This window comes from Apodemus sylvaticus, chromosome 5 (genome assembly GCF_947179515.1).
Source record: "Apodemus sylvaticus chromosome 5, mApoSyl1.1, whole genome shotgun sequence".
NCBI lineage: Eukaryota > Metazoa > Chordata > Mammalia > Rodentia > Muridae > Apodemus > Apodemus sylvaticus.
In genome coordinates this window covers 144,269,488-144,410,045 of record NC_067476.1, presented here as the reverse complement: position 1 = coordinate 144,410,045, position 140,558 = coordinate 144,269,488, and the positions used below count along the sequence as shown (strand labels likewise).

Here is a 140,558-nt window from a genome sequence, read left to right as displayed (position 1 = left end):
CCTCCTAGCTGGCTTTGGATCAAGATGTAGAACTCTCAGCTCCTTCTCCAGCATGTCTGCCTGCATGCTGCCATGCTTCCTGCCATATGATAATGGGAAAATCTCTGAAACTGTAAGCCAGCCCCAATTAAAAGTTTTCCTTTGTAAGAATTGCCTTGGTCATAGTCTCTCCTCACAGCAACAAAACCCTATACAAACCGCTTCATCCCAAAGTTGCTTTTTGGTCAATGTTTTATTGCAGCAACAGAAATCAAACTATAATGAGTACATAAACTATATCAACATACACACAGCTATACTGGGTACACACCCCATCCTTGTCTATGTATCACACTGGAGCTATAAGAACACTGAGAAATGCCTTGCATTCTCTGACCACCAAAGGGGACCATCTTCTATCACCTATTCACCTTGAGATGCTCTCTGGTTTTAGTTTTCAGACATTGCCATCTGGGATACTGCTATCCCAGAATATCATTATCATCATTAGAATTCTTGGTGTTTTTATAAACTTATAAATTCATGGAAGGTACTCTTTAAAGAGGAGAAAATGTCAACATGCATTTCAAGCTCCTGACCAGGAGTTTCTCCAGCAGGTCAAGGTAACTCAAGAAGCCATTTTGGCCAAAGACCTCTTGTGCTCCATGTGGCAAAAAATCATGAAACACCTTACCTGCTTCACAACCAAAGCAGCTGAGGGATGGGGTCTCCAGGATTATTTGGGGGATTCAAGCCATTTATTAGTCACAGTTCCTACACTGCCTGTTGGATAATCCCCCATTCCCAAACAAAAACAACAACAAAAAAGGCTTTTTCAGGAACTCAAGAAAGGATCTTAGCCAAGAGTGCTAAGGAAACACTACTTCTTCTGGGTCCTGTGCCTTAAGAAATTATCTAAATGATGGTGAGAAAAAGGATAATGCAAGATTAAGCTTATTGTGGTGGTTTGATAAGAATGACTCCTATAGGTTCATGTTCAAATGCTTGATTCCCCAGTTAGTGGAACTGTTTGGGAAGGATTAGGGGGTGTGGCCCCGTTGGAGGAAATATGCCACTGGGTGTGAGTTTTGATGTTTCAAAGTCCATGTCAGACCCAGACCCAGTCTCCCTCTCCCTCTCCCTCTCCCTCTCCCTCTCCCTCTCCCTCTCCCTCTCCCTCTCCCTCTCCCTCTCCCTCTCCCTCTCCCTCTCCCTCTCCCTCTCCCTCTCCCTCTCCCTCTCCCTCTCCCTCTCCCTCTCCCTCTCCCTCTCCCTCTCCCTCTCCCTCTCCCTCTCCCTCTCCCTCTCCCTCTCCCTCTCCCTCTCCCTCTCCCTCTCCTGAAAGTTGCCTTCAGATCAGGATGTAAAACTCTCAGCTACTTCTTCTGTACCATGACTGCCTGCCTCCACATTCCCCATTATAATAATGTATTGACCTTCAAAACTGTAAGCCACTCCCTATTAAACACTTCCTCTTATAAGAGCTGCCTTGCTCATGGTGACTATTCACAGCAACAGGACAATAACTTAGACACTGATATTATGATCCCCATTTAAAATGCCTCTCTCCAACTGTTTGGGACAACTATGGAACCTTTGAGCCCATGCCCTAGCTGGCAGAGGTGGGTCACTGAGAGCAAGCCTTGAAGGTTATAACTATCCTACTTCCAGTTATGGTCTGAGCACTCTACTTTCTAGTCAGCTGTCATGAGAACAAGTTACAAACTTCTTCCACCACAGGCCAAAATACAATGCCTGCCATGATATATTCACAAAAGTCATAGTCCAAACAGAATCCTTCCTCTTTTAAGTTACTTCTGTTGTTGTTCTGAGTGATGACACCAATTGTTGATGTTTCCTGTGTCACTCCGTCCCATTCCAGCTGGCCACTCAAAGGGCTATCTGTCCATATGCACTTTCTGAGGACATCCAACAGTCAACACAGTCTCTTTCCTCTCCTTACACATGATGAACTCACAGTCCTTCCTCTACAGCCCCAGGGACACATCCGAGCCCCATCAATCTGTTCATACTGAGGCTCCTCAAAACCCCCTGTATTCATCAGTCCAGCATCCCAGCAGACCACAGTGTCTCTGAGACCAAACATCACACAGTCCCTGTTTGTCAGCCCAGAACCCTGAACACACCTGGAATTTACAACCTAAGAATTCTGTTTTTCAGTTAAAAGAAACTTTAATTTTTTTGTCCTTCCCAGACCCCATACAATCTTGCTCAACTCCTCCAAGAAACACTGCTTGGAGTTCCTCTCTCTGCATAAATGTAAAGATACACACTCCAGCCCCCACCTCGAACCCTGCATCTTCAAGAGGCTGAGTGCACAGCAGGAAGCAGGTGTGCTTCTCTTTAGGAGACTCATCCATCCCCATGGAACCAACCCCTTCTGCTCCAGACTGAACATCCTGCTCCATCACTGAACTACCTTGCTACAGGAGGCTCCCTCATCTATCCAGAATAATGAAGTGAGACTTTGGGGCAGGGTTCAGCCCCTCACTGACAGCACCCTCTCCCCAGAGATCAGCCTGTCTCCACTCTCCCCCAAAAGGCTCCACATTCTCCCCCGTTTTGATAAGATCTTCCAGAGGCCTAATGCTGTTGATACATGACTCACATACAGTTGCACAATGGCCAGGACACACACAACACGTACACCTGTATAACCACCAAGGCTCCAGGCACAGGCAAAAAGCTTGCCACAAATGTAAACACTTTATCCATTTGTCCTCATCTAATCATGACTGTGGTCCTCCCACATAACCCACCTGCACACAGAAAGAAAGGCAAAATGTACATGTAGAAACTCACCCACTCATATGCGCAGGGCTGCACACACATTCATACAATCCATACCTACAAGCCCATGGACACACAGTACAAATCCGGGGACACAGAATGCTCTAAAGATCCACATGGAGAGGGAATTCTGCTCCATGCCGGCTGGGCTATGAATGTTCCAGTAGAGAGGCAGCATAATTAGTACTTTAATTAAAGTCCTCTTTCTGCTCACTGGCCACAGGACCTGCATGCCAACACTTGGCTTGGATCCTGAGCCTCTCAGAAGCTGCAGATGGGCTGGGCCAGAACTGCCCAGGGGCTTGGTCCGGGCAGTAATTAGGGATAGAGGCTCAGCTGAAGAAGTATAGCCAACCTGCTACTTTCCTGTCTCTTCCAAGGGAATAGGTCTTGCTGGCTCCCAGACTCTGCTGCTTCATAGCCTCATTACACATACATACATACACACACACACACACACACACACACACACACACACACACACATACTCCATGAAAGGATGGAGGTGAGGGCCCCAGGCCAAGAAAGCATTGGTTGGCAGTTGCTGCCATAGCCTTGCTAGAAGGGTAAGGGGAATGATAATTAGCATATGGGCTTTAGTCCAACCCTCCCCTCCCCTAGGCCCAGCCCAGGCCCCCTTAGTCCACTACCTACCAAATGCAATACCTGCACAACTTCCTCCACAGCCCCAAAAATAAGCTCATTGTCTCCACCTGTATGGATTGCCCTAATGCTGGCAGATAATATGTCTCGAATAATAGAAACTCACCTCCCTCCATCCCAGTTCTGCAAGAGTAGTTTCTGTCTTAGAGTTTCTATTGCTGTGATGAAACACATGACTAGAAACCAAGTTGGGGAGGTAAGGGTTTAGTTTGCTTATCCTTCCACATCTTGGGTAATCACTGAAGAAAGTCAGGACAGAAACTCAAGCAGAGAAGGAACCTGGAGGCAGGAGCTGATGCAGAAGCTACGGAGGAGTTCTGCTTACTGGCTTACTGCTCATGGCTTGCACACTCTGCTCTCTGATAGATCACAGAACCATCCTAGGGATAGCACCATCTACAATGAGCTGGGCCCTTCTTCATCAATCACTAATTAAGAAAATAGCTTATAGCTGGGTCTTATGAAAGCATTTTCTCAACTGAGGCTCCCTCCTTTCCAGTGACTTTGACTTGTGTCAAGTTGACATAAAAATAGTCATTACAATGGACTCCCTGTCAGCTTGACACACAAACAAATCACTATTAAGACATAGTATTTCCTTTCTTATTCATCCCCCAAGATCTCACATGTTAAAATATTCCAAATATTGAAAGTTCTATAGACTAAAATCTCAGCCCCTTTAAAATCCAAAGTCTCTCAACTGTGGAATCCTATAAAAATCAAAAATAAATTAAATACATTTTTTACTTAAAGAGGGAAGAACCAGTGCACAATCTGATCAAATCAAAACCTAAATTCCAAAACTATAAATAACTCAGTGTCCAATTATCTGGGATTCACTCACAATCTTCTGGGCTCTCCTCCAAAGCCATGGGTCACTTCTCTGGCTCCACACACAGAGATTGTCTCCTAGGCTCAGTCTGGCTCCACTTTATACCTGATGCCATCCTTGGTGTTTGTCTCCTGATACTGTCATCTCCAAATGCTGAGTCTTCTGCTGCAGATGGACTGCACTTTCACCAATAGCCTCTCCTAACCTCTCTTCAGGGACTCAAGCCCTGCCACACAGTGCAAAGCCTCAGCTGCTCTCCAATGGCCCCTTCATACCTTTAAAACCAGTACCACCAGGATGATTCCTTCCAAGTTTGACTGCCAATAGGAGGTACAACCTTGGAACACAGCTTCTTTGTGTTGACCCTGAGAAAACATTTCCCAGAAAACTTCAATCTCTTCTAAATCTCAGCCCATTCCTCAGCCTTAGCTGACCCAAGCTACAGATTCTTCACACTAGAGGCCTGGTAGAGTCTTTGCTTCCCTCTGAAACATCACAAGCCAGGCCTCTGTCGACTGTACTCCTCTCAACATTCTTATCTTCCAAACTCCTGCAGAGCCGCCCACTAAGTTTGTAGCACTCAATGGCTTTTCTAGCCAAAGTTCTAAAATCCTTCCACAGTTCTCTGTCATAGCAATACCCCACTCCTGGTACCAACTTGTCTTAGTTAAGGGTCCTATTTCTATGATAAATTGCTATGACCAAAAAAGTAAGTTGAGAAGAAGAGGGATTAGCTGGCTTATAGTGCCACATTTTATATCGTCAGGACAAGAACCCAAACATGGCAGGAATCTGGAGGTAGGAGTTGAAGTCATTGAAGAGTGCTGCTTACTGATTTTCTCCTCCTGATTCTTTCAACCTGCCTTCTTATAGATCCCAGGGCCCAGTGATGACACAATGGGCTGGGCCCTCCCCTACCAATCGCTAAGAAAATGGCTTGCAGCTGTATCTTATGGAGGCATTTTGTCAATTGAGGCTCCTTCCTGTCCAGTGACTCTAGCTTGTGTCAAGTTGACATAAAACTAGCCAGCATCATTTCTTCTAAGGATGGTAGGAAGCATGGATCCCCAAGCATCAGTGTTTCCAGAAATGGGTGACATGCTTTGTCATAAAGACATCACCCCAATCTCTACCCTAATCGTTTCATGGTATTCTTGTATTCTGTGGGGGTAAGGGAGAGAGAGAATGCATTTGAAAATATGTACATGGGATTAAATTTAACATTTTCTATGAGAACACAAGCCATCTGGATTAGTACCCACCCTAAAGGCCCCCTTCCAACTCACAAAGACTCTGTCTCCAAAAATAAGATTACCATTAGAACCCCTAAGGTGAGAACATCAACAAGGAATTTGTGAAAGAAAGACAATTCGTCCCATGATACTGTCAAGTTTACAAGATACTTATAAATTTACAATTCACAAGAACTAAGCTGCTAGCAAGGGCTAATGCATTGCTCACCAAGACATTACAGGGCATCATTCACCGTGTTCCACTCCTTCACTTGGTGGCTCACTGAGCATGCTTTTACTAAGCACCTTCTAGGCGGCAGACTCCTCCAGGGTAGTCAAGTAAACACAGCAGTAATCAGGTGACTACATCATGAGAACAGTCCCAGGGTGGGTTCAGCGCTACTAAGGACCTGGTGTGGAAGATAGACCATGGTCACATGAGCAGGGGCATGTGATAGGATGAGGTCACACTCCACTTTTCCTAGGGGACATTCTAAGTGAAATCGTCCATGGATTCGTGAGTTTAAATGAAGACCTCCCAAAACCTGTCACTTTGAAGGTGACTTCTTGGCTTTAAGTTCAAAGTTTCATGACCCTAAGACTTGGGCTCAGAGGCATTGCCAAGGACCTCCCCAACCAACTGGGCATGACAGAAATCTCCCAGTATCTTCCACCTCATCTTTAATGCATCAGACAGGCCCTCTCTCTGTGTCTCTCTGCTTCTTAAAAAACATCAGTCTGTTCCCCACCTTGGTACCTCTGCACCTGTGACTCCTGAAGTCAGAAACTCTCTTCTGGCTGAGTGGATCCTCATACCTCAGGCTTTCACTCTTGCCTTCCCCACCTAAAGGTGGCCCCTTTGATGCTCTCCCCTGCTTGCAGGCTACAAGCATTCATCATCATTATCTCACTGTTTAGGCCTATGCTGCCCGAGATTCTACTACTCAATATGAATTCCTTGAGGGCTAGCCATATATCTATCTTGTTTAGGAGGAAGGAAGAGAAGGAGAAGGGGAGGGAGGGGAGAGGAGGAGAAATGAAAGGATGACAGAGATGCATGCAGTCTAGGATAGGGTTCCCCAGTCTCAGCAAGAATGACATGATGGACCACATCTTCATAGGGACTGCCCAGGTCAGGCTAAGGAGCTGAGCAGAGTCCCTACATGTCATCACCCTCCCCTCCGGTTATGACAACCAAAACAATGTCTCCAAAGCCCCTTCTCTGGAATCATAATTGCCTCTGATGGAAAGGCACCACTCTGGACGGATTTTTCACCTCTACTTGAAATCCCCCACCTTAGAGGGTTTTTTCAATCTCTTTGCAGCGATGACATCTTTATCCCCACCATTCCATGCAGTCGCCTCTGTGTATGAAACCCACAGTAGTGGAGCTGCCCCAGCTCTGTCTGTCATCGATGCCACATGGATACAGCATGGCACACCTACCGTTGCTTGAAAACTCCTGATCACCAGCCCTGGGCCTCTTGCTCCTGGTCTGCAGGTGGACCAGGCTCAGCTCAGTGAGGCCAGGCTGCAGAGGAGTGGGATGGGGGGCTCTGCTTCAAACTGGAAGGTTGATGAATATGATTTAGCCATTAGTTAGGTTCAAGTCTGCTCCATGCCTACTCATTGAGGTCCCTGTGAACCAGCTCTGCCTGAAAGTGAGTCGCCAGTGAGCATGAAGGGACGTGTGAGGTAGATCACACAGGCGCTTTACAGCTGCTTCTCAGTGGACGTTGGCTAATGTCCATCATCCAGGGAGAGTCATGGGAAGAAGCCGAAAATCAAGAGGTTGGAAAAATACCTCTCCCTGCCAAAGGGATATGTATGTGTGCATGCTGCTACTAAACAATAATATATCCAGGCTGACCCTAAGAGCACACTGATTCAGATAGCTGGGAGAAAGTGAGCTTTGAGTCTGCATGAGCATCTCTTCATGTTTGAGTCTACTTCCCGTTGCTATAACAGAATACCTGAAACTGGCTTATCTTATAAAGAGGTTTGGTTTTGAAAGACACCAGCATCTGCTCAGCTTCTGGTGAGGGTCTTACTAAGTTTCTATTCAGAGAAGTGGAAAGGTGATAACAGGCAAGTCTAGAAGCATCTAAACCAGGAAGACATAGGGACGGTACACACTGTCTTTATAACAACTCCTCTGTGTGTGTTTTGTGTGTGTTCATACAGAATGTAGATGCATGTGAGCATGTGCACACATGTGTGCAAAGACCAGAGTTTCATGTTGGATTAACTTTTTGTTTTTCAGTATTTTTATTTTTGTGTGCCTATGCATGAGTGTGTGTGTGTGTCTTTGTGTTTGTGCCTGTGCGTATGTGTGTGCCTATGTGTGAGTATGTGTGTGTGTGTGCCTGTGCATGTGCATGCATATGTATATGTGTATGTGCACCTGTGTGTTTGTGCCTGTGCTTGTGTGTACTCATATGAGTGTACTCATGCCAGGGCATGTGTGCAGAGGTCAAAGGTCAAGCTCAGCTGTCTGTCTTTGCCTTCTACTTCATTTGAGGCAGTCCCTTGTTCCCAGTTGTGGATGCCATGCTAGATGGGCATGAGTATCCATGCATTCTCCTGTCTCTGCTTCTCCTCTTGTCAGCAACTGGCTGGCCAGTAATCTCCAACGAGCCTGTCTTACCCCCAAAGCACCATAGATATAGATATGTGCAACCATGCCCAGCTTTAATGTGGAAGCTTGGGATTGAAACTCAAGTCTTCACGCTTGCATAACAGGCACCTTATCAAGTGAGCCACCCCCAGCTCTCAGCACCCACCGATTTAGTAACTAACGCATTTCCTAGAGAAGTAAGCCAGTCTCTCAAGGAAGGCATTAATCACTCCTAAAGGCCCTGCCTTATGAATTATTAGCTGGGCCCATGAGCCAGTACCCACCCTGCATGCTCAGCCATACTTATTTTCAAGGGTTTCTTGAGCACATGGAAGGGTGGCTTCATTCAGACAATATTTTTCCACTGCCTGAGATGTGAAGGACGCTGTCTGGGATGATGGGGATCTCATGGCAAACATTGAGCACATGGCCAACTGGGAGAGATGTTTCTACCTTCCTAGGGATGTGCCCTTACAGAAGAGCCACTGATACCTTTGTCTATGGACACCCTGGCATCATTTCTCTAGAACGTGTGGGGATCTCAGAAGGACCCTCCTGTCATAGCCCCTAGCTCTCAAACAGAAACCTCTTTGATGTGGGGACTCATCTCATCAAGACATCAGCATGTCTAAATCAAGGCTGTGTCAGCAGCCCCATGAAAATGAATAATGGCCACAATTATGACCCATATAACAGCCCAATAAAACCTAATTAAAATGATCCACATCCCATCTGCCAAGTGTAGGGCAAAACAGCCAGAGAAAGTTAGAGGCCCAGGCAGTTCAAGGAGAGCAAGTAATGTGAAAAATCCTAGCAATACTTATATTATTATAAGTATGTTTACATAATATTAGCATATGATAATGTGTTGTAACCAAGACTGCCGTGTGTTACTGTCACCATCATCATCATCATCATCATCATCACCACCATCACTATCGTAGCTATTGCTTGCTACATGCTTTCCGTGTTCCACCCTCTGGTCATAGGAGGAGTCCCTGACATACTGGACACGTACCATCACATTTAGTCGTCATTAACTTTCCATAAAGTCAGTGTTTCCATTATGCCCACTTAACAAATGAAAAGCCCAGAGCCATGGAGTTAGCTTGTCCAAAGTGACAGTGCTAACAAGTGCCAGGCTCCATTGGTACCTGGATAGAACAGACACTCAGTACTTAATAATTCAACATTAGGTAACGTAGTACCACGCACAACCAACACTCACTCCATTGTTGCCGACAGTGAGCTAGGTAGTATGTTAAAAAGGAGATAGCAAGGACAATAAGCCCGCATTGATGAGGGTCAGCAAGATGGTCTGTCTGGTGGGGAGAGGGGCTTCTGTGTGAGTCTGATGGTCTGAGTTTAATCCCTGGACCCCACAAAATAGCAGGAGAGAACCAACTCCTGAGAGTTGTCCTCTGGCACATGCACACCTGATACAAATAAATAAATTTCAATCTTAATCTTTTAAATCCGCAAGTGCAATGGAATTGGGCATCAATTTGGACATGCAATGTCCAGTTCGTACAAAGGCACATTCATGTATTGAAGGCTTGGGCCCTCACTGGTGATGCTACTGGGAGATAATAGACTCATCAGGTAATAACTCCATCAATGCACTAATGAACTCATAGCTTAATCAGCTATTAGGAGACCGGGCCTAGCTAGAGGAAGTCAAGACACTTTGAAGGGTCTTGTCCCTGGTCCCTTCCGGTCTCTCACTCTCTGCTTCCTGGCCTCCATAAGTGAGCAGCCTTGATGTACTTAGTGCTCCCTGTTATAACACTTGACCCCTGCTCAAACCTAGAGCCACGGGCCAAGCAATTGTGAACCAAACCATGAACTAAAATCTACCTTTCCTCCTTCTGACATGTTTCTCTCTGTTGCTTTATTACAGTATCATGGAATACTAACACACGCTGGCATAAATCTGCCTGGGGAAATCAAAGAAGAGCTTAAAGGGCACAGAGAAGCTGACCCATTGAAAGACAAACAGACCGGGGTCTGTGCCAGAAACAAGTAGAAGGCCTGCATGCAGAGGGCATGGCATGTGCAAAGTCAGAAATTTCCTAGCATTCTCTGGGACTTACAAAATTACTCCTCCAAAGTCTGAGTAGACCCACAGGAGTGCAGTCAGGGGTATCTGATGGGGAAGCGGGAAAGGTCAGTAAGTCAGGATCCTCATGTGCCTTCCAGGTCAGGATTGGAAATGTAAATTCTACCAGTACGCCGTGGGGAGCCAAGGAGGATTTTTAAGCAGCAAAGTGATGTGGTCAGAGGCCTCACTAGAAAGGTCCCCCGGGTAACTGGGCAAGAAATGTCTTGGGAAAGAAAATGCATGCACCCTACAAGGGGTCAGGGGTTGTCAATCCTTAGAAGTGGTCAAAGAAGCCAGGCAGTGGTGGCGCATGCCTTTAATCCCAGCACTTGGGAGGCAGAGGCAGGCGGATTTCTGAGTTCGAGGCCATCTTGGTCTACAGAGTGAGTTCCAGAATAGCCAGGGATACCCAGAGAAATGCTGTCTTGAGAAAAAAAGAAAAAGAAAGAAAGAAGTGGTCAAAAAAAGCTTACCCAGCTCGGCCAGAATTGGACCACTGCCTGTGCTCTTTGCCTACATAAGAAGTGAGGTGCCTGGTCTATCAGGAAAGAGTTTTCCATGAGTCTCCAACTCCCATCCCAAGGAAGATGAGCTTTATAACCTGGGCGTTGTCACAGGTCTCTCCTTGCAGACAGAGTGGCAGGAGCTGGCCCACACTGCTTTGCACCTAAGGGCCTGAAGTTCAGGAAGGAGCAGGCTCCTCCAAATAGATGGGTCTTTAAAACCCAGAGAATGCCAGAGACATGAGACAGATAAGCTTAAAAAAAAAAAAAAAAAGCTCCATGGTTGCCTTTGTCATTTCAAATGATGTTGCCCTTTGACCCGGGAAGGAGTTCCAAATGCATAAATAGAGCAATAATCTCCAGCATCAATGTTTTGATAAAATGAAAGAGGAGGAAATACATAATATCAACACCACCTCCGGGAAGCACAGTCAGAAAAAGTTATCAAGCATGCTGTCAGAGCGTGGCAGGCCTCACTGTCACCCACCTGACTCTGGGTGCCTAATAAAGGCCGCATCCAGGAATTTGTCGCTCTCGAATGCATAATTCACTAGTCAAAAAGGCAGCGGTAATACATTGCATTTTCATAAGGGGCTCTGAAGCTGTCTAATTTCCCTGAGCCTCAGGATGGCAGGAGACTGTGGCCACTCGCGGAGGTCCCTTTATGCATTATGGATAGAGGCTTTGCAATGCAAAGTGACAGCTCAGATCCCCACTCCCTATCACCCAACCACCCACCCACCTGCCCCCAAAACCCCAGTTCCTGCATAAAGGCCAAGATCTAAGGGGTTGATCTGACCCCAAAGCCTACATATATTTGGTACCTAGAAATGAGTATTAGTGTGTAGGTGTGAGGGTGTGTGTGTGTGTGTGTGTGTGTGTGTGTGTGTGTGTGTGTGCATATCTGTTAAGGTAGAGAATGAAGCTTTCATGTTCCAGTCCCGGTCACCACTGAGGGAGGCTGGGGCAGGAACTCTAGCAGGTGGGTCTTAACAGACACAATCAGCTTGCCTGTCACTTGGTGACATATTTTTAAGATGAAAAAAAGAAAAGAACAAGTGAATCTATAGAACCATTCCACCTCTGCCCATGTCTACATTGGTGTCCCCCGCAGGCCCCAAAATTAGACCTCCACTACTTCCCTGCCACACAGAAAACAAATATGTCTTCTCCCAGCCCCTCACAGAGGAAAGAGAAGGAGAGAAAGTTGTTAAAGCAAATAGCTAAGTACAGCATACACGGAATCCTGGCACTCAGGAGGTGGACGCAGGATCAGGAGTTCGAGGTCAGCCTCAGGTACCTGATGAGGGCAAGGCAGGCAGCTTGGGATACATGAAGTGTAGTCTTTAAAAGTAATGAGGGAGGACCTCTTTGTGATGGGGAAATTTTAGGTAAGAAAACAGACAGTCTCCCTCTAACCTCACCTGAGGCAACGCCCTCAACCTTCCTCTGATCTGGCCAGATATCAAGTGATATCTGTATGGTATGCTGGAAAGACCACAGGAGTGGAAAGAGCTGGCCTCAAGGTCTGTCCCTGCCTCTGTTGCAATGACACCTAGAATACACAGGCTTTGACACGCTCACACAGCAATGGTCAGCGTGGCGCACCATCCTTCTCTCAGGTACCCGGGGCCAGCCACTGCGCTGTGCCTTACTGTAACTTTTATAAAACATAGGGTGCCAGCATTTACATTCCTCTGCCTTGAGATCATTACACTTCAGTATCTCCATCTCCAAAACAGAGATGCTGGAGAGGAAGATTAAAAGTGTGACACTGGGGGAAAGTCACATGTGACAAGCAGAAGGGATGTGCTGGTTGGTTTTCATCAACTTGACACAAAACCATACATATCTGAGAAGAGAGGATTTCAATTGCGAATGGTCTCCATCAGACTGGCCCATGAGATGCTATCCTGATTGATGGTTGATGTGGGAGAGCCCAGCCTGCTGTGGGCCTTACCACTCCTGAGTGGGTGAGCTTTGGGTGTGTCTAAGAAAAGGAGTGGAGCAAGCCAGGGAGAAAGCAAGCCACAAAGCAGTGATCCTCCCTCTGCTCCTGTCTGAGTTCCTGCCTGGGCTTCCCTCGGTGGTGTCTGTGATTGGAACGTGAAAGCTGTAGGTGTAAGGTTTTTAATAACTCTATTAGTTCTCAAAACGACCTGGCCAATCCCCAGTAATCAAGACAGAAGCCTATCTGTTTGTTTAATCAGTTTTAGCACAATTACTAGGTTAAAATTACCCCCTGAAAACTATTTTCTACACTATACTAACTGTTTCCCGACTACACTCCCCAAGTTCCTAGCTGTTTGAGCCTGGCCCAGGTCACTTTGGTTCTTCATTCTGTCCTGGGGTGGGGGTGGGGCACTTCTCTCTACCGCATGCTCCTGGTCCACCCCACCTAATGACACCCTCAGCTTCTTTCTCCTTCCCATTCTCTCTCTCCTTGTGGTCCCTGCCTGTGCTCCCAGCCCTGTAATGGAAGCTCTGCCTACTTCTATTCTCCCCAGTGATTGGTTGTCAGCCACTTTTATGTAACCAGTCAGAGAAGATTATTGAGCAAAGTTTACACAACATCATTTAGTGTAGGTGGGAATATGCTCCTCAAAGGAAGTGCAACCAAATTAGGGGAACCTATGTTTAGCATTTGAATACATAGCAGCACCAGACCAAACCCCCTCCCCCAACAGTCCTTCATGTAAACCCTTTCCTCCCCAAGTTGCTTTGGGTCAGTATTTTATAGCAGCAGCAGACTCAAACTAGGTCAGAAGGTGAGAAAATGAGCTCCCACGCATTATGGAATAGTAGTTGCTAGGTGGGCTTCACCTGGCAAGACATCCCCACCCCAGTGTTACAGCGAGCCATGAGCATCTTTCTACTCCCAAACACCCTTTCCTCTCAGCTTTCTTTTTTTTTTTAAATAATTTATTTACATTTCAAATGATTTCCCCTTTTCTAGCCCCCCCCCCGAAAGTCCCGTAAGCCCCCTTCTCTTCCCCTGTCCTCCCTCCCACCCCTTCCCAGTTCCCCGTTCTGGTTTTGCCAAATACTGTTTCACTGAGACTTTCCAGAACCAGGGACCACTCCTGCTTTCTTCTTGTATCTCATTTGATGTGTGGATTATGTTTTGGGTATTCCAGTTTTCTAGGTTAATAACCACTTATTAGTGAGTGCATACCATGATTCACCTTTTGAGTCTGGGTTACCTCACTTAGTATGATGTTCTCTAGCTCCATCCATTTGCCTAAGAATTTCATGAATTCATTGTTTCTAATGGCTGAATAGTACTCCATTGTGTAGATATACCACATTTTTTGTATCCACTCTTCTGTTGAGGGATACCTGGGTTCTTTCCAGCATCTGGCAATTATAAATAGGGCTGCTATGAACATAGTAGAGCATGTATCCTTATTACATGGTGGGGAATCCTCTGGGTATATGCCCAGGAGTGGTATAGCAGGATCTTCTGGAAGTGAGGTGCCCAGTTTTCGGAGGAACCGCCAGACTGCTTTCCAGATGGCCACTTGATCCTCGACAAAGAGGCTGAAAACATCCAATGGAAAAAAGATAGCCTTTTCAACAAATGGTGCTGGTTCAACTGGAGGTCAGCATGCAGAAGAATGCGAATTGATCCATCCTTGTCTCCTTGTACTAAGCTCAAATCCAAATGGATCAAGGACCTCCACATAAAGCCAGACACTCTGAAGCTAATAGAAAAGAAACTGGGGAAGACCCTTGAGGACATCGGTACAGGGAGAAAGTTTCTGAACAGAACACCAATAGCGTATGCTCTAAGAGCAAAAATTGACAAATGGGACCTCATAAGGTTACAGAGTTTCTGTAAGGCAAAGGACACCATCAAGAGGACAGATCGGCAACCAACAAATTGGGAAAAGATCTTCACCAATCCTACATCAGATAGAGGGCTAATATCCAATATATATAAAGAACTCAAGAAGTTAGACTCCAGAAAACCGAACAACCCTATTAAAAAATGGGGTACAGAGTTAAACAAAGAATTCTCACCTGAAGAACTTCGGATGGCGGAGAAGCATCTTAAAAAATGCTCAACTTCATTAGTCATTAGGGAAATGCAAATCAAAACAACCCTAAGATTTCATCTTACACCAGTCAGAATGGCTAAGATTAAAAATTCAGGAGACAGCAGGTGTTGGAGAGGGTGTGGAGAAAGAGGAACACTCCTCCACTGCTGGTGGGGTTGCAAATTGGTCCTCTCAGCTTTCTGATCTCCCTCCTTGATAGCCAGTTTTCAATCAGCTGGGGCTCCACAGTGGTAAGAGTGAGCGACTGGTCAACATGGAGAAAAGGGAGAAGGTGTGAGTGGCATGTATAAGAAGTCGGGGGCTTGCCTCATAGCTGTCTCCGCAACATAGAAGGGGAGTCGTTCCATCCATCCTGCCCTCTAGTGATTTCTAGGGCCTTGCCGGTGATAGACAAGAATCCAGGAGTGACAGGGGGGCAGATGCCGGCAACTGTCTGGGTAGAAATGCCACCATAAGCCACACGATCAGAAAGGAGAAAGCACAGGAATGCTCTGTATATGACCGGAAGACAGTCCTTAGTGCTGAGAGGAAAGAGGGGAGAGGGGAAGGAGGGACACTGAGGAAAGAGAAAGCTGGAGAGAAATGGAAGAGAAAGCTACCAATCAAGGAATAAGCCCTGAGGGTAGAAGGACTCGCGCAGCAACTGAAGAAGATATTTCCCTGATCCTTTCTTGAATCCTGCTACTTTCAACATATTTACACATTACGGGAAGAACAGTTGATCGGGCGGCTTAGAGAAGTGGCTGAGTTTTCTGTTGGTCTCCAAGAGTTCATCAGACACTGAAGTGTTTACAGCCAAGCAGATGTGTCCCTTAACCTATATGCCCTAAAGGGAGAGGACAGAAAGCTTGGGAGGGTTAGGACAAACTTTAGATATAAAGCAGAAATTCTAAGTAAATCTTCTCCAGAAGCCAAAGGACAGATGCCAATAAATGTATGGGGTCTATAGATAATGCATACTTTGCAGAGTTCTCTATCCTGTGGTAGACAGAAGGTTCAATGGGAGACACAGGGAAAAGCCAGCAACTATGTCCATGGGCCTCCACAGATGGTTGAAATTTTGTATGTACCTGAATCTGCTTGTTCCAAGCAAAGGAAATGGCACCTCACAAAGTCACCGGCAGACATACTGGAGAAAGTCGGCTGATGCTGAGCTCAGGATCGAAAAGACTGGGGAACATGTAGGCAGGTAGGAAGTTGTGTGGAACAGCAGAGCAGGAAGGGAAGGTCAGGGTAGAACAACCTACTGCTTACTGAGGAGTGACAGCTCTGAGAGAGCTCTTACAGGCTTGCTTAGTGGTCTGGCTTGGGCGAATCTGTAATATACATAGTCTAGAAAGAGGGGGCTGGAGAGACGGCTTGGCACTTTAAGGGCTTTTTCTGCTCTTACAGACGACCTGAATTTGGCTCCCAACGCTCACCCATCAGGCAGCTCATGGAACTGTTTATAACTCCAGCTCCAGGTGATCTTATATCCTCTCAGTGTACTCGTCTGCACACACACACACACACATATGCGTGCGCACGCACACACACACGCACATGCACACACAGAAACAGACACACATGTAAATAAACATGTAAAGAAAAATAAATAAAATATAAAAGCTCTGGAGAGGGCAATGGTAGGACACGGGTGCTATGGTGGGGGAGGGGTAGAAAAATGAAGGGGAAGGGCTTACGCTGAGGAAAGGGAGGGAGGGCAATACAGAGGGAAGAGGAATAAGTAATACTAAGGATGTCTGTGAAAGACATAAGGAATTATACTAGCTTATATTTATTTAAAATAATACATAACCATATGTATACAGGTGTGTGTGTGTGTGTGTGTGTGTGTGTGTTTTAAATAAAGTTGTACCACTTGGGATAATAATGCTCCCCTCAAGAGACATAGACTCTCTAATAAAAGTCTAAGTGCATGCAAAGAAAAACCCAGACATGCAAAACCTCCCTTCAAGTTGTCGGTCAGAGGAATCCAAGAAACTCCCCAAAACAATATAGACAAGCACTTGCAGTAGGATGCCCAGCCCCAGTTGATTCAGCTACAATGCAGCCTCTATATTTAAAGCTCATGGAACATCACAGAAGAGGGAGTAGGGAGATTCTAACAGCCAGAGAACCAGGACATTGATGCAGGATTATGTCTTCTACATATGACAAGGAGGCTGTACCTGTGACATGTCCACAATATGGCTGCCCAAACAAGACCTGCACAGTGACAACACCAGTTGGCACATCATTGTGGATAGGGGAAATCTCACAAGGCCCCACCCCTAGATGAAAAGCTGCAGGCGATTAATGGGTGCCTCGAGAGGAAGGATCAGTCTGCCCCAGGAAGGAGTCCCCTAATTGGTTATCCAGTCCCAGCCTTGCACACATACACATAGGAGCAAGACCAAATAGACTCCACGGGTTGTATGTCTATATTTGTATATATGTATCTGCATTAAGGGGCCACGGTACTCACTGGCTCAGGGGAAGGTCTGGTCGCTGACACAACACACTATATCCACAGCTCCACATATGTGACTAGAGCACATACCTGAAGAATAGTGATATGATGAAGATAGTTGGTACTGGATGGCTTTCTCACGCTGGGGCTCCCAGAAGCAAGCCCTGAGAGAAGAATTAGAAGCCATGTAGTTAACTTAGGAGAGGATCCCAGGAATCAGTGGTTAGAGTGCAAAAGTTAAGCCAGAATGGGGAGATGCTGTGTGCGGAATGGGCTGCTAAGGAGTTTGCTGCTATAGACAAATGACATGACAGCCCTTTAAAAGATCATGCAGGAGAGCTGTGATGCTCCTTGGGGTTTGGCATGGCCTTCACCACCTTGAAATAGAATAGTGTTAATGGCCTACATGAGACTCTCTGAGAGCTTACTAACATTTTCTCCTTAGAGGATGGAGGCTCAAAGGGTTCACAAGCCTCTCCTCCACAGGTTATATAAAAAAGGGAAACAATTAGCAGAGGTGGGATTCAGGGGTGCAGCTGCCTTCAAGTCACCTGTGATAGTGCAAATAACCATGATAAACCCTTGGTTCACGAAGCTGGACAGAGTAATAGAATCCTTCCCTTGGGGTGCGGGCACCCTCTCTATCTGGAGTAATATCTCCCCAGAAAAACATCACACAGCAGGCATGAGCATTAACTTTTTAACCCTCTGGGTCAGGGAGACTGGGAGTGTTTCTTCTCCAGCCAACCTTTGGATTGTCCTCTGGTTACTTTTATACTGGGCTGTACAAAGCTTTCCTCCAGAAAAGGACACCAGAGCCTCATCCTCTATGAAAAGACACTGAAACTATGATCAAATAAAGGATTTTTCTACATGGGGATCATCCTGAGTTATCCAAATAGACTCTAAAATTCTCTCTCACCAGTATCTTTGTGAGAAGAAATAGTGATACAAATAGAAGGAAGACAGTATTATGGTTATGAATGCAGGGATCAAGAGATGCAGCTTCAAGCCAAATAATACAGGAGGCTATAGGGGACTGACAAAAAGGCAGCCAAGCCACAGACTGCCCCATCGGGTCTCTGGATGGAGCCCCAGGGATATTGACTTTGGACTTCAATCCTCCAGAACTGTCTTAAGATACCTCTTATCTGTGGCCTTTTGTTACAGCAGCTACCAGATCCTGATATATCCATCAAGCACTGCAAAGGGCCCCTCCCTGAGGTATAAATCATGTGTCCTCCTGCCTTCCCAGAAGGAGCAACAGAAATTCTCTCTGACAGTGTCTCACGTGCTTGCAGCGGGATGCCTGCTATCTCCTTGCAGAGTGATGAATGTCTATGGGTCATGGCAGCCTTGCAGAGCATGGTCTGAGCTGGGCTCCACCACTGTACCAACCCCAAGAGCTGTACAAAGCAAGGGCCTCTGGGTGCTTCTCTGGGTGGCTCGAAGGTCAAAGCCTTGCTTTTCTTTACAAAGGTCAATGTAAGGTGCAGAAACAGTAGATGCTAAAGCCCCAGGGAGCCCAGTGTTGGAACAGCCAGGAGGTGCCAAAGGATGGCGATACCTGTACCCAGGAAACAGCCTCCCTAGCTTGCCAGGCACGTACCCAGGTACAAGCCCAGAATTCAGGCTTTGGAGCAAACTCTTAGCTACTTTCATCCAGATACCCCAGTTGTTAATAAATACTATGCCAAAATATGCCCTGCTCAAATAAATTTGAGGAGAAAAGCTAATTTAAACTGATTTATTCCTTAGGAAAAATAACATTATACAATTTCCTCGACTCTTTCATTGTAGCCACTTTTTAATCTCTTGGGATTTGTTTCTCAAAAGTCAAATGATGATATGAAACATAGCAGCCCCCCCCCCCAAGGAGACGCTACTCAAAGGCACCCACAGGCCAGGGTGTGGGCTGTTAATGATGGCGGTGAGCCTGGCCTGGGGGCCATCATGCCTCACTCCATAAAGGAGGTGTTGTGGTTAGTCCCTGTTTTATAGGTGAGTAACCAGAGGCTCTGGCAAGTGAGTGGGGCCTAGAGAATAGGTCACTGGGGAGCATTTGAGGATGACCCCAGGAATAAGGTGAGCTGTACCCAATCAGGCAGCTTGGCTCTGGGTTTTCAAAGGCTGACTTACACCTAGGAAGCAAATATAAGAATGAGTCTGCCATCTTGCCTAGGTGATGAGAAAAGGGCGGACAGCCTGGGCTCGGGCCTCTGATGTACCTGCTCCTTTACCACCAAATGGCCAAGTTCAAGTCTGCCCACCTGAACGTTGCTGCTTGGCTTCCGTGGGCCAAACCTGCCTGAGCCAGAGGGTCCACCGTTACAGGGAGATGTCCAGCCCCAGGGAACTCCCTGTCCTGGTTTCTGCCGGGCTGGTCTCACCTCCGTTGCCTTGTCAATGAGGAAAGGGTAAACTGAGCTGAGTACCAGAGAAAAAAAGGCTCAGATTGACAAGTGGTATTTATGTCTTCCGGCCTTCGAGTCCTGGATCTACAGAGATGCACAAGTCATGGGGTGCCTCCAGAAGGTGCGTCCTTGAATCCCAGACTTTGGCAGCCTACCTTGGGCCTGAAGACACTTGGCTGACGCTGAATGTGCTGTTCCTTTACCAGGCCATGCCACTAAAGCATCTTCCCGTCCAAAAAGTGGACTTGGTTAAAGATGAGGTAAGTAGGTGAAAGGTGACCTCTAAAAGCATTCGGTATACGCAGACTCTCCAAGCCTGGTCTGGAAAGCATGCTCATGTTATGTTAGGCTGAGGGACCCGGGATAAGCAGATCCGTATCATGTCATCGGCTGGAGCAGGAAGGGTGCTTCACACAAGCACCCCAGAGGGGGGCTTGGAACTGAAGCTACCTACAGCGGCTGCTCCAGCTCCCAGTTCTAAGCATGGACACTGAACCACTCACTTTACCTGGGAACTTTTCACCACTGATGAACGCAGCCCCAACCGGAACCTGCTGACCCGAGTCAGATCACCTGTTCATCAGCGCATGCGCTCAAGTTTAAGATGCTCAAGTCTGAGGTTCTCTTACACAGGAGCTGGAGACAAGAAGGACTACAGGAAGCAATTAGCTCCCTCTGCTCATAGCTATAGCTGCAGACCTTTAAAACCGGCAGATGATCAGCGACCCTTGCAACCAAGAAAGACCGCTCCGACCGCAGAGGTGTCCCTTTCACCGGCAAACTGCACGAGACAGTGTGGGTGAGAAATTTGCTCACTTACGACCAGCCCAGCTCTGTACCAGTCCCTGTCAGGCCCTGTCAGAGCCCCCTGCCTCTGTCTGGCACAAGCATGGGGGTAATCCCTCCACCCCAAACTTTTGTGTCTTTGTAAAATGTTTAGTGAAAAACTGCCGACTATGTAAATCAGAGATCATTAGAGGTTGGGTTTTTCCTCAAAGAATGGATTCAGCAAAACGCTGTTTTCTCCCCTGCTCTGGGTCTCTATTTAGGGGATTGGAGCTCTGTTTGTTTATTTATTTATTTATTCATTAGCTGGGCCCACAGTCAAGGAGAAGGGAGCAGGGCCATTAATCTTTCCTGTCATCCGTTCACAGATGTGGAGTTCACACTGCAGCAAATGTGAAGTCAGCAGTACACAGCCACAAGGTGGAAATTTCAAGAGAAATAAGCTTAGAGGAATGAAAAAAAAATAAAATAAAATAAAATAAAAGGGAGTGGGGGTGGGGCAAGGAAGAAAGAGACACAGGGACAGGGACAGGGCACTGTTAAGATACAGTCTGTCCCTCCCTGGGTGCCTGTGTGTGCTCAGGGCAATCTTGTTCTCAGCATGGAGGAGCCATTGATATGTTAATAATAATTTTCTTCTCTCTTCATCCTAAAGAAATAAGTTTGCAAACTGATTCCAATGAAGCAGTTTTATGTGTGTGCTGTTCAGAGTGGTGGCTGCAAAGTATGCTTTCTCTCTCTCTCTCTCTCTCTCTCTCTCTCTCTCTCTCTCTCTCTGGCATCTATTTAGTAAGTTCTAGAAATCTCCATGGAAGAAGGGCAAGCTCTCTGAGGCATGAGGTATCCCTTTTGGGAACAGTGTGTGACTGCCAGCCCTTGCAGAGGGGCAGCTCTGTGGCTGGGCTGCAGGACTAGACACTTTTCCAAGAGAACAAACCTATCATTCTAAGTGACTCTCGTGCCTAGTCCTGACCAGTTAGGTTGAGATAAATCAGAAAACTCAGCCATGGGGCTAGAGTAGTAGCTGGGTGGTTAAGAGAACTGTCTGCACTTCCAAGGGTCTTCAGTTCAATTTCCAGCAACCACATGGTAGCCCACAACCTCCTATTCTGGGATCTGATGCCCTCTTCTGGCGTACAGGTATACATATGGATAGAGCACTCATATACATAAAATAAATAAATCTTAGAAAGGAAGGAAGGAAGGAAGGAAGGAAGGAAGGAAGGAAGGAAGGAAGGAAGGAAGGAAGGAAGGAAGGAAAGAAAGAAAGAAAGAAAGAAAGAAAGAAAGAAAGAAAGAAAGAAAGAAAGAAAGAAAGAAAGAAAGAAAGAAAGAAGGAAAGAAGGAAAGAAGGAAACTACTAAGCTACAAGTTTCCTACAGTGGAGTCTTTTCAAAACCTGGTGAATCCCAGAAGTCCCAATATATCCATACCATCTTGCCAGAGTCAGGAACTCCTGCCTCAGTTTCCCTCATCTGTTCTTGCTTTGAGAACTGAGGTTCTGAGAGTTTAATTCTTTGCCAGACAACTTATTTTCTCAACTGTGCCTAGAGGCCATGGGTGGCCAGAGTCCCAGAAAGCACTACCCTACTAGAACATTTCAAAGACCTAACATTGTGCCCATTTCTCAAACCAGGTTCTCTGATCTCAGCTTGACAAAAACCTGAGTTCATTTCTTGCCTCAAGCTGTAGCCATTCCACTAGTCTGAGATGCTAAGGTCTTACCTACATAGCCACACCCAGGTATGGCCTCATCTCAGGTAGGAAAGGCTTAGTCCAGCCCACCCTGAGTCTGCCCACTCATCCCTGAGCAGTGGTGGAGCTGCACTGCCTATCCAGGGGATGCTGAAGTCAGTAATTTCGCTCATCACCATGTGAGCTCCTCAGGGCACCCAGACTGTGGGTTCATCCTGTACTTTGAAACTCTGTGCATTCTCAATGAACATTTGTTGAATTTCCTTGAATCCCAGGTCAAAGGCAGAGCTGGGAAAACACCAGCTGACAGAAGACTGTGGTTAGGTTTGTGTGGAACGTTGTGGACAGGCTGAACCTTCGTCCCTGGATGAAAGAAAAGAAAGGCGATGCCTGAGCTTGTGTTGAGAAGGATTCCGAGGCTGTGTCTGGACCTGGTGATCCCTTAGAGAGTCTGCCATGTACTAAAAGGATAAATGATGCTCTTGCCTCACGATAAACATGCATCTCTGCTGTGTGTTGTGGAGATTTTTAAAAGTTGCTTTTCAGAGTACAGTGGAGACAGACAAGCAGCGAGAGGCAGAACCTGGAGCTGTCAGAGCAGGTGACAACTGAGTGTGGCCACAGGACCATCTGGGGCTGAGACACGTCTGAAACACATACCATAGGGAACATGAAGCTAATCCGGGCACACTCCAGGGTTCTCACCAGCATCCACTCCCAGCACCCACCGTGGGTAGCAGACATACTTGAATCTCCTAGAACATCTCCACCTCTGTTTGTGCCATTTCCTTGTGGCTGTGTGCAGCTTCAGCCTGTAAAATGTAAATACAGGGCCTGAGAGGAATTGAGAAGGAAATGCTTGCGTGCCCTTAGCAGCCGGCATAGCACATGGCACTGCTATAAATATCAGCTTCCTGAGAGGCAGCAACCCCAGCATGCAGTCAGCACCGTCCCACAGCCTCTTCCCTTAGCTTCCACCTCACCCGAGGTTCCAAGCAGACCAAGCCAGAAGCCCCGTGCCATCTCTGTTCACGTTTTTCTGTCAGTCATCTCTCCCCTTGCCTCTGCCTCACTCCTTGGGCTCATCCTTTAGATCTGGGACTGCCTCCTCCACCACACCCCAAAAGCATGCTTGGGAAACCTGGGTCCTCTTACCTTTCTCTTAATTCTGCCCTAAAATCATGATACACAACACACCAGAACCTTATTTCAGTGAACAGTCATGGGTAAATAGTTCAGGCATCGCAGGCTTTGTGGAAGCAGAGCTGGGATGTTCTAGTTTTCTTTGTTCCTATGATAATAAATAAATAAATAAATAAATAAATAAATAAATAAATAAATAAAAAGAAACACTGAGCCCAAAAGCAGCATAGGAGAGGGAAAAGTTTATTTCAGTTCACAGGTCACAGTTCATCATTAAGGCCAAGCCAGGAATTCAAGCAGGACCTTGAAGCAGAAACTGTGGAGGAATTCTGCTTTCTGGTTCACTCTCTGACTCATGCTCAGCTAGTTTTCCTATGCAGGTCACTTGCCTAGGGATGGTAACGCCCAAAGTGGACAGGGCCCTCTGACATCAGTTAACAATCAAGACAACACCCTACAGATATGTTCACAGTCCAGTCTGATCCGGGCAAAGCCTCAACTGAGACACTCCCCTCCTCAGGTGACTCTAAGTTGGGTCAAGTTGGCAGTTAAAGCTGACTAAAGCATAAACGTAGTCCATTTTTCTGGAATCACACAATGGTCCAACCAAGCCCTAGACACAGAGAGAAAGAAACACAACATTTCTAGCCACCGACCACAGCTTCGATGTGCTCTGTTAATGCAGTATTATTTTAACTAGAATCAAAATAATAAAGTCGTAAACTTTCTCCAAGCTGGGCCACCGGAGCTGACTTACCACCTCAGGAGCCTGCTTGCACACCTATCCCCGTGCTCTTCTGACAGCAGCTCTGTCTGTTTAGATCTAAACGATCTCTGTATCTATCCAGATAGAAAAGCGCTAAGCTGTGGAAGCCTTTAGTCCCAATTGGCTTTTGCTTTCTGAGTGGTTGAACAGACTATGGAGCCCTGTGGGAGGCTCTTTAGCCACTGTGGCTTTGGGGGAAAGTCAGGAATGGCCTTTTTTTAAGTGACAGATAACCAAATGCATGATGGCTTCTGACAACAGGCTAGGACTCCATGAACAGAGCTAGCCTTGAGTCCGCTGTGTGTGACACATGAATGGGGATTTAAAAGCCTGAACCTCTATGGTTCACTCGTGAAAGAATCACTTCTTTGGAAATATTCATGAATTTCAGGGGATGGGGGGAGTTTCGATGTGAAGTCATGCTAATGGCCTGGATTCTACAGTTCTCAGAATAGTCTCATTTTGCAGGTGTGAACCGCCACCTCTGAGACTCACAAATGGGAGGAGTCCATCAGACAGAGCAAACGGCAGATGAAATTCTTAAGGCTGTCTTCTTTGAAAACTTGATGAAACATTATTCTAGATAGTTTGCAAAATAATCATAATAAGTTGTAGTTGCTGCTGCTGCTGTTGTTGTTGTTGTTGCTGTTGTTGTTGTTGCTAATGACTATCCCACACTCACAATCCTGTGGGGACCTGCCTAGGACATGGTGAGATTTCCCTCACTTTCTCTGAGTCTGGACTGTCCTCCTGGTACACTTTGACAAACAAAATCTAGGGGAAGTCATGGTGTTCTGTCCCTGAGCAAGCTTCAGCTCATCCTTGTGGAGCTCTGCCCAGCATTCCTGGGATGAGAGATGGGGGACAGAAAATACCAATAAACCATCCAGTCTGGAGGAATCCCAGATAAGCCAGCCCACAGGCAGCCTTAGACACCCAGAGCCTGGCCAAGGCTAAAAGAACCACCCAGCTGAGCTCAGCCCTCATTGCCAACCCAGAGAATTGGTAAGCTAAGCAGATGGTAATTGGTTTGACCCAGAGTTTTTGGAATAGTTTTTATGCAAAAAAAAAAACTGATAATGTCTTTATTTAAAATGTATCAACATCACCTCACATTCATGGGTACTATCAACAACTAAATAAGTATTGGCAAGGACGTTGGTGTAGCCCTGTGGAAAACAAGTTACCTCGAAACATTAAAAATAGAATCATCATATGATCCAGCAGTCCTTTATCTAGGCGTGCACTCAAAAGGATGGAGAGCAGGATCTCAGAGTCACACACATTCACTACATCACCATTCCCTATAGCCAAAATCCAGAAGCAAGCTAGATGCCCATTAACAAACAAATGAACAGGCAAACCATGAAATACACATGTGTGTTCCAGTGAACATGACACAGCCTGTAAAGGAAACTCTGCCACATCCTACAACATGGGCAAGCCTTTAGAACATTGTGCTGAGACACTGCAGTACAAACACCATGTGAGTCCACTCACAGGAGATGCTGAGAGTGGTCAAGTTCACAGGGAGAGGAAGAAGAATGATGGTTGTAGAAGATGAACGGTTCTGGAGATGTGTGGTGTGAATGCAGAACAGTGTGGATGGGCATCACTGAGTCCCTTTAAATGATGCACTCATGGCCAGTGGTTACTGCTGAAGGTAGGTCAGGGGGAGGCCAGTGAGAGCGCACAAAGCATCCTTCATCTCACACAGGTACTGGACCAGTTCTGAGAGCAAGCTGATAGCATCTCACTAAGAAACATCCACACAGACTCATGCGTTGAACACTTGGTCCCCAGATGATAGAGCTGTTCTGGTCTCTCAGGACATAAGACCTAATTGATAGAAGAAAGTGGCTAGTGGTTTGGCCATTTTCTTCTTTTCTCTCTCTGTTTTAAGTCCATTGTGAGGTAAGCAGCCTTTCCGCTAGCACATCCCTGCCGCCATGATGTTCTGCCTAAGAACATAGATTCAAGCGGCCATAGATGGACCCTTCTGAAACCATGAGCCAAGAAAACTCACCCCTCCTTTAACTTCTTTGTCTGGGACACTGTACCCCAGCAACACCAACATAACCAGTCCAGAGTGCTTCCTTAGCTGTCAGTCCCTGCCTGGGCTTCTCAGCAGCCTAACCTAATCCTTGCTTGCCCGTGTCACAGAATTACATAGGGGTCTTATCTAAAATGCATTCTTGGGTGAAATTCAGACTTGTAGAGCCTGAATACCCACTGGCAAGCCTGAGATTTTTGAGACAGTCCTATTGCCAGTGTCTACTCTGGCCAGCTGGGGACTGGGTTTTTTGAGGGTAGGGTTGGTCGGTTATGAGTGTGTACACAAAGCAAGATGATTCCTGCAGTGGCAACTCCAGACAGATGGGCAAGGGACAAGCATGGTGTCTTTGCCACCAAATACTTCAACTTTTGTCCACATTGGATTCACTCGTGAAGATGCCATTGGATAGAAAAGTTTAGTTACTCATCCAACAAAAAAACAGCCAAGTAAGTAAGAGGAGATTGATGCCGGGGAATATTTCAACAAGCAAATGACTGACCTAAACCAACAGCTGGCTCACTTCCCTACCTTCTTCTCCACTCACTCTTTCTTTTTCTTCTCTGTCTCTGCATAAGCCCTGGCCTGGATCAGAGGGCTGCCCTTCCCCTGTGCCGACTGATGAACAGAAGGAACCGGACCCTGGCTTGTCCCTCTGCTAAGTCTATATTCCCCTCTCTCCTGTGTGTGATCCCTAAAGGGATGATCCCACCCAACATTCACAGGGGCCTCCTCAGCCTCTTTCTGGGTGTGAGAGGAGAAGGGGGGAGGAGGAGGAGGAAGAGGAGGAGGAGGAGGAGGAAGGAAGAGGAGGAAGGAGGAAGAGGAGGAAAAAAGAGTAACTTGCTTCACCCACCCCCAAACACCAGGTCTCCCTGTTCCCAGGGGAGACCCTGTACCCACCATTCTCATACAGACAAGAAGAGGAATCTGGAGACAGGATGTCCCCTTCTCAGTCTGATGGGCCCAACTTAGGCAGGATCCCCCATGGTGGTCCCTTCTCCTCCGTCATGAAAAGCAAGGAGGATGGGCTGGGCACTTGGCTCAGAGGTCCCAGCTTGCCTTGCATGAACAAGGCATTGGCATTGACCCTCCTGTACTTCAAACAAAAGACACAAACAACCAGGAAGCTCACTGAACCTCTCGCCATACACACATATTATAAAAATCGTATGCATGATAAACAATGTATAATTTGTATTCATCGCTTCAAAACTAAGTTTTCAAATATGTATAGGTGTTTCTCATAAGTATTTTTGTTTGTTTTCTCAAAATTGGTACTCTCTGAACTTTCTTTTGAATCTTTGTTTTAAGATATAAGAATCTATGTATCAATACAATCCTCAGCTATGATAGAAGACATGTTCCTGATATCAACGTTTCTGGTTTGAGTTTAATTCCATGTCTGCAACTCGGTTCTACAACCTTGGAGAGAAACATTAAAGGGTTTGTTATGACTGCTGAAGTTTGTTGCTGTTTGTTTGTTTGTTTGTTTGTTTCTAAGAAATTATCTTAGGGCTAGAGAGACTGTAGTTCAGTGGTTAAGTGTTTGCCCTGCAAGCGTGAGGACCTAGGTTTAGGTTTCTGGCACCCGTGTTTAAGACTGATGTGGTAGCCTCCTGTATCCCAGCACTTAGAAGGCAGAGATAGGATCCCTGGGGCAAGCCGCATAGCTCAGCTAGCACCAGGTTTCTCCAGAGACCCTGTCTCAATAAATAAAGCAGAAAGCAATCAAGGAAGGTACTTATGATCAACCCAGGGCTTACACACACACACACAAAAAAAAAAAAAAACCCACACGCACAGGTAAGCATGTCACACATGCATGCTCACACAAGCACAGAAAGAAAGAAGGGGAGAGGGAAAGAGGAGGGGAAAGAAAGGAGCAAAAAAAAAATTTTTTTAACCAAAAGTGACAGCGGCACACTAGCCAGCCCCTCCAAGAACGACCACTTTGAACGGATCCACCTTCACGCTATCCCGGGCTGCAAAGTCAGAAAGAAGCAAGCACCTGGGACAAGGCTCGAAGCCAGGCATCGCCCAGCCAGCCTCAGCCCCCAACACTTGCGTGGAGTCTTACTGAATATCAAAACAAAAATAGATTATGTCTCAGAAACATGAAAATGATTTGACACTGTTTATATAATCTAATTCAAATCGCAGGCCCCCTAATCGACATTTAATTGATGCAATGATGTTTTCATGACAGTAAATAAACAAAATATATGAACAGAAACATCTTCCTTGATATTTAATGACTACTTAACAGCTACTGGGGTCAGAGATACCGCGCGCTAATAAACAAATGCTTAATAATCAATTGGAAGTCATTTCCCTGGTTATTGCTTCATTAAATCAGGCTCCGACGTCAGCTGCAGAACAATCCTTCCAACAGGAAAACAATGGCTGAGAATTAAAAAAAAAAAAAAAAAGCGTGCAACAATGGCCCCGGTGTAGCCGTGAGTTAACTGGTAAGGTTTCCTCTCCAGCCCTGAAGTCAAATGTGCTTAGCTTGCCTGTGTGCTGGGTTAAAATAGTCTGCCTTCAATCCTGGATCCATTTGCTATAAGCCCCACCTCCTACCTTCTCTACCAGGTAATCAAAGTAAGACAGAACCTGTGCAGAGGGCTCAGCCCAGCGAGGACTAGACATTAAGTACTTGGCAAGATGGCCCTTCCCTGTGTCATCTGCCACAGTTGTTACAACTCTAACTCACCACTGACCCCTGAGCACTCATGAAACTCACTCCGGTCACCTCTCCCAGTCAGTGCCACCTCACAGTAAACCATTCTCTCCTGGCCCTCCTGGTGGCCCCATGAGCTTCCAAACCATGTCCATGAAAGGGGCACGACTAGCAACGCTGGTCGGTGGTCAGCGTCGTGTTTGGCTAGAGCTCTGAGCTCTTACTCCTTCTCAGGTGCCTGGAGTCTGAGGCAACCTTTTCCTGTGTCACCTCTGGCCGAGAGCTTCCAAGAGAAGAGACCTATACGGGACTCCATGTGGGCCATCAAGGTCCATCCACCCGGGCAGATCAAAACGCAAGTCAGCTGCCTAGGTACATTAGATGAGGAAGGAGGGGGAGAACAGATTTGGAGGAAGGGAAAGGAGGAGGAAGAAGGGGGAGAGGGAGTGGGGCAGGTAGGGAAGGAGGTTGAGAAAATAGGGAGCTCTCTAACTTCCTCCCTCAAGTCCCTCAGGGGTGTTGGAGTGGTATGTGTAATACGCTATGTAGTGGGCGCAATTGTATATTTGTGGTCTGTATGGTGTGTTATGTATATGTATGTATGCATGCAGTCTAATGTGTATAGTGCATGTCTTTGTGGCTACATGTGTGTGGTCTGTATGTAGACTGTGTATAAGTACAGTCTGTTTTGAATGTGTGATCTGTCTGTGGTGTGTGACTATGTGGTTACGTCTGTGTGTTCTGTGTATGTGTGCATACGTGGTTGTGTATGAGGATGTGCACTCGTGGGTGGTAATGAGAGGGTGACAGTGACCAAACAAAGCAGAAAACTCTTGGTACCAATGGAGCATTTACAAGACAGAAATGCCACCAGGGTAAGCAGGGCACCTAGGAGAGGCTGGCCATTGCTTGATGGTCCCATGGCGCCATCGTGTGGCCAGCCTGTGTGATGATCAAAGGTGCCACCTCCACTGATAAACTATTCTTGGCTCCTAGGGTCCTTAGTTGTGCCCAGGCGCCATAGACCTCAGGAGGGCACAGTTTACCATCTTAATGAATTGAGGCAAAGCGGAAGGAAATAAAGAAGCGAGGGGAGGATTCTGAAGAGTCTCGCAGCCTTGGGTCTGAAACACCAAGAGTTCCTGGAAGAAAGTACCTCAAGAGGTCAGGCCCAAAGATGACATAGATGGCAGCTCTGGGGGAATCACACAGGAGTTCCAGGGCCTTGGTTCTGGGGATTCGGGGGGAAAGGAGCCAGGGTCCAGATTTAGCCGGGAGGATGCAGTTAGAGAATTCTCTCCATTCCTCACTTCTTCCCCCTCTTCGTGCTCCTTCCTCTCCTCTGTTTTCTCCTCCTCCCCCTCTTCCTCCTCTCCTTCTTCCTTTTCCCCTTCCTCCTCCTCCTCTCCTCCTCTTCCTCCCCCCTCCTCCTCCTTTCTCTCTCTCGCACCCACCCATGTATCACCATCTTTCTCCCCTTCCCTTCCTCTCATTCTCACTTCTCCTTCTTCCAACCACTCCCTCTCCACCCCTCCTCCCTCTTCTTCACTCTTCTGTCCTCCCTTAACCAGACAGTGTAGAAAAGTTCCCAAGAGCTTCTTCCTACATGACTTCTCACCTCTCTGAAGACTTCTCTACTACACTGAATCCTATAAGTGAATAGCCAAATTTGTACAACCCCATTTTTTTTAGGGAGAGCTACCTGCATTTCTCTTGCCCTGAGGTCATGTGTGGACTTCCAGGATGCTGCTGTGGGACACTCAGACGGCCCATGCCTGAGACCTGTGGGCTCGATGTATTCCTTCGATGGCTTTGGCCTTAGTTGCTCAGCATCGCCAGACCACCCTTCCCGGATCACATCTCTAGGCTACATACTTCACAGTTCTGTTCCCAAAACAGGTACCCCAAGCACTATCAACTCTGGGAGCCAAGGATGCTGGATGGTTATAGGTCATATGACACAGCAAGGAGCAGAGACATGTCCCCAGGTTTGCCCCTTATAGTGTTCACTCTCTGCCTTCTCCATTGGACCAGGAACCTGCAGAGGTCCGGCATCTCAGCCTGACTGTCTACTCTCCTCTGAACTTCCAGTGATTGGCATGTATGGTGGGGTGTTGTGTGACTTTTTCCCTGGGAGAGATGGACAAATATCTATTCGCTCAAGACAGGGTACCCATGCCAGGCCTTAAGAACAATTCTGGTCCAGCTCAGTGACCCACTGGCTTTTTGCTGCTTAAGGGAGGAGCATAAGCAACTCTCGGGCAGCAGCCTCATGGGAACGCCCACCCCACATGAGTGACAGTTCACACAAGCTGCATCCCTCAAGCTCCCCGTCAATTTTTCTGGGAGGAAGGGAGCCCCACCCCAGTCTCCTCTGCCAGCAGGTGTTTACTGTTTTTCTACCCCTGCAAGGAGCCCTGTGAATTTCCTGAGCTTCCTAAGCCTTGGAAACATCTCCCATTTCTTGAGTCTCAAGAACCCCTCCCCCACTCCAGAAAGCCTGAATACAGAGGAAAGCTACCCAACACTAGCTTAATGAGCATTTGTTGATTGATAAATCGGGTCAGTATGGAGTCCCCACATACACCATGCCTGCGGGGCAAGGGCTGGGTGAGTAAATCCCAAAGCTTCTCTCCCCTCAGACAATCAAGTACCTTCCTGCCTCTGTGCCAGCTGGCCTCCTACCCAGGGTGCCCTCTCTACCTTGGCCCAGGCAATCCTCTGCTCTTCCAGAGCTTTCTGACCACTGTAGGCATAACCAGGTTCTCAATGAGCCCTGACTTTCCTCCCAACAGACTTTCCACCCACATGACAACTGATGACTAGTTGTCAGAAACCAGGTCCTTGTCTGAGTCCCTGCAGCTACCCCAGCCAGGGAGAAGGCGGAACCTCCTAGCTCTCCTTTGTGATGGTGGGAAGGGGGAGGTGTAAAAGGAAAGAGAGGGAGAGATGGAGTGAAGCAAAAGAGAAGTGGGGTGTGGGGGGAGGGAGGGAAGCAAGGCCCGGCTTCTAAGTGACTAAGTTAGGGAGCTTCCCCCTCCACACCACCCCAGCACGGAGCCAGCCCCACTGCGTGACACCAAAGCACCCGGTGCCTCCCACCTGTCCTCTCCGGACACATCCTTCTCATCAGTTCTCTGTGCTTCCCTGAGTCCTGTCTCTCTTCCCGTAGACACTGTCTTTCCAGAGCTGTAGCAGGCACAGCTCCTCTGTCTCTGGAGTTAGCACACCTGCCACTCAGTGCTGACACAAGCAACAGAAACAAGCTAGGAAACGATGCTGGGGGAGGGGCAGAGGCAGGCAGAAGGAATGGAGTTCCCCAGCTGCTGAGGGTGATTTCTGGGGTCTCCACTGAGAGCTATTGCCCAGTGCCCCTCACCCATCCACCCACCACCACCTACAGCTGCTCCTCTGCACACAAAACAGGCGGGAATGCCTCCTGTGGGCAGAGGTACTGTCTGGGCAAAGGTGCCCAGGAGGGGAAGCCTTGTCCCCACCCTGTGTCATCCAGAAGGTCTGAGCAGCCCTGTTCCCCCTCAGCTGCAAACCCTCCTGAAACACTAAGGCTAGACTACAAGCCAATCCCCAGCCTCAGAACACTGAAATGAAACAGTCCTCAGAATAACTTTCCTTCCCTTAGCCTGCGCTGAGGCACTCGGATCCTCATTTATATGGAGTTTGAATCTGCCGAAAGAAAGTTGGTAGTCAACCCTCCTGGAACAGTTGAGGGTGAACTGAGTGGAAGCAGTCCTGGGTAGGGAGTCTCCCTTCAACACACACAAAGCCTAACACACACACACATACACATACACATACACATACACACATACACACACACACACACACACACACACCGCCCTCCACCTTGGCACAACTCAGAAGGCAGCAGCAAGGAGAGGAGCAAGTAAGGCGGCCTCCCCTGGGGAGGGGCTGGCACCCCCTGCCCCCCAATCCCTGAGAGAACAGTTCAACACTGGTCTGTCTCAGCTGCTGTGAGGAACATTGTGACCTAAAGGGTGTCAGCATCAGCATCAGCGTACAGCCTGTGGTCCATCGTGAAGGGAAGTCAGGACAGGAACTTGAGGCAGGAACCATGTTTTCTGGCTTGCTTTCCATGGCTTGCTTAGCCAGTTCTCACACACAACCCTGACCACCTACCCAAAACTGGCACCACCCACAATGGACTAGGCCTTCCAACATCAATCATTAATTAAGGGAATGCCTCACACATGCCCACAGGCCAACCTAATGGAAGTCTTTTCTCAGTTTAGTTTCTTCTTCCCTGGTGACTCCAGTTTGTGTCACATTGACACAAAAAAAAAAAAAAAAAAAAAAAAAAAAAAAAAAAAAAGGAGTAGCACAGGCTCCAGTTGCTAATCTTCCCCAAATCCCTGCAAGGGTGGGACCCTCCCTTTATAAAGGATAATTCAAGGAAGTCTGTGACTTGCCCAGGCTCACCCTGTGTGGAAGGAATGAGTCAAAACAGAAACCCAAGCCTAGCCCTCATTCTGAACAATTCTTACTTTTCCCCACCTTTTGCTCTGAGAAAAAGGCACTCTGTAGGGATTGCCAAAAGAGAGGTCTAGAAAAAGCAGTTTAGCTGTAATTAGGAACACTACGGAGGAAGAAAAAACAGCCAACACCATTGTAGGACGATCAAGGCAATAGTCCCCTGGGCTCTACTGTGCCTGTAGGTGTGTCTGGTCTGTCTCCATGCAGCCTGGCTGAGTCTGACGGCCCCATAATTCTCCATCACTCTAGCCTGAGTGAAAACAAAGGGTGGACTCATTTGCCTTTAGGACTTGGGCGAATAGACCCTCAAAAGCAAAGAAGAGCCCTCAGACTGGGGTAAGGGTCCATCCTAGCAAAGGAGACCAGCATCAGGGAAAAAGCAGCTCTCGGTGGTCCACCCAGGAGTCCGTGACCACAAGCCTTCTCTCCAAGACTTCAGAACCCCACAGAGAAAGGGTGGCCTCTATGTCAACAAGATCAGTAGAGGCAGCCCTGAAGATGGACGGACACTCCTTTATCCCCAGAGCACAGGGTGCCTAATGCTTTGGGTGGAGACTGTAAGGATCCCATGTGTTGCATTTTCATTGACCCTGTAGCAGAAGTGAGGGGCTCATGTCACCTCTGACCTATCCGGGGTGACTGCTTGGATCAGGGGCTCTAAGGGCCCAAGGAGCAGCTTCTGGGGCCCACAAGGACTTCCCCAAGGATGTGTTAGTGATGCCTGCCAAAGAGGAGGTCCAGGAGCTCTCCAGGGGCTTGCCCCATCCGTCCAAAGAGGAAGTACAGGAGACAGTCTAGCGCAGTGGCTGCAGAGGGAGACTGTCTTCTGAGTTTGCATCTTCCTGTCACTGGCTTATCCAGTAATAAATCATCTGGCTGCATAAATGAGTCAGAATCATTTTTTTCCATCCAAAAGCTAAATAAGAACTCTAACATACACTTTCTCCATGCTCTCAAGTGACCATTAAGTACAAAGCTGTTGTATTTAAGCTGTTGTATTATAAGTTTACAGAATGAACAATTATAGAACAGAGAACAATGTCCCGTGTCAGCCTGGACATGCCGCTTCCTGCGGGGACATTTATCCATTCCTTATCTGGGTATTGCTTATTAGTCACGCTTTTGCTATGGACCATGACTGGTTAGCATAGTTCCGTACCTCTCTTCCCTCCTCTCCTCTCCTCTCTCTCCCTCCTCATCTCCCTCCTTCCATCCTCCTCAGCTTCGTATCTTCTTTCAACTCTTCACCATGGTACATCTGCACCCTCTCAGGCTGTTTCCTGAGACTTGTGATTGTACTCAAGTTGAGAAAAGGAGTCACCATCTTTTTCCAGTCCTCCACAATTCTGACCGGGCCAGGGGAGACCCTCACCTTCTCAACTAGGAGGGGCCATTAAGCCGTTCTCTGCAGCCAAAGTGCCTCTTGCATTTTCTCTGGACTGTCAAAGCATAGGCAAACATTTTATTTCTAAGTAGCCTGCCACCTGTCACAATGGCCATGGAGCTCATGAAACATTAGCACTGCTGGAACCACAGTCCCGGAAGCTTCTCTCTCCACGTGCACGGTGCCCAGACTCAGGGAACGTCATGCCGGAATGTTCTGGACACTTGCAATAACGCAGGTACACCCAGAGAATTTGGTTTCATTAGTCAGGGTAGGGGCACGGCAATTGTGATATCCCATGCGCTTGTTGGGTCCAAAGATAAAGGCTCATAGCAAGAGCTGCTGTGTTCAGCAGCCCCTACCACCTCTGTGTGAAGAACACCAGAGTGGACTACATTTCCCAGTCTACTTTGCAACTGGATGTGGGCAATAAGTGGATCCCTGAGAATAAAAGATGGCAGGTAGCAATGCAGAAGACTGACTTAGCAAACATCCTACAAGACACTCTCTACTTCACACTTGTCCAATGAAGACTCCATGATCATAACAGATGCTGAACTACAAGAGGGAAGGCACCTGGTCTCTGCATCACAGTATGGAGAGCTCCAGCCAGATGCTGCAGGTCAAGGCTTCTTTGAAATACAGGATTGAGACTGGACAGTCCACTGGTACAGGAGCTACAGTTACCTCAACACTGGTTTCCCTTTCTGGAATTTGCCCTTGGTGTACTGAACCAGAATCACTCCAGTCTTATGGGAGTTAGTAGGAAATTCTACGGAAGTGTTCTGGTAACTCAATAGAAGTATTAAGAGGCTGATTACTCTACCAGGCTTCCCTCTAGCTCTGGTGATCCCAAGTTCCTACAACTGGGCTTCCATTGTAAGGACTCATCTGGAAACCAGCAGCCACCTGAAAAGAGGTTCCTCCAGGTGTTTTCTGAAGCTTTCTGATCCTCCAGTCATAGTGACATTCCTGTAGTTCCTTGAGCTAACAATTCTTTCTTGCCCCAGGGCCTTTGCACTCACTACTCCTTCCAAACCCCAAATCATCATGGTCCACAGCTCTTGATACAATTCAGATCACCTTACCCTGGAAAAGGTGCCTCCTGGGTCATGTAGGCCATAGCCTGTGTAACTATATGTAGCCACCCTGGACAGGACTAAAATATACCTGGGCTATACAAATAGATATCCACAGACAAATTATCATGGTGTAAACTGGAAACTGTCTAGCCTTTCTCCAAGACAAAACTTTCATGAATGTCAATATGCAATGATGGGAATATGTCCATAAAGTAGGATTTGGCAAAACCTGCTCTAGGGACTTCAGAGTCTCTAATGATGAGAAGACAGGACAGCCACACCCATGGACAAGATAACTGTGCCCCATGGCACAGATGCCTATGTACCATGGTGCTGTGTCTTTGCATAGGTAGATGGCTCAGGCATCAAGAGGTGACCTCTCTTGCCCTTGGCACAAGACAAGAAGTTAGAAGAATATAGATCCAGATATATTGAGTTTGAAGTTATCACCAAACCTCTGCACCTGGCCAGCCCTCTCTTTCCCTCCTAAGCCTGTGTCCCAAGCTCCATAGGGCAGATGCCTGGATACCATCAGCATATGCAAACCCATTCCATAAACCCTTGCCCCTTAGACCCTTGAAGAGACAAGTGAGTAGTCACCAGGAGGCGACCACAGACCATTAAATCCAATATTCTTCACTAAAACTCTCTCCTTCCATCTTGCAGCGCCCTGCCCTGAGATTCGGGTATGTGAGTTTATACAAAGAACAATAGGCTACATATACGTCACACATCATGGATTCTCCTTTGGCAATAGTTTTCAGATCCAGATGACTTTTTTCTACCTGCCTGTCTCCCTGACTCGCATCGTCTCCACAATATTCTCCTTCAGACCGTTCCTCACTGGGTCAGAGACTATCTAACCCACCATGGTAAATCCTCTACCCATGGGTCTGTCTTTTCACATCCACAGGTTTCCAGAGCCCCTGCTTTCCTTCCCTATAGCCCAGCACCAACAAGCAGTACCTGTTTCCAAAACCAAACTCTGTCCCAGAGACAGAGGTCACACACCCTCAAGGGTGTGACATTGAGGTGTGCCTCACCTTCCTTCCTTCCGCATACAGATGGAAGCATGGGAGGTCCTCACCCTGTCTCTCCCTTCCCCTGTCTGCATAGGAGTGATGTCCCCAGGGTCTGGAGGCAGTTTTGAATCCTTGCCTTACCATCTGCTCACTGTACAACTTTAAACAAGTTTTATGATCCAGATATATTGAGTTGAATGATGCAAAATAGATATGCCCATGCCCAAAGCCCTAGATCCCAATCACTGCATAGAGGAACAAGGAACAAGGGACTAACCCTATGACATGGCGACTGAGGCGGAAGGAAGGTTAGATAATCTACCTAGAACTGTATTCAGCAAAAGGAAGAGCCAGGGTTTGAACTGAGACACTGAGATCCTCACTCTAAGCCTGTATGTCTCACACTGGCCAAGGAAGTGCCACACCTGGAGCTAAGTGTGTTCACACTCACCTCCACACACTCAGGGATAGGCTGAGCCCAGGGAGTTATGCATTTGTCAAACTTCTGCTTCAATAATGCTATGTAACAAGCAACCCCAATAGCCCAGAAGTGTTCAGTCAGCGGGGCTGCCTCTGCAGCAGAGTAAAGGCTTACTTTCTTCTGTCCCCTGTGGCTCATATGCAGGCACAGTGACCGCCTGGAGAAGCCTGCTTCCATAACAAATGGAAGATGCACCAGTTACTATGTATATAGACATAGACATATATTTCCCACAATCCATTCCATCGGCACTGTATCGAGTCGCCAAGGCCCCTCCTCCTCTTGGCCTCCCAATTCCTTCTAAGTAAGTTTAGTAAAGAATTCTGTGCTCAGAAGGCTTCTGATCCCCCTCATTCCTGAACAGAAATCTGATCTCAGGTGGCCTGGGAAGACAGCCACAGGCTCTGCTCTGTGACCCCTCTGGTGACAGATGTGCAGAACCTTCTCATGTACCCAGAGACAGCAGCCCTACCACACACCCCTGGTCCTGGTCCTGGTCCCCAAAAGCCATCATGTCACAGGACAGGCCTCTAAGACTGCAGGGAGGAAGGCAAGAGCCAGGCTCAGGAAGACATCAGGCTGAACGGGACTGGTTTGGGTACAGCTGGGGAGGGCAGGAGGGGGCCAGGCCCAGCCGCTTCTGGCTTCTGCGCTCTTAATCTGAGGCTCCAAAAAGAGGAAACAATAACAGCAGGAACCATCCCGCTGCCAGTGCAGCGCTTCCCACCCTCAAAGGCGTCCAGAAAGTGCTGACAGGGACGGCTGACAAGCGCGCGTATTGTAATTCACACCATAACAGCATCTCCGGACTCATGGATTTCTCATTGAAAAATTATGTGATGTCTTTTTGGAAACCCAATACTGAGTTATTGATATTGTGAGGCACGGGCACCACTTCCAGCTTATTAGCTTCAGACTTTCTGATGCCTTTTTTCCCCCTCCAATTTTCAACTTGGTTTTTCCTTTTCTGTTTAAATTGGATCATGGTGGCTGAGTGAACGCCTGGGGGTGTGGAGCTGAGGGGGGGGAACCTCTATATACATGGGGGTGTCTTAGACATGTGTCTTCATCTGTGAGGGTGTGAGTGTTCACCTGAGTATGCAGGCACCCCGCTGTTTAATTGGGGGTTGGGGGAGGGAATGTCCAATTCTGCTTCCTTGTGTGCAGGTCTTGTGCATCCATGTATAGCAATATGTCCATGTGTTATGTACCCGTGTGGTTACTCTGGCATGCGTGGAGGTCTGTGAGAGGGGCATGGAAATGAATGTAGAGGTATGTGGAGGTGAATATGTCATGGAATTGAGTGGGAGTAAGGGGGTGATTGCAGAGTGGAGGTACATGTGGATATACCTATATATACAATCTGTATATGAATATCAAGTATATGCATGGGTATAAACTCATGGGAGCAATTTGCAGATATGCCTATGTCTGAGGAGCCTTATGAATATGATACATCTCTACCTCACTCTACAGACCTCTGATTTTAGGTGCACACTCATATATATGTCTAAGTATCGTTTTCTATCTTCATGATATGTGTTCATAGAGGCAGAAGGGTCATGGTATTGAACAGCTGAGTTCTAACCTAAGGAAACACTATTAGTTTTGCCTCCTGTCAGGGGTATGACCCTGAGCAATCTTTTGTGAGCTCTCTGGCCTCTGCAGAATGAGGAGAGGCTCACTCCTTGCTGAACAGAGGTACTGGGAGAATGCAGTGGGCTCACACACACACACACACACACACACACATACACACACACACACACCTGCATCATGGCGCCCACTGCATGAGTTCCAAGTGGGTGTGTCTAAGGTTATGGCCCAGCCATGAGCAAAGAAAATTCCTGATTCTAGTTGATGCTAGCTTGAGCCACAGGTGTGGCTTAAATGGTGCCTGGCATCTTCTTGCCTCTGTTTAAAGCACTCTTGCAAGGAGCATCCTAGGTTAGCTTCCCAGCATCAGGATATATAGACCGTCTCCAGCTATACCTACAGAAGGGTGTCTCAGAGCATCTGGGGACCTCATTGTACATGGAAAACATCAATGTGTAGGAGTGGGGGAGTAACTGCCAGGATAAGGAATGGATGTGTCCACTCACGCCACCAGCACGCCAGCTGAGACGCAGTGAAGGATGGGCACCCTGAAGCACATGGTAGACATTTAAATGAAAGAACACAATGAAGGCTCTGAGACCCTGGGAGAACTCTGCACCCAACTCTTCTCACCTTCTCTAGAATCCTGGCATCCAGAGGACAGCTGGGCCTGTCGACTGGCCTCCTCCACCCTGATGACCCTCACCCCCTCACCCCACAATCACAGATAAACCTTCTGTCCACAGCTTCCTATTGAGGAACTGGAGAGAGGGTGAGATCAATGCTGAAGCAATGTGTTAATCCAATGTGTTAATTCAAAAAAAAATCCATTTTTGACTGGATCGGTCAACCTACTAGTCAAAAATGTCACACATATGCAACTCAGGGAGAGAGGCTCGCCCAGTATGGACAAGGCCTGGGATTTTATCCCCAGCACTGCAAAAGCATATATTTTTAATCATCTAATGAGTATCTATGACACATGGTAGGGCTGGAAACACACCATGAAGAAGACAAAGAACATACCTGACCTTGGCAGCTTAGGTTCTAGTGCTCACAGCACAAACAATAAGCAACCCCCAAAGTCTGTCCCAACCCACGGACTGGGTTAGGGTCTGCCTACTGGCCCCTGCCTCTCGGTGTCTTCCTTCCCTTAGCCTTCAGTTGGACATTGTCTAACCATAGCCTACCAATGAGACCAATAGTGTGTGGATATTAACCACTTTGACATGAATATAAAAGGTGTTTGGAGCCAAGGGGTCCACGGGTCCCTGGACCCAGTAAGTGTGACTGCCTCCTTCAAAGCAGCATTAGGCATGCCCTACGAGATGCGACCACTCCAACCCCTCACTCCACCCCTGCACACCACCAGAGCCCAGGAGGAACCCACCCACATACAGCCCTAAGCCCATTTCTGATTCCCACCCCCAGGGTCTTAGAATCCCAGCTCAGCAGGCTGGGACAGCCAACGCCCTGGAATATTCAAGAAGCAACAGCTGCTCCTCTACAGTGATATCCATATGGAAAAAGGAAATGTCCTTTTCATTAGATTTCCACTGATACGCCTGAAGAGAACTCACACACAGCATGCACACGCATCTGCACACAGACTATTTTTCTGTTCCGTCTAACAGAGAGAGGCCCCAAGCACTTCATTCTAACCCTTATCCACGGACAAGGTGCTCTACACTGTGCCCCAGAAGGTCCCTGTGACTGACTGCAAATGTGCTCTTTTTATTATTATTATTATTATTAGATGAATTGCATCATTAAATTACATTATAAAAGCTAAAAATGCACCATTAATTTTCAAAAACAATAGTAAATACATCTCATTTCTAATACATGATTCTGCATTTAATTTTTGCCTGGGGCCCTTACGTTTTTGTTTTTTTTCTTTTCCCTCAGCCTTACCGGCTCCCTTTATGCAGACTATATAAATGGATCTAAATTGCCAAAGAAATTTTTGCCAAATGTCCATAATGTGAAAATAAATGAATTTCTAATTGGCTGTTTCAAAAAGAAAAATTACTTTTTGATCTCAGCTCAGCCAAGCAAAAATCTACCTAGACTGTGTAATAAGATGGAGACCCATGGAAGCCAACAGACAGAGAGACAAAGACCCCAGAGAGGGAAGCTTCAGAATGAAATCTCCCTTGTCCCCTCCAGCCTTCCACCCTGCCACCGAAGGCAGCCTGACCTCAAGCAGTCTCAGGGGAGAAGTCAGACAGGGATGACCTCCGCAAGAGTCCACTCTCTGCCCTCGCAGTGACCGGGGAGGCTCTGGCTGGAGCCTGGCTTAGGAACCCAGTAAACCATCCGTTTCTACCTGGCTCCACCACCACCCCAGTTCAACCTCCTGCAGCCTTGTAGCCTCACCTGTAAAATGGCAGTCCCCCCTGCCTTTTGTCAGCCTGTCAGGAGGTATTAGGGGCTGACTTTATACCCAAACCTTCACATGTTAAAACTGTAACCTTGGCCATCCCCGAGTGTGACCTTATTCACTGTCAGAATCTTTACAAAGGTGTCGCCCTTAACAGAAGCCATTCATCTACACTTTTGCTTACCAGGGTCTCTCTCTTTCTGGGAGAAGAACATGTGGACACAGATACTCGCAGCTGGGGAAAACATCATGGAAAGAGAGAAGATGGCTACCCACCAGCTAAGGAGAGGATAGAGTAGAGCCTTCCTTTCCTACTAACCCAAGTAACAAGGGAGCTAACCCAAGAAATACCTAAACTGAGACTGAATTCCAGCTGCTTCTGTGAGGGCAACCCTGACAATAAGAGCCCTAGTCAGAGAAACATGGCAAGAACAGACATTATCCACTGCCCAGTCACCACCCAAGCGGTGGCCCAGGACTGCCCATAAGGAGTTAGGTCCTAGATCTTTGACCCAAACACTTTGCTTTGTCTTGCCCAAGGATCAGACACTCAGAGTCCAAGATATCTCTCTTGGGATCTTCTCCTGTCTTTTCTCTTATCTATAATTGTTTCCATACCTGGGTTAAGACCTCACCAGTAAGGTCAGAGACAAAGGTCAAAGGTCAGAGACACCCCTACTTTTCTTCTCCCTGGGCAAATACATGAAGCTAATTCATTCCCATTGGGACAAGGCAAAAATAAGACAGGTGGCAGGGTTCCACTGTCTCCCTCATGTCCCAGAACAGGAACACAAGAGCAAGAGAGGCAAAGGATTTGGCCAGGGCCACATGGCCAGGAAGAAGCAAGCTGAGGTCTAACTTGGGCATTTTGGCCCAGGGCCCAAGCACCTGATCACCTAACCACTGTCTTTCAAGATGTCAAGATGTGCGGAGAGGCTCTTGTTTGGACAGAGTGCTTTCATATATGGGGGTGGGGGTGGGGTGCCCTGGAGCCTCTGTGCCTAGGGCTTGCCTTCTGGGCTGGAGAAGGGATGAGAAACAGGGACCAGGAAGGACCAATGGGCAACTGGTGTCACTCCAAACCCCATCTTGGAGGCTTCCATCTGAATGTGGCTTACAGCAGAGGGTCTAGGGAGTGTCCCCAGTAAGTAGCCATGAGACCAAAGACAGGGTGGGCCCTCTAGATTTGATCTATGGGGCCTGAGCCAGGGCCTCATTCAGAGCTAGGGAAAGGGGCAGGTCATCCATGCATGGGGACAAAAAGGTTGGCGGAGCATTTCCTAAATGCCTGCAGACCTCCTCTGCCTAGGATGAGCTCCAGCGTGTGTCTAAAAAGGCTGAGCTCCTCTGTGATGCCTCAGGAGAATGCCACCATCTCTGTCTGGGGGTATCTGAAGACAGAGCAAGTGAGGTTACTCTTTGGCCTCCTATTTAAGAGAACTCCAACTTCCTATGGTGAATGGAGAGGATGGGGGGGAGGAGGAAGGGGAGGACAGTGAGAAAGAAGAAATGGAAGGGAGGTGGCAGTGGCCAGGGATCTGTCCTTGCTCTGGCCACTCTCTCTTCAGTACTCACAGCTCTCAACCTGCTGTCTCACTTCTGTCCCTTGTCACCGGTGACATCTGTCCAGCAGGCCACACCTGAGATTCATGAACGCTTTGCTCCGCCCTGGCCCTTACCCAAGCTTGTCACTGTTTCAGAGGGGATTCTCCTTCCTACACCTGCTGAGCGTTAGGCCACGCCCCAGACCCCTGCTCCCACTCTAGACCCTTCCCATCAGCTCCAGCTGGAGGTCCTGACACTGGCTGGCCTTGACCTGACAAGGCAGAGGGACTCCAAGACCAGGAGCCAGGCAGTTTGTAAGAGCCACCTCCCTCCCCTCCTCCCTCTGCAGGCATTAACAACGAGGAACAGGTGCACATACCGGGCCCTTTTATTAGTATCTCTTTGAGCCTCTGATGTCAGGTGCTAGGAATAAATCCCAGCCACCCGGGGAAAGGATTTATGACCCCAAATTTACACGGGCCGCTTAATCACGGTGCCTTTGCCTCAGACAGACTTTCTGGAGAACAATTTGGCCCACGATTTGTCAGCAGGAAAATGGCCTCATATAAACGGTCTGAGGAAATAAATGTTAATCCAGAACGGGTCCTCCTCCCCCTAATTGCCCAGGGAATTTAAAGGGAGACAAACTTATTTACTCACAGCAGGAAGTAAGCTGTAATAAACCATCACCACTGTGGGTAGAAATGGGCTCCTGTGACAAGCAGGGGGAGTGAGAGGGGGATGCAGAGAAGGAGGAGGGCACTCTCCTGCCCAGACACTCTTGCATTTTAAACCGGAGACCTCTTTGAGGGAAATCATAAATGTCAGATTAATGCATCTGTCTCTCCCTGACTCAGGCAGAGGCAGCAGGAAGAGTTCTTGAGAAGGGGACAAATTAGGTCACCAAGATGGCCCCAGGAGATGTGGGGACTAGAAGACAGTTGGCAAGTGAGAGTTTACATGCACTCTGTGCTACAGTCTAGGCCTTGCAGCCAGAATCCTGGGTTGGGGGGCAGGGAAGGGGGGTTAGAGTGCATTAGGTAAAGTGTCACCTCACTCACATGCAGGTCATAAGAACAGAGTGAAACCGCCAGGGTTCTGAGCAGGTTCCATGGGCGAGGAGACTCTGGAAGGCTCGGCAGGGAAGCAGGACACATACAAATCTACCTGGGAGACTCGGGGCCGCAGTGTGAACAGTCCCTTTCCCATCCCTCAGACGCCGGAGGCCTGCTTGTCAAGATACATACTCTATGTATGGAGTCTCACCATTAAATACATGGAGATAAATAAACCACGTGTCACTAACTCTACTAGTCAGGAAGCAGAAGTAGGAGGATTGTGAGTTCAAGACCAACCCGGCCTACATAAGGAGACACTCTCTCAAAAAGAAAAAAAAAAGAGGAGTTGGGGGGGGGTGGAGTTACTCTTTCGCCACCCTCCCTGATTCCCCCGCCCTGCCTAAGACATCACCCTATTTCCAAGTCAGCTGAGTTTCTTACCAGATCTTTCCCGTCTGTTACGCTCATCTTATACACCATGCATTCGACACACGTGAACACAGACAACCTGAAAATCCACAGAGAAATATATAGTGCTGTTTCATGAACTTGCATTTCAATACAATGATATCTTACTTGAAGGGTTCCAAAACTCAACTTCACTTCTTGGCACTGTTCCCACCTGGTTTTGTCAGGTGAGCCAGGACCAACCTCTGTTCACAACAGGGGTCCCAAGCTCCACAGCTGATTCAGCAGCACTAAGTTACCATCCCCCAATGGCCATGTGGGTGGTTTCTAACTTCTCGGTCCCTGGTAGAACTTGCCAGTATCCCAAGTCATAGGATATGCTCAGATCAAAAGCAAAGGAAAACAGGATTATTTCTTCAGAGGATAGACTGCAGAAATCACAGCCCTAGATTCTAGTTGATAATGAGCCCCCACCAGCACATCCCATCCCATTATAATTAGGGTAGAAGAGATGGCTCGGTGGGTAAAGAGTTCGCTGCACAAACTCAGAATCCATGTAAAATCCATCTGTGGAAGCATGCATTTGCAGTCCCCACACTCATCTGCTCAAACAGAAGGTAGAGACACAGGAGTCCCTGTAAGATCGCAGGCCAGCTAGCCTAGAGTCTGCCACAGTGACCAGCAGAGACAACAGCTCAAACAAAACAGAAGCAAGGCCAGACACCCACAGTTGTCTCCTGACTGCTACATGTGCACTGTGGCGTGCACACTCACATGTGTACAGGGAAAAGAGAGGAAGAGGGAGACAGGGTGGGGTGGGGGTGGGGCACAGGTGAGAGAGAGAGAGAGAGAGACTTGAGCATGATGAGTATCACACTGAGGCTCGCTCCCAGGATCTTCACTTAGTCAGTGCTCTAATTTGAATCTGGAATGCCCACTTTAGGCTTGCACCTCAGCCAGAGGAAGAGAGTGGGACCTGAGTGTGACAGAACCTAGCTGGGAGAAGTAGGTCACCAGAGGGGAGCCTTTAAATACGATCTGGTCTGTGATGGTTACTTTTGTCAACTTGACACAACCCGAAATCACCTGGGAAGTGAGTCTCAGCGAGGGTTTGTCTAGCTCATCTTAGCCCATGGGTGTGTCTGTGGGGGCATTTTCTTGATTATTAGCCGATGTGGGAAGACTCGGCCCTCTGTGGGTGGCACCAATCCCTAGGTGCCTTCTGAACTGTATGAAAAGGGAAAGCTAGCTGAGCACTAAGCACGCATGCACTCATTTCTCTCTGCTCTTAACTGACTGTGATGTAATCAGCTGCTTCAAGCCCCTACTTCCTTTACTTCCCCGGAAGTAACGAACTATGACCTGGAACTGTGCGCAGAACAAACACTTCCTCCCCTGAGTTGCTTTTTAGTCGTGGTATTTTATCACAGCAACAGGACATTAAATCGGCCATGATGTGAGCAGCTCTCTTCCAACACATGCCTAGAGTCATGGCGTTCTGCTAAGCACATGGATCCAAGCTATTACCCAAGACCTTCTGAAGCCGTGAGCTAAAACAGACCTTTCATCCCTTAAACTGTTTGTGTTGGGTATTTTATCATAGTGACATAAAGCAGCTAAATGCGCAGCTAGGATTAAATAACAAACTATCTTGGTCTAGGGGCTCAGGAAATCATGTAAAGCCTGGAACTGGGTCAAGCAACTATGTGAAGCCCACAGCTTGGGGTTTACTGAGGGAAGCCTACTGCAATACAGTTCCTAGACATGACCTACCCTTCACTCAGGAGTGTATAAGAAGCCTTCTCTCTGTTTCTCTCCTTACAAGGTCACCAGGGTACCACCCTCATGACTTCACTGAACCTTCCTGACCTCCCCAAATCCCCACCTCCAAATAACTACACTGGGATTAGGAACGTAGGCTCATGGGACAGAGACATATCTGGTCCTGTGTGTCTAGTTCAGAGCCAGATGCAGGTGAGTCCATAGGGAACAGAGCCTCCTCTCATCTCACCCGACATAAAGGCTGAGAAGGGGACTGCATGACCGCAGGAGATACTGTCTGAAGGGAAGGCATGGAAGGCACTAGTCACTCCCGTATCTCAGCAGCAATCAGTCACAGCCAGACACAGCTCTTGCCCATCTTCTTCCAAAGCCAAGAATGGCCACACGCAGATGAGCTCCCAGAGTGACTGCCAGAGCTCCTGGCAGCACGTGCCCTCCTCAGACCTTGATTCTCCCCTCCTAAGCTTGTTCCTTTTCCAGCTGGCATCCAGGGCTCCGCTGTTTCTCAGTGGGGGACTCAGAAGCCTGTCTCCCTGTTGAACAGTTAGTGGTAAGCAGTTTTAGTACAAGCGTATGGGCTTTTCATAGACACCACGCTTTTCAAATCTCCATGTGGATAGGAGACATCCTTTCCCATTTTCTCTCTCTCTCTTTCTCTCTCTCTCTCTCTCTCTGCTCACTGACTCTGAGGCTTATGATTTTTTTCAAAACACATTGTTATTATTTTAACAGAGAAGCCTCAGGCATTCTCTGTGTCTCCAGAATTCAGCAGCTGGAGCTCTGTGCTGGTACACACTACCCTGGGAAGTCCTCACAGGAGGCTCTGGCAAAGACAGTCCCCTCATCCTGAACTTCTCAGAGTTACTTTATTTTTATTTTTTGTTACATTTAATTAATGTGTGTGTGTGTGTGTGTGTGTGTGTGTGTGTGTGTGTGTGTGTCTGTGCTATGTATATTGAAGTCAGAGGACAACTTTCCATAGTCCTTTCTGTTCATCCACCATGTATGTTGTCCCAAGGATCAACTTGGGTCCTCTGGCTTGGCGGCCCACTGCCAAAGCTTTAAGAAGCCCTTAGGACAACACCTTGTCTTATCTTTAAACCCAGCTCATATTTCTTGATAGATGACTTCAATAAAAGACAGTTCATCTCCCAACCAAAAGCCTCGGGCATTCCTCTGTCTCTCCAGAATTCAGCAGCTGGAGCTCTGTGCTAGTACACACTACCCTGGGAAGTCCTCACAGGAGGCTCTGGCAAAGACAGTCCCCTCATCCTGTGGGTGAAGACTCTTAGGCCATGAGTGTGGTCTGATGTTGTGATCCAGGACAGGTCAGAGCTGGAACTTGAATCTTTTCTTCTACACACACAGCAAGTATTGAGGATCCATAACTAGTCTTACCTGGGAATGTGCCACAGACGGAGGAGTTAATGTCCAATGCCCTTACTTCATCTTCAGTTTAGCCATCAAACAAATGCCACCCAAGATGGCAGCTTCTACAACACAAAAGTCAAAAAACAGGTGAGGACACACTGTAGGAGATAGAGACAGAACAGAGCAGGTGGACATGTGACCCTGGTGAGCAGGCCCAGGTAGGTGACCTGGCACTCCCAGTGAACCGCACTATTACAGCAAAGGTCCTTAGGGCTGGAGGGAAAATAAGCCACCAAGCTGCATACTGTGGAGCAGAAGTGAGGTCAGAGACGTCTAGGAGGAGGTGAGGCTGATGGAAGAGAGACTTAGAGACATCATGCCAAGACTTGGTGCCGCCCTGAATGAGAGCAGGGGCAGGGTATATAATCTGGGTTTTATTTCCCCTGGACCCTGCTGAGGGACTTCCTGACTACCAGCACCCTTTGGTCTGAGCAGACTCAATCGGGAAGACTTCCTCTTGCCCTCCCCAGCTGAAGCACCCTCACCCTCACCTCCCCCGCCCCCGCTGAGCTCTGTTGCTCTCCCCTCGTCCCCCTCCACCCTCCCCCAAGCAATCCATGCCCCCCTTCTCGGACTCCCAAACTCACTCACTTCCCAAGACAAACGGCTGCTCCTTCCTGCCCATCCATCATGGCTCCCAGGCCCATCCATTAGCCAACACTCCCCCATCCTGCCCTGGCCCCACGTCCTTGCCGAGGGACAGGGTCCATTGATCAGAGGCCCATCTGCCGCTTGTCACATCCTGGCGGCCCTGACAGCACGAGACAGAGCTGTTGCTGGCCCGGGCCAAGGGAGAGAGGAAGCTTCCTCCACCCCTCTCCAAGGCTAGCCAAAGCAGTCTGAGACAAGGAGAGGGCTGGGATTCATCCAGGTCCCACAGGACAAACCCACAAAAGTTTCCAGTTTCTGAGGGCCCTCCACCAGCAACCAGTTCAACCTGGGCAGGAAAGGACTGTGGGAGGAGGGAATAAAACCCCACCAAACTGTAAAAGACCACCAACCCTCCCCAGACTCCACTGACCTCGGATCACCAGGACTCACACAGGCTCTGCAAGGCTCCCCCAACCTGATTGATCCAGGTTCTTACCTTGGCCAGTGACACCTCCTCTCACCATCTTCCCCAGCAGGAGACCAAGAAGGTTGTTGGTAGGGACTGCATCCCCACCCACCACCCACCCCCACCCCCATGAATTCTAGCTAGATTCAGCCTGTGGGAGGCACATGAAAACCTAAAAGAATAAAGCAGAGGCTGGGGGGGTTCGAACGCCCCACCTTAGGCCTGAAGAGAAACTGTGGGTCAGCGGCTTCTTCCATCCTGGCCTCTTTCCCTTACAGATGGAGCTGCCCGCAGAAGCCAGCCCAGCCACTGGGCCATCCCACGCCCCCTCAGCCCACCTCCACATGTTCACATGGTGCTTTCATGGAAGTCCCCTCAACTGTTCCACTTGAAAGTGTGCCTAAGCCTGGGATTGGGGGCCCAGGGTAGAGGCAGAACTCTGTGGATAGAGACCCCAAGCCCCAGTTATTCTGCCACTGTCCCTTTGAACCTTGCTCAACACAGAGTCAAAAACTGAAATTATTGGGACCTTCAAGAGAAAGATCTCAGGGCGCTTCTGAGCAAATGGTGTCAGGTGACTGTCATGAGTGAGGACAACCCTGTATCACACTCTGTCTTCAGTTCAACTTCTACTCCTAGATGCTGTCATTATCCTGAGACAGCCCCCTTCCACTAAACCCATCACCCATCACCCTGCTTCCAAGGGTTCCCCCACTTCTATATCCCCAATGACTTCCACTCATTCCCATGGCCATAGCCCTACCTCCCAATGTTAGCTGATACCCAGTCAAGCTTGAGCAACAAGTGAGGTTAGACGTGATAACACACTCCTTTATTTCCAGCACTGGGGAGGCAGAGGCAGGTTGATCTCTGTGAGTTCAAGGCCAACATGGTCTACAAAGCAAGTCCAGGATAGCCAGGGTCGTTAAACAAAGAAACCCTGTCTCAAAGACACACACACACACACAAAGCAACTAATGGAAGACAGACTCTACTGCAGCTTATGACTCTGGAGGGATAGGGTTGTCAAGGCAGGAAGGCGTGGCAACAGACAACAGACCTGGCAGCAGGAAGAGGAAACGGAGGAATCACATCTTCAACCACAAACACAAAGCAAAGAGATCAAACTGGAGCGAGGCTAACAAGCCTCAAAGCCCACCCCCGGATGTACGAAAGCCATACCACCTCCCCACACAGCACCACCACCTGGGAATGGAACAGTCAAATGACTGAACCTGTGGGGGACATTCTCATTCAAACCACCACACGGGCCAAAAAGCAGATGCGACACTGCAGAGGCATGAGGTGAAAGATGGGCTCCTTAAAATGGATGATGAGGAAAGTCCTAGATACTAAAAAAGACAACAAAGATTCATCCTTAGAGCCTCTGGCAGGAATAAAGTTTCACCACACTTGGCTTCATCTCGAGACCCACATAGACTCTGGCTTCAAAACCATAGAGGGCAGCTGGGCGTGGCTGGGCACACATCTTTAATCCCAGCACTTGGGAGGCAGAGACAGGCAGATCTCTGTGGATTTGAGGCTGGCCTGCTCTATGTACTGTAAAGACGGTGCCTCGGGTGATGTTGAACCTTAGGAGAGGAACACTGATTGTCTTAGTCAGGGTTTCTATTCCTGCACAAAACATCATTTACAAGAAGCAAGTTGGTGCCGGATGGTGGTGGCGCACCCCTTTAATCCCAGCACATGGGAGGCAGAGGCAAGCAGATTTCTGAGTTCAAGGCCAGCCTGGTCTACAGACTGAGTTCCAGGACAGCCAGGGTTACACAGAGAAACTGTCTGGGGGGGGGGGGGGGGGGGTGAAGCAAGTTGGTGAGGAAAGGGTTTATTCAGCTTACACTTCCACATTGCTGTTCATCACCAAAGGAAGTCAAGGCAGGAACTCACACAGGTAGGAACTTCAAGACAGGAGTAGATACAGAAGTCATGAAGGAATGCTGCTTACCGGCTTGCTTCCCCTGTCTTGCTCACCTTGCTTTCGTATAGAACTCAAGACTGTCAGGGATAGCACCACCCACAATAGCCTAGTCCCTCCCCCTCTTGATCACTAAATGAGAAAAATGCCTTATAGCTGGATCTCATGGAGGCACTTCCTCAAAGGTGGTGCCTTTCTTTGTGATAACACCAGCCTGGGCCAAGTTGGCACACAAAACCAGCCAGCACACTGGCTTTTGGTTTCACTGTTTTGTATTTTGTTCATTTTGTTTTAGACAGGGCCTCACTCTAGCTCAGACTGACCTGAAACTCACTTTGTAACCCAGGCTGGCCTCAGCAACTCCATCTTAGCCTCCTAGATGTTAGGGCGCAAACCATCCCACCCAGCTAAATTTTGAAACTTTTTATAGAGCCCCTAATGGTGGAAAGGCGGGTGAACCAGAGAACTACAAATTTCGTCTTTTCATGTAATTCCCCATACAAAGGGAAGGCAAGGGGCCTACCTACCTTCCTGCGTGCTGGGGAGCCACACCCTCATCACTGTTCTAAGTCTCCTCTTCTCTCTGAGGTGGGCAGGAGATGGACTCTCATCTGCTTTGTCCCCAAAGAAGAGATTGACCCTCTTCCAGATCACCATGAGCCAGGCAGGTTTGTGGCAGAACTTTGTTCTGCAGTTAAAAAAAAAGAAAAAGAAAAAGAAAAAAAAAAGCAGTGTCCTTCCTAAAAGAGATATTGACAAGTAACATAAAGCATCTACTTTGTCCCAATTATGTATAAAGTAATATGCTATGACATTAGGGTACTCCTCTCTCTCTCTCTCTCTCTCTCTCTCTCTCTCCCTCTGCTGTATGTGTGTGTATCTCTTTGTGTGTGCGTGTGCATGCACGCGCGTGCACACACACAGAAATACACAACACACACACACACATACACACACACACACACACATAATTACAATAGAATTTGTAGGTAGTATTCTTGGATACACATGATTCCACACGCAGTGACGTTGCCCTGAAGGCTTCCAGCACTGTCAGCTTCCCTGACAACTGAGACCTCCGCATCCCAGGGGACTCTGTCTTGGTGGCAGCTTTAAATTGCATCTTAGCAGGATCCCCAGGTGATCCCAGTAGATGCTGGCACCCAAAAGCATCACCTAAGAACCAAAATAGTCTCTGCAGACCCTCCTTCATCCCAGATATCCAGCTACTGCTGATCCCTGCCAGACCGAGCTGCCCTCCTGCTGTCCCACACCACGGCCTCTGCTGGGAACAGCAAGTCAGAAAAAAACAGAACAGAGAGAATGGAAACTTTTCACATACTACAGCATTTTGTGGTAATTTTTATCCCACGACTGCCTTCTCAGTCAGTTCAACACATCCATACTGAGAGTGTCTGCTCTGTTCTCAGCATTGTGCTAGGAGCTGAGCAGACATCACACACAGGGAAGGCATGCCCTCCCACAGCTTAGCTGCTGATAGGGTCAGCGTTTCAATAAGCGACCAAGTCAATGTTTCAGAAATTGTAAATTGTGGTGGGCAATAGAAATGGCACCCATAGAGGACCAGGCTAAGGAATGGAAGACATACAGTCTGTCCATGGAAGCAGCCAGCTTCACAAGGATGACGGAAGCCACATTGCTATGAACTATGCTTTGTCCCAAAGCCTCATGCTTTAGAAGCTGAGTCCCCAGTGTAAGGATTTTGAGAGGCAGGATACCTCAAAGTCAAAAAGGCACCGTAAGCTTGCTTAGTATGTATCTTTAAGAGGTGGAGCCTACAGGGAGATAATCAGATCATGCGATCTTAGTCTCCAGGGTTCTGCACTTTCTCTTGATCATTTTCAAGTGTGTCTTCTTTTGCACTGCCTCCTCCCAATAATCTCTCCTGCTACGTGATGTCATCATCCTGTTCCGGTACAAATGTGACAACCCTGAGCTTGGGTTTGCCAGCTTCCAAAACTGTAATCCAACGTGAACTCATTTCCCTTTTAACTGTCCCAGCTTCTAGCATTTTGTTATAGTGACAGGAAACAAACTGAGACACATGGCTGAAGCAAGATTCCTAGCATTGAGCCAAAGGGTGAGTGTTGCAGAAATATAAATGATGCCAATGCGGCTGGCTGGGCTGGAGTGGTGTGAGGAGAAGGGAGAGACAGACGGATCCAGGCGAGGCCTGGCAAAGCAACAGCAGCTTGCTCACTGTGTGTACACGGGAGCATATGGAGGGTCTACGCCAGGGCCCGCGATGAATTTTAGTCTCTGAATATTCTTTCTGGCTGCTGGGAAGGGAACAAGCTAGAAACAACCCATGTCTGTGGCCCAAATGGCAGACTGTGACGCCAGGTGACCCAGATCAGATGGTAGGGTTAGGGTGAGACAGGGTGGAGCCTGTCCCTTCTCTCTGCGGCAAGCACTGGGATTTGAACATGGACAACAAGAAGAGCTGGAGGAGGAAAACAAGCTATGTTGCTCAGGTTTGCAAGATGTGAGCCAGAGAGCACAAAGGGCTTAATGCAGAACATGAAATCAAAAGAATAAACCTGAAAGGCCCAGCTAGCCACCATGGCGTCACTAGTGTTCAAGTACGCGCTAGAGAGATGGGAGAGAAAGAGACGCCGGATGGTTTTAGCTCTGTGAGGAGAGGCAAAACTGCAGCATGATGGTGGTGAGAAACAGCGTATGTGAGTAGCCTACGCTACCATCTGAGGCCATGGAGAAGTCCCGGCCCATGTCTAGGTCTGTGGCCACACATCAGCAGGAGTCTGTACCGATGTCTGTGGTCCATGTTACCACCAAAGGCCATGTGGATATACCTGGTGGGCTGCTGCCCGAGGGTTACACAGGGCTGTACACAGAGCTTTATGCAGAGCTGTATGCAGAGCTGGCCCTACCCCTTGCCGGGAGCAGCACTCGAGAGTGGCCCTGCACCTCACCCGGGCAGCACAGTAGAGCTGGCCCTGATGGACACTGGTGAGCTGACCCCAGTGTCATGAGAGTGGGAGGACTGGCCCCTTCCCTGGCTGGCTTTGGCATTGGGTGATCTCGCTGGCACGGTGGCCCTGGTGGTATGGATGAGGGAGAACTGAAGGGCTGACCAACGCCCAAACCCAGCTCCAGAGCTTTGAGTTGAGCCAGAGGCCTCGAGAGGCAGATCAATGACTCATTGCAATGAACATTTATAAGTAAAGGTGTGTGAATAAAGGGGTAGACGGTGTGCCACACTACGGCTTCCACAGCCAGGTGTTTGTTGTTTCTTTCTTCCTTTCTTTCATTTTTTGTTTGTTTTGGGGTTTGGGGGAAGGAAGATGCAGGGCAAAGGATGGTTATAAAGGGACAGGGAGATGAGTGGGATTGGGGTGTATGATGTGAAGATCACAAAGAACCAATAAAAAAATGGAAAAAAAATATTCAGCAGAAGCCCAAGTCTCTAGAGCAGCGGTTCTCAACCTGTGGGTCGTGACCCCTTTGGGTGCCACATGTCAGATCTCCTGCATGTCAGATATTCACATTACTATTCATAACAGTAGCAAATTTACAGTTTTAAAGTAGCGACAAAATAATTTTAGGGTTGGGGGGGTCACCACACATGAGGAACTGTATTAAAGCGCCACAGTGTTAGCAAGGTTGAGAACCACTTCTCTAGAGCTGGATTTCTGCCTGAAGCAGCCAACCAGGAACTAGGCCAGCCTGTGCTTTGACTTTCCAACAACAGGGCAGGAATGCTGGGTGGAACCCTTGCCAGGGGGTCTTTGTCTCAGGACATCTTTCTCAGCAAGAGTCATCTGCACCCTGTTTTCAGTCACGCCCACTTGTTACTACAGACAGTCCTGCATGCACCATGGATATCCAGCAGTGGGCAGTATTGCCCATCTAGGATCACATTTATGCAAAGCTTTGTGACTGGTGCCCCCAGGGGTGGACAGGAATAGAGTCACTTGACTGGATATGGAATCACCTAGGAGACATATTTCTAAGCACGGCTGTGAGGGAGTTTCCACAGAGGTTGAACTGAGAATGGGAGATCTGCCTGGTGTGTAGTCAGAGTAAGGACTCTGAACTGAAACAAAGTGGGAAAGAGGGAAGCCGGCGGCACCCCCATTCAACCTCCGGTCTCTCCATCCTGCATCCACTGCCCTCACCACCATGCCAGGTGTGAGGCAAAATACATCCCCTTAAAATGCTCTCCTGGAGTATTTTGACACTGCCATGAAGAAAACAACTACAATAACCACCCAGTCAGGGATGGGAGTCAGTGGGCGAAGGCAGCTGGCAGGGAAGCCAGATGGTGGCGGCCAGAAAGGGAAAGACACACCCTGGGGCACTTTCAAGGCCTCACTGTGAGAGAGACAAGAGAGGCTGGTGTTTGAGGGAGCTGCGAAAACAAAGAGGTTGTTCATGTTCTTGTTAGGAAAGTCTCCAGGGTGCTGGTGGGTGGTTGGGTGGGTTCAAGAGAAACAGCGAGAGAAAGGGGAGAAGGAGGGAAGAAGGGAGAGAGTGAGAAAGAGATGGAAGGAGGGGGTATGGCATGAGGAACTGTCTTACTACACTATGTGGATATCACCAAGCCCCAACATCTGCAGTCAGCAAGCTATAGATGAGGGGGGTCGGACCAATCAAAGCCAGCAGGCTCACGACTCAGGGATCTACGGCTCTGTTTAGCTCAAGCCTAAAGGTAGGACAAAAACAAGTGGCACCCAGACAGAGGAGAGCCCCTTACTCACAGGAGGCCCCTGTATACTTGGTCTGGCTATCCCTTCTACCTTCTGGGTGAGGCCACCCACACTGAGAAGACTGTCTGCCCTGCTCAGTCCACACATTCAAACGTTAGTCTCTCCCAAAAACATCCTCACACTCCGAGAGTATGGTATTGATCACAACACACATCGTGTGCCCTGTCACACTGATGTGTAAAATTAACCACCACAACTATGGTGGCTGCAGATGGAGATGTTTGCAGTGATTGTGTGAATTATAAAATTTTCCTGGGACTGGAGGAGGTGGTTCAGCGGTTTAAAGCACTGGCTGCTCTCCCAGAGGACCCAGGTTCAATTTTTAGCACCCATGTGGTGACTCACAACTGTCCACAACTCCAGTTCCAGAGAATCCTTTTCTTCCTTCTGCAAGCACAAGACATGCACATTGTACACATACATACATACACACACAATACATACATAAACATATATACATATACATACATGCATACACATATATACATATACACACATATACACATACATATACACATACACACATATATACATGCATACGTACACATACATACATATACATACATGCATACACACATATGTATATGCACATACATGCACATACACACATATACACATACATACACACATACACACATATATACATATGTATACATACACACATACACACATATATACATATGTACACATACATACATATACATACATACACACACATATATACATGCACATGCATGCATATACACACATACATACATAAATACACATACACACATATACACATACACACATATATACATACGTACAAATATACACATATATACATACGTACACATACATACATATACACACATACAGACATACACAAATACACATATATATACATATGTACACATACATACATATACACACATACAGACAATATACACATACATATACATACATACATACATACACACACATACATACATACATACATACATACAAGCAAACCACTCATACACATAAAATATCTCTATCTTTTTTAATTAAAGGGTTACCCTTTGTCCATTCTAACAGCACTACTGATATTCTTAATCAGCTATTAGATATACCTTTTCGTGTCCAAAAGAATTTGTCCCTTTGATTTTGGGTTTTTCCTTAGGAGAACTGAGATCAAGTAGCTCATTAATTTTTACATGTATTTATTTATTCTGTCTGTCCACATATGGGCCTGGGCAGGCCATGGTGCCCACACAAAAGTCCTGTAGGACTCCGCTCTCTCCTTCTCCCATGCAGAAGCTAGAGTTCCAATGCATGTCGGCGGGCCTAGCCCTAAGCACTGTTATCCACTGCAGTGTCCTGACGCATCATCATTTTTAGAGACCAAATATGTCTATCTTTTAACTTAGTCATTCTATCCATGGCTGTAGATAAACCCTCTTTATCCAGAGAGCTAATCTTTCTCTTTTTATACTTTCTTTCAGCCTTTTATTAGTTTATCTTTTACTTCCACCCATGTAGGTTTTATTTTTAGACGCTAGAGTAAAATAGAGATCTGAATTAACTGTTTTCCAAATAACCAGATTTGCAGGTGGCATTCACTGAATAATCGATCTCCCTTCCGCTGATCTGAGCCTTTGTTTCCGTGGACCAAGTTCCCATTCAGGACGATCTATCTCGTTCCATTGATTTGTCCATCCAGCCTCCTGCCTCAGACATACTGGTTTTATGATAGCAGCTTTATCGAGCACTTTACCGCCTGGTGAGGCAAGCCTTTCTCTGAATCCTCTTAGCTATCCTTATCTTGGGCTGTCGTCGCTGTTGTTTCGGGAATTTTTTACACGTGTCTTAGAATCTCTGTGATACCTTTTACTTGTGACCACAGGTGGTAGTTTTGTGAAGACATCCTGGGGACGCTGGGCTTTCATAAGACATCCCTAACTTGGTCAACCAGGTAGTTGCCGTGTAGCGTGCTTGGGGAAACAGACATGGTGGCAAAGATGGGAAGCAAGGACTGTGCATTCTGCCCCCAACTGCTAAATAAAAGTCCGCTTTTATTCTTATAGGAGCTGAGCAGGGAGATGTTTTACACGGGAGTTTTCACCCATGGTGATCTATGTCCCTTTTACAAACTTATCTCTGGGCTTTGCTCAGTTTATAAGCTCGGGGTAATCTTTCTTCCCTAACGCTTCCTTCCACCCGAGTCCGAAGGAACCTTGAGATTTCCTGTCGATGATTTAAGGGGCTATAACACTCGCAGGCTAGATTTGTTTTAGTGTCCATAAAACTCAAAAATTTCATAAAACAATTGGTGAAAATAAAATTACCAAAAAATGATCTAATGCCAGCAGACTGTATAATAGTTACGGTAGAAATGGAGACCATGATTCACCGGGGGATAAAAACGACAATATATTTATTGCAGTGCGCTGGCAAGAAGCTAATCTGTCCCTTTTACTTTTGAGACAGGGCAAGAATTCTGATTTTTGTCTTCTGGTCTCACTCTGACAGGAGAACAGAAATAGCAAAATGGTGTGTGTGTGTGTGTGTGTGTGTGTGTGTGTGTGTGTGTGTCTGTGTGTGTGTCTGTGTGTGTGTGTCTGCACATGCATGCAAGTATGAGCTCAAACATATACACACATATGCATGTTTGTCTATAGGTGTGTTTTGTGTATGTGTGTATACATATTTCTGTGTGCACACTTGTGTATGCATGCATGTGTGTCTGTGTTGAATCTGGCCACTATCAACAATTCTTGAAAGATATGGCAGAAAAATAAAAACTGTTTTACTTGGTTATTGAAAGGTACTCAGAATTAAAAATAAATGTGACTTAAACAGAGAAACAGTCAGGGCTGGCTAATGGGGGGGGGGGTGGCTAATGAGTGAAAGATCACCTAGGGAATTTTCCGGGGTCACATTCCGTGCCTCACTGGGGTCCAGTGCCACATGAACATACATTTGCCCAAAGTTATTATCCCATTAACCTAAAATGTCTGAACTTTATTTAATGTAAAGTATGTCTCGGTAAAGTTTTGCTTTGTTTTGTTTCCCTAAAAACTTTAGACTGAAGGCAGGCAGGAGAGCAGAAAATGTCTTCTAACCTGAGGATGAGTGGTCAGACCCAGAATGTACAACACTGTGTGACCAGAGGATGCTTCATGAATGAATGAATGAATGAATGAATGAGCAAGTGCATGACTCTTATCTCCCCAAGAGACAGAGTACATTGTAAAGCGGGAGAAAACTGCATACCATCACCTCAGAGAAGACACCATTAGACCAGGCTTGAAGGGAAGACAGAGAAACATCGCCTCACCCACCACCTCAACTAATGCTCAAACTCTTCTTCTAATGAAGGGGTAGGTTTGTACAGGGTGACCACACTGGGGTGAGTGAGGTCCCCAGCACACGGGTTATACAGCATTCCTGTGGGACCAAGGGAGGCATGCCATACGGAGCCTCCAACACCGCTCTGAAAACCGTAACTTGGTTATGGTTGCTCTCAGCCTGGCCCACTGTGGGTCTAATCAGTCAGATCTCAAGGACTGAGGCATGGCAGGAGGGGAGGCACCACGGGGTTTGCGCCAGTGAGAGCCTTATGTCCTTGCTTGAGGGGTGAGGTGGGGAAGGGGCATGACACCAGAGCCTGAGACCGGGAGCCAGGAACAGGAAGTCTGCAGTGGAATGACCCCACTACCTCTCTCCTACCTCCTCCCTATGTGGTTCTGCTCACCACTCCCCTGGAAACAAAGGCACAGAAGGAACCCAGCAGATACAGCCAGCAGGGTCAGCTTGTAGGCCTTGGGGCAAGACAGGGCCTTGGAGAAGACAAGGCTGTCACAGCTCTGTTCAACCAAGTTCTCTGACCTGGTCTTCCCAAAGGTCACAGGTGATCTATCTGGGGCCTACAATAATCACTTTAAGATTTATTTATTTAGCCCAGCATAGTGGCATAATTCTGGCACTCAGGAGGCAGAGGTAGGTAGGCATGCTGGGTAGTTTTATGTCAACTTGACACCAACTAAAGTCATTTGAGAAGAGGGGACCTCGCATGAGAAAAATGCCTTCATAAGATCAGGCTGTAGACAAATCTGTACAAACATTTCTTAATTAGTAATTGATGGGGATGGGCAGCCCATTGTGGGGGTGCTCTCCCTGGGCTGCTGGTCCTGGGTTCTATAAGAAAGCATGCTGAGCAAGCCAGTAAGCAGCACTTGTCTGTGCACCCTCCTTCGGTTCTTGTCTCTGGGTTCCTGCCCTGGCTTTCCTCGGTGATGGACTGTGCTATAAACCAGGTCAACCCGTTCCTCCCCAAGCTGGTTTTGGTGAATGTGTTATCAAAGCAACAGAAAGTACACCAGGACACCCAAGCCCCTCCTCCTCGTCCTCCTCAAGCTTCAGGGTGTGCTGCCAGAACCTTAGTAGGGAGGCCAGGGTGAAGGGCTCAGCGTCCGACAGCAGAGAGAGCTTCCTGCATAGGAAAAAGAGCATTGGATCCAGCATCAGGACCCTGAGGATAGAGCCTGCTGGGTCTTCAGAGCTTTCAAGAACCTGTTCCTTCATCCCAGCCAGGGTTCTGGTATGATATAGATAGATAGATGATAGATAGATAGATAGATAGATAGATAGATAGATAGATAGATAGATAACAGGCAGATAGTAATAGTTCCGTCCATGATGCTGGATGTCTCAGCTGTACTGGTCTGGTGCTGGAGTCCAGTAGAATTCGTAGAGACAGGCTGGTCTTCAGCCTATGTCAGAATCCCAAAGAAGTAAGTTCCAATACTAGCAAACAAATACTTCAGCTACAGCATAGATAAATGTGTCAGCAAAGGTGAGGTCAAAGAGGCCAACTGCAAAAGTTTTTTTCATCCATGTCCTTTATATAAGCTGCCACCAGGAGGTATGGTTCAGGTTCATGGTGTGTCTTCCAACTTCAAATGATACAGTCCCAAAAAAAAAAAAAAAATCCTTCACAGGAGTGGCCAACTGCCAGAGTTTTAGTATGCTCCAGATGTGATCAAGACATGGTGGTGCATGCATAACTTTGATCCCCATACATCAGAGCCAGAAGCGTGTAGATCTCTGTGAGTTCAAGGCCAACCTGGACTACATGATAATCTTTTGGTTAGGCAGGCAGAGGTGCATAGTAAAACACCATCTATAAACAAACAAACCAACCAACAAACAAACAAGATGGACATAGTAGCATGTACTTGTAATCCCAGAGCTGGGGAGGTAGAGTCAGGCAGAACCCTTTTGGTCACTGGACAACCACCCCTGTTGAACAGTGAGCCCCATATCCCAGTGAGAGACCCTGTCTTAAAAAATAAGATGGATAGTACCTGAGAAATGACCCAAGGTAACACACACATACACACACACACACACACACACACACACACACGCACACGGGCTCAAACAGACTCATATACACACAGACACAAACAGATACAAACACATGCACACAATCACACACATCACACACATACATATATACACACATACGTACATACACATACATACATACATACATACATACATACACATATACACAGACACACAAACACATACATACATACACACATATACACACAGACACACACAGATATAAACACACACATATACACACAGACACACACAGATACACACAGACACACACAGATATAAACACATACATACATATACACACAGACACACACAGATACAAACACATACACACATATACACACAGACACATACATATACACACACAATCAACCCAGCACTCAGGCTCAGAGCAACAGTTACTACTCACAGTCTTTGGGACATGGCCCCTATGTGTGTCTCGTGAACTGCAGGTCAGGTAGGGGCTACTCAATGGTCTTGGCTGCACCTGTGATAAGGTGGAAATGGATCTCACCTTTTATGGGGAAAAAAGACAAAGTCATGTTCAAAAGGCATGGAAGTGGCATGGACATAGGGGACAACATCTTTACAGGCTACCTAGCTATCCAAGTCGCATGGTGTGCAGACGTCCATGTGTTCTCCACTCTATGTCTTTAACCCATGCTCTCTAGCGCAGGCAGCAGCTCAGTTTCAGGATCTGGTTTTTTTTATTATTTATTTATTCCCATCATGTATTCACATGCCAATGTGCTCAGAGGTCAGCTTCACAAATGCACGGGCTCCCAGGGTTCCAAAGGAAAGTGCCAGGGCTTACCGTGCAGACATGTTGTCTCACACAGAGACATCATCACAGCTGTGTGTCCGACCTAATCAAACACATAGTGTTCTCTTGCTTGTGGTGTGCATGTCATGACAGGCATGCACGCAGACACACCTAGGCTAAAATTCTGTCATACAGAAACGTGCGTGGTGTTAGGAGCCACACAGAGTGAGCACACATGACCACAGAAGCTCACAGGCTCACAGCTCTGGACCCAGGCTCTCAAGGGGTCCTGCTCACTCTGCGTGAACTGGGCACACGCTCCTGCTCCCTGAGTCCCACCTGAACACACCTTCCAGATTGGCACACTTCAGCTCCGTGAGAGCGGGCAAATGGATCCACACAGTGCTGCCAAATTTGTCTCCACTGAGGTGTTTTGGGCTTCTAGGAAGATGAATGTTGTCCTTTCAAAGATGAGCTGCCCACCCTGCAAATCACTGCTCCTCAGATCTGCATCCTCTCGCCCCCGACCCTCCCCCATTTTACCCTCCCCCATTAGTCACCTGAAAGGAAATGCAAAGAGTATTAATAATTACACAAAGACAAATCTCTGGGCCTGGTTAGGGATGGCTCCGCTCAATAAATGGCTGTTTCCCGGACAACCAGGGCAGGTGCTGGGGGCAGGGGGACTTGGAGGGCCACATCAGTGGCTTGTCCCTCCTCTGGGTCCAGCAGGAGTTTAAGAGACTGGGTACATACAGCTTCAGCCCCAGGCTTGCCCGTTAGCTATACCTCAGTCACATGTGCAATATACAGAAGACAGATGAGCGCCTACCATATCTTGGATTCTACACTAAAGGTTGTGAAGCTTAACACTCCCCCCAAAAATGCATGATTTTCTTCTAAAGGGGAGATTTTTATAAGGCAACAGGGAATTTAATTTCTAAATACAAGCGCTTGTTTGTACTTTTGCAAAGGCTGTGAATATATATAAAATGAAATGCACAAGTCTCTCCTGTACTCCTAACTTTACTCCGGTAAGATAGTACTGCTAATGATTTCTAGAACTTTCTGTAATGCATGCAAATATTGGCACACTGCTAGGTAAGGGTATGCAGAACTTGGTGTCAGGCAGAACTCTAAGCATGCATGTCCATTTAAACTCGTTTAAACTTGCGATAGCTTTAATACAAAATGTCTTAGACCCATTACTTAGTCTATTGCAGGCTTGCTTCAGGAAGGTGATTGGTTCCTCAGGTTTCTGGCCTTATCAATGGATTAACATGTTGGTGGATTCTTAATTTGATAGTGTTATTGGGAGGCAGTAAAAAGTGGAGGTGAGTCTCTGTTGGTGGAATTAAGCCATTGGGGTCAAGTCCTGGCCCCTTCCTGTCTCCCTCTCTCCTTTCCTCGTCTGCCACAGGGTAGGAGCTACTTTTCACAAACAATCCCACAGCCATGATGTCCTCTCTCCTGCCTAAGCTCAGACCAACCAAACACTCGGTCAACCTTCTGGAACCACAGTGAAAATATATCTTCACTGTTTGACATTGTTTCTATTCTGTATTTTGTCACAGCAAAATACAGCTAACTAATACATGCATGTTATAGCACTATGGGTTAGGCGCCATGTGCTGTGTAGTTTTGGTGAATAACTAGCGAAAAACCCATGTGTGAAAGTCCCCAGTGGGGGACTTTGGGACGTGTCAAGACTTTGGAAGGTAAGAACCTAGTGACATGTCCTTGGGTCATGTGAATGTACCTGCTGTCATAGTTGGCCTTCCGTTGCTGTGATAGCTATGAATAAAAGCCACCAGAAGAAGCAGGGCTTATTTTAGCTCCTAGGTCACATTAGACCACCATCCAGGGAAGCCGGGGCAGGAGCTCAAGGCAGAAACCTAAAGGAAGGAGCTGAAACAGGAACCATGGGAAAACTTTACTTACTGGCCTGTTCGCCCTGGCTTGCTCAGCCTACTTTTTTATACAGCCCAGGCTCCCCGGCTAAGGACAGTGCAGCCCACAGTGGGATCAGCCCTCCCATATCAGTCATCAATCAAACAATTCCTCACAGACCTCTTCTCCACAGGCCAACCTGATGAAGGCACTTCTTTAGTTGAGACTCCCTCTTCTCAGGTGACTCTAGTTACCGTCAAGTTGACAAAAACGACCTAATGTAGTATTCAAACCATCACAGGAATTAAAACACAGAAAACACTCTAAGGCAGAGAGAGAAGAATCAGGATTAGAGGAAAGTAATGATTTGACCAGAGTTTCCCAATATGTATCAGCTTGTTTGGGAATTGTATTAAATATAGGGTAGTGGAGTGGTATCTCAAATAATTTGGGGTACCTAAAAGTAGGGGTGAGCTGGGTCTCCTTTCTGATCTTTGGTCCTGATGGACATGACAGGGATAGAGAGATAGCCTGGGACAGCCCCAGAGTAACACTAAACAGGAGCTGAATGGGTCTGTGCCTCAGAAAACAATCGGGGAAGGGGCATAGAAAAGGGTTTTACAGAGCAAGCACACTGGTAAATTTGTTGCTGACCCACAGATACCCTCACCGGTACCACCGTGCAAGTGAGGAGCCCTGACCTAGCAAAGATGTCCTGCTCAAGCACGGAGCACTCCCAAATAGAGCACTCCCTCCTATCAAGTAGATAAAGGAGAGAGAGATTTTATTAGACTGAGGACACCTTCGTGTGCCAAGGAGGTCTTGGGTGAGGTGAATTCTGCCTTCTGGTGGAGGCTGTGTGTCTTGGTGGGGGGAGCGGGTAGGAAATACTGAGGCAGAAATCAAATTCAATTACAGAGAAACAAAAACATAAATGTCTTGTCCACCTGAGTTGTAAAAAGCCCTACATGACCCCACACGTTGTGTATCTTGTGTCACTTCCAAATTGCTCCCCTCGAGGGCTGACTCAATTTGTGCTTCCTTAATAAACACATAAGTGTGCCATTCCCCCAGACCCACACCCGAGATTCATTGCCAATATGAAAGATTAAAAAAAAACAAAAAAACCCTAAGTTCGCTTCGTTCCAACAGGATAATCAGTTACGGTCACCACACGGTTGTGTGATGGATTCTGTCCACACCAGCTCTTGGCACAGAAACTGGAAGAGAATATGAAACTGATTTTAACGAATTCAGAACAGTGGGTTCTTGGCTGAGGAAATACTCTGGTTTACTGAGGGATGCTGTGCCTTGGTGGGTGGTTGAGTATCACAGCCAAAGTAATGTAACGGAAAAGACTGTCAGCAGAACGCAGGAGCAGGGTGATGTGGGGTGGTCTCCCAGGTTCATCTGAGACAGAAATTCCAATGCTCTGGTCCAGGAGATGCCTCTGCCCCTCTGTCAGCCCCAGTTCCTCGTCTCTCTCCTCCAGAGTCACTTCTTCCCAGTGACTGTCCATGTCTCTCAGGCTCTAGAGGCACCACAGTGAATAACCCAAGTCCTTTGTCTTTCTGAATCTTTGCCTCTTTTGAAATCTTATCTTACATTTGTGTGTGTGTGTGTGCGTGTGTGTGTGTGTGTGTGTGTGTGTGTGTGTGTGTGTGTAAGAACATCTTCAGAAGTCAGAGAGTGTCAGATCCTCTGAAGCTGGAACTACGGGTCCTTTGAGTCATCCAATGTGGGGGCTTGGAACCAGGCGCTCTGGAAATGAGTGCTTCACTGCCGAGCCCTCTCTCCAGCCCCTCCTCTAACTCTTCTTTGCATCCATACGGACTTATCAGAGCTGAAAGAAGCTTCGTAAGGTTCTAAGGTTCAACCATAGACGTCCATCTTATAGCAGTGTTACAGCTCGATAAGCCCAGCATAGCCGGGAAGCATCTTACCTCAAACCTACCTGGCATGTGTCTAAGCAGCTGAACCCTGGAGGTTACCCACAGCATATTGTAAAGCCTCGGGTCCTCCCCTCGTGATCACAGGCACACCTGAGAGCTCAGGTATCCCAAGGGTTCAAACTTGAATGTACAGTTTCTGCTGACTGGGTACAGGTTTACACCCTCTGAGGTTGGAGCATCCTAAGTCAGAGATCACTCACATATAGGCTGCTTCAACTCCCTTACAGCCATATCAGCGAGGGTGCTTGTTCCTTCCCAAATGGCGCCCAGTCTACTCTTAACACCCTGCTGTGGAGAGACCTTCCAATGTCCTACACTCCCTAGGGAAGCTGAGAGGGGGTGAACTCCACTTGTACAACAACTCTTGATGTTCCAGGGACAGGTTTGTACCCACCCACCCAGTTTGGGTTTCCAGGGCTGCTATAATGCATTGCCACGAACTTGGTGGTATAAAATAAGTGATCCATCTTCCCATACAGCTCTGTCCAGGAAGTGCCAGCAGGATGGGGTTCTTCTGAAGTTCCTAAGGAGGGATCCTCTCTCCGCCCTCTCTGAGCTGTTGGTCCTCACAGTGCCCACGCTGGTAACTGCACACTCTGTTCTCTGCGTCCATCTCTGCATCACCTGCTCCTCTGTACTCCGCCCCTGTATCTTCATCTCCCTTCTTACAGAAGCCACACTGGATCTAGGACCACTCTGTTCACCCCATAGCTCTGTTTGAGCTCCCCAGTTTAATGACATCTCAAAGATCCTTTTTCCAAATAGGGTCATAGCTCTGTGTGCATGTATGTGTTCACATGTTCGTATATGTTCAAAGTATGTGCTTTTGTGTAAAGGTTAGAGGTCAACATCGAATTTCCTCAGGAGCTGCCCACCTACCTTTTTTTGCAGACAAAGTTTCCCCTTGGCCTGGGAGCTCACTAAGTAGGCTAGATTAGGAGCCAGTAAGTCACAGGGATCTATCTGCTGGTCTCTATGTCCCCACAGCCCTGGGCATCATGCCCAGCTTGTTTTGAACATGGGTTCTGGAGATCTAAGTTCGGGTTTTCATACTAGCAAAGCAAGCACCTTACCAATGAAGCCTTCTTCTGGGCCCCACTATCGCATGTGCTAAGTGGGCATGTCTTTGGGAGCAGCCCCCTGTGTTTTATGTTCTGGCAACAGTATGGCCTAGGGGCTGCCTCCACGCCTCTCAAGATGGCAAGTCCATTCTGTCCCCGCAATGCCGCATGGCCTGCCTGTTTGTCCCATGCCAGTTGGTACTGCTCCAGCTTTTCTACCAAAGTGGCATGTGTACACTTGCCAAATGCCAGCTGAAGGTGTAAGACTCTCTCCATCGAATCTTCTTGAGCTCCCAGGAGCAGTACCAGGAAGGGAATGCACTCCGAGTAGACTCTCTTAGCGCCACCTCTGAGCGCAGCAAGGCTTTGAGCCATTCGTGTACCAGTTTCCTTGTCTAGAAAGAGGATCGCCACACCCAACTTGACCATCTGGGCTATGAACTCTCACCTAGTTTCTCGTCTTCTCTCGGGCTTAGGGTCTGGCACACAGAATCCCACCTAATGCCTCTTTCCCTTTTCAGGACCTTTCTCCTTTCTGGGCCACAGTTGCTTTCACCTTTTGACGAGTTGTTACCAATGAGGAGAGAATCCAGGCAAGCGCATGTTTCAACCACACAAGTGGCCCCGCCTCGGAGCCTCAGCACCCACCCGTGAGCTTCCCTGTCTTCTTCACATATGATGTCCACAGAATGAGAACGTGGACTTTCCTAACCCAAAGGCTTGGCCCTGGGCCTCCACTGTGCCAGGCCCACTGCTTTTTCAGGGGCAGATGAGATCCGCATCCCAGGACCTCAGGAGCCAGTCGGTAGTGCACCTTCTATGCAAGGGCCATCTGCCTGTTGATCTCTAGATCTCTCATCTAGTCCTCCACAGAGAGGATCTGATTGCTCACTGGCCAGACAAGGAGTTGGCCAAACTTGAACCTGACTGACATGAGTGGGAACAGACCAAGGAGCAGCCGGCTTCAGCGTGAGTCGATTAGCCCTCCTCGGTGCCTGGCATCTAAGAAACATATCCTCTCTGGCAGAGCGGCTGGTCTGCTTGCTGTATCTCAGAGGCCTGGCTGGGCATCCCACCACAAACTCATTGGTTCTCCCGGTGGGGAGGGGCTGCCACAGCTGCGGGCATGTGACTCATTTCCACATTAACGCTACCCTTAGGTTCTGGTCATGGCTACCCTTAGGCTCTGGTCCTGGCCCTCAGCACCTGCACACACACAGAATGCACTGGGTACTTTGTATTACTCCCCTCCCCCATAGCAGTCTCTCGAGGCCAGGTTCTGGTCACTGCAGTACAGCAGTAAACAAGACAGATAACCTTCCCCCAAAGATAGACAAGAACATAATGACAGGTATGGACTATGTGGTCTGTGACACTGGTTAAGTCACATAGCATATACCATACTCCATTTATCAACTACAATACAGTATCTAATAGTATGTATCAATACTCACATGCATTTAGTTAGTATCCATGTAGTAAAAGGAAGCCCTGAGACAGAGCAAGAGGGTGGAGTCAAAAGGGTTCTGTTTTAGGCAAGGTGGCAAGAAGTGACGTCAGAACACAGACCTAAAGGAAAAGAAATGTGAGCTTTATAAAACTCTAGAGGGAGGGCATGCCAGACCTATAAAACAGCAGGTGCAAAGGCACCAGTTAGAATGTGGGAAAGAATTACTCCAAACAGTATTAGATGCAGAGTCCTTGGGCCCAACCTCAGAGAGTACGGTTCAGTAGATACGAGACTCCGCCAAAGTTCTGCATGTCTGTGGGCTCCTGGTAATACTGACGCAGGTGGCCCATGGACCACATGCGAAGAAAATACAGTTTTACATTTCTCTCATGGTTCAGATCCTTGAGTCTGCTCCCTGCCTTTTCTAAAACCCCCAGGATTTAAGAGCAGCACATCCAAAAGTCATCTCACAGAGCTCTGCAGGTCCTCCCAGCCCTTACCCATAGATCTATGCAATCCTCAGAAACCAATGATGTAGGCGGAACTCAGTCAGGCTTCTGAGATAAGCGCTGAGCCTGGAACCGTTGGTGAGGGAAGGGTCAGAACGGGTGTAAGCTGAACACTGCCTGACGCCAGGGAGAGGCACAGTGGTGAGAGAGGCCTCCCAGACACAGCCGTGGTCTAAGTCATAGTCTGCGTACCTTCCCTGCAAATCCCACAAGGCCCTGTAAAGACAGGACGGTCCTAGATCTGGAGGTCAGATGGCTGGGTTCAAGTCCTGCGTGTTTCTCATTCGTCACCTGACTTCACAAATGAATAAAGCTCTGAGTTCCAAGGCCATTATCAAATGAATGGATAGAAACCATAGCAATATGTAGGACTGGAGAAGATGACACATGGGAAACCCTTCGTAAAATCTTTCATGTACGAATGCACTCCGTAAGAAAAAGTAGATTGAGATGGGGTGTCAGGCATCCCAGGCTGGTTTCAGTTCACTATGTAGCCAAGGATGGCCTTGAACTTCTGATCCTCCCATATCTCTATCTCCCAGGTGCTGGGATTACAGGCAGGTGCTGGCAGGCCATTTTATATAAGAAACGTAACTCTTGATATACATAATTCTATCACTCAATCCAAACAAAGTTAATGGGCCGACAGCCCATGGCCAGTGTACAGTGGGACATTGGGCAAAACCCAGTCCAGCAAGCAGGGATTTCCCAGAAATGGCTCTGGCCTTTCCTGGGTCCCTCCAAATATGCCAAAGGATGGTAAGTTCATTACTTATCACACCTTAATATCTCACTACTCCATGTAGTATCTCTCTCTGTCATGTGTGCACATGTGTGTGATGTGCACATGCTCACACAAGCATTCTCTCGCCCCACTATATACGTCTCTCACTTCCTCTCCCCGCTCCCTCTCGTGTGCACATCACTTCTCTCTGGAACAGCACGGCCTTTTAGATGCGCTTTCTGGGCCTCACCCCTCCACCCATCCTCCCAAGCTGGAATTATCTGGACCTTCGAATCCATGTTGCATCCCTGGGACATGGAGCAGAGGAAGTCGGGAGATCAGCTTGAGAGCATGAAGAATGCCCCAGAAGCCAATGCGTCTCTCTCAGAGGCAAGTGTGGTGTGGTAGGAGGTAAACAAACAGCACACGGGCCTGGGCACAGTTGTGCACACGAGTGTGCTGCGGCCCATCTGCTCTATTAGCACACGTGCAGACATACGCAGACACATTTGCACACATGGCATCATGTGTGTGTGCATGAAAGCACACATATAAGTGCTTTAATTTGGGGATCTTCATACGCCCATGCCACTTGTGTTCCATGCCTTCCTTTCCAAGTCTATCACCCTGAGAGTGTGTCACCCAGGCAAGCTGTGGCTGAGCCATCCCTCCCCCGACACCCCCACACACCTCCTCCCTCTCCCAACACCCCCTCCCTCCCTCCACATTCCCTCCCTCCCCCCATGCTCCCCCCCTCCCAGTTGCCTCCAGAAACAAAGACAGTTTAGCAAGGAACTCCCCAGCTAAGCGGGTTTTTTTAAGACCTTCAGCCTGCAGCCGCTGTGCTGAGCTGAATGTCTCACTTTATTAGTGAGTTTGGCCTTGGGTGTCTGGCTGTTTGATCAATCCTGCTGGGGGTCAGTGATATTTCCTCCCAGGCCCCCCCTGCCCTGCCCCGCCTCCCCTCCACACCTGATGAACAGTGTGCCCCTGGACCGCTGATCACCTATTGATTTTCCAGCCCGAGGCTGCCTCTGCAGCCAGCTGCCACCTCCAGCCCTGTCACAGGGACCACTTGGTGACTAACTGATCCCTGGGTCCCTCCTAAGTCCCCCCGCCCCTCACTGCAAACCCAGATTCCACAGCACTGTAGGCTTCAGGCTTAGGACAATTCTGACCTCTCTCCCGGAGACCGGAAGTTCAATGCCCAGGAGCGCAGTGGTGAAAGTTGAGAACTGACTTCCAGAAGTTGTCCTTAGACTGCCCTGTGCACATTACCACCATCTGTGAAATACATAAAAATCTAGTAAGAGTCAGCCATGCTAGCACACACTCAGGATTTGGGAGGAAGAGGCAGGTCTCTGTGAGTTCTGGGCCAGCCAGTGCTACATGGTAATGAACCAAAAAGAAATAAAAGGGATCGAAAAAATATTAAGTAAAGGAATCTACCCAGCTTATAGTAAGGCGGAGCTCCCAAAGCTCTCACTGTGAGATTCTAGAGTCCACAGACCTTTCCAGGAAGTCCACAAAACCCAGCCCCCTCTCTGTTTCTGTTTCTATCTCCCTGTCTCTGTCTGGCTATCTCTCTGTCTCTCTCTTTCCCTCTCTGACAATAAAACATTTGAACCCTCAGTGTACCATTCCAGGAGCATGTGATAGTGCCAAACTTTGACTGCAGAAAATGGAAGCCCAGTTGTCTCCTGCAACAGGGTGCAGCCACACTTCCCTCCCCCCCCCCCACCTGGCATTTTGTGTGTTGGAAAACATAGGTGAGTCATAAAAAATATCATTTGTGCTCATATGCAATTATTATAGCTCCTTTAAATAAATTATAAACAAGGATCATTAACCTTTCTGTCTTAATTCCTAAAACAGTAAATAGCAAGAGATATAAACGGCACTCACAGAAGCCACTGAGGTCCTCCGTGACTGGGGGGTTTGGAGGTGGGCCCATGCAGACACACATGCATGCAGATGCCTCAGCACATGTTTGCATCCCAGGAATCAAACCTGTCTGTCATTCCACAGGGGCCATCCGTCTTGTTTTGTGAGACTGAGTCTCCTCCTGGGACCTGGGACTTGTCAGTTGAGCTGGGCTGTCTGGCCAGTGTGTTCCAGTGAGTATGTCCTCGGTGCTGGGATTGCAGGCGTAGCCCACCACGCCCCAGATTTTTGCATAGGTGCTGGGGCCTGAATTCAGGCCATGCTCTGGTCTCAGATAGGGTTCCTGTTCCTGTGAGAAATACCCAGCGAAAAGCAATTTGGTGAGGAAGGGGTTCCTTTTAGTTTACAGTTCCACATCACTGTCAGTCGCTGAGGGAAGTCCGGAGGAAGGGGCTGACACAGAGGCAATGGAGGTGCTGCTTACTACATAACTTCCTGTTTCTTGTTCAGCCTGCTTTTGTAGAGTACCCAGGGGGCGAGATACATTGTCCCTGGTCAAAAATCTGCTCCCCACAGCCCACAGCCCAAAGGCAGGGCCCCACTGGTGGCTCTGAGCATCATTCCTGTGACATTCCCAGCTACCCTCCACTTCTGGCTCACCTTAGCTTGAGGTTAGGACCCTTCCCAAGGAAGAGGCAGTAGCCCTGGCTGTACCTCTTGCTGCAGATGGGCTGGGGGAGCAGTTGGGACCTCAGCTGCTTCTTGTTTAGTATGTACTACATCAGGCACAGTGAGAGCTCTTTGGATTGTCCATTTTGCCCCATGGACTGCTTCAAAAGTCAGTTTTTTAAAAAATGCACCAGTATGTTGGAACAAGCAGGACAAGGCATCTTGACAACTGGAGCAAAAGCCACCCTTAAGCTGTGGCTGTGGTCTCTGCACCTTGAATCAGACTACAGCTCTGATAACAGCTTTTTTAAAAAGATGTTTAAAAATTGAGACCACGCCTAAGATGACCCCAACTCAGTGCTACTCGAAGCATAGCACTCCTGAGATGACGCCAGGCACTCAGAGACCCCAGGTACCACTAAGAGGAGCAAGTGAATGGTGGAGAGATGGAGGAGAAGAGAAACAGAAGGATGCAGGCACCGTGAAGAGAGGCAGAGCTGGAGACTGGAGAGGAGTGAGGAAAAGCCTGACGTGAGTGGTTGGTGATGCCTCCTGGGACCATGGTGGGGTCCTGGCCTGGTGTCCTGGCCAGTTTGTGTGCCAACTTGACACAAGCTGGAGTTACCACAGAGAAAGGAGCCTCCCTTGAGGAAATGCGTCCATAAGTTCCAGCTGCCGGGTATTTTCTCAACTAGTGATCAAGGGTGGGAGGGCCCCTTGTGGGTGGTGCCATCCCTGGGCTGATAGTCTTGGGTTCTATAAGAAAGCAAACTGAGCAAGCCAGGGGAAGCAAGCCAGTAAGCAGCACCTCTCCATGGCCTCTGTGTCAGCTTCTGCCTCGAAGTCCCTTTCCCGTCTGAGTTTCTGTCCTGACTTCTTTTGGTGATGAACAGCAATGTGGAAGTGTAAGCTGAGTAAACCCTTTCCTCCCCAACTTGCTTCTTGGTCATGATGTTTTGTGCAGGAATAGGAACTCTGACTAAGACAACTGTGCGAGCACTGAGGGCCATGTCTGGGTCCACAACCCTGCAGCAAAGGGGGTATGTCACCGCCAAAGGCTAGGAGGCCATGCCTAGTCTGTACCCGTGTGGATATCTGAGAGCCGGCCTACCCCTTGTCTGGGCACTGTGGAAGGGCTGACCCTGAAGGCATGAGAGGTGAGAGCTAACACCTCCCCTTACCAGGTGCAGCACGAGGGAGAACGAGGCCCAGTCCTCACTCAGGAAGCACAGGAGAGCTGGCCCTGCCACTCATCTGCTGTGTGCTGGTGTGGGCAAGGGAGAGGTTTGCCCTCACACCCTCGTCCATTGCCACCTGCACCGGGCAGGAGAAGTGGCTCTGGGGCCATGCAAAATGGGAGAGCAGGACCTGCCCCTCACCTGAGCAGCACAGCAGAGCCAACCCTGGTGACAAGAGTGCAGGTAAGTCAGCCCTGAGGGCGTGAGCGGGCGAGAACTGGCCCCACCCCTTGAGAGGAGTCCCGTGAGGAACCAGTATTGATAGTGTAGCAGAAGCCAGAGTTCTCGAACCAGAGCAATGGTTCTGTGATGACTCACCGCAATGAACATTTGCAAGTAAAGATTGGTGGACAAGGAACATACTACCGACTCCATGATTTTTCTTTTTTTTTTTCTTTTGTTGGGGAGTTGCAAGGGCAGAGGGCAGGTAGGAAGGGATGGGGATATGAGTGGGATTAGGGTGCATGATGATGTAAGATTCACAAAGAATCTATAAAAATGTTTAATTATTTTAAATCTGTGTAATATGTGCACATGAGTGCAGGTACCACAGAGGCTCTAGCCTAAAGCCACACCTTACTTAATGCGGGTGCTCGGAATTGAACTTGGGTCCTCTGGATGAGCAAGAAGTGCATGTTCCTAACCACTGAACCACTTCTCCCACCTCCCATCACAACTTTAAGCAGGACTCCAGGGCAGATGCCCAGTCTCCTGTGGCTGGGGCCGCTCCGCAAATTCTCTGCTCCTCAAAGCTACACAAGGGGCGCCCTGGATGGACAGAGACACTGGCCAGACCTGGAGTGGTCCGGACAGCCCACCGGGACACCTTCATTCCATCTGCTGCCCTTTGCTCTGTGGCAGCCCAGGCAGTAACCGCAGATGCTTGCTGCTGTGGTTATCACAGTGAGAGGATGCATGCATTCCTCCAGGGGCTGCTTAAGATTAAGGGCCTGGTTGGTAACGTTCGTGGCAGTGCATGTGCTAGGACTCCTCCACAGAGGAGGCATTCAGATCTGAGCAGGCCTTAACTCTTGGGTGGTAAACCAAGTCTGGCTTCTAAATGATGCAGCTCCAGATGCACAAACACGGAGTGCCAGCGACCCCTGCTGGCCTCTGGGTGCAGTGCATGCCCAGGGCATCCATGCTGCATCCATATTGAGCAACACTAGAGGGCCTGGCATAGGAAAAGCAGCTGTGCGGAAAGCCTCGACCAGAGCTGCACCTGCCCTGAGTTGTCCGTGGACATTTTCTGCAACCCCAGATGCCAGCGTGTCGCTTTGACCTGGAAGAGCTTTCAGAGGGCCTGGCTGTTGCACAGAATTGTGCTTTCACATCAGGGTATGCCTGGCTTGTGCAGACTGACAGCCCAAGAATGAGACTAGGAGTTACCCAGGATGCTGCCCCTCAGCTCTGGGCTGGTTAGCCAGGGGTGACCCCACCCCTATGGTTCCAGGCCTAGTGACCTACACCAGCTTGATGTCCCTCTCGATTCTTGCCCTACATTGCACCCCAAAATTTGGCGGCACAAAACATTTTGTCACTGTCATAGATGGTCAGGAATTAGACAGTGGCAGTAGGATGAGTGTCCTGCCTGAGGAGAACCAATCAGGCTGGATTTGAAAGGACTGGGTGGGATCCACTTCCAGAGTGACATTCTAGCTCCTGGGCAGGAAAGCATGGTTAAAGTTGAGTTCTTCTGAGACTGGTCTTGCCAACATTCTAGTAGTGTATTACTGGCTGGCTTGGGAGTGGCTTGGTGTCCTAGCAATGACCTTTTGTGACCCAGTCACATGACAGCATCACTTGACATCCCTCCATGAATCAAAACAGTAGCAAGCCTGCAAGACCCAGAGAAGGATGATAGACTGTCTCTACTCTTCATGGAAGCCACTGGGGAGTCGGCAGCTGTTCTTCAAAACACAGCATGTGCAGGCACCAGGGGCATCTCTCCATGCTGGCCTTGCGTTCTGAACAAGCTGGCTCCTGAAACTTGTGCCAGGTTCCCTCCAAGCCCTGATGCTCCCAGCTGGAGCTCAGAACTGGTGGTCCCCCTGTGCCTGCGGATAAAAAGGTGGTCGAGAAGAATTGCCTCGGACCAGATGCAACCGTGGATGGCTGCGAGGGGGTGCTGTAGAAGGGGAGCTGGGAGATGCCTCAAGTGACAACATGGTTTGACTTCCTTGGCCCCAGCTTCTCACATGTATGTGCACGTGTGCGTGTGTGGATGGGCACGCATGAAGGTCAGAGGGCAAGTATTTATCCTCAGAATACTGTCCACCTCCTTAGAGACTATCTCTTGTGAACCTGGAGCTAAGCAATTAGGATGGATTAGCCCTAGTAGTTTTGTACCACCGCACCTAGCATATTCACACACACACACACACACACACACACACACGCACACACACAGGTTCTGGGGGTAAACTCAGGTCCTCACGCTGACAACGCTATTTCTAAAACTGAATACTTACAACCAAGGGAGGGGCGACAAGCATGAATGCAATAAAGGGGACTTAGTTCCTTAGCTGCCTCTGTCCCTCCGTACCGGCTCAGCCAGATTGCTAGAAAAGGGACCAAAACTAGTGAGACCTGTAGTGACTCTTATTGGCCAGCAGAGGGCAGCACAGTGCCACTCTGCAGCATCAGAAGCTGAGCTAGTGGGTGGATGGAAACTGGGGTGGGACTCCTATTGGCCAGCAGAGGGCAGCACAGTGCCGCTCTGCAGCATCAGCCGCTGAGCTATGGGTGGATGGAAACTGGGGTGGGATCAGAACCTCCACATCCCTGGGAAGGAGGGGCTGAAGCCTGATCCAGCATGTAAGTGCCATGGGGGCAGGGCTGTTTCTCTCAGGCCTACTACACAGGAACATTTTATCTGAATGCCAGGAAGAGTGAGTGCACTGTGTGTGTGTGTGTGTGTGTGTGTGTGTGTGTGTGTGTGTGTATGTGTGCGTGTGTGTGTGTGTGTGTGCGCGCGCGCGCGTGTAACACTTAGTATGCTAAGTATGAATGTGTATGACCAGATAGACTTTAAGAGTAACTACATACCAGGCTTGTTCCTGGGGCCTTAATGTGTCTAAGTGAGCGTGTCCTGAAGCTACCACTTGCCCGGGGATCTGGTGTCATAATAGCACGGACCAGGGGGCCCCACTATGGGCCCCTGGAAACCCCTCCCAGACATATTCCTCTCTCTGCTCAGCCCATTAGCTCTAGCTTCCGCCCAGCTGGATGGCCCATCACTGCAGCTGATCCTCTCCTGGATGCCTTTTCTCCATAGAGGAGGACAGCGGTGGCCTTCTAGGATACAGCTGGGCTTAGAGGTAGCAGGGAGTAGTCTTACCTACTGAGCAAACTCGGGGCCAGGACTTCTAGAACTCAATGTAGCACCAGAGGCAATGGAAGAAGGGGAAGTTAATACTGTCACCCTCACCTGACAGAAACCTGACCCAAAGAGAAACAGTGTGGAGCCCAGGTTCACAAAGGAACTGGCTGGCTGGGACTTACACCCAGGACTTCTGACCACTGCTACTCTCCTTGCTGGGATGAAATACTGGACAGACTTAGGAAAGGCGTGACTCAGCCTGTGGGTAAAGGCATGCCAGTGGGGGCAAGACGCATCCTGTCAGGGAGTGGAGGGATGAACATCTGTGCTTGTCCACAGCCCTTTCTCCTTCTTATTCAGTCTGGGACTCCCGGTCCACGGGATGTCCCCACCGTCATTTAGGTGGGCCTTTCTCCCTCAGTTAAAGCCATCTGGAGATGCCCACACAGGCGTAGTAGGGCATGCACATGGTTCCCAGCTTCATCAAGCTGACCATGAAGATGACCAACCTAGGCACGGGGCAGACACTACTCAATTTATTATGAAATTCTGGTTGTGAGCCACCACGTGGTTGCCGGAAATTGAACCTAGGACCTTTGGAAGCGCAGACAGTGCTCTTAACCACTGAGCCATCTCTCCAGCCCCTAACTGAACAGTGAGTGATTCAGGAGCAAAGAGACCACTGAAGCCAATCCCATGATCTCCTAGCCCACAGGTCAGAAGGAAGGTGTGCTCCTTCAAATGCATGTCTCCTTCCAGATGAGCAGGGGCAGGGGGTTGTGCATGCCCTGTTTGCAGGCAAGTGCACACGACCACACGTACAGACCACATGTACAGCTGTCTGCACGTGGACCAGAGAAAGTGGGCTCCCGATGGCCCATAAACCCTAACAGTCTTCCTGTCCCCACCCGGCATAGCACTGGGGTTACAGGCCTGAGTGAACCCTGCCCAGTTTTTCATGTGAGTGCTGGGATCTAAGCACAGCGATTACCCAGTGAGTCATCTCTCCAGCCCCAAGAGGCCCCCCTTCCATGCACTTGTTTGGTCTTAGCATTCCTGTCCCCGGACTTGGTTCTCCCTGCTATGTCCCTTCCTCTACAATCTCGGCAGCGCCCTTGATGGGCCTGTGTTCTCCGTCTGTCACATCTGTCTCTCACTGGCTCTCACTCAGCTGTTTCCAAGTCTTCTACTGTATGCAGAGTGAAAGCGTACTTCACAGCATGGCTCAGTGTCATCCTCTCTATCGCCCCTGCACACCCTCCCCCGACCACCAGTCACTCTGTGGGGAGCACCCCGCCACACACCTGCTGCGGACTCTGGGAGGGTGCAGTAGAAATGTACCAGAGGCGGGCACTCTGAGCCCACAGGGATGCGCTTGCTGAGATGTGCTGATTATGATTAGCGCCAGCACAGTGGCCTCCATTCTGCCCACACACAGGCTGTGACAGTCTGCTGACTGACCATGCCCAGGGATGCAATGGCTGTCTTAGCATGGCTCTCTGGTGGTGGCGCAACTCCTGGTTTTCTGGTCTCCGGATCAGGCTGTATGAGCCGCTTGCTTAGCCTTTCGCCCATTTCCTACTGAGGTCATCTTTCGCTGACTTGCAGGAACACGGTGTGTGCTCCTGACGCCTAACCCTTGGCAGGGTCACCCTGCTGCAGGTGCCAGCTTCCAGCTTCTGGACCTCCATGCAGGCCCCTGCCAATTCCTAAAGCCGGCTCAGCTAAGACAGAAGAGAGAGGGTAAAGAGAAATTGGGAAGTGAACTGCTGGTTCAAATCCCACATACTAAATGGAACAAAATATTTACAGGGCCATGAAAAAAAACTATAGAGACCCTTTCTGTACTTCAGTGTTCCAATAAAAGAAACAAATGAGAGTACAAAAGACCTACCAGCTAAAATAAATGTAACAGAAGAATATTTGTTAAAAAATAATTCTAATAACCATATTCTTTTATTGAAAACTTCATCCTACAGGGAAATGACACAGAAGTTGGGGGGGGGGAGGTAAAGACAGCAGCCGAGGGGCAGAGCACTCCCCACGCGCCTGAGACTTAAAGCAGGGTAACGAGGCCTGGGAGGTGGCTCAGGAGGTGAGCATGTTTGCCCCTGAAGCCTGAGGACTGGGTTCAGAACCTCAGAACCCACATAAAGCTTCCAGGATATTGTGTGTCGATTGGCAATCCTGCGGGGAGATGAACCTGGGGAACACGGGGACAGGAGAATCCCCGGAGGCTTGCAGGTCAGCTAGCCTGGCAAGCAAGGTAAGGTAAGGACCAACACTGTTTTCCTCTGACCTCCACACATGTGCCCTGCTGCACACACACACACACACACACACACACACACACACACACGCACACGCACACATAGTAAAAATAGATTGAAGACCCAGATTAGAATGGGGTGGGGGAGCAATTTTTTAAGTATGTAGTTCCTATCAGCCAATACTTCCCTTAGGGTTCCAGGTATCCAAATGCAGGGGCCACCGCAGTGGGCAGGATGCAGACAGGAGCTCTGGCTGCCTTCGGATCAAGTGCTGACTCACCCAGCAAATAAGACCAATGGTGAGCAGGGAGCTTTGGATTCAAAGCCAATGACTAGGGCACTACAAGGCCTCAGCAGCCTGAAGCAGTAGGCAGTACTGGGTCTTCCTTCTGGCTGTGGAAACTCTTGGGATTAACCACATCCCTACTCCCTCTGTAGAGACACCAGCAGTTAAGAATGTAACTGCATATGCAGAAGCTGGAGGCTTAGGGACCTGGGAGCCACAAGGAAAGCTGGCCTGAGCACATTCGAAACCACCCAGGAGGTGTCGCTCCATGACTCAGTCCACAGTAGACCAACTCACTGGAGAGAGCAAAGACTGGGGGCCTGGGGACTACAGAGTCCTCTTAGGACACCTGTTAGCAAAGTCCAGCTACGCTGCTGAAAATGAACGTCTTCCTACAGTTCTCATGACTTAAGAAACTTCAACGGAAAGCTGACTGGAGTTCTCCCATTTGCTTCGCCACAAGTCAGAAGCTGAGGGAAGCCTAGTTATGGCACTGAACACGGAATCTTCAACCTGACCCTGCTGGGAAGACACGGACCTGAGAGCAGGTAACAGGAACTTCTCTCGAGAGGAACCAACGGTCCCACACTGCTCTCGGTCCACTGGAAACCTATCTGCTCAGCACTGGACCGCATTTCAGTAGCGCTGACACAGTGTCGATGCTAGCTGGCCCACAGTCCACAGCCCACACCCAGCAGTTTCCAGGCTCTGGGACTTCGCCCTGGTTTTGTTTGCATTATGTATTGGTTTTTAATTGGTTGGCTGATGTAAGGTTGTTGGCATTTATTTTTCCCCAACAACATTATAAAATAATAATAAAATACATAAATAAACCACACCCAGTATCGCCATCATACTGTGGCCCTTCTGGTCCACTCTCCAGCTCTCTGTAGACAAGCATCTCCACTCTCGTAGCCCACACCACCATGTACACAGTCCAAGGGCTCGAGCAACATGTGCTGATGGCCTCAGGAACCACACAAGCCGGGGTTTCAATCCACAGGAAAACCACTCATGGAGCAGGACACAGGCCCACCTTCAGGAAGGTGGCTGTGGGGCCACGGTCCCCAGACTCTGTACCTGCAGATCTCATGGCAGTGAGGGGCACCTCCATCCAGAAAGGGCTATTACACAGGGCAGCGGAGGACACAAGCCGGAAGGCAGGCAGCCCTCCGCTGTCCAGATGGAGGGCTCTGGAGCAGACCAGGCACTTGGGACCATGCACACTACAACAGACGTGGCGAGAGAAGGTGGCTTGCTTCCACCTGCTCTCCTCCATAGAGCACACCTCCTATTTGAGATCTGTGGCCTCAAATTTGAGGGCCTAGTTCCTCTACTTTCTCCCATCTACTACAACACTTAAAACATATCAGGCTTTAAAAATACTTGTTTCTCTATGGTCGCCAGACATGCACATAAACATGCAAGCAAAACAATCCAACACATAAGAAAAAAAATACGTTTTCAAAATAAAAAAATAAGAGAAAGAGGCTGGGAGGTGGCTCTCTGACGCTTACAACACAAGCCAGATGACCTGAGTTGGATTCCACAAAGCCATGTAAAAGCTAGGTGTGGCGTACAGACTGTAATCCCAGTTCTGAGGAGGCAAACCGGGGGAGGGAGGCCCTGGAGATCACTGAATAGGTGAACCCCAGGCCCCAGTGAGAGACTTTGTCTCAAAAATAGGGTGGTCTGTTTCTGAGAACTGACCCAAGGTTAACCTCTGGCTCCAAAAGTGCCTCTCTATGTACCGGCACACACCAATGACAGACAGTAATAAACAGCAGGCAGCCCCCAGCTGCTGAGATCAGACTCCTCAGTTCTTCCTTTAGACAATGCCCACACTCTGCTATAATACAGTCTGAGAGCACTGAGACGCATGGTCAGGACACAGGCCCACCTTCAGGTGTGCCCAGGGCCGCCCACCCCCGGCTGCTAAACAAGGCAGCCTCAGTACCTCAGGCACTGTCAGGCCTCACCTGTGATAATCAGTTGGACCATCTTAAACCAGACCACAAGAGACCACAGACAAGAGAAACACGTCCCCTCAGGTAGAAATATTTACTATGTTTTAACAACTTACCACAGCTATTTACACATTTATAAAATGGAAATAAAAATGACATAAGTTTGGTGCCAAAAGTGACACATCCAAACTAAGACCAGTACAAAAATAAACTTTCAAGCTACGGTTTTAAAATAAACATCATTGAAACAGTACGGGAGAGTGTCTTGTCGTGTGCTGGCGTGCCATTGCTGTCACTGCAAGGCAACCCTGGTGCAGTGGGGACAGAGCCCGGAAGCTGCCTGTGTTCTTGCAAGAATGCAAGCAAACGAACAAAGATTAAAGTACAAGAGTTATGTTCCTGAGCTACACGAGTTTAGGTCGTCTAAACTGTAGTGAGTTCCTGCTAAAGAGAAGCCTCATGGGCCGAGGTTGATGGGCGTTTCCTGGTGCCCAGCCACTGGCACCAAGCTATGGCATCAAGCTCTGAGAAAAAGCTAAGCCCACTTGCAAAGCAAGTGGCTAACAAGGAAGTGGCCCCCGTCCCTGCACTAAGTCCCTCACTGCAGATAAGCAGGCGCATGGGCAGAGGGAAGAGAGAAGCTGCTTCGTGTGGAAGGCCCCGCGCCTCGCACGCCTTTGGTGATCTTGATGGAAATGCCCAGCATTTCCTTTTATACTTAACGCACAGAGCAGCAGCTGGCCTCAGAGGTCAACAACTGTAGCCACAGCAGGGACGACACAGGAGGCCAAGAGAGCCGTGTCTACACAGGCCGCAGCCTTCAGCAGCTCCCGTTCCTCACCAGAGCTGTCCAGGACTGGGCCTGCTGGAGTGAGGACAGGGCTCAGAGCACGGCCCAGCCAGCTCCTGCTTGGCCGACCGACCGACGTGCAGTGCAGAACGCTGGCCATGCACAGACTCCTCTGGGCCCAGTGAGGATGACAAATGCTGAGGGGAGCAGACGGGGGGGCCAATGAGCAGGGTGCAGGCCACAGCACAGTGTCTGCCGGTTCCACCGGAGCTGGTGCCAGAGACGACAGGAAGGAAGGAGGGAGAGGCCACTGCTGAGCTCCACTCACTGGTCCTGGACCTTGGCCCTTTTGGCTTTCAGAGACAGGTGCTGCAAGAGAAAAGGAGACATCACTGGGGTGGTGACAGGGAACGCAGGCTCCAGCCGAGCCCACACCTTCCCAAGGAAGGCTGTGCCCAACTGCAGAAGAGGAGACAAGTAAAGACACACGTGCCACTTCCTGACATCACACAGGCATCAGCAGACAGGACTGAGGGATAAGAACTCTTTATCATAAAGCCAAATTAGTGCAAGTGCTCAAACAAATATTTGAGGCAGAATATATGAACATAGCTCCTAACCAGGGACCTCTCCTCACCAACTGAGGGATCCTGACATCCATCAGTGTGAGCCAGGGAGGCACAAACCCAAAGCTGAGTCAAGCCAGCACTCAGGAGCTCTTCCCCAGAGGATGCTCACATCCAACTGCTAGTGCCACGCCCCATGTCCTAGCATACCCAACACGACCTCACAGTTCCCCAGGGAACCGACAGCCCTGGAAGAAAACAGCATGCCACCAACGACGACATGTCCTGACAGAGTGGCAGGCCCAGGTCTAAGGAAATGGCAGACTCCAGGATGGGCAAGCATAGGCCCTCCTCACACAGTGGGTCAGGCATCGCTCCTGTCACAATGGTCTCTTGAGGCGAATCTCTACATTTGCTGCTTCTTTGGATTCTTTCCCCTCTGTTCTGCTCCAGACACAACTCTAAACTAATCTTGTACGTGTGCAGCCTTATCCAGGATGGGCAATGATACCGTCTGCCTGTGAGCCATTTTGGTCCACTTCTCTGGAAAGAACGCCGGGTATAAACAAGGTTCACTTTGAGCCATTCCAGGCCTCTATGGCATGAAAGCGACTTTAAAAAACAAGTGATGGAAGGTCACTGGAGGTGCAGGAGGAGCAGGCTGCCACCCGAGGCTGAGCTGCATCTAGCACAGTGGCCCTGCCCTGCATGGGCAGCCCCTGGGCATCTGGAGAGTCCCTGAGGAAACAGCTCTACCTCTGGACCTCAATCAGAAAGGATACCAAGCTGTCCCACCCCACCGAACAACGAGGCTGTCATTCCGATGGTTTCTACAGGCCTCTCAGCCCTCCCCAACACTCACCACAGCAGGTGACCGCTGGAAAGGCTGTCTGAGAGAAGACAGATCGCTGCTGACCCTGTCATTTTTTTCCATGTTCTGACACAATCTTCCCCTTAACCTAAATAAACTAACTTTGAGCTGAGAAGGAAAAGTAACTCAGTTTGTCAGCCATGTCTACTCTCCAGGAGCCTCAAAAAGCCAGGCCACTGCTGGGCTGGCCTAACTGCAGGCGCCTGCTGCTGCCACAAGCCCTGCTCTCCGCTCAGAGCCTGCAGTCTGACTTCCTCTGGCCTTCTGGGTAGTCTCCACCTTATGGGCTCACACAAACCTCCTGCCTCAGATTTTCTGGTAGCTAAAGGAGCACACCAGCAGGACTGGATTAACTCTGCCAACTTTTCCAGGCAGCTTGGATTCAGTGCCTAAGGGAGACATGGGACTGAGATCTCCCCTGGGCTATGAACAGCAGCAAATCTGGACTAACATCTGAAACAAGTTTTTATAAACAACTGGAAAACAAAGAAGACAGGGCTCAATCTTTCTTTCTCCTTTTCTTCTGGGTGCTAGGCTCTGAACACAAGGCTACCACGTGCTCTAACACACATGGCAGCCAAACCCATGGGCAAAGTCCTTGAAAACGATGACAGGGGAGTGTCTGCTATAGCGATTGACTACATTTAGAACAAACTAAACCTAAACCCAAGCAGCTGGGTGCATCCCTGAGGGATTTTTCTTAATTAAATCATTTTACAAGGGGTGGGGGGAAGGCCCACTTTTAATCTGATCTTTTGAGGTAAGAAACTTCACCTTTAATCTGGGCCACACCAAATGGATGGATGATGGATGGATGGATGGATGGATGGATGGATGGGACAGACAGACAGGGACACACACTGATTTATTCATTCCCTCAATCAATCCTGTCCCTCTAGAAACTTCTGACTAACATGCTGCTATATACTACATATATCCCAGGTCTCTGCTTAACTCCAAACTCTCACACAGAAAAATAAGTTCTATATAGGAAACAACACGGGAGGCAAGAGGGTTCGGGGCTGCTGAGAGAGCTGAGATGCACAGAATAGGGCACTGGAGCAGAGAGTACATCAGGTAATTACAGAAGCTGAAATGTGGGGCCAAGGCTTCCCAGGAATGGCAGAGAGCCATTACTGAAGGTAGATGCAGGAGGCCTGCACACAGATCAACAGCAGAGTGCTCACGGACCAGTGCACAGACATCAAGAGTCCTAGCCATTTGACCAGACATTAAAAAAGAAAAAGAAGAAAAGAAAAAGATCATGCCTTACATATATGGCTAAGACTTGCCCCATTAAAGATCAAGGCTCAGCAGAATCCAGTTATGTGCCTATAAACTCTAACTAGCTGGAAAAAAATGACATCATCTATGAAAAGAAATTTCAGATTCTCTTAACTATAAAACATATTATGTGCCTATAATAGCTAACATAAATACACACACACACACACACACACACACACACACACACGAAACTACTAGACAAGAGAAACTTGAAAATGTGTCTGATTATAAGAAAAGTCAAAATCCAATCAAGGCTGAAGCAACAGCAATGCTGGGTTGAGTAGCTTCTAAAGCGGTAGTAAAGTGGGAGTGGGTGTGTGCGCGTGTCTGTGTGTGTGTATGTATGTGTGTGAGTGTATGTGTGTGTATGTGTGTGTGTGTGTGTGTGTGTGTAGTTTGTGAGTGTGTGTGTGAGTGTGTAAGGGGTGGAGTGTGAGTGTGTGTGTGAGTGTGTGTATATGTATTCAAAGATCTGAAGAAAAAGGTAGGAGTAATGTGTGAACACAGAGAGAAAAGAAAAGCGAAGTGCCCAAGATCCCTCAGACAGCTTAATAGCGAACAGGTCGTAACATGAAGAAACAGGTCAAATGTCTGGAAAAGGAAAAAAACAAAAAACAAAAACCATCAAGAGTAGCTACAAGGTTGAAACAAGACCCACTGCAAACAGAGGACGGCCTGAAGATGGCCGATGGCCTCTCAGAGACACTGCACACAGATGCAAGAGATGAGAAACAGCAACAAACTCATTCAAGGAAGAAGTCTGGAAAGGAAAACTGTCCTTCAAAAATAAAAATGAAGCAGTCCCCCTGCAAACAATCAAGGAGAGGGGGTGTTCCCCCAACAGATGGCACTGACGATGGAGCAAAGGAAGGTCTCGAGGCAGGATCCACACTTCATAATCTGTTGTAGACAAAACTAACTGTTCAAAAACAACAACCACGTACTGCCACGTACAGTATAAACGTGTGCAGAAATAAGAGACTGGCCAACAAAGCTCAAAAGCCGTTTGGTAAAAAGCCAACGACCTGGTATAGGTTTTCTTATAGCACAGCTAAGTAGTGTGACACTAATTCAAGATCAACCATGAGGAGTCCAGAGTGTAAAAGACCATTAAGAAATAAAATACAGTACTTAAAATAAAACAACAAATTCACTAATTGGAAAAGCAGTAAAATAAGCTTTTCAAAAGGAACAAGATTAAAATGGACTATGGGAAACTAATGTCAAGGCAGCGCGCCTATGGTCATCTGTAATGTCAAGGCAGCAGCTTACGGTCGTCTGTAAGTACTAAGCTCAACTTTCAGCCCCGCACTCACACATACTAATTACACTAAATAACTTACCATTGCAATTCACTCAATTTATTAAGTTAATTGATTAAATTAATTAGTTAGAGCATAGTACAGACTGAACCGTCTGTGGCACACACCCAGCCAGGCAGCCTGTGGCCCAGTTTACCTTTCAAGCATGACTGGCCATCTTTGAATTAAGTCATGTCAGAAGGATGCGTGGACTTTGGGGCAATGAATGAACCATCTTTGCAGAAGTGAAAAACAGAAACCTTCAATCTATTGTTATCCAAAGTGCAATGGGCTGCGGGGAGCATGCAGTGGACTGCACGGTGGGTTTTAACCACCCTGGCCCTTTTCTTACTAAGTTGCAGGATTTGTTTTTAGCTGCACTTCCCTATGATGGCAGTGAAGGTGGTTTCACCAAGAGGTTCTGGGGTACAGTAATGATTTTACCTCCCTGTGTGCAGGGGTGTTGGAGGATGCTGGGAATGATTTAGGGCACTATTGATGAACACACACAGACTTAAGACTGAGGAGGCTGCTGTCTGTCTGGGGCCGTGTTCTGTCCGTCCCTACCGTTCCTTGTTGATAGAAGTGGGGAGCCAGCTCCAGCAGCCAGGCAGACTCTATGGCGGTCACATCGCGCATGTAATACTTGGAGGTCTGTATGACTTCATTGTAGATAACCCTGAAGCAGAGAATAAACATGAGACACACAATGACAAGGCCCACAAGTCGCCTCTGCACTCACCACAGGTGTGTCTCATCCGCGTGTGCGCCTCCACACAGGCACTGTGGCTGCTCACTGACCCAGGGAGGTCAGTGTGTCTCCGAGTCAACTCTACAACCTGTAGGATTCCAGGACTCTCCAGTTATCCACAGAGGACCTTTCTAGATCATGGCCTGCACTTACAGAACTCTCAATAGAACATAAAAGACTTAATTAGAAAGTACAGAAGTGGACTCAAAGGCCTGACTGCTCTGAAAGTTACTGGAAAATGACTATAAAGACACAGAAAAGATCTGTCCAGAGCAACAAAAGTATTTTAATTATAGTTTGGCGTGGAGGTTGCACATCTGTCAAAACCCGCCTTTCGCTGCACATAGTTATATCTTAAAGAGGAAAAAGACTCATCTAGGGCAAGTAATGAACCAAAGAGCAAGGACCCTGTTTTCGAAGCCCTGGACTCAGGAATCCATAGAGTAAACACAAGTTTCTGAACTATGGGAAGAATTATCTATAAATAGAAAAGCCACGCAGTTTGTCTCTCAAAGGCCAGCAAAGGAATCCGAGCTGGTGGAAGGAAGAGGCAGGGTGGGAATGCAGCAACTTCCCAACGTGTTCAAGGCTGGGGGCTCAACCCCAACTCAGGGAGGGAGGGAAGGAGAGAGGGAAGAGGTGAGGGAGGGAGGAGGGAGGGAAGAGGGAAGCAGGAAAGAAGATGGGAGTGGAGATGGAGGGAAAGGGAGATGGAGAGGGGAAGGGGCACACACTGAAGTTTGGGTCCCTCCTGGACTTCTGTATTCTCAGGGCAGCAGAGGACCCATTATAAAGCCAGCACCACTGTCACACTCCGCCTAAGAAGCTTCTAGATCTGACTGCTTACAGCTTGGTCAATACATCAGAAACACTGCCAGGACTTGTTTAAACAGTCCTCCCCTGCCCCCGCCTCACCCTAGTTCTGACTGAGGAGGGCTGGGTGAGACCCAAGAGCCTGTATTTCCAGCATGGCTCTGTGATGCTGCTGTCCGCAGAGCAGGGTACAAGGCCCGCCATGGTGCTCCACTCCCGGCTTCCTTCCTTCCCACGCTCACCACACACGCACTCCTGCCTTTCTTTCCCCATAGCACTGTTCTTTCAGCTCCCAAAGAGCCAAGTGGCCCTGTCTTTAAATTTTCTAATCCTTTGTCAATCCATATTTTCGTAAAACACAATATAAATAAATTAGAAATTGCAAACAAACACAAGCTACAAGCTGAAATTGACAGGGACCTAGAAGGAGTAACTGTGTGACTTGTGAGAGCACAATCAGTGCTGTCCTCTGCTGCTGCACTGGCCCCGCCTTCCCAGCCAGCACTGCAGATGAACCCAACCCTGGTCACCCCAGGCCCAGGCCCCAAGGTCTCCATGTTTCCACGGCTATGCCACCCTATTTCCTAGGTGTGGATGTCTTTCGGCCCTGCCTAAAAATTCCAGTCACCAGGTCCAGAACAGGGTTAGCCTCTCCTTGAGAACCTGCACAGCCTGGCTTCCGCGCCTTCAGTGCCAGCCCATGACAAGGCACACACTGCAATCCACAGCCCTTTAGAAAAGCTTCTCTACTGACTTCAATCTGTTCGCCTGTGATGACCACAGCAGGGTTCTAAGTCATCTCTATGCTTTGTCTGCTGCAGTAAAGCCTTTAGCCGGTGGTGGCAGCTGGTGGCAGAGCACCTTTGTTGTTCCTTGTCACACCTTTTATTTTAGCAGGAGACAAACTTTGCCCAAGTTGCCCCCAACCCACAATTCTTCTGTCACCAACAAAGCATTTTGTTGGGAGGACAAGTGAGGATACGGAGATTTTTAAGAGTATCTTACTGAGCACAGCGCGGGGCAGCTCGCAGTACCTGGGGGTCGGTCTACAAACCCTGGCAACCCAGCACACCAAAGAGAGCACAGCAGAGGGAGCACCTGCGCTGTAAGTCTAGGCCAGGCTTGGGGACCCAGAGATGAACAGGGCTTACTTCTACTGCAGGGCCAAGCTAGGTGGGGAGCAGGGATGTGGGGTGTGGGTGGGGCTTACCAGCGGGGTGGCTTCTCTGCATAGAGGACTGAGGCAGGGTGGATATGCAGCTCATGGTCATCGCGGATAGTCCTTGTGAGACACAAGAATTCTGTGTGAAGCACATTGTATGCACTTACTGTAAGAACTTGTAATACTGTACACACTTGAGTATTTTCCCACAATGTGTTAATACAACCCCCTCCCCTTCAAGTGTATGAATACAGTATTTCATGTGGACAAGACACTACTCTCTAGAGCAGTGATTCTCAACCTTCCTAATCCTACAATCCTTTAACACAGTTGTTCATGCTGTAGTGACCCCCCCAACCATAAAAATTGTTTGTTGCTACTTCATCATTGTAACTTTGCTCCTGTCATGAATCATAATGTAAATATCCAATATGCAGGATATCCAATATGTGACTCCTGTGAAAGGGCTGTTTGACCCCCAAAGGGGTCACAACCCACAAGCTGAGAATCACTGTTCTAAACATACTGCCGCCGCCACCACCACAACAACCACCACCACCTTAGAAGCCAAGAATAAATCATGCAAAATAAGGAAGTGGGCCAGCAGAGGGGTACAGATGTAATGTCAGCTATTTCAGGTTCAGGTTGGGGACAACTGGGCAATGTAGCAAGACTTGCCTCCTGCTATAAAATAAGAAGATGTGAGGTTTAGCTCAGCAGCACAGGGCTTGCCTCACATGTGCAAGGCCTGGGCTTGATCCTCAGTATGGGAGGGGGGAGCAAATGTGGACACTTAGTCCCCACAGGAAGAGAACAAATGCTCTACCCACATTGATGTTCATGTCTATCCTCTACAGATTCCCTTTCCAAATAATTATCTCTGATAATTCCTGTTCAGAATAATCCCTTCACAACAGAAACTCTTGAGTTTTAACAGACTTTCCTACTGCCCAAAGTCAGACACTAAACACGAAGGACCCTAAGGAGCCGCGACTGAACCCAGCAAGCTCACACTAGCCAGTTCCTGTAGAATTTGGAATTTCTAATTCCAAATTAGATTTGGTTCAATCTGACTCAAAAATGGCAAAATAAACAGCCATAAAACACTTTTATGAACAGATCATAAATGTTAGCGACCACAATGTCACTTACTGAGTACACATGGTCATTTCACACGGGGCTTGGTGTATCATCACCAGCATTTGGGGTCCCACTATCTGTCAAATGGTAGTGGGCTAACAATAAATTCACTTCATAGGAATGGCTGACCTGGAATCTGCAGTGGAGCATCTTGTTGTTGAGGATGCCCATGAAATAACTGTATGTTACCCACACAGAAATAGTTGACACTTGTCAAGAAAGAGGGGCAATCAAAATGACGAGAGGGAGCATCACGGGGGAGGAGCTCAACCTTGTGGAGGCGGGGCTTGTGTAATGGGCAAGAGCACCGTGGGATCATGACTGGAGCATGTGGTCTGGAGTAAGCGTGCACACCAGAGAGAGGCCACAGGCTATGCTGCCACCTTCACAGTGCCACACCAGGAAGATGGGGCAGACATGGGTGCCAAAATTAAAATGCTCAGTGGGGGATGAAGAGATGACTCAGAGATTAAGAGCACTGGCTTATCTTCCAAAAGACCAGAGTTTAATTCCCAGTACCCAAATGGTGGCTCATATGTAACTCTAGTCACAGGGGATTTAACACCCTCTGGCCTCTATGGACACCAAGCACACACAGGATTCACAAATACACATATAGGCAAAACATACATGCATACATGCACATGCACGCGCGCGCGCGCGCACACACACACACACACACACGCACACATTTGTTTTTCCTTAATGCTCAGTAGATTCTGTAGTGTCTAGAAAAAGGAATCTGAGCTCAAATAACAAGTGATAATATTGTTAGGGGAGGAAGCTAACAGAAAAATAATATATGGAAGAAATCCACATGGGAAATAGAAGAAAACCTTTAAGTGTTCCCTTGCTAAAGACAAAAATGTGGCTAGTCTTGGTGCCACACACCTGTAATCTCAACTCCTGGGGATGGGGGGAAGCTGAGGCAGGGGGATCACAAGTTCTAGGTCAGCCATAGTGAGAAGGAAGACCTCAGAAAACTTCATAGCGAGGGTGAAGTCTAGGGGTAGAGCACTTGCCTGGCAGGTGTCAGCCCCTGGGAGCAGTGGGAAATGAGAAGTGGGAGCAAGAACATCTCTGCCTTAAACAGGTGCAGAAGTTACAAGGCCACAACAGGCCAGAAGGACAGAAGAAACAAAGTAACAGTTCCAAGAACCAGGACATTTAGCCTGGAGAAAAGCAGACTAAACTATGCTGTAGTTTTTACAGTAAAAACTGTTGGCATCCTACAGAAATGGAGGGCAGGATGGAGAATAACCCACTGGGAGCACGGCTTCTCAGTTAGTGGCACCCCGCACTGCAACGCAGATCTGCCGCGGTCATCCCAACACCATCACTGTGTAGACGCCCTGAGTAGTAAGGCTCCCAGAGCAGAGAAACTGCTGAGAGCTGGGCAGCCAGCCTCACTCAGCTTTGGAAGGAGGCGTGATGCAAGCTAAAGGATGCTTGGTTTCACCTCTGCACAGCAGCTTTCCGGCCCCTTCACCAAGTCACCTCAGAGTCTCCTTACCGATATGCTCCTGTGGAGTGAAACCGTGCTGCATTTGCAAAGAACCCTGACACGATGCACCTCAGGACCGGATCCGGATCACCTACACAAGGCAGTAACAGACACCAGGTGAGCCCCAGCCCTGGACCCACGCTCCGCATGCCAAGGAGGCTGTGATGCACAGGGCAGGCCCAGCTCCCCTTCCCCTCCTGAACCCAGCCTTGTGCCTCCCATGTCTGATGATTGCCTAGCTTCTGAGCGGGCATCCTCCTCAGCAGCAGCTAAGGACAAGGCAGACAGGTCTGCCCCTGTGTCTAGGGCCTCTTCAATCCCAGGCCACAGAGGACTGGACCCAAGAAGCCACCCACTGATGGTTTGTGAACTCAGAGCACTGGAGCCCTACACCATGCAAGCACACTGCTCTGTCTCTGGTTGTCAGCTACTCTGCAATTCTCCACCACTTCCAAACATTCTGTTCCTTTTTAACTGGCATTTCTATTGTTACAGCAAGCACATCTTTCATGAATAAAGCATCTCCACTCACTAGCCATGAGATGGATTCTAAATTATCATGCAGGGGAGAATTATGTTTTAATGGCTGAAAATACCCCCCTACTTCACCAACTCTGGGCCATTTTAATTCACTCAAGACATAGCCACAGTGACAGCCATTTTCTCAGTGATACATAAAATGATTATGGATGCCTATCTCAGCTCTGGTAAAGTATAGTACAAGGACAAACATACCCCATATAGGTGGTAGCCTTACAGGATTCTCAAATATACATACATACATACATATATGTGTATGTATGTATAATCATTTTACTGAATTCTTTTCCATAGATTTTGGTCAAAGAGGGACTACTTTCTTTTATTTTTTATAAATTTAATTACTAATTGTGCGTTTTTATTTTTTCTTGATGAATTTTATATTCTAACCTTTTGTTCACCTGCCAAATGGGCTCAATAAAGCCATTTAAAAATACACTTAGTTTTTAATTACATAACTGCGGAAAACACATCTCACTGCTCTCTCTAGCCTAGATGCATTTTGATTTGCAGGGAACTGCTTGGTCTGTCTATCATTACTGTCTACAGTTCCTAGCAGAGCTGCTAAGCCTCAAGCCTGCATTCTGCCCACCACCCGCCTAGATGCAGCCTCTCTCCAGCTGGTCAGAATCCCATATACAACATGATTTCTTCTCGGGGTCACTTCATAAAGGATTATGACCCTCAATCCTCAGCTTCAGGACGTCTCGCTCCTTAGCACGCCACTCTTCCTATTAGGAAGACTTTAATCCGACACAGCCCTTCCCTGGGCAGTGAGGATGACAGGCGAAGGCACGTAGACGCAGGAGTGAGACTGTCATCCATCTGCAGGCGACAGCACTCTAGGCAGATGCTCTCCAGCTGGCAGCCCTACTGAGTGCCCTGTTTCTGCCCATGACCCTGACATGGCACCCTGGGCAAGCCCTGATAATCTCCCCTTCCCTACATTTATGTCTGCTACTTCCATTGCCGTCCATGGTTACCAAAGCTTCTATACATCACTTTTAAGAGGCCCTGCAGCCTAACATCAGTCTGTCTTTATAAAGCCTGGGAGAATCAAGTTTTTGTCATTGTTCAATCACTTGTTCTTTATATAAAATCAAAATGAAACGGAACTTCCTGGGTCCTGACTCCCACAGGATACCTTTAGCCTACTCATTATTTCCCTTCTATATGTGAGATAAACATAACACACATTTCCCAGAATGCTGAGCACGATGCAAACGAATGCATGACACACCAAGAACACTGCCCGGCCTAGCAGACACCGTCAGCAAATGTCAACAGTGCTGAGTGAACTCAGTGCGTCACTTCTTAGAAGGCTCCTGGTCTCTGGTCATACTGGCCAAAGCTATATGATATCCAGAAGGTCATATGACTGCTCCCAGGACCTCCTGGTTCCTCTGTAAACTAAGGACCTTAAACAAAGGAAGATAAAGACAGGATGCAGAGACCCTGACACGGTACAACCTCCTGTGGACTCCACAAATGGCTGCCCGGGCCACTGCTACATACTAGACCATCTAGCACACCACTGTTCACCTTACTGTTGGTGAATACCTCAGCTAAAGATGTGGCAGTGACTGCTTTAATAACACTTGCATCTGAGAAGAAAATGTAACTTTCATGTAAAACCTATGAATACCATCCACTTAAAAGTATTTTTCAGGGCTGGCAAGATGGTTCAGGACCTGAGTTTAGTACCCAACTCTGTGCGACACACACACACATACAATAGCACTTGCAGAAGCAGGAGGACCAGAAGTTTAGGTCATCCTTAGCTACATAAGAAGTTTGAGTCTGGGACATGAGACATTATCCCAGAAAAATATAAATTTTCTGCAACAACCATCATTATATTAGTTGTATGTGCAATGATATGGAAGCTAAAAATTTTTAAGCATTTTCATGAACTTTAGAAATTCGAAGAAAGGAATAACAGCCCACAGAAATAAAAATGGATCTATCCAGAAAGATACCAGCCTCATACTCACCACTGAATGGGTGCACGCAGCTCAGAATATGACACTGGCTGCAGGCACAAGACCTGTTAGCAGCCCAGGGGAGGAACTTGAGAATGCAACTGGACAGAGCAGACTGGGGGTAGAGGGGAGCCACGGGCGGGGGCCGCCACACCCACCTTCACTGGACACCTTGGGCACCTGGAACTTGACGAGGAGCTTTTTCAACTGGTCTCTCACAGTGGCAGCCCTGACAAGACCCTTGTAATTCAGGAAATGCTCCTGACACCACTGCGAGCTCTTGTTGTGCTGCAGAAAGGCCACACAGAGGAGACATTTGCCGTGTCAGCCACAGCCGCAGCCACAGCAGTACCCTCAACACAACTCCTTTCCCTTCCCCCATTGATGAGCGCTGCCCAGGCCCCATCTCTAGAGCAGAAGGTAACAACCTGCCTGCTGCTCCACGACCCCACTCTCCACACTCCCAAGCAGTAAGAGCAGAGAGGCCAGCAGAGGCCATCTGAATCCAGCCCAGCAGGTCAGACCTGCCTCCCCGTGGCTCTTGGCCAGCCTGTTAACTCTTTCTCTCATTGTACTAAACTATGGAAAGCAATACAACACGTGCAGAAATCATTTTCAAGTCCTGATCTGCACTCAAACTAGGATTATTTTCTACCAATGATGCTTAACTTTCTATTTTCTTGAGTCCAATGATTAGGTCTTGTTTTAAATTTTTGCAGAGCAATGTACCTCTAAAATTACATTTTAAGCCATGGAGGAAAGTTTTTCAAATAAAAATTTTAAGTGTGTTATTAATTAAATGTTTTAAATTAAATGTTTAGGTGACATTTTAAAATGTAATTCACCCAGGATCTGTCCACAGGACAATGCAGAGCTATGGGCCTGCCCTCTGTGAAGCTCGCCTTGGTAACAGCACACTGTGCCTGGATCCTGGATTTTAACTGACTCAGTCTGTGTCTCATTTACTGACTAATCATCCTCAAATCTCTGGTTGAACAAAGCCTTGTTATTTCATATCTCCTTATTAAACTGTGTTAAATTACTGTGGGGCCCAGGAAGAGCACACAAGCCTCACTGACCGTGTTCTCGGGGAACCTAGATGACTCTGAAGGCTCAGCCCACACAGCAGTGGTTCTCAGTCAGACCTAGCAGAACTTCCCAATCAGATGAGCCCTTCCTTCCAAGCCCAGTGAGTGTGGGGCCCTGGGAGGCTGGGCTGTCAGCCACATGAGGAAGGAAAACATCCCTTAGTCTCTCCAGCAACTTGAGACTGGAATCTCCAGTGGGAGGGTGATGATCTACCCAACTGGAAAGCCAAGGGGTCTCTTGGCCATGTGTGTGTGAACTGCCCTCTGACCTTGCTCCTAGATCATCAGACTGCGTGTTTGTGGAGGGTCCCGAGTGTGGCTGTGCTTACTTTGATAAAAGCTTCGTACACATTGAGCATGGTGAGATGGTCACCCTCTTCCACAGCAAATTTCCGGTGCACTCGAGTCTGTGAAAAATAAAGTTCCATTCAGAAGTTGACTTCCATGACCCTCTTGTGCTGAGGGACATGGCATACTGCAGGAGGGCTGATAGCGTGACCTCCCACGTCCTACAGCCATATGCTGATCACCACCTCCTAAGCTCCCTTCAGACCCCACCCATGAATTCTTCTTTCTGTGGAGAAGTTCTTGAATAATGCCACCTGTTCCCTGGGGCTGAGGAAATACAGACACAAACATACGACAAAGACACTTAACCTCAGAACTACATCACACTTGGGTGTGGGTGACAGGCTCACTCCATAGTGTACAGGGAGGTATATACATACATAAGTATGCTTGTGAAATACTTCCCAGGAGACAGAGCAAACCCACTCCACTAGTGCTCTTTTACACACTCTCACTCACACTTTTACACACTCTCACTCTTTTACACACTCACACTTTCACACTCTTTTACATAACTGTCTGCAGGAGTTTCTAACAGAGTTCTGACAAGAATGTACAAGCAAACAGTATAAAGAGCTCAGAGAGGCTGGACTTACGGCCTGAGACTTCTGGTTTGAGGGGAACACAAAGACATTCTGGATCTGCATCATGGCGGCGATACTCAGGACCTCCTGAGAACAGCCGAAGTTCCCTAGAACATGAAAAGTATGTTTGCAAACAGACAAGGCACCAACAGGAGAGAAGGGCATTTCCCAATGTGTTCCTTGTAGTCTACTATAAAATAAGGTTGTATTTTATAGTTCTTTTTCTCAAGCCTCTCATATGTAAGCACTTATGGTACTATGGCTAACCCCACATGTCTCAACTGAGGATTCCTCCCTGCAGTGCTAAGGCTGAGGGCTCTTGATGCCAGCCAGGATGAGGCCACACTGGCCTGTCACCAAAGACACATCAACAGCATGCCTGCTCCCTGTCCTCTATGTCGACAGCTGGAGTCCAGGGAAAGGAGGGAAAGGGGAGGACGTGTCGAGCTATGTTCCTCCAGCTGTCTTCCCACTCCCAGCCCATCTGTGGGGTAGCCTGCCTCCCCAAGTACTGCTCTCCTCCAGGAAGCCTGCAGCTCAGGGTGGCCCGGATAGCATCCTGCGCTGCTGCTGCTGCTGCTGCCTCTTGAGAACAGACTCTGTAACCGCTCAGCTCACCAAGGACAGAGGACAGCAGAGAGAGAGCAAGCTGCACTCCTATTGGCTCCCCACAGCCCCTGCCTGCCTGAGACACAGGGGATTCTGTGCTTACTGCACTTAGAATCTGTTCTCAGGGAAGGCGAGCCCCTCACTGCTAACTTCCCCACACTGGCTCAGAAACATAAGTTCACAAACTACCACTTGATGTAACAGTTAGACAAAAACATAAAATATGAACAGTACCTTTCCCAGAAAGAGAAATAGATTCTGTATTGTCAAGATGTTTGTAAGTAAGAAACAGACCTTGCCCTAACTCACACGCTCACAACTCTGCAGAGAAACTGGCACCCTGTACACTGCCTGACAATGCCGCCATGCAGCCGCTGTGGCACATGAGTGTCTTGGCAGTGAGAGCTAGCACAGCCATTTTGGAAAACACACGGATGGTCCTCAGGAACTTAGAATAGAGCGGCCACATGATCCAGAAACCTCGCCTCTGGGTACACCCAAAGACCTGCAGTTGCTACGTGGAAGGGACCCACACTCTGGTGTCCACTGCAGAGAACAACAATGTGGAAGCAGCCTCGTGTGCATCAGCAGAGGGATGGATAAAGACGACATGACACACGTGATGTAACCTATCACACAGCTTTACAAAAGTAAATCCTGTCATCCGAGCCCACACGGATGGCGGTGGAGTGTGTTAGGGCAGGCACAGGCACACACTGGACAGTCTAGTAACACACGGGAACAGAGTAGAAAGGAGGCTGTAGGAGGCTGAGCTATAAAGATGGAAGATGCTGCCTCAGGAACACAGTTTCAGGCTGGAGGAGTAAGTTGTAGTGATCTAGCACTATGGCAACCACAGTATGGTGTATAGTTCCAATTGCTACAACAAAGTCCATAACATACTAGACGTGCTAATTACCTTGACTGCAGCTTTCCACTATACAAGTATCAAACATCACACTGTATCTTACAAACACACACATCTCATCATTAGTCAAAAGTACGCACTTCATCATTGCTGCCACTTTTAAACCACGTTTGTTCACCTCCCTGGAGGCACAGAATTCAGAGAAACCAACATAAAGTCAAAAGGAGCTGTCAGGCTCCACCCACCTGACTCCAGCAGCATCTTGGCAAACATGGGGTTCAGGGGAAACTCTGCAATCCTCATGCCAAGCGGCTCAGTGAGGCGACAGTCTTTGTCCAGACCTGCCAGAGGAACAGAAGAAGTCAGGAGGCTGCACCTCTGTGCTGCAGATGAGCAGGAGCTGGGAGAAGAAAAGATGTCTGACCGCTCCTAAGCGCAGCCTGACAGGAGGGCCGCACAGGAAAAGGGGAAGCAATCGCTGAGCTCAACCCATCTTAAATGATGCTTTTAAGGAACTCTATTCAAGGACTTCAATCAGGCGGCGGCCTGCGCTTCCCCAGCCCCCTCTCCCCAACAGCGCTCCACAGAAACCGCCCTCTGTGGGGTCTGCCTGCCTCCTGCAGCAGCTGTCACTGCAGATGACTCACTGCTCCCCTCAGCTCCCACCACATGGGCCTGCTTTTCACCTTCTGGATCTTACTCCATAGCTAGGGCCTGGCAGGCCACAAATATCCAAAGACAGTGCCTCAAAAATCCAGCATCCTGCAAACTATGAGCAACCAATCACAGGGCTGGACACCCAGAATCTGAACTCTGACCCTGACACTCTCCCCCTTCAAGTAGGCAGACTCCTCCATCTTTCCAGCACTCCCCCACCACCTCAACCTTTCCCCAGGCCTCTCTTCCAACCACCAAGAACCCCACGATACCGAGAAGTGCTCCAAAACCTGGGATGCCAGAAAAGTCCTTTCTGTCCCAACACAATTGTCTTCTTAAACCCAGGCTCCCCAACACTCTCCAGAACGTTTCTATGAGTGAGGACAGATGACAGGGAGTCAACACTCCCTGTTCCTCAGTTCACACAGCCCTGTCATACGCTGAGAGCTGGGGATGAAATGCTAATGAGACACACACTACAGGCTGATGTTATGTCCCAAGCTTAAGACCTCTCTCATCGTACAGTCACAACTGATGATTCACAAAGAAATGTACATATAAACTGGGTGCTTTAATCCCAGCACTTGGGAGACAGGGGCAGGTAGATTTCTGAGTTCGAGGCCAGCCTGGTCTACAGAGTGAGTTCCAGGACAGCCAGGGCTGTACAGAGAAACCCTGTCTCAAAAAAACCAAAAAAAAAAAAAAAAAAAAAAAAAGAAAGAAAGAAAAAAAAGAAAAAGAAATGTACATATAATAAATGAAAATGCTCTCCCTCCCTTTTTCCCTCCCATCCTACACCACACACAAACACACACACATACACACACACACACACACACACACACACACGCCAGAACAAATCATAGACTTAAGTGCAAGAGCTAAAACTTGGAATAAAGCCTGCGAGTCAGATGTAAGGTGTCAGCAAGGCTGTTTCCCTTTGCTTGTCTGGCTTGCTGGCAGGGGCTGCACTCAAGGTCTCAGACACCAAGCACACACTCTCCCACTGAACTAGGACTCCATCCCCACCTCAGTGTGTCCTTAGACATGAAGACACAAGCACAAGAGGCAGAAGAAAAAGCAACAAGGTCACAACTGTGACCTGCACATGACACCTCCAAGTGGCCAGAGCGTCTTTACGATCACACATATCTGTAATCAGCGCGTGCAAAGAACTCCAACTCAGGCGTAAAGAGCAGATGCTCATGCGGGCTGAACTGACATAGTGCTGGCACTAGACAGTAGATCTCCGTGTTCATGGATTCCATACCCTTAGATTCAACCAATTACTGTGTGAAATATTTGAGAAAAACAACTGTCTGAACAATTACACACAGTTTCTTTAGTGTCATGGTTCCCTAAACACTACAGTCGAATAACCAATGACACGGTGTTTACATTGTAATAAGTATAAGAAACCTAAAGATTGCTTAAAGTGCATAGGAAGTGTGTGGGTTATGTGCAATGCTATGCCATTGTACACGAGTAAGCATCCCTAGATTTCTGGGATCTGAAGGGAGTCCTAGAAGGAAATTCCATCCATAGATACAGAGAGACTTGAGACACTAACTAGTCTTGCAAACTGACTTGCAAACAAGAAAGGTTTTCAATATCGTAAGTCATCAGAGACATGCAAGTCAAAACTACCAGACACCATCTCATATCCATTAGGTTAGCTGTGCTTAAAATACAGACCATATCAAGTGTAGATAAAGTTGGGGGTGGGGCAGGAGGATATCCACCAAACTCCACGTGCTGATGTTCACAGCATTATTATTACTAGCAAAAAAGAAGCAGTTTACAACACCCACCATCTAACAAATAGAAAATCAAATCACTATGTAGTATGTCCATATGCTAGGATATTACTCAGCAGGAAAATATGTTCCTCTGCTACAAGAGATCCCTGGGTAACCTTAGAAAGAGCTAGGTGAAAGAAGCAATCCACCAGAAACAACCTAGGATTCCATTTCTAAGCAACACCTCAACTAGACAAAGACAGAGTCAGCAGGTTAGTGATCGCCTGGGGCCAAGAGGACAGGAATGTAGAGTGGGCACTAACAGAGACATGTTTCTTTTCAGAATGATAAAAATATTCTAAAATTGGATTATACTAAGGACAGCACAACCCTATGAAAACAGAAGCCCTTGAACAGAAAGCTGAAAAGAGTAAACTGTATGGTATATGACGTATGCCTCAATAAAGCTATTTTTAAATTACTCAAGGCAAAACCTCAGGGAAAAACCTCCACTAAAATTTACTGACAAACTCACAGAACACCCCGAGAGGCTTCCACTCCTAAAAGACATGGTACCTCCTGAGCTGACGCCATTTTCTCTTAAGATACATCCTGTGTTTTCAAATGAACCAACAGGGCTTCCTACACAGCACAGAGTGCCCTTGCCTGAACAGGACTGCTGCTACCTGCCCAATTCCCACGGGAACTCAGGAAGGAAGTAAAGGGGATTTCAGGGTGGGTCTGGAAGAGGGAAAGGGGTCTGAGGACAAGAACTGGGGTGTATAGAGACCGGCCAGTCTCTGGGTGTCTCTGAGAAGAATCCTGATGATGGCCATCCATAGCGTCCACCACGCTTTATAAATTATCATATTGGCCATGTGGTGGTGAATGAAAATGGCCCCCATAGGCCTATAGAGAGTGACACTACTAGGAGGTGTGGTCTTGCTGAGTAGGTGTGGCCTCGCTAGTGTGTCACTGTGGGTGGACTTTGAGGTTTCAGACGCTCAAGCTTGAGCTTGAGCTCTCACGCTCTTCCTGCTGCCTATGGATCCAGATGCAGAACTCTCAGCTGTCTGGCCAGCACCATGTCTGCCTGCATGCTACCATGCTTCCCACCATGATGATAACAGGCAAAACCTCGGAACTGTAAGCCAGACCCAATTGAATGCTTTCCTTTATAAGAGTTGCCATGGTCATGGTGCCTCTTCACAGCAGTAAAACCCTGAGATGCGCCATGAGCTACTTTTGTCTAATTTGTATTTGTAAATGTCACCAAAGAGTTTATTATACACATGGAGAAGTCTAATCCCATTCTTAAAGACTGGAAGAATGCTAATTTAAGTCCAGCTATCCATTATCATATAAGTGAACACAAGAGAACCGGGCTTACCTCCGAGAGCATAGAGCAGCTCCAAGGCTTGAACCATCGACTGTGCTGGCGGGGGCTGTGAAACACATCAAAGGCCCAGTTAGTGTCTCTGACAAGGAGCGGAACATGTGACCACTCTGGCTCACTCTCGCTCTATCACACTCTAGCCGCCCAGTCTCGGTGCTGTTGGTACCTGGAAATGTGCACCCCCCTCCTCTCCTCCATCAGCAGGGACAGCCCCACACCTCCTCCTCTCCTCCATCAGCAGGGATAGGCCCCTACTTTAAACTACCCTTCACTTCCCTAAGCTGCCTCAGTCTGTACTTGGAGCTGCAGACCCTACAGCACAGCACAGGCAGAGGAAGGACCAGCTTCGTTGCCCCAGCCTTGCCAATGGCGAGCTATCGAATGTTGGAATTACTAAAGCCGCAGACACACCAATACCGCAAAGGGCAGCAGGCTCACACTGCGCTGTGATGGGTGCGCTCATGCCCTCACTGAGCACAGTGTCAGATGTCAGTGGATCCTTCGAGAGACTCTTCCTAGTTAGCCAGCTGACAAGACCCACACCTTCCAGACTGAACTGCCTTGCCTCCAAATCTGCAGTGCAGCAAACACACTTTAAGCATCTGAGTAATTTAGCTCAACTTCACAGATGAACATCTGAAGAAGGCTTCGGAGCACTTGAGAGCAGGACCAGAGGCTAAACTAAGTCCTTGCTTTTAGTTGTTGTTTACCAAAGAATAAAGTCAAATCTTTGAGAGGTTTGGTGATGACTAAACAGACTTTACACTGTGGGATCTACACCTGATTGGCGACCCTCAGAGGAGCCAAGGAATCACTGAAAATCACGCAGCTAAGCCAAACTTCCCTCAGCTGCCGCCACCTTGTTCTTGGGAGAGGCAGGGCAGGCACAGGCTCAGTGGGGAGCTTACAGATCCAGAGCTCCGCTGAGAGAAAGGAACACACAGCAAAGCACCAACCGCAGGAGCAGGTCATGGGCCCCTGTGGGCATGCAGTCCCGCTCTGGGTCTCTCACTCACAGGAGCTCCGGGGTAAGTCCAGGGGATCATCCCGTGCTACTGTCAGACTACAAAGAAGTCAGCTTGTCTATAAGTGGGCAGATGACATATACAAAACTATGTCTGTTTGCCAAAGTCATGACATTAGATTGAAGTCGTACTTTACTATTTAACAGCAGACTCATGGAAATTACTAATAAATATTAGCAGATAGATCAGCTTAAAATTTTATATGAACTATAAAGTGACCAATAAACTTTAAAAAAAAAAAAAAACCTGCAAGAGCAACAGCCGTAGCACCTTCCCCACTCACCCGCACCTCATCTGAGCACCCAGGCCAGGCCTTGCATGCTGCTGTGGGGAGCCTAGGAGAGCCAGGCAGCCATGCATCAGGAGCCTACAGAAGACATTAATGATTCCACTCCTGCGGCTTGCCTTAGGAAATCATCACAGACACCGTGGGCCACAGGACCGCTCCCGAACTCCCTTAGCCCTGGAACTCTACAGCCAGGCCCAGTCACAGACTACGTCCTAACTCCACCCCTTCCTTGTCTCTCCGAGCACTGGTCAAGCTGCCTGTAGCTCCCCACTGACTTGTCTTTCCCAAGGAGAAAGGACAGGAGTGACAGAGGAAGAATTCTGGCTCACCTGGATGCCAGTTTGCCCACACCCTGGATAGGACCAAGTGGCAGACATGCAGTGTTTTAGCTGCATGAGGAAGAAAGGCAGAACGCCTGACCAGTGTCCTTCCACCACACCCGAGGGAGCCCCTCAGCCAGAAGCAGGACTTACAGACATGAAGTGGAACCTGAGGACATTGTCGATCCCTAGGGCTTTCAGCTGCAGGATGACTGGGGCCAAATTGCTGCGCTGCATCTCAGGGACAGTGGACTGAGGTAACTGGTCAAAGGCTTCCTCTAAGGAGAGGAAATCAAAAACGGAAACAGGTCAAATGTGACGTGTGAATGCACCTGTACAGCAGCAGAGTCCACCTTCTCTACCTTGAACAAGTGTGCTGGGATTCTAGGACCAGATGTACAACATTATGATACAAAGTTATTTTTACATTTAGGAAGGACCATTCTACTGCAAAAGTATAGAGAGTTGAACAATACCCTTACAGAAGCAGCTCCCTACTTCCAAATGCTGCTTTTCAAATGCTTTTGTCAGCGAAATACAAAACTAAAGTAGCAAGCATTTGGGTAGTCACTCTCAGGCCCGGCTGCTGTTCATTCTGCGCAGGGCAGAGCGCTTCAGGGAAGCAAGAACAGCAAAATAAGCAAAGAAGAGTGGAAAAATAAATCACCAAACTACTCTAGAATCTGACGAAGGATCTAATCACAAAGAGCAAATTCATACAAACCTAGTTTTTTAATCAAGGAGCCAAATGCAGAGTCACACCCAGAATCCTGTACTTGCATGTCCCACAGGAACGAAAGGTAACCTCAAACAGGAGAAGTACCCCAAGGCACAGAGATGGGGAGGAGGGGAAGGACAGAGAGTCAGGAGAGGACTTCATGAAAACCAGATCAAAGGGCAGGGAGAAAGCAAGGCTTTTCTGAAGTCCCTTGCTGTGTCTATTCAGAAGGCCTGTGGAGTGCACACACCAAACCCGCCCACGGAAGTCAGCGCTGTGCAGATGCACACCCTCCTTAAACACAAGCATCACTCGGTCTCCACTTAGACCAGAGGCTTCAGTTAACAAGAGAGGAAAATTAGCTACACCAAAGTCTCCTGGAGAAACACTACTATCAGTAAGAACTTTAGAAAGGTTTTCCTGAGAAAACAAACAGCCAATATTCTGGACCGTGTAACATAAATAGCCAAATGCATGGGTCTAGCTGGAAGGTTCTAGATGGCAAACAACAACAGGAAAGAAGTTCTTTAGCTTTAAGAACATTGTGGTTACTGTACTGTTACCAGGACAACCACATTCCCCAGGCACCACTGACCATGCAGAAACAAGTCATTAGCTGAGAGGCTGGCCCCGCTGAGAAGATGCTGAAGAAGCAGGTGTTAATGCTCAGCGTCGAAGATGTAATGACACAGGGAAGCTGCAAAGGCCCCAGAGCCCAGGGCATAGGTCAAGAGGGACAAAACCACAGGCAATGCCCCTGGGGACCTTCAGAGGTAGGAAGGACCTGGATCAGGACCAGAAAAGCGGCCCAAGAGGAGAGCAGGAAACTGGGAAAAGTTATACAGGAGCTGCCGACTGAATTAGGGGGATCTGTGTGGTTACAGGACTGTTACCAGGACAACCACATTCCCTAAGCATGCCACTGGCCAAGGCACAAACACGTCATTCGCTGGGAGGCTGGCTCCCCCGAGAAGATGCAAAGACAGACAAGCCCAAGGCATCAGAGGTATGACTGGCAGAGTGGGAAGCAGATCACGTCTAAGAATGGAACACGGCTGAGAATCAGGTAAAGGTGAGAGCAGAGGAGCTAAGGGAACGTCTTGGAAGGTTCTGGAAAAGGAAACTGAGTAAGGGACAGCTGCACAGTAAACTCAGCTGGGAACCCGAAGGGCGGGCACTAACGCATAGCTTACTGTCCCTGGCCCTTCCCAACCACACCCATGTTAAGGCAGCTCCTCCGACTAAGGGCTCGGGCCCTTCCACCCAAATCCACTTGCCCAGCTTCAGTCCATGCCCTGTCACACAACTCGACACATGAAACGCTGGTGCCCATTTCCACTCTGAAAGCTCATTTGAGTTGGAGCTGGAGAGGTGGCTCAGTGGTTAAGAGCACTGCAGAGGAGCCAGGCTCAGCTCCCAACACCCACGGGCCAGGTAGGAATCACCTGTAATCCTAGTCTAGGACCTGTAACCCTCTGCTGGCCTCCTCAGCACCACACACACATGTGGTGCACAGACATTCACACAGGCAAACACATAAAATAAAATTACCTCAAATTACAAATACTGTTGAGAATGGTGGTGCACATGTTTAAATCCCAGACCCTGTGAAGCAACAGTAGGAGATCTCTGAGGCTAAGGCCAGCCTGGGCTCCACAGAGAAATCCTGCCTCAAAAGTAAATAATTCCTTAAAAAGTTAAACACACAATTACTATACCTACAACTCTGCAATTCCTCAAAGAATTAAAGGTTCCCCTGCATGTCTCAAGTCTACCCACACGCTTACATCCAGCACTACTAATCCCTAGGGCCAAAGAGAAACAGCGTGAACAAGGAATGAAAAGACTCTGTAAGTGGGCACTGGACACAGGAGGGAATTAATGACCTGGAAATTCCCCCTGCACACTAGGAAGGCAGGAAGGTGTGCTCCATGAGGGTAGACCATGGGGGTGGTGTCTGTCTCAGTACCACTCCCAGTGAAAGAGACAGACAGACAAACAGCAGCTTTGGAACACCTGTGCCTACCAGCGTCAGCAGGCCAAGAGGAAAGCTCGTTGAAGGCCAGGACTGTCTACCAGAATTTCACCCTGTGACCTCAGAAGCTAGCATGGTCGTGATACAGAACTGAGCCAGCCCTTTGCTGTCTGTGAATGAGTCTCAGGAGGACTCAGCAAAGGCACCCAGGGATCTGATGGGCGGTGCTACTGGGCTCAGGGGTCCAAGAACACAGCACATTAAGCAGACAGAAAGACAGTGCTTGCTGCACAAGTCTGTACTCAGGGGTCTGACATAAGGCCCAACATTAGGTTAGAGCAGAGATGGCAGGCAGGGGGTGGTTCACTGAGCCAGCTGGGGAGTCCTAGCAAAGGAAGGAAGTGGTGGGGACTCTGGGAGGGAGAGCTGGATTAGAAAGTGAGTTCTGCCATGAGGGACAAATGTCTGCTCTGGGATCCAAAGCCCAGGCTACCCTAAGAAAATCTAAAGTTGTTAAGAAACACCATACAAACCTGTATAAAGGCGGTAACACTTTCCCGAGCGGTTGCGCCCACCACGTCCTGCCCGTTGATTGGCTGACGCCTGAGACACTGGTACCACCACCAAGCATTCAATAGCTGTCCGGGGGTTGTAGGCTCGAAGCTTCATAAAGCCACAGTCAATCACATACACAATGCCACTGATTGTGATGGAAGTCTCCGCCACATTGGTGGCCACGACCACCTACCGAAAAGAGAAAGAAAACTAGTTGGTTCTTTCCACTTTAAGTAAGTTTAAAAATCCGAAAGACATATGACTATTTCAGACATCATGCTGCCAGGAAGGAACTTAAGACTAGCACACTGGCTGGAAGTGTTCCAGTTCTATAACCATACACAGCTTCCCCAAGCTCCTGAGCACTGCTTTCTCATGCACATAGTATGACCACTGCCTCCCCCATGGTTGTCGAGGGGGATCCAAACACAAAGAGATTAGAACCTGACACTGAGCCAATGGTAAGTTCATTAATGTCTTTTCTACCGAGCAGATAACTTCAAAGAGCAACAGGTGCCAAGGAAAAGATACAACCTGGGATATACATAATAGTATATGCTGTGTCATTATATGCTACATGTTATATATTAGAGTTCTATATATATATATATAATATATATATTATGTAACAAAGTTTCCCCTTCACACTGGCTGCCCAGACATCATCACTAAAACATGAACATAAATTCTGACCTACTCATAGGAACTGGCCAACCCTTCAAACCAGAGAGAAGCGCCACAGAGGAAGGAACTACTACCACTGTACAAGAAGCTTGGAGACAAAGGAGGTCCTAGCGAGTGTGCACCAGTCTCTGGCTACCTGCCAGCTGCCCCTGCCAGGCTTAATGCAGATGGGGACCTGTATATAAGATGCACACAATGTTTTTCAAGCACTTCACATTTTATAAAATGATTTTTTTGAAAATGTTCCTACTTTTGTATCTTAAAGCTATTGCGGAGACGGTGAGATGGCTCAGTGGGGAAGGACACCTGCCACCAAGCCTGAAGATCTGACTTCAATCCCTGAGACCCACATGACAGAAAGAAAGATGGACTCTGATCTCCACGTGTGCACATGACACATATGTGCCCTGCCCCCACCCCACATAAATAAATTTAAGAAAAATGTTTAAGTATGAATGTTTTACAGCTAGGAAATCTGAAGCTAAATAACTTAGGGCAAGCACACAGCCACCACAGGGGGAAGCCAGGCCTGCAGCAGTTCCTGTGTGACTGGGCAGATTTGGATTGTTCCATACCGAGTGGCATTAAGTTGGGAATGGGTCCTCAGACCAGGCCACCCCTCACCTACTGCACTCTGAGCCACCGTCATGTATTCCTCATCTAGGGGAAAGGCTAAGAGGGAGGGGAGGCGGAGGTCGGGTACCTGGTTCCTCCCGTCCAATGCTTCTCGCTGCCACACCCACCTTCAACATAATTTCAAGGCTAAAGATTTACCTGATTTAAAACTGATACTCCTAACAAATGCTTTAGGAACCACAATTAGTAATTTTATCTAGTTCTGACTGAACATAATCTACCATGACAGGCTCTGAGGCTAAGGTAATAATGTGTTGTGAAAAATATTCAGCAGACAAAGAAAAGCTACAAGAAGTGACCTGCTCTGATAATTACTGTCGGAGTGGCCCTTCTGGGCAGGTGCAGAAAGTCTCACAGCACATTATTCTACTTTTACTTTTAGATCTATTGCATAGAAACATGGACCTAAGATTTGAAAGAAAGGTCCTGTTCAGCAAAGTTCGCTTCAATAAAACAGGGTCTAGGGAGATGGCTCAGTAGAAATGCTGGCTGTGTATGTGCCCTGAATCTTCAGAACCCACATAGAGCCAGGCAGGGAAGCACGTGTCTTTAATCCTAGAATTCCACGGCGAGAGGAGGCAGAGAAGAGGCATTCGTGGGCCAGCCAGCCTGCAGGCACAGCCACAAACAGCCTGCCTCGAAAAGGTTTTCCTCCAACCTCCACATGCGCACTGCAGCATACATCTACACTTACACACATACATGAACACGGACTAATACATACACACACCAGAGACAACAATCTGCAGTACAAAGGGGAGCCAATGTGATTACCAATGGCTGCAAGAACCACTGATCACTAGGAGCCTCACCTTCCTGACGCTGTGGGACACCCTTTCAAACACCTTCATCTGCTCAAAGGAAGGCAGTCCTGCATACATGGGGAGAACCCGGAGGTGTTTCTTCATCCCGGTGCGAGCCAGTGCCCGAGCCTGCTCGATCAGCATCGACACAACAGTTTCTACTTCTTCCTAAACACAGAACCAGAAAGCAAAGCTGGCCAGGCTGTCACACCGAAGGAACGAATGCCGGGACAGGGGCTTTAGCTGTTGTCACCTTCATGGGCTGCCATGTCCCACTCAGGATGACACTTTATCAAATGCTACCAGATGACAGTGTCAAAGGAGTAAAGCTCTGTAACTGTACAATTAATTAGTAAAACTAAACCACCCGTAGTTAATGGAAGGGTTCCCACGAACAACAGCAATGAGGGACTGGAGAGACAACTCAGTAGTGAGGAGGCTCTGCTGCTCTTGCAGAGACCGGAGTTCAGTTCCCAGCACCCATGTCAGGCAGCTTACTCTGCCTACACCTCCAGCGCCAGGGATCCAACCTCCTCTTCAGACCTCCACACAGGCACCTGCACTCACTGCACATAGATGACAAACATGTACACATAACTCCTTAAATGACTATTTTGACCCAGCTTTTATGGACGGGCATGAGCAGCATCCCCTGTGCACAGACATGCTGAACATTCTGTTCATATGGGCAAGCTGTTACCTATGAAGTCAATAAACGCTTTCCTGAAGAGAGATACTAACTATGGGAAATGTCCTGCAGTGGAAAAGATTGCTAGAGGTGGTTCGAGCAGCATTACAACCTTAAGACAGTATTCTGGTTTATTCAGTTGTTTTTCCGCCACGTAGTCACTGGCTACCTGCAGAATAAGCTGGAAAGATGTCACAATCAAAGGGCCCACTCCTAACTTTAGGCCACTTGGGAAAGGGCTTTTTGGTCACAGGATGAGATTGCAATATGCATGAAGCACAATGTGCCTAATGCACCATCCAATATGGAAAATGAAGCAGCCCACAGACATAGAACCTATGAAATCTGCTAATACATGTGAAATATCAGAGCAGGAGAGACGGCTCAGAGGTAAAAAGCACTAGCTGCTTTTTCAGAGGACCTGTGTTCAGTTCCCAGCACAGGCAGATCAGAATCATATGTAACTAATAGATCTGACACCCTTTTCTGGCCTCCACTGCACCCACATGGTACATACACATACACAAAGGCTCACACACATAAAATAAATTTTAAATTAAAAATTTCAATTAACCCTCTACAGACAGAATAGGGATGAGCTAATGACCCCTCACAATCTAGATGGTAGAGGACCAATAGACAACTAGATGGCATCAAAGCAATCATTTTTTTCTTTTATGCAATTTACCAACTACAAAATACAGTTTGACATGACACAAGGAGCTAGCTGCTCTTCCAGAGGATCTGGGTTCAATTCCCAGTATCCACAAGGCAGCTCAAAATCATTCATTAACTCCAATACCAAGAGACCTGACACCATTTTCTGGCCTCCTCAGGGACCAAGCACGAAGACAAAACACATATACACATTTAAAAAGAAAAAAAAAATGAAAAGAAACAAATGGCTAAGAACAAGGCTTTATGCTAACTCTGTGCTGTCTTAGCATGTCTATGCAGAGGGGCTGGGTGGAGTTACCTGGCCAGTGAGAAAGGCGAGTATGTCTCCATCTCCCTCTGTCTGATGAATTTTTACCACAGTGTCCACAGTTGCCTTGATATAATCTGGAACAGGGCTGGGAAAAATGTATGAGGAAAAGATCATCTCTGGAACATGCTCATTAATCACAGATCAATTATCCTAATAACCTGGCAGCCAAACCTCATCAGAGTGAATCTGGGCCAGCCCAGCAGGTAATTAACATATAGAGAACTAAAATAAAAATGGCACTCCTTTATTTTCAAGGGCAGCAACCAATAACTGAGGGTGTATCTCAATGATACAGCACTACGGTAAGGTCCCAGGTTCAATCCCCAGCACAAGAAAAGAACAACATTAAATGTAGCACTTCTGTACATAATTACATGTAAACAATGGGTTTGGGCTATATTTCCTAAGAAATAAAGAACGTTCTGAAAGATAGAATGTTCTGGAAGCTGGACCTGCATCATTGCTGGATTCAGTCTTGACACTTCTGTGCAAATTTACAGGCACATGTGGCCATCGCCTCGGCAGGAGAGAGTTAAGCAGCAAGAGGCTGGTGGGAAGTGTATATAAATTATTTACCTTCAGAATGCAAAGATGCCAAGGCACAGAAAACCAAGGGCATCAGCTTCAGAGCAGAAGCCCCCTGTCCAAGTTAGCCTTTCTGCTGCTGTGATGAAACACCATGACAAAAAACAAGTTGGGAAAGGCTTATAGATCCCAAGACACAATTCATCACTGACGGAAGTCAGAAGAGAAATTCAAACAGGCAGGAACCCGGAGTCAGAAGTGCTGCTTACTGACTTGCTCCTAATGGCTTGCTCAGCCTGCTTTCTTAGAGCCCAGGACCACCCTCGAAGGCCTACGCCCTTCCCCATCAATCACCAATTAAAAAAATGCATTATAGGCTGGGCTAAAGCCCACACTTAGGGGGCCTTTTCTCAATTGAGGCTTCCTCCTCTCAGACCACTCTAGCTTGTGTCAAGTTGAAGAGAAACTAGTCATCAGAGCACACACATCATCTTCCCAGCCAGCACCTGTGGGCTCAGTGAATGGAAAAGGCAGTCCCTCCAGCTAGAAGGACCCAAAGATGAAGTTTACAGCTCTAGATTATCAGGAGCTAAACTAGGCCCAGGAACTAGATACAACAAATTAGAATGGCCCCTTTCTTATTCAAGGGGACTCCTCCCAAAAGTGTGAGCTAGGTCTTCTTGTTAAGGATATATAAGGAGCAGAAAGACTGAGCACTGCTTCCCTTACTGATGGTGCTCTAGAAACCCCCAGTTCAGAAACGGCCACACTACGTCCCCTCAGCCTCCTGTCTGACTCTCCGCCTGAACGGATGGCCACAGATGCATGTAAACTTGAACAGGAATATCAAACTCGTAATTCAGCAGTGATGCTGACCCAGCTTCCAGAATTCACCCGTAACAGGAACTGCAATGTACCCTCCTCATTGGCCTCCATGATGGAGGCAGATGATGCTCCCTATTATCCTGCATTCAGGGGAGGTCCCAAATCACCATAACCAAGAATCAAATATTATCAAACCTTTGTAGGTAAAAGATATCCACTGGAAATGTCCGTCCTTCCACTGTGAGTGTCACAGAGGTATCTCTGGCTGGGTCACTGGTCTCATTCTGGTTAAAGAAATCTCGAAATTTCTGAAAATAAATATATAAATATTCACATTAACTATAAAAAAGAAAAAAGAAAAGAGGATGGTTCACAGTAATCCATAGAAAGAAAGAAACTATAAAACTGGCAGAGGTAAGTGGGACCACAGGAATCAGACACACAAGATTACACACTCCAGAACAATTCATTTTATTTTAGACACAGGCTCTAATGTGGCCCGGCTAGGCTCTAACTTACTAATTATCTGAGGCTAGCCCTGCACCCCCGATCTTCCTGCCTCTACTTCTTAAGTGCTGGGATTACAGGTGTGCACAATCACATCACACAAAATGATTTTCTACATTCACAAAATTCTTTTTTTTAATGGCTCCACCAAGTCATCTCCCCACAGGGACCAGCTTGTTTGTTGAAGACAGGGTCCTTGATTCTCAGCTCAAGCAGACCAGAAACTCTACGTAGCCCAGGCTGCACCTAAACTCAGCATCCTCCTGCCTCTGCCTCCAGAATGCATGCATCACCACACCCAACTAAATTTATTTTTCTCTTATTGAAATTGCAGAGGAAATTTCAATGACAGATTCTAAAGGTTTGATTATAAATGACCCTCAGCTAATGTGTAGCTTTGGTATTACTTTATCCCCATCTTCTGTAGTTTATTTAGCTGAAAATTAGGTGTGGCTCAAGTCTGGTACAGGTTAAGTCAGGCTGGGGGTAGCTAATCTAGAAAGCACATATCTAATCACACAAGGTTATCAGTTCACAAAGGTTTCCTTCTTGCACACTAGGTGTGTCTCTGATATATATTTACTGTAACTTTCCAATGGATGCCAAGCCGTCTGATAGCATAAACAGTGTCTTCTCCAAACACAGGCACATGAATGTAGAAAGAGAACAGGACAGAACCACTTCTTAATCAGTAAAGCAATGTCCTCAGCAACAAAGACCCTGGGCCTGATTTAATATGACTGTGAAAGACTGGGACAGAACTGGAGGATCCAGCCAGAGCCAGATTTAAACACTGCAGACAGCTCAGAGACAGAACACAAGAAACACAGTCAAGACTGTCACCAACACCCAGTGTCAGCTGAGCCAGGGGCCATGAAAGGAGAGTACAGCCTTAAAGACAAAGAGTGGAGATCCAAGATCCCCAGGAGGAGCTGAGTGAGGAGGAGGAGGAGCAGGACAGCAGGGGCCAGAGCTGAAGGAAGAGGGCTTTAAGAAGAGCGTGATGAGCATAGCTACCACCGGCCATGTGGAACTGTGAGGGAGGAGACCACAGCAGCAGCTTTCCCGGGTGGAGTGGACCGCTGGGCCCCAGCAGCTGAAGAGCTGAGGAGGAGGGACCAGGAGCTACCCTTTGAAGAACACTCTGGATGCACTGAGACACAAAGTCGAGATTCCTAAGGTTTTTATCCTTTATCTTCATTTGGAATATACAGATAAAAGCCAAAAACTCAGGCTGGAGAGATAGATACAGCTCAGTGGTTAAGAGCTCGGGCTGCTCTTGCAGAGGACCCAGGTTTAATTCCCAGCATCCACATGGTGGCTCACAACTCTCTGACCCCAGTGACAGGGGATCTGATGCCATTTTTCTGCAAGTGATATACAAAGATATATATGCAGAAAAAAACATACACATAAAATAAACCGCAATATTTTATTCTGAAAAGGCCAGTAACCATTTCTCAAGAGTGTATGGCCTGAGGCAGAATCAAGGAGCCAGGAAGTGACACCAGCCCCTCACCTGGAAGAATCTGAGTCAGCTTCAGGCGCTAGGGTCACAATGACATGAACACCAGGTAAGAATGGAACAAGAAGACTGAGAGGAAGGGACACAGTCTGTGAAACAAAATGGGAATGATTCGGACCTGCAGTGCCACCCGTCAGCCGTTCCAGCTTCCTGTCCTGGGGGCCCCTCCCACCTGGTCCACAGGAGAGAGCGCTAAGCAGCCATGTGCATGCCCTGTCCAAATCCTACCCATGCCAACAAGACTGCAACCTGCAAACTGGTCCAGTGAGGACCTGACCCAGAGGACTCAGGATCCTTTGCCAGGACTGATGGAAGAGGAAAGGAATCTCTCTACAAGTAATCAGACATCCGACCAAACAACACAACAGTGGGAACTGTCTGCAAACCTAGCTTCCGTGGAGTAGGCAGGCTCAAGGAGAAGAATGTGACAGAGGGTGAAGTGACACTTTGCAGTCACACCTGCTGTGTATGTAACTGCTCATCTAACCAACCTTCTACAAACAGGGCGGCTAAACCAACCGTCTGAGCAGCCTCCAGCCTCTCTGGCACTCCCCTGCTGTGGACACTGACCTCTCATCTTCAGGCTGGGCCGTCCACCAGAGCAGGTGGCCTGTCAGCAGCATTACACATCTAGACAGTTTGGCATTAAGTTTGTCACCTTCAGATACAGCAACTTGGGTGAGAAGATGGATCCAGGACACCCTTGGGCTTCCATATACAAAAGCTAAATAAACCACATCCTGCCCCTGCTCACTCCAGACCCCTTCAGTCCACTCACAGCCTCTTCCTCTCACTTAAGGCTGCAGATACCACACGCACATGGACCCGCATCTACCCACCCCACACCCTAAGCCAGGAGATCCCATATCCCGCTGTCTCTCTTCAACATTTCCCTCAGAAGTAGGCACTGGATATCCAGTCAAGGAAGGGAGAGTGGGCCAAATGGCCTAGAGCTCAGCCTGAGCCCAGGTGAGAACTGCTAATGTACCAGCAAGGCCTGCATCAAAACACGCCAAGGAATGACAAATCTAGGCTCTGCCTTCCAATTCACAAAAGGTGTCAGGAGATCATCCACATCCACTACTACAGATGAATGAGACAATGTTCTCCAGTCTCTACATCCCAGTAAAAGACACTTCAAACATGAGGCTCAGAGAGCGGTGTAGAAGAGGGAGAGGGTCAGGGAGTTTTCTGCGAGACTGTGTCTCCTACTAATGTCAGAAGCTATATCCATAGTCTCACCAACATGCCTGCCAAATCATGAGCTGTCCGGGGACAACAACAGGCATGTAACGTGGACAGGGAAAGCCCATGAGTCCTCAACCCTACACAAGGAACTATAGAGAAGTAAGGAACGCTGAGAGGGGATGAAAACAGTCTTCTGTTTCTTCTTCTGAGAAAAGTACACTTGCCACTTTTAGTTCTTTTTTAATACCAAAGGCTCAGCCCTGAAAACACATACAAGAGACGTACAGACAGGCAGGTTGCATTTAGGAATATATGTGTATATACAGAGATGCATATAATCAACAATAAATGAAAAGAAAGGTTATGAACTTGAAAGAGACCAAGGATGGTATATGGGAGTTAAGAAAAAGAAAAGGGAAGGGAAAACATTGTAACTATATTATCTTAAAAATAAAATTTAAAAAAAAGACAAGAAAGACAGCAATAAACAGTTCATCCTTGTCCATTAGCAGTGAGCCCAGTGGGGGAGGGGCATTATACTTTCACCAAAACTAAACCTGTTTAGAAAAACACTGTTTGTAATTTAAGAGAGAAAGATGGAAGTGAAAAGACAACAGGATCTGTGCAACTGGAGCAGAGAACAGGAGCGGAGGAGACGAGGCGCTGCTCCTGCCATGGTGGTCTCGCCGCACTCTCCCTGGGAGAGTCTGCAGCAGGGGAGGACAGTCTTGATCACAGTAAGGCTGTGAGAAGGAAGACTCGGGCCCACCCCGGGCAGCACTATTCTACTGTATCGCAATGGAAAGTGTATGGCTGCAGAGCTGGCTTAAGTGGGTTAAGAGAACCAGGGCTCGACATCAGCACCCACGCGGCAGCTCACGGCTAACTGTAACTCCAGCCCCAGGGAGACCCGCACTCTCTCCTGGCTTCATGGGCACTGAGCACACATGGTGCACAGACAGACATACATGCAGGCAAAACAGCTATGCATAGAAGCGCAAACTTCTTTCTATATAAGGAAATGTCTAAGAGGAGCAGGAAAAGGTGAGCTAAAGTCAAGTGGCGGTTCTTTTTTAATATTTTCCACAACACATGTATGCATTGATTTCTGAGAACTAAAATAAACGCTTTTGTTCCTAGGTTGTTTTTTGCCAGAATGTCATCAGCATCAGAAACAAAATTAAAACCCCTCTGGAGAACATTCCAGCATACATCATGGTGATAGAGATGACAGCTCTATCATGGGGCAATGCGCGGAGATGACTGTGGGCAGCCGGAAGCCAGGAGCCGCCACAGCCTGTGGGCAGCCGGCAGGCCAGCCCGGCACATGGGAGGAACCTCTCACCAAGTCTGCACTCTTCCACCCACAGGAGACAAAAGAGCAAGCCAGGGCCAGGCCCTCGCCACATCTCCCCTGGCAGAGAGAGCTGGCCTCCTGACTGGCATCTCCATAACTACTCCTGGGTCTCTACATAACACAAGAAAGAGCTTCCTGAGCCCCAGATATGGGCAAGTCACTGCCCTACCTCCTGCACTGTAAGGCCACAGGATACCATCATGAATAAGACAGAGTCCCAGTCTTCAAGGACTCAAGCAACTCCTAAACATGCACTGGAAATTGGTGTGTCTGAAACATATTCAAAGCTGTGCAAGAGGTCAAGAAGCAGCAGGGTGAGGAAAGGAAGCCTCGCTGAGAAGGAAGGTTCTCTAGGACCAGAGTAAAATGCTGGAAGAGCCATAGGCAGGTCTGAAAGAAAAATACACTGGGAGAAAACCCTACCTCACCCCAAGGAGAAGCTTGGTTTTCTCAGAATAGAAGGGGATCGGTAAAGCTGATAACAGAGAACACTAGGCAGAGTGGAAGGAGATGAAGTCAGAGCAGCAGCTGAGGATGGAGCACCCCTGGGCATGGAGTACCCGTGGGCATGGAGTACCCGTGGGCATGGAGTACCCCTGGGCATGGAGTACCCGTGGGCATGGAGTACCCGTGGGCATGGAGTACCCCTGGGCATGGAGTACCCAAGGGCATGGAGTACCCGTGGGCATGGAGCACCCCTGGGCATGGAACACCCCTGGGCATGGAGTACCCGTGGGCATGGAGTACCCCTGGGCATGGAGTACCCGTGGGCATGGAGCACCCCTGGGCATGGAGTGCCCCTGGGCATGGAGTACCCGTGGGCATGGAGCACCCCTGGGCATGGAACACCCCTGGGCATGGAGCGCCCCTGGGGATGGAACACCCCTGGGGATGGAGCACCCCTGGGAATGGAGTAGCCCTGGGGATGGAGCACCCCTGGGGATGGAGCACCTCTGGGGATGGAGCACCTCTGGGGATGGAGCACCTCTGGGGATGGAACACCCCTGGGGATGGAGCACCCCTGTGGGGCCTGGCAGAAAGAGTTCTGGTAACTTGTAGAACTCATGGTTCCCTATGGCTCCCACATGGTCCGGGAGCTCGGCTCACCCTTTGCCCATGAAGAAAGGGTCATTTTATTTCAAACCCTGCTAAAATGCCATCTCTTTGGTGACAAGTTCTTGACACTCTCAGCTGGCTAGAGTTAAGAGCAGCCTTCTAGGTTACCTCAGCACCTCAACATACTAAATATCTATTTATGCGCCTCCTTCCCTGCTGCAGCTAGCAGGAGGCTTACCATTTAGAATATATAAACAGGAAGTGACCAAAAAAATAAGATGAATTTAACAAATATTTTTAAATAAAATATTAGTCATCGAGAATAAGTCAGCCATATAAAAACATAGGGACAAAGAGATGGCTCAGCTGGTAAAGATGCCGACTGCTAAGCCTGAGGCCCTTCATCCCGGGAACTCACGTGGAAGGAGGATAGACCTGACTCCTCCAAGAGTCTGCTGACCTCCCCATGGCTTGTGTGCCCCCTACCACACATACAAAAAGTAAAAACAATTTAAAAAGAAACACTTACCATGGAAATTACTACATGTTAGAGGAGAAACTTCAATTACACCAAAAAATTAAAATAAGTGTGTAATTTTCATAAATTTTCAAGAACTATAGCTTCACACTGACAAGTAATTAAAAAGATGCTGCCTGTGTCAGGAGGACAGCAGAGACAAGCTGGTGATCACCACCTCCCTGGGTTACTTACATTTGATGTCCACTCACAGTTGAGAAGGAGCATCATGTGACATCTAGAGCAGCACATGGCCCCAAAAGAGGCAGGTCGTTCTGCCGAAGACATGCTTTGGCCAGAAGTACACGCACAAGGATATATTTGACAATTCTCCAGTGTTTAGGCAGAAGAAGAGAGATGCCCTTACCTCTGCGTCCAGAGTGGCTGAGGCCACAATCAAACGAAGATCCCCTCGCTTTTTCTGAATCTGAAAAAGAAGGCACCAAGAAATAATGGTGACGGCAGGACAATGTACAACCCTACAATCCTAGACATGCATGGTGACAAGGCCTGAAAATTCCACCAGGCAGGAGGCAGGAGGGTCACGAGTTCAAGACCAGCCAGAAACAGCTAGACAGAAACCCTGTCTTACGGCAAAAAGGAGTCTCCTTCATGAAACAGGGATGCTACAACTGATGATGTCAAGAGTCAATGTGATGTAGACAATTCTTCCTGAATTCAAAATGTCAGAGCTTGCTAAATTACAACCCAGCAAAAATGTTGTACAAAATACAAAGAGAATTTAAAACTTTAATTCTAACTACTGCCTAACTCTAACCCTAAATTTAAGGGCTGAATTTGAAATTATTAAAAATAAACACTTTTTCTCACATGTATTCACACTCAGAAATATGAGAAGGTAAATTCAGATCCATAAATAACAGCACCAAGATAGCAATCTATTCAAAGAAATGTGGTCCCCGGGCACAGCACATCCACCACACCCAGAGCAGCTGTGTGCAGATGCTCAATGCTGGGGAGCCTGGGCAGAGCCAGTCTCTTACTTCTCTGTCCTTGGTAGGGATAGCTAGTGAGAAAAGTCCTCAGGCAGAAGGTAATGGGAAAAGATCACAACACACGCAGTTTATAAAGTCCTAGCTGTGTGCCACTTCAGGAGACATGCAGAGCTAATCACGTGCACACTACACAGAGATGCAAGGCTGAGGAGGTGGTGGGCAAGCATCTCAAACCTAGCCCACCTTCCTGTCACCTCACTGTGGACAGACACAGTCAGGGGGGCATCCTTTTGTTGGTACACAGGTATATGATATATATGATGTCATCCTAAGGTCTGTGCGGCCTTACGTAAGCCCAGCAGACCTCCCCAAAGAGCAGTTCCTAGGCTGTCCTCTCCAGGCAGCAGCCATCAGCCATGTGTGGCTACAAGGAGCCCATGCAAAGATCAAAGTGTCATTTTATCCTCATTTCAACAATTCCAATCCAAACTCACACAGGTGGCTAATGGTTACAATACAGGTTTATACTCACACAGGCACACAGGCACACAGACACAGAGACACAGACACAGAGACACATACACACAGACACACAGACACTGGTTTGGAGATTCATATATCTGGCAGTCAAAATCTGTACCCAGGCAGTCTTCCCAAGGCCACAGTTCTTGGTCATCTCAATCTACCATTTCTTTTTAGGCTCTTGTCATTGAGGATTTATCCAAAGAAAACAACAAATTAAAAAATAAAACAAAAAAAGCAATAATGTTAAGGGTCAGAATGAGAGTGGAGGTAACAGACAAAAACTAGACAATAAATAAAAAGGTCATTATAAATGCCTCCACTCTGAGTGTGTTTAAAATATTTTTTGAATATTTAAGAGTTAAAAAGAGAAAAGAAATAGAAATGTAGCACATTTAATTACAGGGTGCTCTTTGCCACAGTCCGACATCCACCTAGGCACACGCATGCCTAGCAGTACAAGAAGGATGTGGTAGACACCAGCAGCCATTGCACAGACTCTGAAACCCTGTCAGGGGCTGGGAGGTGGCTCAGAGGTTAAGAGCACTGGCTGCTCTTACAGAGCTTCTGCTCCCAGCACCCACAGGCAACTCACAACCATGTGTTACTCCAGCTCTTCGGGACCTGATACCCTCTTCGGGTCTCTGCAGGCACCTGCATGTAGGTGGTCCACAGACATATACTCAGGCACAAGCATACTCTCAACATAAATATAAAAATCTTTAAAATAATAATTATAATGTCTTCAAAGACTATTTCATGGTGAAATGATCTTGATATAATATTAAACGTACAAGATACAAATTAGCACATATCATCTAATCCTACAGTGTCAAAACACACACAGACACAGACCGGAAAAAACACAGCATCGTATGACTCGTGGTTTTCTGTGACTGAGTAGGATAATGGGATAATTTCTTTCACTTTGTATTTGCTGGTTTTGTATATTGCTGTAATTACTTTCCTAGCCAGGCAACAATGCAAAAACTTAGAAATCAGAATGCTAGTGCTGGAGTCACACCTTCTTCAGCAAGCCGATGGCGATGTCTGTGTACAGGGTCCTCTCATGGGCTTCGTCCAGCATGATGACACTAAGAACCAAAGAGATGTTCTCAGTGAGCATGAAACCCCACACAATTCCACCCCAACCACCACAGAGACTCTGGGTACTCAGCCCTCATGCAATGACATCGAATTAAGAGAAAACCCAAGTCACTCTCTGCTGATGGTGTCATGCCTACAGTAGAAATGAGATTTTAACAACCTTAGTGAGACTAATGACAGCACACTATTTGCAAAGAGCTTCACTCCCTGCCCAGGATTCCAGCAGAATTTAACAGCTGGGTCTAGCTGGTCTGTATGATCTACCACCTCACAGAACACACTGATAACAAAGCCCAGGTACCTCAACACTGTTAAGCCAAAGGCAGAAGACAGCTGTGGAACACATGTGCCAGGCAGGGAGGAGTGGGACCACAGCTGTGGGGGACCCTAGTGTTCCCGGTGATGGAAAGACACTAAGAGGGAGGCAGAGCTCAGCCCTCATCTGGACTTTGTGTATGGCATTCAACAGAACACTCTCCAGAGGGCAGAAGTGGGACCCTTGCCTAACATGTGTGAGACCCCAAGTTCTCTCCCCAGCTTTGCAAAATGAAAAGGAGGGTGGGAGGGTCCCAACGCTGGCTAGTCACACCTCTGCGGGTTGTGGTCCTGCAGTTACTACAGTTCCCGGAGCGTGTCAAAGGCAAGATGAACAAAGACAAGGCGGCAGGTGCTCTAGTGACAGATGCGCACGGGCCTGCTTGTTCACAGCGGTGTGTGTCTGCTTAATGTACTCACTGTGGCTGCCAATAGGAGGCACCTCTACCACCAAGGGCAGGAAGAGCCACCACCAGCAAAGAAGACAGCTGAGGGCAGCTGAGCAGACCCGGATCTCAGCTGCTAACCCATCTGATTCCCAGTGCACAAGTGCATTCTGCAAACATTAGGGAAGCACAGGAGCTCATGCTTACCTATATTTTGTTAACAATGGATCAACCATCATTTCTCTGACCAGCATGCCATCTGTAAGGAACTAAAAAAATAAACACACAAAGATAGAGAAATGAAATTACATTGATGGTTCAAGTTCAAGTGTAATCTCTGTTCACATGTAAGAGAAATCCCAGACAGCACGGTGAATGGAACTGTTGACAAACAGACAGACAGACAGATCCCACATGGGCTGCAGACCCTTCCACACCATCTGTTTCCTGACCTAGTTGCTAATGTTAATGAGCATCAACGGCCAGAGTACAGTCAACACTGAGTCTGCGTTTACCATCATTTACTATGTTAATGAGCTGGGGGTCTGTGTTTCTAAGATAGTTTGCTTAGCCCTGGTACCAACTGCTATCACCCACAAAAGCAAAAGTGAAAAGTTCTACAATGAGTCTTAGCAGACAGAACTTCTCATGGAGCCAAAAATAGTCTACATTACCCACCCAGTGTTAACTGGTTACATACAAATAAGGCATAAACACATGATCCCTTTACCTGACAACATGGAATAACAAAAATTGGGAAAACAAGGTCTATGTTGATTAGTTTTATATCAGCCTGACACACACTAGAGCCATCTAGGAAGAGGACCTCGCTCAACGGGGAAAATTCCCTCACCAGGTTGGCCAGTGGGTAAGTATGTGGGCATTTTCTTGACTGAAGACTGATGGGGAAGGGCCCAGCTCACTGTGGGCACTGGCACCCCTGAACACGTTACCCCTGAGTGTGTAAGGAAGTGGCTGAGCAAGCCAGTAAGCAGCGTTCCTCCACGGCCTCTGCTTTAGCTCCTGCCTTGTGCCGCTCCTGACTTCCCTGGATGATGGACTACAAGCAGGAAGCTGACACAAACCCCTTTCTCCCCAAGTTGCTTTTAGTCATGGTTTTATCTCAAGAGAAACCCTAACTAGACCAAGGTCCATTTTCTTACAAATGGCTCCAGTGTTCACTTAGATCGTCTGTAATTCCCATGTTCCAGTCTGGAAGGCACCTGGGTCTAAGGCCTCGCTCCATCTCATCAGAGAGAGCACCCTGCTCCCGGCTCTACTGCAGCATTCAACAGTGGTTCTAGCACAGTGGCGAGCAGGAGGCTCTGCTGAACTGATTACCACCAATTACCACCATGCTAATGACTTTATTACTAGGTACTAAGTATGGCTGAGACAGAATCCATCACTTAGAGAGTTCTAACTATTCGGGCACCAGGAATCCCACTCTGGACAGTTCACACCAGCTCCCCGGAGTTTGTCTGCACAGCTTTGTGTCTGTATCTGCATCCTCACCCCATCACCAGTGAACACATAAAGGGTGAGCCACTAACCTCCCGAGCCTCCTCAGCTGAAGACAAGGGACAAATCTTACTTCTGTGTTCTTGTCTGTGCTAACACTCAAGGACTCATTCAAACAATTCACAGAAGACCAATGTCCCAGGGGACCTTACTCCCAAGTAGTCCCCCCTCCCTCATCCACCCTAGAAGTCACTCTGAGCACTTCACCTTAATTCTGGTTGCCAGAGGGTCGGTGCAGTCATCGAAGCGGATGCAGTAGCCCACCTCGTGGCCCAGCACTGCACCCCTTTCATCAGCTACTCTCCCTGCAACCTTTGGGAAGAAAGATCATGCTGAAAATAGAGACACACTAATTACTGCACAGAGCACACGCTACAGGAAATTCAAAGGTCATATTAAATAGTACGTGAATGATGAGACTAAAAGAGGCAGGGCATTAGAGAGCAGTGAATACTGACTGATCAAACGACACATCTCTCCACTCTCCATGGTCTTGAGACAATTTAAAGCAGTAAACAAGAGCCAAGCATCGTGGTGAAGGCCTCTAACCCCAGGCAGGAGGGTCTCTGTGAGTATGAAGCCAGACGGGCCTACATACCAGACCTAGGCTAGCCAAGGAACACAGTGAGACCTGTCTCATAATAAAAAATAAAAATAAAATTTAAAAAACCATACAAAATAAAAGAAAACTCACACAATGATTTTACAGATCAATATTGTGGAAACTGAGTTGTGGGTGTAGTTCAGGAGTAAAGTGCTCACCTACCATGTGAACCTGCCACGTGTACCTACCGTGTATACCTACCATGTGTACATACCTACCATGTGTACCTACTATGTGTACAGTGTTTACCTGCCCCAGATGAAATGACCAGCACCAGAGGAAAAAAGGAAAAGAGAAAGAGAGATAGACAGACAGACAGAGAAACTGTATGTAAAATTCAAAAGATATATGCCAATATGAAAAATTAAAACTCCAGTCTTTTCAGATAAGCCATGGATTCAAATCTAGAGCCAGCTTGGTGGTTTCACACTTGCAAAAGGTCGGAGTCCTGATCCTCATAAAGGGGAGGAGAAAACAGGACAAAGGAGGAAGAAAAAGAAAGAAGAGGAAAGGGGGGGAGGAGAATTCAGCTCTAAATCTGGTACCAGAGAAGGGACGGAAAGGAAACAATGAGTATCCCCCACTCCTAGACCACACAACAATGGGCAACTTTTCATGTTCACACGCCTTAAAATAAGACTGAACTAGAAGACAGGAGAGCAGGATGAATGAACAGGAGTGGGCCAAGTCCATCCTCTCTTTGGAGGCCAACACATTCCAAAGGCCTAACTCAACTCTCAAACATGTTCCAGTTACCAACACTCCTAAAAGCCAATGCAGATAAGAACTTGGTTTTGAAAAAGGACAGACCAGTGTCTTTAAAGACTAATGGAGAATGCACAGGCCATAACAGAATAAGAGGGAAGACAAAGCAGGAGAGCATGAGGACTGCCCTGGGCACACGGCAAATGAAAGGGCAGTGTAGGAAGGTCTGTGGCACATGCTTAACCTCAGGCTCTGGGAAGCAGAGGCAGGAGAATCCAAGGTTCAATGCTAGCCTGGGAAACACAGCAAGACTATCTTAAAAGGGAGAGGTGATGCTGAGGAGATGGCCTGGTGATAGCCTTGGAGGCATAAGGACCCGAGTTCACCCACATACAAAGCCTGGAGTGGAGACATGATATTAATATCCCAAATTGGGAGGCCAGTAGATTCCTAAGGCTGACCTCCCAGTGAGCTCCGGGCCAAGGACAGACGCTGTCTCCAAAGGACAAGGTGGCACCTGAGAAATGACACCTGTGGTTGTCTTCTAGCCTCAACACACACACACAGAGAATGTAGAGAAGTAAAAAAAAAAAAAAAAAATTCATCTAGCTAGATCCATAAACTATCTCAAAAAGACCACTCAAAGTTTACAAACTAATAAAAAATATCTGAAATAAAGGCCAGGCAGTGGCACATGCCTGTAAATCCAGCTACTTGGAGAGGAAAGAACTCAAGGGCACAACCTCAAAGCACAAACCAGTGTAAAGGGGCACTTACTAGTTGTTTTTTTCAAAGGAAGTTCCACATTTGCTATTTACACTACCTGACTAAAAAGATCAAAGCTAAGCCACGGGCCTCGGCGCACCCAGGCGGAGGGAGCAGGCGTGTGCTACTCTCCTCCAGCCGGCAGCCCAAGCCCCAGCCTCTAGTTTGAGTCTGGACTGCAGGAGGGACCTGAGGCAGCCCAGTCTCAGAAGCACAGAGACCCCCTGAACCCAGCTGTCCCCAAGCGCCACCTGGCACTGCTACCTGCCATCGATGCGTAAGAAACCCACAAGCACGTGAAGATCAGAAGTGGCCCCACCCAGTGACTTGAAATTATAGATCTGACGAGATCCACACGGAATCAGTCATCGAACAGCCAGTTCATACCACTGGAGTTTCAAAACGTCTTATGAAAGCAGAGGCGCACCCTGCTCAGCTCTGCCTCTGGAGGGTGGATCTCTCCATGCCCAGCGTTTCCCAGGAGGCTTAGCTATCATGGTTGTTCTGAGCGAACCCTCCTCATCTCAGAAAAAGGCACAGAGGATCTGCATGGAGATACCGGGAGCCTGCAGGGAAACGGGCTGGGAGGAGTGAGAAGGAATGAGGCAACCGCCTCACTCAAAACAACCATTTGGTGGGTGGGAACGGAACCCAACTCTTGCTATCTCACTATTTGTATAAATATGCACATAGAAACCGTGGCTGTGTGCGTGTGTGCTTGTGTGTTTGCACTGGAGACATGGCTTGGTCATTAAGAGCATACACTGCTCTTGCAAAGGACGAAAGGTTGGTTCCAGCAGCACATTCAGGGGCTCCCAACGGCCTCTAACTCTAGCTCCAAGGAGAGAAAGGTGTCTGGCCTCCATGGGCACCAGCGCTCACACATGTACACATACACACACAACTAAAAATAATGAAAAGTGTTCTTAAGATTTTAATGAAGTGTAGTGGCACACATTATAATGCCAGCACCCAGGAGTCTGAAGCGGGCAGTCTGCCAGTTCCAGACCAGGCTGGGCTGTGGGCACAGGCTTCTCATCTTCAAATAAATACATAGATACATTAGCTATGTACATAATAAGATTTATTCTCAACCATTTTTGTTCCACCATTTATAATCACACAGGGTTGTATTTTGTTGGCTTTGTTTATTTATCTATATCTATTTATTGTAAGTACGTGTGGACGTGTAGGCATGTGTGTGTGTCCTTTGAGGGTCAGAGAACAACTTGTGGGAGACAGTTCTCTTCCTCCACCGTATGTGTCCTAGCACTCAAGCTCAGATCATCAGACTTGGCAACAAGCTCCTTCCCTGCTGAGTCACCCTGCCAACACTCTGTTGCCTTAATAAACTTTTCCCTCTGCTGCTTACATTGCCTTCTCCACAAGTGCATCAAACCCAACCAATCCCAGGTAGCAAGCCACTGCTCCACGGCAAGTTAGACCTGAGATCCTGTGCAACACAGCGGGCGAGATACAGCAAGACATTCTCACATCTACAAACGCATGGGTACTATGGTCCCGAATCTGAGATGGAGGAGGGCCTGGTCTGGAGGTTAAACCTGGACTGGTGAGACCAGTGACCTCCTAACTAACTGCCTCTCACAGAGATCTGGCACAACTTCTAGAGTCTGTTCTTGGGCTCAGTCTGTGTGCACAGCACACTCTGAGACTCAGCCTTTTGACTGTGGCAGCATGTTGTTGCTCATGGTTAATTGAAGCATTCTTCATTCTATCAAGAGAAAGCTTGCAATTGCACGAGATGTTCTCTGTAGCTACAAACTTGGAGCTAAAATGAAAACTGACCAAGAGCTGGGATTTCAAACCACACACAGGGAAAACTGCTCCAATTTTTAGCTAAGTCATCTTTCAGTGACATAAAAAGTTAACTCACCGCGGATTCCAAGTCTCCTAGTCTCTTTTTTATAGTTTCTCTGTCTCTCTCTCTCTCTGTCTCTCTCTGTCTCTCTCTCTCCCTCCCTCCCTCCCTCCCTCCTCCCCTCTCCCAGTCCCCCTTGTAAGCCCAGCATTTTAGAAGTAGAAGCAGGAGTATCAAGAGGGATAAGGCCAGCCAGAGTGACTTGACCTTGTCTGAAAGTCTAAATGCCTCAGCATAACCTGAAGTCAGGAGGCAGCATTCAGCCACAGAGAGCTACTGTCGAAGCACCATTAAGCTGCAACTAGATCAAGTTGAACTAAATCAGCAAAGTCGAGGGCAAGCCAGGGAGAAGCCAGTCTCAGGTACGCAGGGTGGAGCCAGGCTTCAGGGGTGGTCTAGACCCATGTACACACAGCAAGAAGATTCAAGGTTTTCCCAAAATTAGCAGTGATCTCAGATATTTTGCCAAGTAACTAAACAGATGTTTAGTTACAAGCCAAAAAAAAACAAACAAGCAAACAAAAAACAAACAAACAAACAAAAAAAAACCAACCCTTCTAGCATCAAAAACAAAACATAAGTGTACTGAACGTGCACAGAGGAGAAAGGCTGAGAGGCTGCCCTTTCCCCACGAGGAATAACAGGAAATCGCTGCTGTGTGCACGGGCCGTCAGTGGAAGGCAACCAAAACTCAGGGAGGAAAGTGTATCCACGTGCCTGTCCACACGGCAGACCTCACTGATAAAAACATGCTACTTCTCTGGGTGTTTTTCATGTTTATGGTATTACCTGCTTTTAGTATTTGTAACAAACTGTATAATCTCTCATTCTAAATATTTATTTCTATACTAAAAAGATTCAAAGACTCAGGTAAAAAGAGAAGGAATCAACTGGAATAAACATGACTAACAATAACCAGCAGACTTGGAGCAGGGGCCTGCCACAGCACTGGCCCAGCAGCACCAGGCTCTGCACGAACCAACAGCCCTAAAACCAACAAACAAACACCAACACTGTAATCTACAAGAAGTCCTAGAGAAGAAGACACACCTATCAACACCAAAACAAAGGATACATTTACACAGTGCACTCAGAAAAGAAATAAAACACTTAGAAAACAGTACTCCATAATAGAACATAGAGAGCAGGAGTTTATCCACCTTGAGGAAAATAAGTCATATGGTTTTGAAAAGGAAGCCATTCGTGTAGGCAAAACAGCCAGGAAGACATGGGGGGGGGGGGGGGGGCGGGCAACACCCTACTGGACCTCAGAACCAAAGGACAAAGGAGCAGAGTCTACAACTCCAGGAAACAAAAGTGTGAGGCTCACACGGGGTCTGGGCATGCAGCTCCAGCAGAGTGCTTGCAGAGCGAGCAGGCCCTGGGCTCCACCTCCACCGCAGACACCAAGAAGGTGCGGGGAGTGAAGGAGAATAGGAAAGGAAAGACAGAAAAGAATGGTATATGAAGACCACATTCAAACATTCTCAAACATGTCTTTAAAAAAAAAAAATACTGAATGTGTGGCAGGACAGACGGCTCGGCGGTTAAGAGCACTGATGACCTGGGTTCAATCCTCAGCACCCACATGGTGACTCACAACCACCTGTAAATCTAGTCCCAGGGGACCTGATGCCTTCTCCCAGCCTCTGCGCACACTGCTTGAACACAGTGCACTGGCATCCCTCAGGAAAGACACCCATACACAAAAAATAATTTTAACACGTAAAATCTTAATAAAATTTTTAAAATGTTTTGAACCCTAAAATGAAAATCATGGTGCTGTATTGATGAAGGAAGAGAGGCAGAGAGCCATCTCCTCTCAGAGCACAGACCTCAACAACAGGCCAGGTGCATTTGCCTGTTCTGTTGGTAGTGGTTTTGCTTTTGTTTTTGACACAGGGTATCACTATGTGTCCTTGGCTGGTCTGGAACTAGCAATATAGATCAGGCTGGCCTGAGGCTCAGAGCAATCCACCTGCCTCTGTTCCTGAGTGCTGACACTTAAGGCACACACCACCACTTCTAGTATCTGGGGTAGCTAGGCAGAAGGACTGCTTTGAGTTCGAGGCTAGAGTTCGAGGCTAGCTTCAGCTACATGAGACCCTGTCTCACAAAGAAAAGAGAGGAAAATCACTGTGAAAACATTCTGAAGCCTTTCTGCCATTTTGTTTTTCTGTTTTCAAGCTTTAATAAATTCTCTTGTGGTGAAAAATGTTTCTGTAGGTCCAGAGTTGCCCCATTTCACTCCCTCATTTCTGTTCTCCCTCTCACTGTAGTTAGTACACTTAAACATGGTCATAACCTCAGACTTAGAACAGCCTCCCTGCCCTGCCTGCAGCCGTTTTTCTGACCACTCCCCCTTACCGTGGAGAAAAACGTGAAGTGGCACTTGCAAGCATCCAAACTGCTCCTGCCCACAGATCTGGGCTTCAAACAAATATTACTCTTCATCCCTAAGCACGTCACTAGAAGGTTCACAACAGCAGCTATCAATTCTGCAAAATTCCCAATCATAGCTCTTAAGCTAAATTCTTAAGAAGTAACTTCTACTACTTTGTATTATTTGAAGAAGTAAGAATGAACCAATCAAGGAAACAGAAAGGGTAGGCAGAATCTACAGTACAAAGAGAAACTTACCGTCACAGCAGCCACTCTGCGAGGCTGGGTCACTCCAACCACTCGGCCTTCCGCTGTCCAGCCAGCTTCTGCCAGGTACTGCAAGTAGACCCACAGCCGGATTCCTATATGATGCCACCGTTCTAAACAACCCTCCCTCCAGGTGACCCTGCACTGTGCTAAGTCACCAAGAAAGGAAACAACATGGGAATATTGAGGCATAACTGGACAAATTATTTGACAGATGACAGATCTCAGGCTTGGTAATGTTAGGAAGTTACATGCACATCGAATCTGACAGAAGAACCAAGAGACAGATCAAGCATGAAGACTCCCTATTTGGGAAATATAATAAATTGAAAACAACTATTAACTTTACTATTAGTTAAAAAATCATTAGTTCAAAGGTTTAACAAAAGTATCTGAAATGAGTAATTCTTGAGAGGAGACCTTGATCACAGTAGTGACCATCCCCAAGCCACAAAGTCCTCCAACCTGAAATCTTCATACAGAACATTAGCACACACTCACCTGTGGAATCTGTGTGCTCTTCCCACATCCTGTTTCTCCAACAATCACCACAGTCTGATAGTTTTCTACCAAGTACAAAATGTGGTTCCTAAGCTGGGGGGGGTAAGAAAATGACATTGTAATCAACCATATCTTGTCTCAAAAGACCCAAGAAAACATACTTAAATTGTTCCCAGAAGAAAGGAAATTTAAAAAAAAAAAAAAACTATCAAAATGTGGTTCCAACTCTCAGGTGCCATGGTGTCATGGTGTCAGCATGAGCCAACATGTGTATGGAACACCTATAGAACATGTGAACCCGCAATTTTCCAATTACAGACTTTTACCTATAAGAAGTAATACTTCAGGCATACGAATATACTCACACAGCAAAATACAAGTAGTAATGCTGTAGGCATATCAATATATGCACACACACACACACACACACACACGCATGCATATTTAAAAACCAAACATGAGGGTGTACACTTGTAATCCCAGCACTTACAAAGTAGAGACATGAGAATCAGTAATTGAAGGTAATTTTCAACTACATCACAAATTCAACGCCAGCCTAGGCTACATGAGACCCTGGCTTAAAAAAGAAACAAACAAACAAGCAAACAAACAAACAAAAAAATCACCGCACACAAAAAAAAAATCCAACAGCCTAAATGTTCATCACAATAAGTGTGCGAGTAAACGAAACAAATCATGATCATTTAAAAGAACGGATGGTCATAAGATACACTAAGAAAAGAAAGCAAGGAACAGACTAGTGTGAGTGATGTCACACAGTGTATGCACTTGTGGCGGTGTGCGTGCGTGCATGCGTGAGTGTATGTGTGTATGTGCACGCGCGCGCGCATGCGCGCGCTCGCTCACAATCTCTACACATGTGCAAAAGGGTTTCCTGCTCTATCACTCTGTACCTTATTCCCTTGAGACAAGGTCCCTTACTGAACCTGGAATGAGGCTGTCTATTGTGGAACCGGGGAGGCACCTGGTAGGGATAAGAGCTGGGATGCTGGCAGCTCCAGCTAGCAAAAGTCCTGGTTATTCATGGCTTCTGAATATGTTATACTGGATGGAGATATGCAATCCTTAGGCCTTAGCAGGAAAGTCTTCGAAGATCATTTGTTAATAATGAAGGCTCCTTAGCTCTACCATCCAAGTTTCTAAACAGTCGAGCCAGGTAGAACACAGGAGCCTGCATTCATACAAATGAACACATAAATAAAATACGAATGAAGGAAGAGGAGGAAAATTAAGCCTGGTGGTGGTGGTACATGCCTTTAATCCCAGCACTCAGGAAGCAGAGGCAGGTAGATTTCTGAGTTTGGAGGCCAGTCTGGTCTACAAGGAGAGTTCCAGAATGACCAGGGCTACACAGAGAAACCTTGTCTCAAAAAAGAAAGAAAGAAAGAAAGAAAGAAAGAAAGAAAGAAAGAAAGAAAGAGAGAGAGAGAGAGAGAGAGAGAGAGAGAGAGAGAGAGAGAGAGGGAGGGAGGGAGGGAGGGAGGGAGGGAGGGAGGGAGGGAGGGAGGGAGGGAGGGAGGGAGGGAGGGAGGGAGAAAGAAAGTAGCATACACTGTTGGAGAGGATCTATGAAGAGCCAGCGAGTCCAGGTGTGGTGGCACAGACCTACAACCCCAACACCTGAAGAGCCAGTGAGTCCAGGAATGGTGGCACACTCGTACAACCCCAACACCTGAAGAGCCAGTGAGTCGAGGTGTGGTGGCACACTCCTCTAATCCCAACACCCGGAGGCTAAGGCAGGAAGGACTGAGGGACGGAAGATGACTGGGAGGCCACTGGTTCAGGTTTGGTTTGCCATTGAGTTCAGAGAGGAATAGCACTTGACCTAGGAGGCTCCAGCGGGTGCTGCATTTGTGGAAAACCAGGCAACACACACGGGATGATCTGGACAGGGAGCTTCATGTGCTTTAGCCTAACACGGCCAGACAGGACAAGGAGACAGCTGGCATGGAGATGGGGAGACAGGAGATACTGCCACCAGGCCTTGTGAACCTGGGAATGCATGGCGACAGGAGTACACGTCAGACAGGGGCTGGCAGGCACAGACGCCTTTCACAGCAGTGTCCATACCCCAGAGGGAAGAGCTCAGAGGGAAGTCAAGGGAGGCTGCCTTGGAAATGGGCTGAGGAAAGATGAGTGCTTCTTCAGTCAGCTCCTGCCCGTTGTGGCTGGAAAGGCTGGGGTCAAGGCCAGGATGCTGCCATGTCTGGCTAGGCTCCACTATGAGCTTCCTAAAGCTCCCTTTACATTTGGTCCAAACAGGAGGAGGGTGAGAGCGACACTGCCCTCCTCCCTGGCTACATCCATCTTCACATCTTTCAAGACTCCAACAGCATGCGGGCTCAGCTTAGCTTCCCCTCAGCAATGTGTGCCCTCAGTAATGCCTTCAGTAATGTGTGCCCTCAGCAATATGTGCCCTCAGCAATGTGTGCCTTCAGTAATGTGTGCCCTCAGTAATGTGTGCCCTCAGTAATGTGTGCCCTCAGCAATGTGTGCCCTCAGTAATGTGTGCCCTCAGCAATGTGTGCCTTCAGTAATGTGTGCCCTCAGTAATGTGTGCCCTCAGTAATGTGTGCCCTCAGTAATGTGTGCCCTCAGCAATGTGTGCCCTCAGTAATGTGTGCCCTCAGTAATGTGTGCCCTCAGTAATGTATGCCCTCAGTAATGTGTGCCCTCAGCAATGTGTGCCTTCAGTAATGTGTGCCCTCAGTAATGTGCCCTCAGCAATGTGTGCCCTCAGCAATGTGTGCCTTCAGTATGTGTGCCCTCAGTAATGTGTGCCTTCAGTAATGTGTGCCCTCAGTAATGTGTGCCCTCAGTAATGTGTGCCTTCAGCAATGTGTGCCCTCAGCAATGTGTGCCCTCAGCAATGTGTGCCCTCAGCAATGTGTGCCCTCAGCAATGTGTGCCCTCAGCAATGTGTGCCCTCAGTAATGTGTGCCCTCAGTAATGTGTGCCCTCAGCAATGTGTGCCCTCAGTAATGTGTGCCCTCAGCAATGTGTGCCCTCAGCAATGTGTGCCTTCAGTAATGTGTGCCCTCAGCAATGTGTGCCCTCAGCAATGTGTGCCCTCAGCAATGTGTGCCCTCAGCAATGTGTGCCCTCAGCAATGTGTACCTTCAGTAATGTATGCCTTCAGCAATGTGTGCCCTCAGTAATGTGTGCCTTCAGCAATGTGTGCCCTCAGTAATGTATGCACTCAGTAATGTGTGCCCTCAGCAATGTGTGCCTTCGATCTCTTCACTTCTCATAGGCCCGACTTGTCTTTATTTAGGTTTCATCTCACTTATGCGACAGTTAGAAAATGTTAGGCAGTGCAGAAAGGCCACATCTACATACTCAGTAAACAACCACTTCCTTGTACTTGGGCAGTTCGGCCACCCTATAAACAGCACACAGGTGACCTCATCCAGGCCTCATACCAATCCTACAAGGCCTGTGCTGTTAACCCACATCACAGATAAGGAAATGGAAGCTTACAAGGGTGAGGCAAGGTCACCAAGCACGTGACTGATCAAACAGGGATCAAACACTTCATCGTGACTCAAAACTGGTGCCCCTCAGTGTCGAGGAGGCAATGGTCATCTCATGTCCTCAGGGTCCCACCCAAATATCCCAGTCACATACAAGGGATAACTCCAGGCACCTGAGGAAAAAGCCCAGACACTATTAGGTCAACTAAAATGTTTAAGGTCACCTGAAACTCCAACCAAGGCAACTTAGCTAAATTAAGAAGACTGCTGTGCCACATCTATGTGGAGAAAGAACACATCAGTAGAAGGGTGTCACTGGCAGTGTCTAAGTGAAAGGAACCCAAGACTTAGTGGGGATGGTAGCACAACAACTCAGGAGACTGAGGCAAGAAAATCACAAGTCCAAGGCCAGCCTGGACTACACAGTCAGTTCAAGGCCAGCCTGGACTACACAGTCAGTTCAAGGCCAGCCTGGACTACACAGTCAGTTCAAGGCCAGCCTGGACTACACAGTCAGTTCAAGGCCAGCCTGAGCAATTTGGCAAGACCCTGTCTCAAAATAAAAAATAAAAGAAGTGCTAGGAATATGACACAGCTCAGGGTTAAAACACTTCATGGCACATCTCAGATTAAATCCTCAGCACCACAAAAGAAAGAAAGAAAGAAAGAAAAGAAAGAGAGAGAGAGAGAGAGAGAGAGAGAGAGAAAGAAAGAAAGAAAGAAAGAAAGAAAGAAAGAAAGAAAGAAAGAAAGAAAGAAAGCAAGCAAGCAAGCAGGAAGGAGAGAGAGAGAAAGAAACCAACCAAACCTTGTCATCTTCCACACAGCTCTGTCCAGCAGAAAGACCAGCACACACGCTGCTGTCCCTGCCCGCACAAGTCATTCCAGAGACACCGCATAGAGGCAAAAGTCAAACCTCAGATGCTCCAGAGGCTGAAATCAGTATTCACGAACATTTAGCCACCTGTGAGTCTACTTTCTGACTGCAAGGGCCCCCCACCCCCATGTGACGCTGCCAACAGATCCGTCAACAGTGTCCGTGGTCCTGAAGGACTTCGGTGAGAACAGAGAGGTTCTGAACATGCTCCAGTTCATGCACTGACCTCCAGCAAGCTGAGTCCTCGCCATCTCAACTGCACTCATAATGAGAAGAGTCTGGGAATCCCATGAATCCCAACACTGTCTCTCTCATTGAGGAGAAAGAGTACCAAACGATCTCTTCCAAAGACAGGCTCTTAAATTACCAATTTACTCTGCTAAATACATCTTTTAAAATGAAGCAAAAACTGGCCATATGTTGATAACATGTTGACGCAGAAGCTCACTGTGTTACTGTGTCATCTTCTGCATCGGAAATTGTTCATAATTAAAAGCAACGAAAAGGAAAAGAAATGCCTTCCCGATCCTTCCCATTCCCTAATACACAAGATCTAAAAAGGAACGTTCACGACTTCCCAGTCTTAAAGGGGGTGTGTACTCTGTCTACATCTCTTCCCCTCTGCCTCTCCCAACACACACACACACACACACTAAAATGGGGAAGGGCCCCTGTAACACTATAAATTACAGAGCCATTCAGTGACAGTCCCTTCAGTGCCAAGCTCATGGCGGGCCATAGGCACGCCGTACCTTGAACACGGGCAGCTTCTGTCGCTGCTGCTCTATGGACAGGGCAGCGTAGGGATTGTAAATGATGGTTGTCCCTGAGTTCTCGGCGACACTTTGTCTTTCTTCAGAAATGCTGACACCTGGCCCTTCTGTACCTGCAGCAGAAAAAAAAAATGTCTTTCAGATTCTGGTATGTTAAACAGAAAAGAGTGTAAAAGTTATACATTTTCAAAGACAGATATACAAAGGGAACAATGCTTTTGATTTCAAATTTATAAAACGTTGTAGTTTTAAAGGTTAAACAAACAAACAAACAAACAAACAACAAACTAGAGAGGGGTCTGACAGACCACGAAAGAGTCCTCCCTGCAAGCTCCAGTGCAGAGTCCAGAACAAAGGGCAGGCAGGGCGGTCCTACTGGGCCATCTACAACTGTGTCCTACCATTCTAAACAGAGTGAAGGAAGCCCAGTGGGATCTGCAGAAGACAAAGCCTGTCAACCAGTCAGCAAGACTCAGACAGGACTGGAGCCTGGAGCTTAGGCTGCCACTCCCCGCCTTGCTCACCTTTGCACCTCCACACGTTCGGAGCCTTCAGGCCGAGGGGTGGTTTCTCCGCAGGCTGATGATGGCCCAGAGTTCAGTCCGCACCTGCCTGTCAGCTATGCAAGCACCCACGAACAAGACAGATTGCAAATGCTTCATGCAAGCTCTGCTCTAAGCACTAGAACCCAGCCCCGGGCTGCACAGATGCAGACTGACCCTCTTGAATTCAGTGCCTCTCACGTATCCAGCCCCGGGCTGCACAGACGCAGACTGACCCCCATGGATTCGCTGCCTCTCACGTGCGGCCTCCCACTAACTTGGTATAATCCGAAAGACAGGGAAATGCCACGGGAGTGAAATGAGCGGGACTTGGAGCTCCAGGGGTGTGCTGTGTGTGGCAGTGAGGAGGGTCTTTATATTGGACCATCGGGGACTCGCATCCCCCTTAGATGGAAGGCCTGCCCTGATCCAACTGCCCACAACTAGGGTAGTTACATGGGAAATGGCAGTCCAGGAAATACTGCAGGGCAGATTAAAACGCAGACGGCCACAGCACCTTGCTCAGAACAATGACAAGTCAAGAAGGCAGATCCCATGAGAGAGAAGTATGGTCCCATATGACCAGCTTTTCCTTCTTCTCAGGCCAACTTGTCTCTGTGACCCAAGGACGGCTGGGGAGATGGCTCAGTGGTAAAGAGGACTTGCTCCTCTTCCAGTACCCACATGGTGGCTCACAACCATCTGTAACTCCAGTTCCACAGGATCTGACACCAGGCACGTATGTGGTGCACAGAAACACATGCAGTCAAAGCTCATGCATAGGAATAATACTCTTTGAAAAATTAATTAATTAAAAGATAGCAATGGGCTGGAGAGAGATCTCAGTGGCTAAAAGCAGTCGCTTCTCCTACAGAGGATCTGGGTTGAGTTCCTAGCACACACGAGGTGACTCTGTCCATTAACTCCAGTTCCAGAGGGTCTAATGCCCTCTTCTGGCTCCATGAGGACTAAGCACATGCAAAGTGCACATATACACATGCAAAGTGCACATATACACATGCAAAGTGCACATATACACATGCAAAGTGCACATATACATATGCAAAGTGCACATATACACATGCAAGCAAACACTCAAAATATAAAATAAAAATACATCTTTCGGGTTTTGTTTGGTTGTTTTCTGTTTTGTTTTGTTTTGTTTTTTTCCAAGACAGGGTTTCTCTGTGTAGCCCTGGCTGTCCTAGAGCTCACTCTGTAGACCAGGCTGGCCTCGAACTCAGAGATCCACCCATCTCTACCTCTCAATTGCTGGGATTAAAGACCTGCATGAGCTTCCCTCTGGAAAAAAGCAAGAGTCTACTTCATCTGCACAGAAGACGCTGGGGGGTCTGCAGACTCCTGGAGGCAGGTTCTTAGCTCAGCAGCAGCGGTCCTCCCCAGCCCTGCTGCAGACACTTCCAGGAACACAGGGGCCACTGCTGCATCTGCCAAACGCCAATCTCCCTCACCCAGAGAAAACAGCAGGGCCTGGGGCCAAAGCCTGGGCTGGGAAGCGGGTGCCATGTCCTCCTGTGCCCACCACTACATCCCACTTCCCAACTCAAACTATGGCAGAAGGCACAACACTGCAGCCTCTCCTGCCCTGCTTGTGTTCAGCGTACCCCTCTTCTCAGAACATTTAAGCTATGCCATTATGTCTGAGCATCTGAACGCCTTTCCTGGGAGTTCTGCACCCTCCCACACACTGGTTCATGGCCCTCCCGGGCCTCTCTCATCTCTAACCTACAGCTGTTAGGAACTTTTACAAGAACAGCTGTTGTGCGGATGCATGAGCTTTTCTTCTCCTTACAAAAGGCTTCATTCAGCCGAGGCACCCCAGGCTGCTCACACAGCCCACAGCCCATTCTGTTTATGACAGTTCTTAAATTGGGAGTGTGCGCCCTGCTTAAGGAAGTGGCATTTTTGCAATTTTCGAAAACCATTAATGCTTTCATTTCCCCGTCTGTAAAACAAGGCTGACAACAGTACCCAATTCAAAATCCCTTCTGGGGTGTTGGATTTCCTAGAGCTAAAGTCATAAGCAGTTGTGAGCCACTCAGCATGGGTGCTGGGAACTAAACTTGGGTTCTCTACAACAACGGCAAATGCTCTGACCACCGAGCCGTCTCTCCAACCCTACAGCACAATTCTTACATTGAATCAAGTGGGGGGAAATCCTCATGCAACTCAATAAAGCTTTTAAAGGCACAAGGACAGCCACCACTAAATACTTATTGAGAAAATGAAAATGGAAGGGCCCTTCTGATCCGTGTGTGCCAGAGAATAAAGTGAACATTCTTTTCTGGAAAACCTCAGGCAGATAACACAGGATCAGTATACTACACTACCAAGTTAGAGATCACCCACTAGTAATTTAAGCTCTCCATTTACACTATGACTAAACTATAACATATATATATATGCATATATTATAACTATAAATAACACTATTACTAAATGGTTATTGTCGTTGTTGACTTGTGATGGGGAGATTTTCTTGTTAGTTTTGTCTTTATTAAAGAGGGTCTTGCTGTGTAGCTTAGGATAGCCTAAAACTCACTATAAAGCCCAGGCTAACCTTGAGCTTTCAATCCTCCTGCCTCAGACCTCCCAAGTGTTGGAAATACAGGCATGAACCACTCCACTCAGAAAAATATTTCATTTAAAACATCAACCAAATCGTCCCATCTGAGAGCCAAGTTTAGCCAAGGGTCTGTAATCCCAGCTACTCAGAAGCCTACCACAGGAGGATCACAGGGTTAGAGCCTGCCTAGGATAAGAGGAAGACTGTGTCTTTTTGTTGTTGTTGTTATTTGGGGGGTTTTGTTTTGCTTTTTGAGACAGGGTTTCTCTGTATAGCCCTGGCTGTCCTGGAACTCACTCTGTAGACAGACTAGCCTGGGATTAAAGGCCTGCACCACCACTGCCCGGCAAGGCTGTGTCTTTAAAAATAAAAAATAAAAAATAAATAAAATAAAAAAGTCCAGCAACTCTGAACCCATACCATAACAATCAGGTGGAGTGTGGCACTGCATATGCAAGTTCCAGTGTACATCTTCCCAGTGCACATATCTCCCCAGTACACACCACACATAAGTCTATTATACACCTCCCCTTATATAGTTTGTCTAAAAGGCCCCTGCTAGAAGCCCCCCAAATATTTAAAAATACTGCTACCTAGCTCCTGATTTTTTTGACAATAACAAAAAGACTGAATTTTTTTTAATTTTCCAAGTGATTCAACAATACAGCAAAATTTGAAAGCCACTTACTGAGGCCATCACCCCATCCAGACCCGCTTACCTGTACAGTCACCTCATCCAGACCCCGCTCAACCCTGTCCAGATGCAAGATTATCACTGTCTTTACCTTCTCTTCTCTTTACCTCTGAAGTATCTAATGGGCCCCTCCTGTCAGCTCCCTAGCTAGAACTGAGGTTCAACACCCACCCTGGAGTTTAGCAGCAACTTCTCTGAGGAGTAGCCTTGTTAACCACATCACTGCTGGGGTTATAGCATGGAGCCCAAGGGGTTTTTTTGTTTGTTTGTTTTTTTTAATTTATTTAGAATGACAGAGAACACGCACGTGTGGAGGTCAAAGGACAACTTTGCAGAGTGACTCCATCCACCCTCACATGACTTATGACGGTGGCACAAGGCTCTCGCAAAAAGCACCTTTGCCTCTGAGCCATCTCACTGGCCCAGAAGCTCAAATTCCTTAACTCCCGAAAGGCATTTCCAGGTGAAGTCCCTTCCTACCTTTCCAGCCCCATCTCCTGCCACACCCCAAAATATAATACCTACATATAATACCAATACAGTACTCCGTTATTGGTATTGGAGGCTTGGGGACATGCTATCCCCTACCTCACCATAAACAAGCCATAACAAACTTGCTTCACCCCTCAGTGTTCACTCCAAAGCTGTTACCATCTCTCCGACACAGTCAATTCTTCACCCTGAGCTTTCCCTCCCTCTCCTATGCTTTTATATGATTTTAACAACTGTGTATCTAGGGCCACAGGTGTTTTGTGCATTGTTTCATTTAATCCTCACAGCAATCCTATTATGACAAGTTACCAATAAGGGAGCAGAGACTCGGAGCGCTTATGTGGCTCCACAAGTCACCCAGCAGGGAAGGCACTGCAGTCTGGTACTCAAGGCCATCTTCCTTATCAGCACCCCCCTGCCGTGCTTAGCATCTCTTCTCACAGACACGTAACTTCAGACTCCATTGGGAGAGTCCATCTTGAGAGCTGAGCCCCAGGCATGTGTTTATGACCCGACTGACTACAGAAGTGTATTCTCAATATACTAGATGAACTAAACAATGGAAAAGACTTGTCGAGTAGTTCCAGGTTCTTTAACCAAAATGGTACCCTGGTCTGAGTTCCGACAATTTATCCAAGCCTCTATTGGACTCTTGGTCTGCTGATAAACTCTTGGATAAGTAAATGGTAACTCATTACTTACCAGGATGGACAACCAGCTGATCTCTGGAAATGCTGAGTCATAAAAGTGTCACCAGCCAAACAAACTAGAGAGACAGGGTATGTCTTTGTGGCCCTGGTTGTTCTGGAATATAGACCAGACTGGCCTCAAACTCAAGAGATCCTCCTGCTTCTGCCTCCCAAGTGGTGGGATTACAACCATGGACTACCATACCAGTTCAGATTTTTCAAAAAAAGAATTGTGAGTCAGGCAGTGGTAGCACACACCTTTAATTCCAGAACTTGGAAGGCAGAGGCAGGCGGATTTCTGAGTTCGAGGCCAGCCTGGTCTACAGAGTGAGTTCCAGGACAGCCAGGGCTACACAGAGTAACACTGTCCCAAAAAAAACAAAACAAAAAAAAAATTGTAAAATGTGTCACTTTCGTAAATTTATTTCTCTAATACATGGGTCCAGCCAAAACACCCTTTAAAAGCTGCTATTTGTTGCCTTTCCTGTCTCAAATGATCTTCATCACAACATAATGTACACATCCAGTTCTTCTGGAGTGCAGGTGTAAGAAAAAGTAAGTGCAGAGGCTGACACCAGTTATTAAACAGTGTTCTGTTCTGTTTTGGTTTGTTTTATAAGAAAGGCATGGACAAAAGGAAGCATCCTCCATGGAGCATGGTCTGGTACGGAGCATAGTCGGGTACGCATAATTCAACATGAACCTGACCTGAGAAAATGCAAAGACAAAGGATTTTGTGAAGGTGACTTGTTAGCCTACAAGACAGGAAGAGTAACAGCCAATAGGAAAGAGGGCGTTCACTTTGTGGTAAACATCCAGAGTGGGCAAGACAAACACTAAAACACTGGAATACATTTTGTCTTTTATGAGCCACTAAGTCGGACCACAATCGCCTGACTCAACGCCCACGGGTCAGGTGTTCATATTCTGCACACTTCCCAGGTGAGGGGAGCAATGCTCAGAGCGACTGGACGCATAGTTCAAGGTCCTCCATCTACTGCTGCAAGGCAAAGAGGCAGACTTGAACCTGAGCATTCTGACTCCATAATCCAAGCTTCTAAGCCATTGAGCTGTACAGCCTGTCGAGCCCCAAAGCAGCCCCAGGGCATCAGCAAGACGCGGGTGCTTCAGGACTCTACATCTCAAGAGGTGCCGAGGAGGCTAAGAAACTCGAACAAGGTCACCTAGAGTTTCGGCCCAGGTTAGAACCCTGACTTCTTCGGGACCACCGTGGGCTGCAGCATCCACGCGCGCAGAGCAGTGGTGCCCAGCCCTCCCCGGTCAGGCCGACGGGCTGGTCCCCGGGCCGAAAGTCACATCGCCGCATCTACCCAGGCTCCCTGCCTTGCCTTACCGGGTTTCCAGAATTTCACTGGTCCCAAGGGCGCAGCCATGCTGGGGTGAAAGGTCACGAGGAAGACTCCGCCCCTCTAGACCCGCGCGAGTCCCTCAGGGCTCAAGGGGCGTGGCCCGCGAGCTGCCAGGGCTCGGGCCGCGTAGCAGGAGGAGTGAAGTGAAGCCACGCCCTCCAGCAACTCCCACTGTGGGTCACATGACCCGCAGCTCACATCGGCTTGTCTTTGAGTTCCTCTCCTTGGCCCACGTGATGCGGCGCGGCCATATTGGCGCGGGGATTGGCTGCTCTACCCGGCTCCTCCGAAGCTCTGGGTTCCCACTAACTTCTAGGAATGCGCTGCTGTGTTCCCGGGCTGTCACTCACCAGCGTAAGCGTGTGCGCAGAGACCG

At 47.9% G+C, this 140,558-nt stretch overlaps 1 protein-coding gene across 3 annotated transcripts; it reads right to left on the bottom strand.

Annotated features, from left to right (window-relative positions):
• Nucleotides 1–80,656: 80,656 nt before the first annotated feature.
• On the bottom strand, nucleotides 80,657–140,253 carry Dhx35 (DEAH-box helicase 35). Of its 3 annotated transcripts, XM_052184167.1 has the most exons (22): nucleotides 140,167–140,253; nucleotides 133,788–133,921; nucleotides 128,665–128,757; nucleotides 128,155–128,232; nucleotides 121,769–121,873; nucleotides 120,248–120,309; nucleotides 119,257–119,326; nucleotides 117,122–117,181; nucleotides 110,800–110,912; nucleotides 109,243–109,339; nucleotides 107,588–107,746; nucleotides 105,434–105,644; nucleotides 102,361–102,485; nucleotides 100,568–100,622; nucleotides 97,027–97,122; nucleotides 95,317–95,411; nucleotides 94,702–94,779; nucleotides 93,443–93,572; nucleotides 90,772–90,853; nucleotides 88,167–88,238; nucleotides 85,960–86,071; nucleotides 80,657–81,736 (listed from the first exon to the last, which is right to left on the bottom strand). In XM_052184167.1, the coding sequence occupies exons 1-22, from the start codon at nucleotides 140,204–140,206 to the stop codon at nucleotides 81,692–81,694; spliced, it is 2,112 nt and encodes a 703-aa protein (XP_052040127.1). In that variant the 5' UTR covers nucleotides 140,207–140,253; the 3' UTR covers nucleotides 80,657–81,691. The 3 variants fall into 3 exon arrangements, with proteins under 3 accessions (XP_052040127.1, XP_052040128.1, XP_052040129.1); XM_052184168.1 differs by lacking the exon at nucleotides 107,588–107,746; XM_052184169.1 differs by lacking the exons at nucleotides 128,665–128,757; nucleotides 133,788–133,921; nucleotides 140,167–140,253 and having other exon boundaries at nucleotides 121,769–121,893; nucleotides 128,155–128,235.
• Between the last annotated feature and the right edge of the window lie 305 nt (nucleotides 140,254–140,558).

Bases quoted from the DNA above. Each gene is read 5' to 3' on its own strand.
- Dhx35 (XM_052184167.1), bottom strand. From the start codon at position 140,206: ATGGCTGCGCCCTTGGGACCAGTGAAATTCTGGAAACCCG. The intron at 121,874-128,154 runs GTAAGTTTCTCT...TTCTTCCCAAAG, and splicing joins GCAGAGTGGCTGCTGTGACG to GTTGCAGGGAGAGTAGCTGA. The intron at 94,780-95,316 runs GTAAGTCCAGCC...TATTTTTCACAG, and splicing joins CAAACCAGAAGTCTCAGGCC to ACTCGAGTGCACCGGAAATT.